Source organism: Pyxicephalus adspersus, chromosome 5 (assembly GCF_032062135.1).
Source record: "Pyxicephalus adspersus chromosome 5, UCB_Pads_2.0, whole genome shotgun sequence".
In the NCBI taxonomy this organism is placed as follows: domain Eukaryota; kingdom Metazoa; phylum Chordata; class Amphibia; order Anura; family Pyxicephalidae; genus Pyxicephalus; species Pyxicephalus adspersus.
Window position 1 is genome coordinate 41,435,194 of NC_092862.1, and position 128,774 is coordinate 41,563,967.

The following is a 128,774-nucleotide window of genomic DNA, read 5'->3' on the forward strand; positions in this document are numbered from 1 at the left end:
TGCATTTATGTTCTCATTTAGCATCTCAAAATGGGCACTTGCTTTCAAGAAGGGTTACTGCTTGATTCACCCGCTTTGTTAATCTGGTTAATTAGCATACTGTCTGCCATTAACAACAATAAAACAACAATGCTTCTGACTGCTCTGCAAATCCAAAACACAGACAGTGAAGCCAGAATAAATGAACAAATCACCTATCTGAAACATTTCTGCTGGAGTGTCATGTGGAATTAAAGGCATGGTGCAGAAGTTTCTCTAAATAGGCATATGTTTAACAATATAAAAATTACCATCTGTTGTTGTAAACAAATATGGTATGTTTAACCTGGCTGCGGATCAATGAAAGCATGTACTACATAGCAGGACATACATTTGTCTACCAAACAGTGAATGAACACAAGCAAAACTGCGGAGTTCAGACACTTTCACCTTTTGGCGGGTTGGTTTATCTTCTTCATTTTGACACTCCAAATTTCCAAACTTCAAGACAGGCAAGACGCTCAGTGACCAACATTATTTGTTTAATAGGCAGAAAGCCTAAAAAATGTTGCCTACTACCTTAATGTAGTAAAACCCCTACAAGTCTGTACACCATGGCCGGTAAAAAATGATTTTGTTAATGTGCATGATATTGTTAATGTACCTAATTTTCCCAAATGTTAACCATAGGACAGGAACTTGTGGTGACCACTGAGAGGAAGGGGGGTGTGCCTCATTACAAGTCATGATTGGGGAGGGTGAAAAAAGAAGCCTTTTCCTCTCTGGATGATCCTGACCTGGAGGTATAGAGGGGGGCCTTTATAACTGCCCAGGTGCAGGACCCACCTTTGGTAAATGCATGAGAACGGATTTCTGTTGAAAATGGTGTGTCCCATGAACCTGGTGTTGAAGAAAGGTTTCCCCACATTGCAATGAATAGGGATCTCTTGTATAAGGTCACCAAGGTGCAGGAAGAGGTTGATGAGCAATTGCTGGTACCTCAGCCCATCAGGTGCATTGTCCTGGTGCACAACAAAGCATTAGGGGCAACTAGAGGCAGAGAAAACGGAGGCCTACATAATGGACTGTTTTTTCTGGCCAGGTTGTGAAGGCAGAAGTGAAAAAGTATTGTGTTCCTATCCCACGTGCCAGCTGACTGCTCCAGGATAACAATAACAGAGCATTAACAGAGGTTCCCTTTGACTGTATTGTCATGGACATAGTGGGGTCACTGGTAAAATTTGCCAGGGGACACAAATACATCCTGGTGATACTGGACTATGACGCACACTATGCCAGAAGTGATCCCTTTGAAAAAAATCTCATCCATGGCTATAGCATGAGAATTGTTTATAGGGGACGGTTTCCCAAAGATACTCGTGGATTAAGGCACTTCGTTCATGTCCAAGGTAATGGCTGACCTGTGCAAACTTCCAAATAAAGCAGTGGTGGACCTCTGTGTACCACCCGCAGTAGATGGCCTGGTTGAGCAGTTTGGCCTTAAGACAATGCCTAAAGGAGTGGATGAGAAAGATTGCAACTGTTTACTGCCAGCTGTTTTGTTCGCCATTTGAGAAGTTCCACAGGTCTCCAACAGGTATTGGCCATTTAAGTTGGTTTATGAGCCTCATTGATTGCTTGACTAGTTACAGAAAAACATGGGAAAGTGAGACCAGCTCCCACAAAAGGAATACCTACTGAACACCTAACAGCCCCAAAGTCCAGTATACAATCTGTTAGCCAAGATAAGACAGTTCCAGGTGGGGGCTGTATTGATTCTCACAGCAGAGAGTAGATTTCTGGCTAGATGGCAAGGATCTTTTGAGGTGGTTGAAAAGGTTTGTGCAATGAACTACAAGGTTCATAAGCAGGGATGTAGTCATAAAAAAGAAGAGGGGGCACGGTACTATTCTTGCACATAATATGTAAATGTGCCCGCCCCCACTACACCCCTACCTATGTGTCACCTAATGGGTAAGAAACTTCCCCCAAAGATACATCATGATACCAGAACCCGCCCACTCTCCCATCGCAGGTCTGAGCCTGCAATGGGTGAGTGGGTGGGTTGTGTTCAGAGAGACAACCCTCCCACCACCCTGAGCATGCAATTCCATACAACATGGTCTGGGGCTCTGGCCTGTCACTGCTGTGGATCATGATCTCAGAAAGCCCCAGCCAACAGGGCATGCTGGGTAGTTCCAGCTAGCAGGGTCCTTCTCCGGAACGGCCCGAGCTGCAGACCACCAAAGAATTCTTTGAAAAATAAAAGTGGGCACGCGTGCCCATTCCTGAAAAAAGTGAGGGCATGGCCGCCCCACTACACCCCTGTTCATAAGCCGGGGAAACAAAAGCCCTAGCAGATTTATTATGTAAATCTGCTGAAACCTTTGAGAGAGAGCCAGTATCTGCCATGGCTCATGTGAGTGTTGAACCCCGAGTCAGTGTTGAAAGTGTAAGAATATCCTCCGCACTTTCCAAGCTTCAAGTTTAAGAGGCCCTAGAATTTCTTCAGAGGAATAAGCAGATATTCTCTGACTTGCCTGGGCTAATTGATATGATTTATTATTACTAAGCCTAAGACAAAGGTGTTTGTTAAGACTTAAAAAACTTGAAGGGAGTCAAAGCAAGAAAGAGACCAATGATAACACTGAGGTGCTCAACACTTGAGATGTGAAATCAATAGGACAACTACAACATAAAATAGTGCTGTCAACCTTAAAAAGGTCCAAGGGCGACATTTGTATCATAGTTAACAGAATGGTTGTATGAAATTGCCAATCCACAGTGAGAAAAGCCCAGATTATTGTATAATTAGGTAGGTATTTTTTTTTATAAGAATATATTTGTGATAGAAATATTAGAAATAGAATCTAAAATGTAGAGAATTTATATTTGTAATAATGTTATATTTGTTATATTTGTAATTCTGAATATCACTCATGATTTTGGTAAACGTATTTTGTATGAGTTTTATTTGCTAGAAGATGTATTTCCTAATTTCATTTGGTTTCCCTATTAGATATTAGTGAATGAAGTTAGCCAGGTGACCACAAGGTGGCCCCCACCATACAGTTTGGAATTCGTAGGCCTTATGAGTAGCTCCAACATAGAATATAATATTATACACAAGTATATGCAATGACAAACAAATAATGAGATATAGGATTAATTACACATTCTGCACCCATTTGTAATTACTTGCAACCTCAGGACCTAACCACTTTGCTTCATCTATTTGTCTCTATCGTAGATTGCAGACTATTAACAGAAATAGAAACAGACTGGAAAAAAAGTATATTACATCCCTACTGACCTTCTAGTGCAAAACATAGTAAAAAGAAGGAAATTCTTTCCATGTGGGTGGTAGCATGAACACGTCAGTTATGCTGAAAAGAGCATTTAATCTTACCAAGGGCCCATTGAATAAACATATTGACATTTATGGAGTAGATAACCTTAGATATACATAAAATAATGATACATTTTTTCATTGTAACTAAAAAGTATATATTTAGTATAAGCATGAAGCCCTTCAAAACTAGCTGCAAGTGGAATATTAACATTCAGTTATATGGAGGAGAGAATGTGCATAGACCTTGTTTAAAACCAATGGTACTAACATTACATCCAAATCCAATATTGCTCTACAGGTGGAGTAGCACTTTAATAAAGCTTTAGTATTTTGCAGTTCTCTTCGCATTGCAGTGGCAAAGATGAGCAGAACATCCTGCTTCTTGTAGATCATGTCTGGGACACCAGAAAATGCTCTGCAACCCTGGTCAAACAAGTGCCATCGGGCATACACGGAGAGCTCCTTGAGCATAGTCTAGTTGATAGTCTACTTATGGTAGTCTAGACAACACATTTCAGGGTAATCATCATATTTTCACTTCTCAATAAGAAGGCTGCCCCGTGCCATGCTCTTAATGTATTATTTAGAACGGACAGTAGTTTTGCTGTCAAAGTCTTTTGCAGATCAGTAATGTCCAATCTATTTGAGCTTGTAGGCCATGTACAGCACCAAATAACTATGATCCACACATCGATGAAGCTCATTGACACCACTTACACCAGCACTCAGCCAAGCAATCACATTGCTTATCTGCTGGCTAAAACATAGTATGAATATTTTGGATCCAGGAGTTTTGGTACCTAAACATTTATCACACAATTTGTAAACAGCATCAATCTTTACTGCATTTGTTGCTTTAAAAATTACTCTACATTCCCAAACATTTAATTTATTAAACTAAACTATGCCATTACTCTTAAACTTATAGTTTATATAACAGTACATGTGCATGACAATCCTCAAAATGCAGGTATAAAAACTCAGTGTAAAAATACAGACTGTGTACAGTACGTATGACTAAGCAATATGACATAAGCACTTCTTGGCTGATTGGCTTCATTTTTTTCTATTGACAGACATCATCTAATAAATATAAAAGTTAGTAATCCAAGCTGATAGGGAAAGCAGGAATAATGTAATTGTAAATAGGGAGGCTTACATTACACAGGTCACTCTGCATACCTGACTTCTAAATGCCGATTTCTACAGCTATGTAGGGATTACTACAGGGATGTGATATTAGAGAGGGGGAGGGGGTAAATAAATAGATACAGCTTCTCTGCACAGGCACTGTGAGATAGGATAGCAAAGGGGGTGACATGGGTCAAAGTAAATCTGTGGCCAGAATAAAGATTTAGTTGTTCTTCTAGAAGCAGATTGCAGTATTGCCAGGGCCTATAATCTTTGATATGCGTGCATACAAGTGCTATTGGTGCTCTCTGATATGACACCTCCTGAATGTTGGCAGGCACCTTATATCTCTGCTATGTGGAAACAGTCTACTCCCCCGACCTTACAGGTACATAGAAGATCTAATAGCCTTCCAAGACAGTAGAACAGCTTTCAATGCACTTGGTTCTATTGGGACCAGTTTTATGCTTCTGAAAACTACCTGATTTTGTAAAGAAGAGAATGTGCTCTGCCCACTGATGTAGAATCACCCCTGGAAGTTGATAGCCCTATTTAATAGGTATCTGGGTTGACCCCTGTGACTGGAGAGGATAATAGGGGGTAGGGGTAATCCTACTTTCCTTAGAATGAGTGGTGCCCATAGAATGCACAATGCCTACACAGTGTACGGGGCACATAGCGGGATAAACATACTGCAGCTATAGGTATAATAACATGTCTGACAAATAAAAATCCCATAGATAATGGAGCTGGGCTGCATATACACACATCAGCAAAATAAGAATGACGTGCTAATGGCTATTGTAAGCTTCAAGTAATCATGAAAATATCAGCATCACAGAGCTAAACTTCCCATTTAAAAAAGATTTTCATTCATCTGTAGCATGCAACACTGTAACAAAATGCCTTTTCTGAAGCTGCTATGAGCAGTCGGATGCTAATGCTTTTACCATACTATGATGAGTTTTTCATGATTCATGGTGTTTAAAATATACAAGAGCGCTTTTTTCAATTGGAAATTTCTCATAGATTGAATGCATCATCAAGACGATTGTTCATGCATGGAAGAACAACAAGCAAAATGATACGAACCATTTTTAAGCTCTACACTTAAGCAAAGCAAAACAGTTGTAATACAAACTATTAAATGTAGTTTTCAGTCTCAGTACATCTCCTATGGAAAATTCAGGCAAAAGAGACAATATTATTCAACTGCACCATATACTTCACATAGACCTGAAAATTACAGAGGTTGAAGAAAAAAACATATCGTTCTAGAGGATAGACCTCAGAAGCCTATTTGTTTAGCTTTTTTTTAATGCTGGGGCCCTATGTGTTAGTAAACTTGTATTGGCCCTATATGTCAGTTTATCGTCAGTTGTTCATCAGAGTTACTTTTCTCCATTCCAAATTATTTTTACTCTGCTCTCCAAATAAAAAAGCTAGAGGCATTTTTATTATTTTAGTCAATGGACTCGATGGACTTGAATAGGAACTGCTTGCAATGGCTTAAAAACACTTGTACAGGTGTTTGCAAATACCTGTAAAATTGTAAATCTTTTTAAAAAATATGAAGTCCCTCCTAATACTGAAACCAACCCCTTTATTAGATTTGAAACATACCTGGGTAAAAAATGGGCTAGTTCCTGTCATATTCATTCAGCTGGACAAAGTTAAGGACAAGTGTCCTCAGCTGCCCTTTAGCATGATTGGCTGAAAAAATGTAAACGCTCATTATGTAAACTCATCATCAGTGAACAAGATGCCACCTCAATGTCAGAGTCCCCACCAATAATCCCCTCCTAATATGTAAACCATGCCCTTTAAAAGACTTGGGACCTCTCTGGAAAGGGCCAGGTCAGTTCCTGTCATAATATTTCAGCTGGGCACAGCAGAGGACAGCTGAGTAATCTTAATTCTGTCATCATCACTGTCTCTGGTGCAACTTCTGTGACACAATTCCCACACCTCCTTCAACTTTAATAACTCCGGGATACAGTCCCTATTAATCACCTACATCAGTTTCAGAGCCCCTTTGACAGGTAAAATATTCTCACATCTTGTGAAATAGTGCACAATAATGGCCTGCTTCAAATTCAGTACACTGCTACAACCTTCACTACTATTGAATGCCATGAAAGTGTCCACACTACTAACTTGTTTCAATATCTTTGACTCTGGAGTCAAGACTCCGCAGTCCTTGGACTATGATACTAATACTTATCCTCCATGACACCTTCACTTTTTTAGTAATGTTTGTGTCATCTCCACATTCCTGGGCTGCGTAACACAGTTACCACTAATAACTTCACTCCAGTTTCAGTGCTCCTAGTGCCACCTCTGCTTTCTCTTACTTCACAGTTCCTTCTAATAACTTTCATCAGTTGCACTGCCCCTGGGGCATATTCACTGTTCTTGGAATCAATGACACAGCCACCCAGTAGTCAAATGTTACAAATTCAGTGCGTCTAAAAAGTTACCCTAACTTCCACATGCATGATACATGAAGGAATCATTAAAATTGAAGGGGGTTGATTTTCAGTGTCAATTTGAAACTTATAATATCGGATCAGGTACTCCTTCAAAGAAAGGAAATCAAAGGAGAGCGCAGGATTGTATTACTAATGGTTCAAATAAAAATATTAAAAACACAAATTAAACATATGTTAAAACAATTAATGAGCATGCATCACCTGCAGTCCAAACCAAATATAAACCGCATATACCCACAGATATCAAAATGGTCAGTAAATGCCAAAGTAGCTGAATCCCATGGAATAGGTTGGAATGTGCAAAAATTAGGGCCTGTTTCCATTTATGCTTCAAAGTAATGTGCACTACAAGGTGAATTTCTGCAACACATAGCAATGATCCCCTCCATGTGCACTCTGTATTGTAAAGTATAGTAAAGCCTAACTCACAAAGCGCTGCAGTGTATGACAACCCATCTGCGTTGTGGTGTGCTATGCTGCCAAAAAGAGTCATGTATGTCTTTCCAATTTTTGTAGGGGTCTCAAAAAGGTGAAAACATGATAACATAAAACCTTTTATTTTCAATGTATTATTATTATATATTGTAACTTTATTATTATGTGATCTTGAGCCACTTTAGAAAAGAATGCAGAAGGTGTGAGGTTCCATGTTATTATATCTGAGGGGCTCAGGGTTTGTCAATAAAAGTGTATCTGTACATATTTTCAGCCACAACTAATGGCTGGAGCAGTGTCCTGTGTAGTACTAGAAATAGTTGAGTTCTACAGTAATTCTCTATGGCTGTGTACACACACCCTTTGTTGACTATTGTTGTAGCTTTTGCACTATGTAAGGCGGGGCTGAGGGACAAGTTTAACCAGAAATAGCCAAGGCCTGAATTTCAGTTCAGTTCTGTAATTGTTTGTGGCCTTTTAGCTGTACAGGTTATAGGTGGGGAACATGGAGGAAGCAGGAGGCATGTCATACAGAGCAGATCAATGAATATTTTGCTGGTGGGAAGAGCCTGGGCATCCTGTGTTTAGCTACACACATCACAGCATTGTGTAAGCCCAGCAGACTGAGTAATGCGGAAGAGATTGTATATAGTGTAATCACTCCAGTGCTCAGTCTGCAGCTGCAAGGAGTGACAGCCCAGCATGGCAGAGGCATCTAATAACAAAATGCTGCTAAAGCTGGTGATGACTGGGGACTCCAATGTTGGCAAAACTTGTATTATGACCAGATACACAGAAAACATCATCCCCTCCTATATCTCCACTGTTGGTAAGTAGTAGAAGGCTTTTACCAAGTTTTTCAGATATGCTTTTAAAGTTGATTTAGGCTATTCCTAATTTTGTTATTTGTAATAATGACATTCTTTAGTATTATATCTTCTTTTTTTAAAATTTCACATACCGGGGAAAAGAACTACAAGCTTGCCAGTGAATCACACCTAATAGGAATGTTAAATGGCAATGTAAAAAAGAGTTCATATGTAAAAAAAAAAGGTGCCTGGAAGATTGCCTAAAAATGAGCCAATTCCATAACACAACTAATTAGGAATAATAAACAATAGTAGGTGCAGGCAATCACCGGAGCAATTAATAACCAAAGCCAAAAACCAAAACATAAAAACAACATAAATAGAGCACTAGTTTGTCATTTGCACCACTTTTCTTGAAGATAATGAGTCCTGCATGAAATCAGAAACTGCAGGAACTTTTCCACGTATGGCCAGCAGTTGATTGTTCAATCAGCATGCAGCGGTGTACAGTGATGATAATTGGATGGTGGAGGAAAGTATCCAGGAGATTTGCATCAATGGTAGACTGGTACTTAAGCTTCTGCATTTGCCGCACATATATATGGCAGCTACAGACCTAGAGAGATATGCATGTTGTTTAATATTGGATGTAGTTGGTATTATAATTAGAGTTGATTGTCATGGCTTGCCTGGATACAAACTGTTCTCAGTGAGTGTAACAATGATGTCACCAGGACCTGAAGTGAGAAGATGTCTCCAGTACTTACACAAATAATGCTAAAGGTTTTTGCACATTCTAAAAAAATATTTTGTCTTCTGCAGACAACAATGTTACTCAAACAGGAAATAATGGGAGAAGTTACCAAAACAGAACAATAAGTACCTTGTCTTCACTCAATCTGTCTAAATGAGGGGGGCAACACATAAAAAAGGCAGTTTATACAGACTATCAATATAAATATGTTGTAAATATAATACCTGAGCATTATTACATTTTTCTATGTGTCATTTAGGTAAAAATGTGACAGTGCAAACAAACTTGCTGAAGAGGGAAGTGTTCTTGAAGTTCAGTAAAATTCCAGACTATCCCGGAGACACAGCGTTTCCACTTCAGCTGATCTAAGTGGAATCGGTGACACACTCCCTCTCCTTAGATTGACCCCGGTGACTTTACAAGACAAGTGCAGGATTGTTAGAGAAGGCCCCAATGTGACTCCCTTGATTTCCCCATTAAAATATATATATATATCAGTGCAGTCATTAAATTAGACTAGAAGATATAGACTAGAAGATCAGACTAAGGATTACAGATAGATGGACAGATAGTTCTGCACTTGTGATCTGTAGACACAAATTGTCTGGCAACTTTGGCACCTGCTTGAATGATGTGCATGAATGGGGCACTTTAAAACACTTGTGCAAGGGGGCTTTTTATGATGTTTTATGTGTGGCAACTTGTCCATTGGGGGCATTGTGTATGCAACACAACCTCTGCATAAACATGGGGTACATTATAAAGCCAAACACTTGTAGATACATATCCCACTAATATTATTTTACTGGACATCCCATTCCAAAACCATGAGCACTTATATATAGTTTGCTCCATTTGGAGACTATAACAGTCTCCACTCTTCCACAAGATGTTCCCCGTGGCTTGTCTTCTCAGTGCTCTATGGTCCTATTTATTCCTATCAGGGAGATGTTTTCCAGCAGGCAGTGTTAGGGAAATCACACCATTGGAGATGTAAGAACGCTACATATGATTCCACCCACTGGTACCTACCTAAGTCAAATAGAAAATTGTTATACAGTATGGATGATCAGTCAAAATTTCTAATGTGCATATGGTGGACAAATATATCAAAGTACATCCAACAGGTTTGATTTGTTTACCTCTGCTGATAAAGAAGCAATAATTAGATTTTAGAGAAAGAAGAAGAAGATAACACAATGCTGTTGTGTGCGGCTTTATAGGCAGTTACAGGGCATCACCTGATTTCCAGTAGTGATTGGGAATATAAGTGAACAGGGGAAAGTACAAGGATCTTCTGTGTTGATTGCAAGGTGTAGACATCATGACCAGCTTTAAATATTAAGACAAACCATGAATAATGCTTAAAAATATTTTGTCTCTTTTAGGTATAGATTTCAAAACTAAGACAATCCATATTGAAAACACACCGATAAAACTTCAGATCTGGTAAGAGTATTGTTCATACTGTAATACAGTGACATAAAAATCACCCCGCTACTAGGCAGAGTGCTGGATGGAGAATATGTGGGACCTCATCTGAGGTAAAAACAGCATTGAGCTGTGTGCAGGGAACCTGTGGGTTTCTCTGATTGTTATTCAGAATTTCTGTTCTGGGCTGTTTTTTTTTTTTTTTACTGAGAATCTGCAAGAGCATAGAGGGTCGGATTCCCATTTCCAGGTCCCAGGGCCAGAAGGCTTATTAGCTTACCCTGCACTAAGCAGCAGGTATGGCTGTAGGTTAGACCGACTGTTTGCTGCAAAGGAGAAAAAAGACCATTTGTTTATTCTAGCCAAGAGATTATTTTGTTTATAAACTATATTTGGTGCAGACACTAACTGTTGCAAGCAAAGATTGTTTCTATTGTTTGCTGTTTTCTCCAAACCACACTTTCACAGCCAACTAGGCCTAAAAGACACTGCTGACAAATATAAAGTGCTGATTGCCTAGAGGATGCCTTCAGAAATTTTCAGTATCCTTTGCTTTGCCAGGCTGTGTTGACAGGCTAGGGTTCGGCATTTCCTAATAGAGATGCCATTTACCAAAACCTTCATGTCTATTAGCTATTGATAAGCCAGCAGGAATGTGGACATGAGTGGGGTAAACTAAGCTCTGACATTGCAAACAAATGTTAGAGATATCCCTTTCAGAACAGCTCGTTATATGGACAAAGCAAAGGGCACTGAAAACTGCTGCAGGTATGATCGGTCATAGAGAGTTATGATTTTAAGGGTTAATTTGCTGCTTGTTCCCTTCATTGAGCCTAGAAACTGACTTTAATGGCCATTGACACGGGGTCACTGTGTAGGAAAACAAGTCGGACCCTAATGCCCAATCGGCTTAGGCTGAATAATAATGCTTTAAAATATTTTTCAACACCTTCATGCAATCATTACATGTACAAGAATCTGAACAATTCAGTTATCTGACATTTCACCTTTAGCTTTAGCCATCTTTTTAAGCAGTGCAATTGGAAATGCTGTGTCCCTGATAGGTAGGAAAATTGTATTATGAGACTTTTGTTTCTCTAGATTTACACTGAGCATAAGACTTTACTTCTCATTTTGTCATGTGCTTTGGAATTTATAGGTTCTTCAGCTACTGTTAAAATATTAGCAATTTAAGAGAAACATTTTTATAAAAGTATTTGTGAAGCCAATTACTAAAATCTCATACATCATAAGCTTCACAAATTAAATTAATTTTAAACATGATGCCAATGTTTTTTTAAAATCTGCAGCATTTATTTAAAAAGAAAAATACATAAAAACACTGAAATGGAACACTTAGTACTCACACCACCAACTATTCTCCAGGTCTCTAGTAGAGGCCAGCTACTGGCATAATCTTCAGTGTCCAACTCTTCTGGATGTGTTGGATGCCTTTGATGCCAAGATACCAATTTGCAAAACATTTAGCCATTCTTTAATGGGGAAAGGGATTTTTATCAGAACATTATTAAAAAAGAACTCTTTGTTGTTTTAGGGATACAGCTGGACAAGAAAGATTTCACACCCTCAGTGTCAGTTATTTCCGTGGTGCCCAAGGATTTTTACTGGTTTATGACATCACAAATACAAACTCGTTTGAAAATATTTCTTTGTGGATGAGAGACATTAAAATGGTAAGTAACATATGATAATTTAAAGAGATTTTTGGGTCCAACACATTCCCATTGAAAGTTGTGTAGGGTACACCTGTCTTCATTCCAGGTAGCTGAAAACTGAAAGCAACTTTTGGCACTCTGTACCAATTTCTACCATCTTCATCCGGTCCCCATCCAGGTTTAGGATCTTTGGCCATCTTTGTCCAGGCTGGAATGATATAACTCCCATATATGTGCATGGGAGTAAATGTATTCCTGAAAGTCAGCTATGCAAAAATTGTACACTGAGCTACTTATAGGCAGTGTTCATTACAAAGAGGATTGCAAACAGACAGGTAGTTTACAGACAGGTAGCTTTAGGAGAACAAACAAACCATATTAAAGAATTAAGTAATTATTATACACTCAAAACCAAGCTGTATTTTTAGAACACGAATAATAAAAGCAGCCCATTTAATCTCAACTAGAAGTCTGCTTTCAGCATTGGATTTGTTATGAATAGGTGGCAGTAATGTCCAATCATAGGGGGTGAAGCCTTTTTAAGGATACAATATTGATACAATGGTATTTATATTTCTCTGTATTGTGGTAAAAATAAGTTTTAACACTTTTAGCATGCCTAAAATATATCTGAACAATACACATTTACATACTGGAATACACTTTGTCAAAAAGTATAAAGTATAAATCATTTTACGTTTTTTTTACAAAGCAGCGTACAGAAACGCAACGTCAGAACTAACAAATAAAAGTATGTACAAATCCATTTGTCTGACAAAATATAGCATAACAAAACCTCATAAAACACATGTGAGTACCATACAAAATCCAGTATGATCAGCAAAATTTCTTATTCTCAGCTAAATTTGATTCCATTGTATGAATGGTGAACACTTTCATACCATTATTTTTTTAATGGCATAGAACACTGTAGTGATGACAAATATTTTCTTTATTCCATCTATTTTTACCCATTCATATACAGAGCATATTGTGAGTGTGGTAAACCATTTATACTAAACATTACCCACTATTGACATACATCTGTGATAGGAGTATTTTTTCCCTAATTATTTTTATTAAAGGGAAAGGACCACACCATAGGGGTGGTACACTTTTGTGGGAGCATTTGTCTGTTCTAAATGACTCCTTAATATCCTTGCTGAACCCAGATGTTATTTTATTTCATCCCCCAGTTCCCTTATTAGACCAAACTTGTAAACCCTATGTGAAACTAAAACCTGGTGTAGGTTCCTGCTGCTACAGCCCATCTGCTTCAGGGTCAATGTGTTATGCATTCAAAGATGCTCTTCTGCATTCAAACATCAATTTTCTTTTCAATTTATCTTGGCTAACTGCAAATGCATGAGTTTCTGCTATTTGATTGTCTGATTAAATAGGGTAACAGGTGTACCTATACTGGATGTATACATGTATACTGGATGGATATATGTTGACATGATGTATTCTTTGCGGACCATTCTGTTCACATATGTATTTATATGTAAGTTAGCCTTTTCATATAAAGTATTTTATGGTGTCATGGTGTGTTCATCTCAGATTCCCCAGTACTATAATCTATTTGCCATTCCCAATAATCTTCTCTGGTACGAGTTGAAAGCCTGTAACAGGTTCACTATTGTTAGACTAAATTAATTTTGAAAGGAAATGCAGAAAAGTGTCAGCCCTCATATTACAGCCATACAAAATGCAAGTGCTTTTCATTGTAAGCCTGTCTGTCATCTACAATGGATGTGAGCTGTAGTGCTTTGCAGAGGCTATCCATTCCCAAAGTCACTGCATCTTTACAATTTGCTTTTGTGATTCAGAAAGCTGGGGAAGAAGTGGAGGTAGTTCTCCTGGGAAATAAGTGTGACAAGGAAGACGAACGTGAGGTTTCAAAAGAGAGAGGGGAAAAGGTAAGCATTGATTATCTCAGCATATAAAAGTATTTGAGTTAGGCGGGTACACTGCATCTGTAATGTGCCTGACCATGCAGTTCCGTCATTAGGAACTAATGTTGCTTAGAATGGAATTCTCATTCTGCAATATTGATTGCACCTTTTTCTTAAGCTGTAAGTTTGAAAAATGTCTTTTAATTTGCGTATTAAAGTTTTATCCATTGGTTCAAACTTTTGAAACTTATTTATCATCTGTTAACTTTATTTGTTACTCTCTTGGAAATGTAATGTCTTTGCAAATCATGCTTAAATCCTGACTGTAACAGTGCCAGTTTAGGAATATCTGTACACAGAATCATACAGACAAGTAAAGTTAGGAAAGGTGGGGAGGAATCTAAGGAATGAGCCAGTGCACCTAAAAAATTACTTCCATAGCCTGGCCAATTTCTATTGCAGATGGCATAAAATGTCCCTTATCTCCCTAAAAGAAATGTAATCTCTAATCACCTTTATGCTCCAGTATGCTTAATTAAAAATCTTTAAAATTTTACTGACGGATTATAGCCCATCACTTACTCATGCCGTATATTTGTATAAGAATACAAGTAGCAAGAATCTGTCGGGCTGGATAATACATTATTGTAATACATAAATACATAAAGGGCTCTATTTATAAATTATGGAATTCAACATTCCTTCATGGAAATCAATTACTGCTAATAAAACACATGGACCTGGAAGATTCCCACTAGGGAATCTTTGAGAGAATGTTAGATTCCCTGTTTATAAATAGAGCTCAATCATTGTAATACATAAATAAATTAGGAGAATTCATATTTGGATCATGATAGAATAAATGTAATGTTCTTAATGTATCTTTAAAAAAATATTTTTTCCAAGAAGATCAAAATAAAATAATTGTAATGAGCTATAACAAAGGTAAAAGCAATTCTTAATTTGTTATGAGCAAAAAAAAATGAAAAGTTTTTCTACAAGATCTTAACACCAAAGATGCTTATGGAGGGAGGAGGACAATAATGGTCACAAGCACCAGGGCTTCATAGGTGCAGGCCGCACCTAGCTACATAAACAAGTGTACCTGAATAGGGTAGATACATTATAGCGCCTCATGCCTTACATGTAAAGGAACACACGGGGTAATGGAGTGCAGGGTATACTCTACAACTGTACATTGCTCTAAAAGATTGGTCACCTTGAACAGTTCTGATCAAGATAATTATATAGTTATGTTGTCTATAGATTTAGATTGCACATGTATAGAGAAAATTTAGGTAAAACATTGCTCACTAGCATCTTTCTGTTTATGTCTGTGACACACATTTAATGTCACTCTCCAGCATTAAATAAATCACTGAAATAAAAAATGCTGTCTGATCACACATGAGTTTCTTCCTATGTATAAGTGCTTTAATGATGCATAAATGACAGCTCACAGCTCTGCATACTGTGTATGTACTGTGCTAATTGACATGTTTATTTGGCATGGCAACATATAATATTGTCTGAGAAAATCATAAGAAAGTAGTAAAAATCCAAAAGGTCAGTAAAAATAAGGTAGATGCCTCAATTTCTGAGCTATACCCCTGCTGTGCTCTGTCAATGTGCAGAGAAAGGAGTATTATTGCGCCACCAGGTGTACACTTTGCAAACTGCAAATGCTTCAAAACAAGAAGAGTTGACTGTGACTGTATTAGTTGTACAGTATCTCGATTCCTAAAATACATTTAGGCAGTACAGGCTGAGTATTCCTTCTTATTAAAAAAAAAACTTGTTCACTGAGCATAACAGGGATTGCTGGACCTTTCATTTAAATATAAACATTATGCAATGGGGTTTATTTCCCATATCCTATCCCCTTCCCAATTTCACATAAGTAAATGAGTAAGATTGGTCCTCAAGTGATTAACATTTCTAGGTCCTATTGCTTTCACCTACGCAACATCTCCAAAATCCACCCCTACTTGTCCCCTGAGACCACCAAACTCCTTGTACACGCCCTTATCGTCTCTCGTCTGGACTACTGTAACATCCTTCTCGCTGGTATTCCACTAACCCGACTCTCTCCTCTACAGTCTATTATGAATACGGCAGCCAGACTCACCCATCCTTCCCACCGCTCCTCTTCTGCTGCATCTCTTTGCAGATCTCTACACTGGCTTCCATTTCACCTTAGAATCCAATTCACGTTCACGTGCTTTGACTTCAAATCCCTCCACAGCTCTTGTCCCCCTTACATTTCTGGCCTGGCAAAAAAATACTCCCCCAGCCGCTCTTTTCGCTCCTCCAGTGACCTACTAATGACTTCCTCACTCATAACCTCATCACACGCATGGCTCCAAGACTTTTCTAGAGCTGCTTCAACTCTCTGGAATGGTCTTCATTGTCCAATTCAGCTTGCTTCTACTTTCTGCTCTTTAAAATGAGCACTCAAAACCCATCTTTTCAAACTTGCCTACCCATCTTCTTCTGTCTTTTGAAACTGTTACTATTTCTCACCACTACATATCTCCCCTCCTATTGTGTGTTACTTCCCCCACCTAATAGATTGTAAGCTCTTCTCCCCTCCTATTGTGTGTTACTTCCCCCACCAAATATATTGTAAGCTCTTCTCCCCTCCTATTGTGTGTTACTTCCCCGACCTAATAGATTCTAAGGTCCTTTCCCCCTGTATCATGGTCTGTATTTGTTTGTCATTTGCAACCCCTATTTAATGTACAGTGCTGCGAAATATGTTGGTGCTATATAAATCTTGTTTAATATTATTAATAATAATATTAAAAATATTAATTAGCAAAAACAAATCAGAGATTAAGACAGTATGAAGTTAGCTGAGTGCGGTAAATGCATTTGTCAAAAGTTTTAAAAAAGAAAAGTAAAAACAAAGTGTATGTTCTGCTTTAATTGAACCAGGATAGAAGGAAGTGATCAGAATGCTCGCCCAGAAGAACTCATTTTCATATGCACTTCTACTGGAAAATGTAAATTTGACTAACAACACTTAGAATTTAACTCCTGACGCTGTATTTTCTTTGCTCTAATAACAGTCAACAATGGCAGTTTTTAATACATTCCAAAGTTGAAACACTTTGAATATAGTGTTTACTTTCTACAGTTAAACTTTTGGTGGTGCATTAATACTGTGATTTTGCAAATCTCTAAAGTACCTTTATGCAGTGAGTGACATTTGAAGCTAAAGTCCCACAATAGTTATATCGTTTTCATGTAGTAATACACAATGCCTGGTTGTCTCCCTTGTCCAGATCCATCTTTCCATCTCAATTCAGGGGAGCTGCAAAACAAAAAGCAGCTGTGTATAGGTAATAGGTTTGGGTTAGATCTGGAATTTATGTACAGAAAGTAAGCATTGATAAACTCCTGGGAAAGATGTGGAGACCTAATGATAACTAAATACATTTATACATGTATCTCTACCAGAAGGTGAGACTTTATTGCAGTTTGCTGTAAATAGGTAGCACTTACATTTCTACACGGCAATAGGAATATTTTTAGGTTTCTATACCCAAAGGCCCATGGTTTTCCCAGTGCAGGATTCAGGACTTTAGGAGTTCCCTGTAGGGAATATTTTCCCTACAAATGATAAACTGCCACAATTATGTACTTTCTATGTGTAGAGCTGCCTCAGTAAATATACATAAAATGTTTACAGAAAGGAGAAAAGAGAGATAAAAAAAATTTCTGGGACTTTTAAGGCATACTAATATAAATAGCCAGATTCATAAATGTAAAACCACATTAAAAACAATGAAATTATAACTTTTAAAACACGTAAAAAACATTCTTATATGCAAATGTTTAGGTACAAACTTCATAAAATGTATTTAATGTGTTGAAGCACATATTTATTTTATATAATTATACACTTTTAAGAGGCACTGTCTCTTTGCCTTATTAAGCATCCTTCCGCTCTTTACTTCCTAAGCCAACAAAAATACCTGGTGCTTCAGAAACAATTATGGTTTCTGGGTCTAGCCCAAAGCAATTATTATTATTATTATTATTATTAATATTATTAATAAACAGGATTTATATAGCGCCAACAATCTTACGCAGCGCTGAACATTAAATAGGGATTGCAAATGACAGACTAATACAGAGAGGGATATAGGAGGAGAGGACCCTGCCCCAAAGAACTTACAATCTATGATGGAACACTGTCATTGCTCCTACTAGCATCCAGCACCTGGAGATTTGGAGGAGCCTGGGAAGGTGAGTAGCTTTGGGTGGGGGTAGGGGTTGCCTTGTGCATAGAGACTGTAACTTTGCCCTAAATGGAAAAGCTGACCATGTCTCTCCAAAAAGAAGTGTAGCTTAAGAAAAAGTAATGTCTTTAAATGAGGTATGGATTTTTCCCAGTAGTAGGTTACATTAAACCAGTGTTTCTCAACTAGACTTCCTCCAGATGTTACTAGGGGTTCCCTATGCAATAATCAGTTTGTGGTCTCAGGTCAGTTTAAGCGACATCAATGATCTTTTTGGCTATCTGTAAGGGTGACATTCTTCCCAATGGGCAGTAAAGGAGGAGGCATTCTTCCCACTGACCACTACACTGATGTACTGTGAGCTGGGCATATAGTAATTATACTAGGGGTTCTTTGAAGATATTTCAAGGTGTTCCCCCACCATTAAAAGATTGAGAAATGCTGGATTAAAGTAAGGTACAACTGCAGGACTATATAACGTTGCTTCTGTATTATTAGTTCTGTATTATTAGTATTATTATTATTATTAGAAGACATGTAAATGAGACTTTGTATGCACCTCTGTTCTAACACATCTAATCTCATCATTGTACAGCTGGCTTGGGAATACGGAATACCATTTTTTGAGACAAGTGCTAAAGAAAATATCAATATTGACAAAGCATTCCTCAATTTGTCCAAAGCAATTTATGAAAAGGTAGGTGGGCACCAATTCATAGAAACCATCAAATCTCTTTTAAGTACTTCTCTGCATTCATGCAGTTTATGCACAAAAAACACATTACACAAACCTGAAGTTGCAGTGCATTGTGTTTTATTATTAAGTTTATATCACTTTTTAACTTTTCCATACTTTCTCAAGTGTAATAAAATAATTATTAGCAGATTAGCCACCAGAGGGAGCTCTGTATTTTGTCACTAACACCCTTCTGAATGGGATAATATACTCTACTTTTTTAAGATAAGAATGTAAAAGAGATCAAATTAATAAAAAAAAGTGTTTTTGTTTAAAAAAAATATTTCTATATATTATTAATATTCCTATACATGTACATAGAGGATAACCATAATTCCTAAGTGCAGGCTGCGTTTTGTGCTTTGTAGTGCTACACAGTGATTATTCTTGCTCCTTTTCACAATCAAAGTCTATGTCAGCTGACTCAAGGAAAACAATGCACCCCTTATGTGTCTGATCTCTTACCTCCATGATCATTAACGGAAAGACATAGCTTATGAAATCTCTCTAGTGGTGTAGACAATACTAACTTCATTTTAGACCACTTTCCCACAATGTGCATATATCCCCCCTCCCACCCTCATTGATGTAACTCACCCCCACCCTCCTCCACAGTTTTATACACACCAAGATTTGAATGTACATGGTTCAGCATCTGCTTACTTCCCTCAGCACAAGTTCTTCTCTGCTGGTCGTACATTCACACTATCGCCTCATTGCTCCCCTTAAGCTGTTTCCTGACAGCAGAGGTGGACTAAAAGGACTGTGGCCCTTCAAATTTATTTAGTACACTACTATGAAGTGAGAGGATGGGTTAAATTAGTGTAAAGGTGGGGGGAAGGATAAGTGCCCTGGTCTTCTCCCAATAGTGGAGAGGAGTGACATCAGCACCAGGGATGAGCAAGTTTTTAAAACTGGATCTCGCAGCAAATTCGGCCGTTCTTGCTTACCAAAATTGTAAACGAGAATGGTCGGTATAAATTTGCTGATCAAGCTTTAAAAAACTTTAAAAAAAAAAAAAAAAGATTGCAGGCTGCGCTGATCAATAAATGCAGTGCTGGCTGCATTCATTGATCAGCTCAGTGTGCGATCACGGCACTAGAGGTTAAAAGGGTTACAAGTCTCCCCATTCAAAACCTCTACTGTCTCTGATTTCTCGAAAACTTTAAAGTGTGCGATCCCCCGCACTAGAGGTTAATTAATTAAGCTCATCCCTAATCAGCACAAGGGGAACATAGGGGACTGACTGATGTGGGGGATATGCAGTGCGGGACTGGTAGACAGTGCTGTCAGGGAACATGGACTGTTAGGTGAATATATCCTATTCACCAAGGTAAGCAACAGTATAAAAATGTGGTATGGAATGACCAATAGGAAGGGTCAGACATTTTGCCCAGAAATAGGCTTAAGTTTCCTGCAAGAGGATAGGTAGAATGCACACCCCTCTGGTGGCACTTCTCTTACTTTGTTTTGGCATTTTATCTTTTTAAAGTCTTTTCAGCACTTCAGGCTTGTCAGGTGCTAGTGTTCCCATTTTTAGTTCCATTTATTGATCTCATGACATTGCAACAGTCAGTATTACATAGAGGTCCTACAATATAACCGCAGAACTACAAATGATCAGTGTGATCAGGACTGCTCCTGAGACTGAAAAACACCACCAGATATTGATATATTTATGTATATATACACAAAGGATATTAGCATGATATGTCTGAAAAATGTATTTAATAAACAGCTTAAAATACCAATTACTGCATAGGTACCTTATGATGTCAGTATGTGTGATGTACACCAGTGTCTTCTGTAGATAATACTTTTTTAAAAAGGGAATTAAATCAAATGATATCGATGTGTACACATGCACCTCTATGTATTATGTCGTGCTCTGTAATCAGTTGTTGTGTATATTTTTACCAGGGGTCTTGGGTGCACCTTTGCAAATATTTCACTACTGTCTACCTTATCAAGCAAAATCAAATTCTTTATTTTATCTTTCAGAGATTTTCCATGGTATTCAATCCAAATGTGGTGACTTTACAAGAACCAAAGAAAAGCACTTCATGTGCAGCTTGTAGGTGAAGGAGGTCTATGACAATGTTTTAATGGCACCAAAGATGTCTTTCATTTCATGCTGCTGCACCCACCTCATTTAAATATGTCTGTTATGACTGCACAGTATTATATTTATATAATATTACACATTTTTTGTGTGTCCATATGATTCTGTTTTCTGTAAACTAATAAACAATTTATGTGATTGCACCATAATTTGTACAAGCACCAGCCAAGAGGAGAGAGTTTGCTGGTTATTTAGTAACCAGAAAAATGCTGAAATGATCATGGACAACCATTCATGTTTACCTCTCACTGGCCCAGCGTATAAACTCCTATATACTACTTTTACTTGTGTTCTACACAACACATTCCTTAATACACTTACCTATCTCTAGTTAATACCTGACAAGTATGTTGAAGTATATTCACCCAATAGCAGCTTTCACAAGAACATTTGATTGCCCCCACAGATGCTCCAATGATTTATAAATAGCCTAATTAGTAACTATGGTGCAGGAGATATGACTGTTTCAGGCTTCATTCAATAATCTAGGTTGCTGTCACTGCAACATTATGTGTAGATTACATTTACAGAGGGTTGCACTTTATTTGAGCTATGTCAACCCCTGCAATCATAAACATTTTGCATATTCCACCAATGACCACTCACTGTCATATTTGCTGACTTCCCCTGTTTACCTGTGATTTTTAGGTGATCATGTTGCTTTTTAGATAATACATCATCAACAGGTAAAGTAAAAGGCACCTATATGGTTTGCAGAATCAGAAAAGTTGTCACTAATAGAGTGTGAGAAAGTAGTAATATTCAACTCTTGGTGGTCTACCAAAGATAAAAATAAAAGTTTTGGGTTGACTGACCCTTTAGCAACAAAAGGCTATGAAAGAAGAGGAGGCAATAGCATTGCATATACACAGATGCCACCTGGTAAGTTTGGTGAAGGTGTAGTGGTAACAGGTAAATGGATAAATGCGCAAGTAAAATATTACACTTCTCAAAAAATAAATACTTAATCAGCAGGCACCAAGATGAAAACCTCATACTAGTTGTCAGACGTTACACATACGCAGTGGGGCGGGAGGTTTTGCTGGTGCAGGACAATGCCAAGCTTCATGTGTGTAGTCAGATCATGGATGATGGAAGCATTGATGCCATTGACTGTCCCCCACATTCCCCAATCTTGGACCCAACAGGGACCCTCTAGGACATTATGTATCAATGCATCTGACTGCCAAGTAGTGCCACACAATGTCTAGGAGCTCAGTGATGCACTAATCCAGTACTAGGAGGAGATCCCTCAGGGCACAATCTTCCATCACGTTATATGTATTTAGGCTGGAAAAGGGTGGGTTACTTTATGTCAGGAGGCCAAAAGAAAAAGGGAACATTCTCCTCAGTTCAGTTATTTTTTAAATAAAATTGCATTTCCTTAATTTAACATCATTCTAGCAGTAGTGTTGGGGTATTTTTCGGGACTGTGTAGAACTGCAGGAGCAATCAGGAGAGCGGAGCTGACAGCTCCGCTCCCCTGATTGCCCTTGCAGCCCTTTACTTTTTGTTTGTGCTCTTGGATAGAGTTTCTCTAGAGAAACTCTATCCAGGAATATTGATGAGTGAAAATGCCTCTGGCACTCTCGCGAAAATTTCCTCAAAACTTCCAATGGTTCTCTCTGGTGCCGCGGATCTCGCACTGTTCTCAATAAATGCAGCCACGGTCGCATTTATTGAAGTGATCCCTGGCACTAGAGGTTAATTAACCTCTAGCGTCGCGGATCGCACACTGTTCTTAATGAATGCAGCCACGGCCGCATTTATTGGGAAGATCCTGGGCACTAGAGGCTAAATGGAGACAAGTCTCCCCATTCATTTACCTCTAGTGCTATCTGATTGGCTGGGGAAAGGAAAATCCAGATTACGCTTGAGCAGCCAATCACAGAGCACTAGAGGTGATGAGTGGGAAGACTTGTTCTCATTTAACCTCTAGTGCCCGGGGATCCCACACTGACAGGAGGATTCCCACGGCTGTGCAGATGTGGGAATCATCCCGTCATTGTGGGATAACCTGTAAAAAAATAAAAGTTAGTTACACATATCACACGTTCAATAAATTACTTTAACATCAAAGCCTCTTTTTTTTTACACACGAATTTGCACCGTCGAATCCCCTGTTTTTCGGGTCGGGTCTGTCCGAATTCGAACAGCCATATTCGGGTCGAATATAAGGACAACCTGAATTGGAACACCAACACTATCTAGCAGCACTACCTCTATCCCATAGCAAGAATCCAAAACATTTATTAACAACAGTTAGCCACTAGATGGCGATATGGCTGCAAATGTAACATGGTGACTGCAGAATTTCCATGTACATTATCCTGGTGATATAAAATTACTGGCAATGGGATCAAAGCAGTCTGGAAACAACCTGAAACAGATTTTTTTAATAACTAGTGCTATTCATAGATTAAGGTGAAAAGTTCAAAATATAGGCCGTGCAGTCTCTAGTGCATACATGCTATTCCAAAGCTTCTTCTAGTTGGTTGCTGCATTATTATGTGTATTGAAGTTAGTAATGCAATTACCTACATATCTCCCTACAGTGAAATTGTGCATTAAAAAATTATAGTTTGAAAGCAGAGATCTTGAACACTGGCATTCGTACCGTGTTGCTTCTTGCAGGATCCAGATACTTGTGTTAAAAAAATGCAGACACTTTAAACACAAACCAGTGAATACGTCATATTCAAAAGATCTGAGAATGTTATGGTTACTGTATTCAAAAGGATGAGGGGATTTCTTGGAAAATGTGTACACACATGCAGAGCTAAAGTAACGCATGCAGAGACGTATTTGGCTGGAATGAGCGGTTATAAAGGGCCCCATGATTTAGTGTGGTTGGTAAGCATTGCTTTGCCTCATTACGTACACACTAAGGCACATTAAAACTCAACTCCAACTCTTATAAGTTGTGGATAGCATTTAGAAGGGTTACCCCAGACTCCTAAAGCAGTTCTATCCTCACATTTTTTAACATTATATAAAAGGGGGGTTAACCTGCTTTTTCTGCTTTTTCTTCTCTTCTTTTGTCCTTACCACCTCGATGAAATCTGCATTTTTTTACACTTTCAGAAACATCACCCAACCTTGCTCCAGAGCAGTGCAAGATGTGTAGAAGAACCTGGAAGATGATGGCGCCTGCTGTCCTGTCCATGCTGGAAAGAAGAAGAAGAATCCTGGGATGGCGCCAGATGGAATGGAATCAGATTGTGGCGGGATAGATTCTTTTTTATGAAAGTTCTACTTCAAAGTGGACATTTCTGACCCAGGTCTATAATACGCAGATTGCCTGTTGATGTTCTGATCCTCTGCCTATAATACCTTATCAATCACCCAGAAAAAAGCAAACTTGTCACACAGTTATCTGCATGCTTGTTTCCTGTGTGACTGTATCTACCAATAGATCAGCTTTACATCTAAACATAATGACAGTGGCAGTTTACAACAGTTTACAACTGGTAGGTCTACTTTAAAATGTCAGACAGAAAAGGAACTGTCATGTCTACTTAACGGGTAGAGAAGTAAGAGGAAATTCTTTCAATGTCTGCCTATGCAATAGGTGTCAGAACAAGAAGTGGGGAGAACAGTGGATTTTATTGCTTTGTTGTAAGTTATGTGTTCCCTTACCTTCTGGTTTGATGATATTGTAGGTGTCAGATGAAATAGATAGACAAGTCTTCTGTATACACAGGCAACATTTATACCAGAGCCATGGCTTCCCTATAATATATTCATATTACAGAAAAACTCTACTAACCATTCATATTTCTCACCGCCTCCATAAGAAAACACACTGTGTGATCACAATGATAGATAATAGTAGAAAGTAAAGTCCAATATATTACATATACACTTATAAAGATGGGAGGTTTTATAATGCAGTTCTCAGTACCTTCCCACATCTACATAATATATACGTACATTAAAAATATTCATTGTTTTGCTTTTTTACCTTTGATCTTGGCTGCAATGCAGTCTTACAAATTAGGAACCCAGGAACAATACGGGTCATCCCAAGTCTTGGTTTTGTTCCCCATCTCTAAAGATTCACCAATGGTCAGATGCAGTTTTTAGTTACAAATGGCACAAAGTGCACCAATAAACTCTGATAGGCATCAAAGACTGGACCCACAGATTCATACATCTATTCTTCATTTCTTTGAGCTTCCTTGATGAAGTGGATTTTGTTCCAAGAGATCATGCCAGGATTTATAGGGAAAGAGTAGTTTAGGGGGCATGAAACATCATTTGCACACAAGGATTGGTCACCACAGAATTCAGACCCCTAACCCAGGGGTGTCAAACTCAAATACATAGAGGGCCAAAATAAAAACTTAGACAAAGTTGTGGGCCAACCTTGAAATTTATTGGGTTTGCTTCACATTCAATCTGGAACAAGCCTATAATAGAGAAAGAGGCATAAGAATTTTTTTTTTATTTAAGAAAAAATCTTATGCCTCTTTCTTTTTGTAGCCTTCCGAGTTAAATTTCAATGGTAACCTTTTTGCACAGGATAACAATAATAAAAACAATATTCTTCTATGAAAATCCAACCATTCAAGTCCATGTCTTGGAGTAGCAAAGGAAAAGTACAGCTGAGGGTGCTGGAAATGCCAGATGTGGCCAATGCGGAACTAAATGGTATGAGTGGCCGACCGCTGAATTCCCTCTTCATTGAAATAGTGCCACAACTAAAATTCCCTGCTTTATTTGCATCTACAAAACAGTCCAATGCAGGGCCATGCACAGGCAGAGAGCCTGCTGGTCTGTAGACGCATGTGATTCCGGGAATTGTAGTAGCTGCACTATTTCAATGCAGCCGCGGCAGTCGATATTTGGGATTGGGGGCCAATTTGGCCCCCGGGGCCAGAGTTTGACACCCCTGCCCTAACCCCATTAGAAATGTTTGGGATGAGCTAGAGAAAAACTTTACGTGGCAGTCTGACTCCCCATCATCAACACAAGATATTGGTGAAACATGAATACAACTCGGGTTGGAAATACATAATGTGACACTGCATGAGTATACCTAAATGATCCCACAGCAAATACGTATCAAAGCTAAAGGCAGTCTAACAAAATATTACAGTGTGTGACTTTTGGGAAGTGTGTGTTTGTGTGTATATATAAATATATATATATATATATATATATATATATATATATATATATATAGTGGGAGAATAGCTTCGAACACACTCGCAGGAAAGAGACATTTCAAATTTCAGGGCATCTGCTCACTTTTATTTGTAAAAACCATCCCCAAAAAGCCAAAAAGGAAAAAGATCAGCGGCATTACAGCATACCTCCTTGAACAGGTTCTTATGTCTCGTCTGGACTGTTGCAACATCCTCCTCTTCTCCATCCTTCCCACCGCTCCTCTTCTGCTGCCTCCTTTTGTAGTTCTCTTCATTGGCTTCCATTTCAACTCAAATTCAAGCTCCTGTGCTTTGCCTTCAAATCCCTCCACAGTTCTTGTCCCACTTACTGAACTGACCTGGTAAAAGAATACTCCCCCAGCCGCTCTCTCCGCTCCTCCAATGACCTACTACTGACTTCCTCACTCTTTACCTCGTCTCATGCATGGCTCCAAGACTTCTCTAGAGCTGCCCCAACTCTCTGGAATGGTCTTCCTCGTCCTATTAGGCTTCCTTCTACTTTCTGCTCATTTAAAACTTATCTTTCATCTTTTCAAACTTGCCTACCCATTTTCTTCTGTCCATTAAACCCTCACTACTTCTATCACTCCATATAACCCTATTGAATTCTGCATCCCCAACTCTTAGATTGTAAGCTCTTCGGGTCAGGGTCTTCTCCTCCTGTGTCACTGTTTGTATCTGTTTGTCATTTGCAACCCCTATTTATTGTACAACTTTGTGCAATATGTTGGCGCTATATAAATCCTGTTTTTACAGTTTGAGTCTGTATCAATTTGTAATTAGATTCAAAATGCAAATAGACTATGTATTGAGTATGTATGAGTGTGTGGGGTAATGGTGAGAAATTTAGGAATGCCTCCCCCAGTAGAGTGTGTCCTGCTTTCTATATCCTATCCAGAGGGAGCTTGCGATGCGCCGTGCCGCCGCTAGTCGTCAATAGCGGGTCAGGATAGTCCGTTTGCTCCCGCCGCACACAGCCGCTGATTCCAAGGGCAGAGTGCAGTGCGCCCTACTGCCGCTAAGTGTCAGTAGCGGGTCAAGATAGTCCGCCTGCTCCCGGTGAACACAGCTGCTGATTCCAGAGGGAGCGTGCAGTGCTCCGTGCCGCCGCTAGGTGTCAGTAGCGTGTCGGGATGTTCCGCCTGCTCCCGGTGCACACAGCCGCCTGTGGCTGTCAGGAAGTGTTGGTGTTGCAGGCTGGAGGGGGGGCGGTCTCCCGGAGCTGTACAGGCGGCTCCTACACCCTGTTGATTAGTCGGTGCTGGTATGGTGTTTCTTACCAGACTCTGGAGGGAAGCAATAACAAGGAGACCCCGAGTGTCCGGGAGTGCGGCGAGGACGTCATCCGCATGCATCCAACCGGGGAGAGCATGAGCAGCAGCTGAGCTCCCATCCCCCCTCTCCCTGGAGCCCCTAATACTGCTGTCTCCCCCTGGCAGGGGAAGGGGGAACAAAATGGAGCTTTCAGCCCCCTCTCTGAAGGATGTAAAGTGGAGCTCGGCCTCCTTCCCCTTGGATCTGATTGTCAGCTCCTATCGGCTGCCACAACTTGTCAGGCTGGACTGCGGTAAGTCCTTGCATGGGGCCCCTTGTAGTGTTTGGGGACCCCTTGTAGTGTTTGGGTACCCCTTGTAGTGTTTGGGGACCCCTTGTAGTGTTTGGGGATCCCTTGTAGTGTTTGGGGATCCCTTGTAGTGTTTGGGGATCCCTTGTAGTGTTTGGAGATCCCTTGTAGTGTTTGGTATGGGGTGCTGTTTGTTGTGTGATTGCCATGCATGTACTAGGCACACTTCACTTGGGTAAGTACCCTTCTACATGCCCACCTATCTCTGTGTGCCCGGCCAGTTCCAATACCTGTTGGGATCTTCCATGCCAGCTGCAAGAAATGCCACATAGAGCGACATGGTTGGGTGGAGTGCAGGAGAAAGGGATCAGTGTGACCCCTCATGTCCTCCATGGCAATATGTGACCCCCCAGGCAAAATTCTGCCCTCCTTGGGGTGCCATGCTATGTAGGGATCATTGTAAAGGAATGTCCCCTGGTGCCTCTATGGACAGGTGAGTCATCATCCAGGTGCCCGCTGTGCCGCACTGATGGCACTCTACACATGCTGATCTGATAATACGTGTCTGCAATATCTCCAGAATACCAGCTGATCATCTAAAGTTTGCTGGGATTGTGCAAATGAGCTGCACGTGTTGTGGCATTAAATCCTTGATTGTGTTCAGTCCTCTTTGGATGCTGAAACATTAACTGTTTACATAGCAATTATTATTTGTCATGCTGTAATCCCAGATCACCATGGGCGGTAAGTGAAAACACAGGTAAGGGGACCTTGGAGGCATTGATGCCCTTCCCATGGGGTTCCTGCCTTCAGCACTTTGAGCCCCTGGAACAATTCTGAAGATTTCCATGCTGGTTATTGCCTCACAATGTATTTACACCATGTCACAAAAACATATCCACTGCTGGTGACAAAATCACAGGACCAGCCCAACCTTCCATCCCAACCAGCATCAATTATTGTAAAGGAAGATGTACTTATATCTGCGTCCTCCTCTGATCCCCAGAGGTGCCGGTCACTAATATCGTCTGCTCCATTCAGAGAAAGGAAGAGCACAGCTTCATGTGACCACGGATTTAGCTAAGTAAAAGTGGGTTTACATTAGCCTAGACATCATTAAGAGACCCCCAGACATTGCTTTGTAATCACTCATAATGGTCATTTATAATAAATGGTGGAACCAGGGTCACTATGGAGCAAGGTGATACATCTAATAGTAAGAATGGTTGTACTATCTGTCACTATTGGGGGCACAGGGACAATATTATACCCCCATTCTCACCTTTATTGTAAAACTAATTGTGTCTCATGGCTGGAGAATGCCAAATCAGAACAATGAGACTCATTTACCTACAACAGATCCTTTACCTGACCACTACTTGATTGTGTCTTGAAGATTGGGCAGACTATTTGTGAGCTGCCCAGGATTGCAGGGGTCACAAATATACCCACAGGCTTTGTGAACCTGGCACCCTGATTTTTGTTTCTATTGGCACTTATTTGCATCATATATGTTCCCCTTTATGTTTGTTTTTGTGTTTCGTTTGGGATGCTGGCCCTCCATGAGATCAATGTTATAGATGTTATGTTGTGTAAAACTATTCCAAGCAAAAATCAGATGTAAATCTGTTTATTTAAAATATTTTTTGGTTGGTTATATGTTGTCATATTATGGAGAGGAAACGCATTGTAGCCTTCTGTTGTGTGCAAACTGTAGAAGATACTAAGACTGCTTTTGATCTGTATGATCAATGGAATGGCCAGAAATAAGGTATTAGACTTAGTTATAATAAGTGTAATACACAGCAATATATACATACATGATCAGGAAATAGCCAGTGACCCTATTTTTATTGATGTATGTTATATAACGCTGATTAAAACCATTTGTTTGTAACCTTAAAGAACCCAGGAAGTGAAATGTCAGCAGCTTGGTGTCACTTTTCCCACCCTCTGAATAAAGCCTTTAGGACAGCCATAAACATCTCAATAAGCATGTCTTGTCTACAATTAGCATTAGTCCTTTATAATTGGTGCATTGTTACTAAACTGTCACCAGTTCCCTTAAAACCCCCACTGGGAGCTTTATGGCCTAGACTTTGTAGTTTGAAGTTGTCACTAAGGCTTAGTCTACACAGACATTTTCCCCAGCGTTTAACCCTGAGGCTTTATAAGCCCATGTTTAAAATTCCCATGCATTGCAATAGGCTAATCTACACCAGAACGTTTCCTTGAGGCACGTTTATGAGTGTTATCTATAACGCTGCTTGCAACGTTTAAAAAAATTAAAACGCAGGGTTAATGCGGGAAAACAAAAGTAAACATGGGTAAGCTACCATTGATTTCAATGGGGCGTTTTCCTGCGTTTATAAGCACTTGAAGGTAAACGCGTTAAAAATGCAGGAAACCGCAGCATATACGTTTTCCAGCGTTTTAGAGGCAAGCTTTAAAACGCTAATTAAAGTGTATATAAATGCAGAAGGATCGTTTACATGCGTTTTTAAAAATGTCCGTGTAGACCCAGACTAAGACAGAAAGTGTGCAGAGAAGATACAAAAAGTAGCAGAAAAAGAATCCAGCTTGTGGCCATTTCTACAGAACCAGCACCAGTGCCATCTAGAACTTTCTGACTTGGGTTTGAAAATTGACACTTTGTTCAAGTCTCTGCATAAGCACAGCACACACCTGCACAGATGACATTGATGGGCTCAGATGATGGGTAGCCCAAGAATGAGACATTTTAATGTTGTATCAGGCAAGGTGATCTTTCTGATGTCTAGACTACATAATTGCACCAACTGCAGGAGACTCTTGAGAGCGCCAAAATAAATATTTCTGCAGGAAGGTGAATACTGCTTATGGTATTAGCTTCCTGTTCTTTTCTTTAATAATACAATTTTACCTACAGGTTTGTAATGTACCTGTACTACAGGAAGGATATTACCTGCTAATTTACCTAATGCTGGATTGAAACCAGAGACCTAGACCGCATAGAAGCCTAAATTAGCCTTTTGTAGACTGAGGTTAGCAATGGAGCCTAAATATTGCTTTTAGTAGAGGTTAACTTTACAGGGACCATAATCTTGTTTGTATAAAACATGAAAAATATAATTTTAAATAAACAGGATCATTTTGTTTCAGTTTAGTAGATTCAATTTGTACCAATTCATTATTATTACACGGTATTTATATAGCTCTGACATATTACACAGCGCTGTACAAAGTCCATAGTCATCTCACTAGCTGTCCCTCAAAGGGGCTCACAATCTAATGTACCTACCTAAGTCATATGTCTTTATTACAGTCTAAGGTCAATTTTAGGGGGAAGACAATTAACATAACTGCATGTTTTTGTAATGTGGGAGGAAACCCATGCAAGCACGGGGAGAACCTGCAAATGCAGATAGTGTCCTGGCTGAGATTCAAACGTGGGACCCAGCGCTGCAAAGGCCAGAGTGCTAACCTCTGCCCTGTTGCCACTTACATTCACAATTTTTTTGGTACTTCTGTGTGGCACTCAGACCCGAATTGTAAAGGGGTAATTAAAGTGATTTCCATTAGCCTTTTATATAACATGTCCTCAGTCCCGTACTGGCTTCTTCAGCATTCCTCCACTTTCCAGTCAGCAAGCAAACCTGTAGGATGTCTTCACATTCCCTATTTTCTATTTTTTCAGTCATTACATATACTAAACATTATGTGTGTCATTTTGATGATTCCAGGGGTCCCATTTTAGACCCGTTGTGCCTTGTAAATAGACAACCACGTGCAGATAAAATTCACTACAAATATCTCATAACTGGCTTTTCAGAGTCTTCTGTACTCTCCTTTTCATTCCAAGAGAAACGACTTGCAACAAATTAATATAAATCATCGACTTAACCTAAAACACATTTATAAAATATATAATCTGTTCCAGAAACAAAAAGGATAAGCTTGCTATGCAACCCTTTGCTTAGCCAAGAGGTTCAGTAATATTCTTGGGATTAAAAAGTAATAACGCATAAAAGGGTGACAGCTATGCTTATCATTTACATTGATTTCCCAGTGTGGTTGAAAACAATTGCTGCATGTTAGATGATAAAGTATGGAAGCTACTGTTGCTTATTGCTGCTTCTGGAAATAGTACTTCTTTAGCTCCAAAACTGATCCTGTGGCTTCACATCTTCAAGTATGAAGATCAGACATTCTGACTTTACTCTGACACTCCTACTTGATTTAGGTTGGCATCCCAAGAAGCCAGGTGACAACCAATTTAAAATCAGAATTGGTCCCAGTATTGCTCTCAATATTTTCAGAAGGTGATCAGGCACATAATCAGCTGGTTGGGCTTCCAATGAACTTATTGCTGTTGCTTTGCCCAGCGTGGGCAAAGTAGGAGTTTCTTTTTTCCTAGAGAAAGGGAGCGTTAAAATTTCACTGTAGTGTACCTGGATGGTAGACTTTCTTTGTCATCTAAACTCATTATGTTTGAGATTTGCTAGTCTGACCAGTGTAAAACAAATATTAAACCATAGAAGGGTTATGCAGCTTTATTCTGGATATTAGTTTCTTCTGCTTGGGAGCTTCAAAGAAAAGTATTATTTCTCTGTAAGATCTTGTATCAGTCAAACCTAAAATATGATCCACAACCTTCAGGGCTGTAATACATTTCTCTGCTGTGGTCCATTGTAGTAACTGATATCTTGCTGTATGTTAATTCTTGTTACCTGCATCAGCCCCTTTAGAGAGCGCTTCTTCATATTTCTGATCCAAGGAAGAATCTCTTTTAGCATAGCTAGGAAAGACTGAAACCTCGGTAAACTCGTTATTGCTGTGTTGTAGTTTCCCTCACCTCTTGTAAGGTGAAACTGTTTATTTCAGGGCTGTAAGTGAGGGACTATCCCCCCAAATAGTAGTAAAAAAAAAAACAAAAAAGTTTTATCCATTCCCCACTCTATTCATCGCTACAAAAAAAAATTGTCTTGATTGATTTTTATTTTTAGAGATGGTGTATATTTCCTTCTTGCCTCCCAATAACCTCACCAGCACCACCATCACCCCAGTTTCATAATCTGATTTGAATGACCTCCGTTTTTTCTATTGCAAAGGCTTCCTTCCTCCTGGCATTGTGCAGATGATCTTTCCTTTAGACATCTTGGACACTGTCTGGGAAATTATCACACAAGTGTGACCGATGAAAAACATTTCTGCTGGAGTCTCTGATAATTCTTGATATTGGTTGTCTGATTCACAGTATTCAAACTAAGCACTTACAGATATATGCTTAGAAGAATTTGTGCTGTATTTTACTTTTAACATATTTACTTAGTGATCCTAGTTAAATATCAGAATGTTCTGTACATAAATGGGCAGTGATAGAACTAGCACTATGGGGCCCTATTGTGTAGGGAATGGGCTTTGGCTGTCATGTAATTCATCCTTCTCTTGCTCATATTTATGATATATTATGATATTTAACCATGTGACATACCTCCCATTCTTTTGAGATCGGGAAAAGGGACACTTTTTAGCTTAAAATATAACAAATGACACCCCACTACACCCCAATTACACTCTTCATTTTGTTAAAGTGACAGCTGCTTTTTTCACAACTACTTTTCCTTGATATTAGCAGTTTAAAATGAAATGAAATAGTTCAAAGGCTACAAATAGGATTAGTGCAAAAAAACAAACAACGTTTTTTTAGTTAAGACTTTTTTTTTTTTTTTAATAAAGATGTATTAATGTCCACCCACAACTAAGGTGTTTGATTTTGGATCTAAAAGAGGGATGATCCCTACAAATCAGGGATAGCTGGGAGGTATGCATATAATCATACTAAGAACTTTTCCAGTTAAATATATCTCCAACTCATGGATACTCTATATACTAGAAACATGAGCAAGCTATATGTAATGACAGCCTGACTTTGTCTCCCCTACACCTCTGCACTAAACTATTAGCTAAACACGTATGCAAAGAGTTCAACATTTAGCTGAAAAAGCATACTGAATCTTTCAAAGTGATTTATAAAGTGACGCAGGCAAGTGGGAGTTTGTGCTCCGAAATATGTAAGCAATTATATTTCCTCTCTCATTGGATGACATCATCATGTAACAATTTAACTGTGTTAACCTTTACTTTGTAGATGACCTCCGTGGCCATTTAAATTTGAGACTTCATGTAACAGAAATATGATTTCACAGTTTATTGGATTGTTTTACTAATATGCATTGTATTTGCCAGATTTTCTTGCATCTATTACTGATCAATCTGCCATTACAAACATTTTACAACAAAGTGTAATAAGCACCAACCCAACAGAAAAAAGTAACAAATTTATTTTCTTACCTGGGCAGAAACACATAAAAACATGGCAGAAAAGTGCCCATATGATCCTTATATCTGGCTCTTGGGAAAGTCATGGTTTGTGTAACTGCCAAACAATTTTAAATCATGGCAAGTGTATACAGTTTGTGTTAGGATTTCCTAAAATCCTTGCAACACTGCTATAATTGGCTTCCTGTTATTTGCGGTAAGGTTGACTAATCTTAGTAATTATTTTGACTGATTAAATTTAGTTAAATTGGTTTTGTTTTGTACATACAGCAAAAAACACTTTAAAGAATTTGCAAAAGAAGCTGTACCCTCCCACCCCAAAAAAAAATCTTATGTGTATACTTGTATAGGGTTATTTCTAAAAAAAAAAGGTGGAGACTTATGTTAAATATTTCGCAAACTTGTTTAAAAAGGTAAAAATGTATCAAGGAAGGGCTTTTTCTTGTTAAAGTCAAGCTTGGGCCCACTACCAGAGCCTTCATGTTGATGATGCGAGACTGGTAAATGACATTAACTGAGTAGGGTGGCAAGAGGTGCTTACACTTCTATATACACAAATATTTCAAAATGATTATGTCTAGTTCACAGGTTTCACCACATATCTGTTACATGGATAACCTCTATGAATTGCTCATTGGAGATATTCATTTTGCATTTGCTGGATGACTTCTGCAAATTGGAGTTGCCTGGCTGAGCCTGGTTTTGTTATTTCACAGGTCCAGAAAAATATACAGTATAAAAGTTGGTAATTGCTGTACTTGATTAGCACAACAAGCTGGTAAAAATAGTCCATAATGATTACTTGTCCAGTATGAAATATGCTAGCCGCTCTCTCTGCTTGTCCAATGAACTACTACTGACTTACTCATAACCTCTTCACACGCACGGCTACAGGACTTTTCTAGAGCTGCCCCAATTCTCTGGAATGGTCTTCCTCGTCCTATTCGGCTTGCTCCTACTTTCTACTCATTTAATAGAACACTCAAAACCCATTTTTTCAAACATGCTATGCGATCGGTAGCAAATATGTCTTAGACAACTGTCAGTGTAGATTCTTTCATCAAACAAGGTCCAAAAATTCACTTTTCCTATCTAAGCCCCAGTATGGCTTGTATTTAGTAAAGCGAATGTGAAAACCAATTCAGCTCAGGTTTAATATCTCAGATTTCTGTGAGTATAGTAAAAAAAAAAGTGATTGGTTGATATGGGTTGCTGGACTTTACCTGTCACCGTTTTTCTGTCCACTGCTGCATTTAATATGTTACATACAAAGTTATGAGTGTTAATCCGAAATTCAATAACTCCTGTCCATCTATTGGAAAACTTCATGTCTGTCTGATTGCAGTTCAATGGATTCTCATTGGTTACTGCACTTTTATCCAATTTGTAGCTAAGCTTTCATGCCTGTAGGTTCCATTCTTAAAGCACTGGATACTATTAGGCTTGACTTTGGCAATAGTTCTTATCTTAATGCCTTGTTATAAAATAAACAAAAGATAATTATATTTATTATGACTATCAGATTTGGACAATTGTACTACTAGAATAACCAGCACCATAATTCCTAATAAAAAACAAGGCATTATTGTGCAAAGCTTTACACCAATGCTAACAGTATATTCTTACAAGATCTGTTGTAATACTATATTTATATGAAATCCTAACTCTTCTCAGTTGTAAGAGAGCTCTATGGTATCTTCAGCTTCTGTACCTATATAATTTGATTGTAGATTTTGCTCTAGGTCATAAAGAAAGTTATTCCGTTTGTCTATTGAAAGGATTTACCACTAGGTTAACAGTTATCGGTAAGCTTAAGGTGTGACATGATAATCAATTTTACCTATTGCATCAATATAGTATGATAAAACTTTTCATATCTACAATATATTATTATATAGAACATTGACAATTATATTTGTAATGTAGATATGCCATTCACATTGTATTTATATTAGTACTTGCATTATTATCCTGTTTCCCATACTGGCATAGTGATAAAAATAAGATTATAGTTGTGTGGGCCACGTGAAGGAAAATAGATTTAACTGTTGTCCCCTGACAAGCATTGATTTTTCATAGTGAATGTGGAGAGCTGTTCCAGGAAAATGTTATAATATATCTGTTTCCTGTTCTTTGTCTCTTAGGATCCTCGTTATGGAATCAATATAATAGGGTCACTATCACATGTGAAACACGTTATGCTCATACTTACTATAATATCCTAGGAGGAGTTCTCATTCATTTCCCTTAGTGCACATATTTTGAGTTTTTTGTAATATGAGTAATTTAAAATGTTGCATGGTGATTTTGTAGACTTGCTGTTTCAGTTTTTACATTCCAGATTTGTAGGATTATTCTCTAATTTCTCTGTTTCACCTCTGTCAAACTGTATGGCCATCCAGATGTTTTTTACTTCTATCTGGAGCTTCATTAGAGAGATTTTCCTTAAACGTCCTGTCTTGGTGACAATGGGTTCATTAGAAAGAAAGTGTAAAAAAATCTCTAAAACCTACACATAATTATATTTACTAAAGTAAGGGAAGACAAGAACCTCTGCCAAGTGTTGGCTGAATGACCACTTTAAAATGAATCTGCCAAACCCTTAACTTCTGTTTATATTGCTACTTTGGGCCCCTTGTGTTGCCAGTTGCTTGTGATTAAAAGCTGGTGTATTTGGATGTTTACTGTGTTTTTACCCAAGTATTGTTTGTATGAAATATTAAAAGTAAATCCTAAACTGATCAAGTTAAATGTTTCTTTTGAAGCCCTTCAAACGTCAAGTTCATGTTGTATATAGGGCCCCAACTTCTGTCCAAGTCATATTTCTGAGCCAGGAATGGGGAAGGCAGCCACCTTCTCATTTCTTTTTGCACTGACATAACTTGCCAGGTTGGAAAAGCTTTTCAGCAACATAATTATTTAACAATATTTATGCAAATATTAGGTTATTTTGAGAGATAACTTTCTTAATGTAAATTTGCCGGCTTACTTGAATAATTTGCATTTGACTCATGTAACATTTCTTTTAGATCCCGGTTTATTTAAGCTCTCCAAGACTGGAGAGGATATACTTTTAGTGGTGAAGCTGGCTGATCCAGCAAACCTGGATTTGCTATTTGTTAGCAAATGTTATCAGTTCTGCTCCAGATCCATTCCAGGTTTGCTGGATCACCCAGCTTCACCACTGAAAGTCCACCACTCTCCAGTCTTGGAGAGCTTCAATAAGTCTTGCCCATAGTCTGAGCCAGACACTTCATCTGGCTGGAGCAGTGATCCTCTTTTCTCATGCTCTGCCTCCTGATAAACATATTGGATGTAAGACACCTTACGAAGCAATGACCATCTTCCTTTATAGCCTAGTGTGGACACCAGACACAAACATTTATGCACAGCTTTTATGGATGGGAAAGATCTTCTGGCCCTGCACACCGCTCATGCACTCTCATCCAGTTATGTATTTGTATTTTGAAGGTTGCTGCTGAGGAGACCTGAATGTGTAGTAAGGTCATTTAAAAAGTGTTTTTATCCGTTAAAAGGAGTAACCGTGCACAATAATCATTTTACTATATTGTTTCTTATTAGTATTAGTAGAGATGTTTATTGTAGTTCTTGCTGGGAAATGGGTAAATGTTATCACTGACAATCATATCATGTTTTCTTGAAGTTAAATTTTAGCTTCCATGTCCGATAATCAATGTGTGCTGTCAGAGTAGAACTGTAACCGACACCACTACTATTTAGAAGGTATTCAATTACCCCCGGCTCAAGAATGTCCTACTATGATGAGGTACACTACTGCTTTTATCTCTGTACAGCCTTGAGTGTTACTGGTCAAGTGTCGTGAGCAGTCATTCAAGAATTGCAGTTCTAATATGCAGGTATAGAAATTATATCTAAAGGGAAGTCATTCTCAAGAAATAAGGCTCATGCTTTAGTCTGCGGTATATTCTTCTTCTACGAACCCAATATGAGATGTGTTATGTACTGTATTTTAGTTTTATCTTTTGAATAAAAGTAACCTCCACATTATTCAATTGTTCAAGAAAATGTTCAACATTTCAAAACAGACAAGTGAGTTTTTCAGTTGGTACAATAATATTAGTTTTTTATCTTAAGTTTGAGAAGATTTTTTAACAAAACACTTTTTTATGATTTAGGTTTTAAAAAAATATTGTATTTTTAAATATTTATTCAGGAAAATATTGGGTAATGTTTAAAGTATATTACAAATATTTTGTTGAAAGAAGTTGTTTACAGTCTGAGGAAAAGCCCTGTAGCTGCAGGGACTGTAAAGCAATTTATTCTCAATATGATACTGGAGGCACTGAAGTTCTCCACTTTTCCACTATTCTCTGCTCCCGATAAGTACCTGCTCTGCTTTAACCATATAGATTGGAAGGTATGTATTGGAAGGTTTTAGTGGGCCTTGTTAGATGTTGTTGCACTGAATGATTATAAAAATCTTACAATTAGTATATGCATATTCATTAAAAAAAAAATAATTAATGAAGAGGTACAAAACGTCAATCAGTAGCCAAATTCAAAATTGTTGCTGGAAGGGGCAAACATGGAAAACTAAGCTGCTGAAAGAATGAACCTTATAGTGGCCTGCAGCTCCTAATGCCAGTAAAGGCTTGTTGTAAAGCCAATAAAGTGCTTGTTATGAATATGTAAGTGAATGTCCCTAGCTTAGTCACAGCGTCACTTTATAATAGTCTATTTATTTTGATAATTTCAAGTAGGGTGTGACTCTGACCCTGATTCACCAGAAGCTAGTGTCATTCTGTTCTTTCCAAGTGTAAACTTTGTCAGTAATCTTGCTCATACACAATGTCCTTAAGTTATGTTGTGTTTGGAAATCCTACAGTCAGGTTTTCTTTTGGAGCAATTTTGTACTTCTAGGAGTTTTACTAAGGGCTTCATGAACAATATGTGTGTTGTGTAACAATATATTTTATTTAGTACCTATTACTGTGGTGTCCAACTCCATTCCTTGGGAGTCAAGATCTCTACAATTTTACTAATTCTCACTTTAAATTTCACAAAAAGACCAAATATTATTTTATTTATTGAAAATCCTGGCCCATATGTGGATCCTTAGGCTATAGGGGTGAAGTTGGACAATCCTAACCTATGTCCTATGTATGTAGTGGTATATGCAAAACTGAAATCTATAGTTTTAGTATTATTATTATTTTTGCCAGCTTGATGAAGGTTTAGTACCTCTGTCAGGTAATTATAACTGTTATAGCTCTCAGTGTCCCCATTGGGGGCTAGGGGTTACTTCCTGCCATGTATTCTACTGGTCAGAATTTTTCCTCTTATAGGAGAAAAAGGATAACCACAGTTCTGAAATGGGAGAAAATCTTTTACCTGAAAACAGATACAAAGCTAAAAACTTTTGTCATGGTTTTTTGTGGTCTATGTCTTGGTCCTGGTGATTCCTTAGCACTTCTTTTTTTTTGTTTTGTTTAAAAAGACAAAAAGAAAGGGGAATGGAACACAGTGGGGTGCTAGATTTAAGTTCAAATCTTCCCTTTTCTATCCACGGCTTAAATAAATGGAGTTGGACTTCAATAAAGGAGAAATGTGGACCATAGCCAATAAGATTTTTGCAGCAATAGAATTTGACTGTAATGTTTTCCTTGTATTTAAAATGCCTCTGAAAGTATATAAACATTGCATTTCAGATTCTTCTCCATGAGCTTTATTCATAACTGATAGTTGATTTTATTGGTATAATAGTGCCACTTTATAACATTAATTTGTTAGTCATTTGAAATTACCTAGAACTATCAAATAATGGAAAACAAGCCAGAAGAAATGCTAGTTAATTTATTGGCAATTACCAAAATGAAATGAGTTCTCTGAAGAGAATGTGCTGTAAATATAAATTGCATAGAAAACTGTCATTTGTAAATACACACTGGCTCTAATTGTCTAATGAGGAATTGCTTTGCAGCGGTTCCAGAGAACAGAATACATCTACTGTCTAATCACAGAGCTGATTAATGCTGCCATCCAAATGTTCATGTCTTTTTAAAGTCAACCCAACTGTATATTTAATAATGTTTTTATTACACAGCATTTCATAGTTTCTCCACAAATGTCCATCTATTTTGGGGAAGTTTGCCATGAAAAGTTGTGTTGTTAGTTTACAGCATAAAAATATTATGAAAGAGCAGACAAACTGGTAAAAAAGTTTAATCTTTTACATTCTAATAGAAAATCTTTTGATTTCTAATGCGTTGCTGCTCAAATACACACATTTGAATACAAAAAGGCTGCGTCTGACCTGCTTTGCTTGTTGTGAAAACTTATGTCAGCATGATTTGCTGAATCAAAAGATACAAAACTGTGCAAACACAATCTGAAAACTCATTGCCGTTTTTTTGAGTTGCATTTTAAATTGAACAATACAACATTGGTCTACATACATAACCATTGATTCTATATGGTAACCAAATTGTCCTTGGAAAGGTCTGGAAAGTGAAAAGACCCGGTAGCTCTGCTGCTTGTCTATGTATCATATCAATGTTCTCCCTAGCCCCTCTTTGCCTGGCTGACCACCCAGCACTTTTCAGTAACCACCCGACTGTTTTTGGGTGGTAACTAATGAGTTAGCTGCCACTCACAATTTCTTCCCACCCAGCTTAAAATAATTTCTGGGTTAACACTGAATATCATTTTACGTAGATCAGCTCCCTGCTGCAGCTTCTCATCATACCACAAAGTTACAACATTGCAGTCTGACCATTGGGAGAGGGGAGACTGATGAAATTCCTACTCCTGTCTGCAGCAGAATATTTACATAATCTCAGACTGCAAGAAGTCACTTTTGTGGTGCTGCTTTACATTCTTACAATGTGACTTACCAGCAACTTACTTTTATCCATTTGAAGTTACTGAGCCCTGATGTGCACTGCTTGGTTTGTGTCTGAGCTGCTGTTCTCTAAACCAGTCAACCAGTCAAGCAAACTAAAGCCAATCGGAGTGTTTGTTTGGTAATGTCCTAAAATCACTCTTATTTTCTCAAGTGCAGCTTTCTATTATCCTCCTGAAGTGCACAATGTTGGCGTAGCTAATTAACCCCTCATCTCAAGCATTCTTTTAGAGATCCATATTGCATAGAAGATTAGAGAATATGTCTGGACAAGGCTGCTACTGAATGCAATATGTCTGACTCAGAAGTGTCAGAGTGTTAGTGTAACATTGTACTAATTGTCAAATTCTGTGGCTTGGTGTGGGCTTTAAAAACAAAAATAAAAAATGTTTGGTCACTTCAGCCTGTCAGAATATGCCTGTTGTTCTACAATGTACCCGAGAAAGTAAAAATAAATACGGTAACTGATTACTTGGAGAAAACAGATGCATACTCTCTTTTACCAACATGGAACTTCAGTATCCCCCCCAGTGCATCCACATTCCTTTTATATTAAAGAATACCTAGCAACATTCAACCTGAAAGAGAAGAGTCAGTAGACCTAGGAGATGTCTCCCTGTGGGCACATCTCTGGAGAGGAGGTGAATATTGCATCAAGAACCGTTTATTGGTATCCTTTCTTTTTAATCTTTTATTTATTTTTAAACATGCCATGCTTTGTAATATGTTCAAATGGTAATGAGTCCAGCTTTAGCTTGAATATCACCTGGTCCAAAGAAGTATTTTCTTTTCTTTGTACAAGGATTTTTAAATGATTCTCTTTGTCTTTGTGTCATGGGATGTATTGCTGCGTGCTACAGAAATATCTTCACAGGAACATTTCATAGCTATATTTTTTTTAGCTCGGGCAGTAGAAACATTTAGCTAAATAAAATGGCTTTATTACAATATAGCTCTGTAAGTGGTAATTTAATTGGCGGCTGCTGATTCACTTGGCTGATTTCCTGTCGCAGACATCAAAAGCTTTTGTTCCACTCATGATAGCAGCCTTGGATGACATGTGCTACTGCACTTTCCTTGTTGTGAAATGTTCCTTGTACTGGAAGCAGATAGTGCTTCCTTATTGGCTGTTGTAGTCTGAGAAGTTTTTCCAGTAGAAAGAAATTTAAAGAGGATTGGAAGACAAACTTTTCTTTTAGTTTTTTTGGAAAGTTCCTTATCTTTGGATGGAACTCCCACCTATGACAACTACTACCAGAACAAATACCCCCATTGTGAGATATTTCCTCCACTCTTTGTTGTAGTGCCAAACATTACATTTCAAATCGCCCCTCCTTTCTGCCCCAGTGACAACAATCCTCATAACAGAAAGTAACAGCAAGCCTCCCAGATAGAGACCCTGCAATGAAAACCTGACAATATTCTTCTTCCCTCTTTCACCACTGCACACTGACCAACAGCACAAATGCTTGATCATTTCCATTTCTTTTTTTTTTTAATTATTGTTTTATTTTTTGGTACCTAACTATCCATACTTTAAGGAGTCATTACAAATAAAGTTGTTCCTGATTTTGAAAAGCACATTTTAGTCACTGAAAGTGTTTGTTTGCAATGTTCCAAATCTAAGCACTTTAGAAAAAAAAAAAGCCGCACTTGCCTAAAGAAACCAGGTTCTTTGTTTTACCTGAAATATAAAATGAGATTGACACACATACATGTAGCAACATTTACAAATGTTCTCTTCATCTGGTATTTGTTAATTATTTTATATTTTACATTTTTTTTTTTTTCCAATTGCATTGGGTCCCATGATGCTTTTGGAGTAAAACTGTGCCGCATGTGTTTACCTTCTGCCTCGCTATACCAGACCTGCGATTGTGTCTTGTGAACCCAGACTTCTTTTCACTGACTTCTCTCAAAGTATACAACTTACATGTACTATACTGGTAGGGTGTGTTTGTCATAGGGTTATGTTTTACACTCCTAACTATGAGTGCAATTCTTAGTGGTAAATAGAGAAACTGCTGTTTCAATGTTCCTACTTTAAAACTGTGATCAGTGTTGATACCAAGAGCACTTCTCTTTTAGAGGCAGCTTCAATAGGGTCCTGCAGAAAAAACTATACATCCTAAAAGTCACACAAGACCATGCAAACTTTTATTCTAGTCAATTTTTAGCACTTGTAGGTGTTGGAAATTTATTCCACATATTCCGATAGTGATTTCTATTTTTTATTTATAAATCCCACAATTGTTGTAACATTTACTATACAATAATACTCAAATATTTACACATAAGGTTGCTATTGGTTAGCCAGCATTAATGGTAGAAATGTCCCGCTATGTCTTTTCATGGCCCCTAGGTAGGTAAAGAGACATTTTTACTGTTGGATTCACTTTAAGGACATGGGAGTACAGCGTCTGTATATTGACTGTGCATGGTGTTCTGCCTACAATTGTGTTCCATGGCAAACTACAATTTAACGCAGACATACAACATAATCACCTTTACAGCAATAAAATAACAATATTATAAAGCACAAAGAACCCTAACTTAAATGGATTTCAAATGTAGATTTACCTATAATGACACTTTTTATCCAAAGACTGCATATTGCAAATGGTTTCCTTTGTTGCGGTAAGTTTGATTTGTGTGTAGGTTGTTACTGCGCATTGGCTGACCTTTTTCAACTGCGGTTTCTAAGGGCCTGATTTCATTTTGCGGTAACTAAACAAAACTGTATGGCCTATTTTCACTCAGCAGTGCTTTGCTTTGTTGCACAGTCTGCATCTAGGTGGGGATTAGATGACTCACTCGCATGTTTAGTATCATTTCAAACTAGAATTAAGCCTTCAGTCTGTAATATAGGCTGAAAAAGTATAAAGTATGTGCTGAAGTGCAAATACATATGATTAGTGGTTGTGATCTACACTTTGTGCCTTGTGTTGCAGGATATTATTTAATGAGCCTGTTACTTAATTTCCACACACTTTCTTTACCAGGAAGAAAACTTTTTTAAACTTGGCAAATGGCTACTGAACATGTACAGCTCAGCTTTTTTGTGAGATAACCAGAGCAATCAGGCAGGTAGGAGGGATTTTGCAGAAAGGACATTGTCCCTTTTTGCAATAATGACTTGCCTGATCATGGACTTTTAAAAGTGGAACTTTACTTCTGCTTTAACTATTCAAAGCATTTGAGCTCTGTGCAAAGATAATATGTAAATTATGGTACACCATTCTTCCTTCACCTTACTTAACGCCCCTGCCTAAAATAAGTATTTTTTTAGAATGCTCTAATAACCCATCTCCTGAGCTTGTTACCTATAGGTAGTACTTCATTCTGTTCTCTTGTTAAAATGTCACATTTCCTCATCTCCAGTTATTTGTATCTCCCCTCCACATCCCTCCCTTCTTCAGGTATTATACAACCATTGCTAGTGCATGCTCTTCATATCCTTGACTGAACTATTGTAACACTCCCTTCTGTAGTATACCAACCAACAGACTGGCACTGCTCCAGTCCTACTTTAATCTGCTGCTTGACTCATCTACTGTTCCCACTCCTCAAATACTTTTCCTCGGTCATTCCCTACACTGACAACAATTATTCAGTTCATACTTCAGAATCTAATCTGCAAAGATCTCTACAGCCGGGCCCTTCTATATATTTCCTTTTCAGTTTCCGGATACCTCCGCAAATGCTGCATCTACTTTGTACTTTTCCTCTCTTTTACTTTATGTACTTCCAATGTTTCCATATCCAGAACTTCTCATTAGCTGCTGCCGTTCCTTGGAATTACATCACACTGTGTGTCACTCTCCAATCCTTGAAACCTTCTATTGCACATAAGGGTTCATGTGTTTTAATTTGATTCTTGTCATCATGTTTTCCTCTTCATCTAGCAAAGCACAGTGTCTCACTTGTGTGCAACACTTCTACACCATACCCCTTTATTTAATACACATTTACAGGTAGGACTCATGGTATATATTTCTTATTACTGCATTTTGATTAACAACCTACTAATATTTGCTGCTTTTTTTCAATTCTATTGGAGATGATGCCAGTTTATGAATAAATAGATTGAAATAGCCATAGCAGCCCACATTATTTTAGGTTATTGAAGTCAGAAATATACATTCATTTAGATATCTAGCAACTTAATTTTAAACCGTTCTATGGAATAAGTATTTTTTATCCATAGGGCCGCAGAATTACCTTCTTTATTAAAATTCATAGCTCACATGAATCAGTATGCTTTCGCATTGCCAAATTGCATTTTTTGTTCACAAAGTACTTCTTTCTGGGACACCAGGTTTCATTTTAAAATGTGAATCTCAAGTGGAGTATAACCAGTAGAATTATGCTGCAAGAAGATATGTAATATTTACATTTATCCACAACTTTAAACTTATTTCTAGTCCTGCAAGGAGCCCATACACAGATTGGTAGGATGATCTAAGAGGAAAATCTTTTTAGTCTTAGCAGCACCTCTCTGCTTTCAGCATTAAAGGTCACCCACAAAGGCAAATTATTGATTCTGACTCTAAAGAGAAAAGAGAAATTGGAGACCTAATTGATGACTTGTCTGTGAAATTGGCTAGACTTTTCTGCATAGTGGGCTAAAAATCTAGAGAAGAGGAATCGTATACATGTATTTTGCTTGAAGTGCAGCAAATAGTACCATAATAGCCATCCTAATTGTTGGCTGCATCAGATCCTACTGTGCTTTGTTTTATTTATTTCTATATTTATTTTCTTTTACTTATATCTGCCTAACTCTAGCTGTAATGAATTTTGTAGATCTGCATGTTCGATGAGATGTTTCTCTCCTGATAAAAAAAATTTCTTTTCCCCTTAACACATCCAGAACAATTGTTTTCCATTTCTTTGTGAAACAAAATATTTATCTTTTTACTCTTTCACCCAGGTCCCTTGGCAGTGCTCTTTTCGGATGCAAGGGACCACTACTCAATCTCTGGATATGACTAGGGCCAGCCAGTCCCTTATGGTCCATTGCACTGACAGTACTGCAGACATATCTTAAGGATCCTAATACGGCCCCATAACTGGAAAGCCAAATGGAGTGTCCATTTCGCTCAGACTGTGAGTGAAGATTTGGTAGTATAGAGTACCATGGTTTTAGGTAATATATAAAAAAAAAAATCTGTTTATTGGTGTGTTTTGCTGGCTGCACACCACTAGCATCTGACTTTTCCTAGAATTTAAAATGCTGGGACCTCTGCTATGGGCTGTAATTATTTCTGTTTCTAGCCAGCATAGGGCTTGAAGATAGCAGAGGTCGCAGCACAAGTGTTTATTAGCCCACGCTACTTTGCAGTATTTTTTCACATGTTTTGAAATTCCACTGCTTACTTTTCACCTTTCCTGGTTGCTCCTTTCCCCCTCATCAACATAGTAGTGAAATTTTAAGATAACACTTTTCCTTTTTCCTTACAAAACCTATTTCAGACCCAACAATGTTATCAATAGGGCCGTATGCTTCTTTAAACAATGCAGGCAGATCATGGCTTGAGGGGGAAACAAGTAGGTTGCTGTTCATAGCTTCCTGAAAACAGCCCTGATACAATTAATGGACTCTTGGGATGCAAATATCAAAATATCCTGATTTTTAGATGTTGCTCTGGAGGAGTAGGCATTCATAGGCAGATTGCATTTGCATGCAGATTGCTCAAAGTAAAATCCACATGTGATGATGTGCTTCCTGAAATAACTGAAATACATAAATAAATAAGGTTGGGCTAGGGACAGCCTATCTAGGGAGGAAATGGTTAAATGTTGCTGGAAGCAGAAAATGACAGGATCTGACTTTCTTTATCTCCCAATGCATTGTGTAAAGCAATTTCAGTACAGGAGAGTGCGGTACAATTGTGCAAAAGACTGGAGGTTAGGCTGGAGTTCAGCTTTAAGGTAAAGGATTATGTAAACTTTACTATGTGTTTTAGGTATTTGCTTTTCAATATTTTTGGTATTGTATGATGCAGATCAGAATGTAGATGTAGAATGATCAGATCAGAATGTAGATGTAGAATTTGTAAGTTAATCACCAGAGGCAGAGAATTTGCCTGTCAGAGGATTTGCTCCTGTAAGATATGTTGGGATATTGAAATATTAGCTACCCAGTATTTTCAGTTTGTTGACACAGTTGGCTGATAAACACATGTTGAAAACATTTACATTACGCACATTTTCTTAATAATTATATTCAACTGTAAGCTCTGTTTTATGGAAAGCAGCAAGGGATGACCCAGTGTTTCCAGCCAGTTTACCATTAAGATTGTCCATCGAGTCATTTTATGCAGCAATTTCTGTTTATATACAAATTATTACACAGTTTTTTTAACAATTGTTTGACATTCATGTTGTTTGTCAATTTACAAAATTGCAGGTCACTAGGCTTTGCAACAGTTTTTTGTGTTTATTATATTTAACCAGTTTGAATGTGTTAAAATTAGCTTAAAGCTGGTCAAACCAAAATATGATTTTTGTATCGGTTGGGTTGAAAAACTATTCATTTTATTGGTTTGTAATCGAAACAAGGTCCATGGAAAATATGGCTCTATGTTTGCAAATTGTACATAAGATCATCATAACCCTATGCAATAAAGAGTTAAGAACCATACTGTAGTTAATACATGAGGATCCGTAGTCCTGTGCAGCAATGTCTGGTTCATATGTAAACTATTATGTTTAATGTTTATTAGGTTAATGCCTGATCCCTTCCTGAAGCCTTGACCCTGATTTAGCACACTTGGGTTCCGGTGTTGTTTTAATATGATTTTATTGAACATTGCTTTACACATACTCAGATAACAGCACTCTGTTGTTGTTTACAATGTTGCTGATGCTTTACAACACAGAAAATCCAGGACTTTGTCCAATGATCGGTTAAAGCATCATCATTTGAGAATAATTATCAGCATTCCATATCGGCATCCTGTAATCAGCAGTAGTGACCAGTACTCATGAAAGGACAGATTCTTTTTGTAATATCAACGTCCTTTTTTCTGGTTTCGCATAACACTATTGCAGGTGTAGACTTAAATATATCAAGCAGATCATTGTGTTCTTTTGCTTCATCGTGATCATTGCCCTTTGTTGCATGATAACCTTTTGCAAAGCAATTCTGCCATCAAACTAAAAGTACACATAAAAGCTGTACTTGTATGGAAAAATATTACTTCTCCTGCAAACAAACTCCACTCCAGTCTAATGCAGAGAAACTTCTGGCTGAAATCTTTAAATTCTGACACTTCAGGGAATGTAGATCTCCTGGTCCCCAGCAGCATTTTATAGTTCCTCCCAATGATCTCTCAATAGTGACATGTTTGGTGGGAGGAACCACAGGCACTTCTTTTGGGGCATATTTAGTTTAGCAGCTGTCTTGCAAGTAAAAACTGTAAAACTGTAATTGCTTCAATAGCTTCACCTTCCTATTTTTAGCCTTAGATCTCCTTTACTGGCCAGTCATGTTTTGCTAAGGTAGGACTTATCTCATTCAGGTTTTTACTCCAGCACCAACCTTGTGGTGTCCTACAACATTCCCCCAACCCCTGTTCTCACACAATTCATGCAGTTTTCATGTTATCCCACTGTCATTAACCCTGTTACACTACTAGTTCCTGGCATTTATTGGAAGAAAATCAGAACAGATCTTCTTTAATGTAATTCATTGGAAGTAAAAACAACCTAAAACATTTAGAACAATAAAATGAAATTTATTTTACTTTTAAATCATCTATAATGAGAGTTCGACGAGTTTTGAATGGCATCCTAATTCAACTAGCAAACGCACCTCAACCACCATCATTTCAGCCTGCTGCACTGCACAGATTGGAGCTATGTGTTCCTTTTTTATATGGTTTCTTAAAAAACCATTGTCCTGGTCAGTTTTTAGGTGCATTATCAATCCATTCAAAATATACTTCTAAATAATTTTTGCAATAAAGCTTCTGAACAGTAAAGCAAATGCAATTGTGTGTGTCACTGTCTGTATCTGTCTGTCATGTGTCTGTCATGTGCAACCAACTTCTATTTAATGTACAACGTTGCATAATATATTGGCGCTATATAAATCCTGTTTATTAATAATAAAAATAATTAGCATTTCTTTGGATTCTATGAGGCCTATTCAAACTCTGTAGTTCATTATCACTTGCACATTTTGCACCCCCAACCATGTAATACAACTCTCAATATAATTTTACTCTACAGTCTATTAACACACTGTGCCACAAGGTAAGGACGTGGTACTGAGCAGGACATCCTCCTTTACCTATCGATAACCTAGTTAGTGTAATAGATTTGATTTAGCTGACTCTGAATTCACTTTTTGTATTGTACACGTTTTCTTGATTACATTTTGTTAGGAGTTGTAATGTTCTTTAGCTTTAAAGAGTGTGTGTAATGTGTAATTGTATTTTTCTAGGTGAGAACATTGAAGGTCTCTGGGAGAATGATTATCTCTTGATACACTCATGCCGGCAGTGGACTACAATCACAGCTCACAGTTTGGAAGAGGGGCACTATGTCATAGGCCCAAAGATCGAAATCCCTGTACACTATGGAGGTATGTCATGTTCTAATAGCAAAATGTTTCTGTACTTTTGTTACCTGAATACCCTGGGGGCAAACATCTTGTATTAGCCTTGCAGCCAAACGGGGACCAGCCATGTAGATGCATTAATATGCAATATTTTAAGAGAAAATATAATAGGCAGTATAGCAATTGCTTTATGTAATTGTTTAAATTATTTATGGACCAAGCATAATGAGAATGTTTTTTGAATGCCAAGACTTTAAAAGGTATCATAATAATTTAAGCTTATGCTCGATAAATGAACATCACTGTTTATTAATGCAATCATCTTTACTTATTCCCGTGTTGTTATGGATGCCCCATGCCAGACATAGTCCAATATATAAATATTTCACACAAATTGATACTGTTCCAGGATGGAGAGAACAGGGACCCAAAGTTAAAATGCATTTAGTTCCTACATTTACCAATAGTTTACTATCATACTCCTAGGTAGGGATAGATCATTAAATGAAGTATTCAGTAGGTCTCAGTAGAAAGTATAACTAACAGGCAAACACTTCCTTTACAGTTTCCAAGACTACTTGACTTATCAGCTCCTACCTAATATTTGAAATATTAATTCCCTAGAATTTTTAGGAATAAAAAAAGATTGAATATTTTTGCTTGTGTACATAAATCCCATTCTGTATATCCATTTCTCTTTGCAACATTATGTATCAATCAGCCAAGTCAACAATTGGTTCTTGAAGGTGATGGTGTTGGTAGCAGGAAATATAAGTGTAGGGATTTGAATAACAATAATGAGGACAAAATTGTGATAGCTAGATGGCTGGGTCAGAGCATCTCCCAAAATGCAAAAATGTCTTGAATGTTTCTGATGTACGGTGATTATACCGATCAAACATAATACAAGCAATGACAACTGGTGAACTTGTGATAGGGTCATGGGCTCATAAAAGGTACTGTAGCACAAATTACCGAAGAATTTGCTGGTCATGAACAAAAGGAAGGTGTCAAAACACGCATTGTATCAAAGTTTCAATTGCAGCTTTCTGTAGCCACAGTCTATTGCCAGTATCCATGCTGACCCCTGTCCATGGAGTAAGTTGGCTTGGTCCAATGTATCATGAGTTCCAAAACATTTAAATCTAGTGGAAGGCTGGGATTATATACATTGTTTATCTGCAAAGGGGATTACAGCAGGATGCACTATGGGCATAACTGCAAGCCAGCAGGGCCATTGTGTAACTTCAAGAATTTGTGGTAAGGTGTTAGTGTAGGATACCACAAGACACCTTCAGACTTCTTATGGAGCCCAGGTTTATTGGATCAGATCTGTTTTGGTAGCTCAAAGTGGACCCACACCTTATGATTTTTAATTTTCCTATTGAAAACCTCTATAAAAATATTCCACAAACATTCCAACATAAAAAATAATTGTTTCACCTAATTGTATAAGTCCACGTCTTACACAGTTCCTATGTCTGAACAGCCAGTAATCTATTTTGTTTTAGAACGCTGTGAAATGTTTTATGTAACATGCAGTAATGACATTTGAAATGCTTAGACATTTCCTGCCGCTAGCGGTGTGTGGCAAAATATCGAGGCTTCTCCATTGTGCGCCATTTTTCATTATTATCACTGTTTGAGCTCCCTGTGTGGGAAAACCTGGCTTGGGAGAATTAAATCACATCATTATCACAAGAGAATTGTTTTATACTCTAACCTAAATGAATATATGTCAATTACAGCAATGTAACAATAGCGTGTGTATATTTATAGAATACATGTAATATCACCAAAATCTTAAACTTCATTTTTAAGCAAACCTACCATTAAAGAGGAATAAAGGCTAATGCTACTGCTACTTTCTTGGATATTATGCATGACCAATGAGACGACCATTGAGCAGAAACACATATGCATACCTGGAATAGGACTGAAAGTGGGTAGATATTAAATATATTTCTATTATGGTTTACCTAATCAAGCTATTAAAGCTAAATAAGGCTCATGGGCTAATAGAAGCCATCACCGAGTATATTCCAGGTGCTTAGTTTGTGAAAGCCGCTTCTATTTTTGAAGCATGTACCGAGCCATAGTACATGACTCTATATATTACCCTAGAGAGGCTCACTTTGCTGGTGGATGTAGCGGAATTTGACTTGGGATTTGTATATGGAGTTCATAGTGTTGCTAAGGTACACGGGAAGATTCATAAGTGTTGGAGCAGGCATGTCTGGGTGCCTGTGTTTTAGTTCTCAGGACAGGTTTTACATGTATTTGTTTAAACAGAACACAGATATCATTTCAGCTGTGGTTTCCTGAGGTTCAGTTTATTAAAGGAATGTGTAGCAAATTAAGATCCTGGCTCATAAATTCGTTCTGAGTTATGGTGCCTCCCACAGTGTCCTTTCACTAGTAATATTTCTGGAAATTAGAATGCAAGCTTATGTAAAGCTTCTCTTCATCGAAGGATGCAGAAGTAATCTGGAACATACATATTTTCTTCAATTGTGTTTCTGTAAACTAGTATATGTCCTTTGTTATCTGATGTGGATAATCTCCTAAAGCTGATTTCCAGGCACAAACCCTTTTATACTGGTACATATATTCTTTACCTGCCCTGAAGGCTAAAACCACTTTATGTGCACCAGTCACTTTTGCAAACCAAGTTATCTTCTTTTAGGAGTAGCAATTATATCATCATGCCTGCAGTGAACCACAGGGGATCAGCAGTGACCAGGCTTTTTACAGGAAGCTTCTGTGCTAAGATTCATGCTGAATTACTGTACAAACATGGAAATAAAGCAAAAAAAGACTTAGGAATACACGTTTCTTGTATTTAATCAATATTTGGTGATTCAGTAGTTAAGCTTTAAATCATCATCCATTTAGACACCTGCATACCTAGGATTCTTATTTGCCTAAAGGCATCCTTTAATAACCAAGTATGGAAGCTTCCACTGCTGGATTAAAAACTGAACCTTCAAGCTAACTGCTAAATACACAGAACCTAGAAGATGGCTATTTTATTTGATAAAGGATTTCTAATTCTTTGCGTTCACTCCTGACCTTTACTCGACTTCTATCTCAAGACTTTGTCTGATCAGAGAGATGGGGGAGATGTTTTGCTTAAATAACACGTGCAGATCTCCTGGCCAGTGACCAGAAAGTAGAGGAAGTAGCAGACCGATGAGCTTATTATTGTCACAGTGTTTTCTCCTACTAACTGCATGTGCATTCCACTGCAGCTTACCATTTAAAATTTAAAAAATAAAAAAGAATTTAAAAGAATTAAAAAAAAAAAAAATTAATGATTCAGTACTGTACATACATTTGTGTATTTTTTATATTTGACTGCAGTTGAACCCTTCTGTTCAGAAGTGCAATATTTTTGAAAGTCTGCTAACCTGGTCACAGAACAAAATTCAGGCACATTGAAATCCCTGCATATATCCTCAGACTTCCCCATGAGCATCGTGAGTCCCCCAAATCCTCAATTGTGCTACAACAGCCAAAATAGCCTACTCCTCCATATTTTGTCCTATGGAAAGCTGACCTGGCCCTATTCTGCCTGCTACACCTTCATACTGACCCTTCACACAGGAAGGTCCAGGGGAAGCAGAAGTAGGTTTGCTTTATGTTTTTTCCAAGAAAACACTTCATACATTTACCTCTATGCTCTATTGATTAAATATCTCTTTCATGGATCTGCTGGTTATAAAATTTGGAACAGCTGTGAGTTGATCTGTGGGTTGATCTGAGTGGGTTGTTAAAAACTTGTTAAGACTGGTTTGATTAGTTAATGCTTTTTAATAGGTGTTCATTACTTGACTGCATCCTGTTATTAGACGGGATGGTATTGCTAATGTACAGGGCTTGCTACATATTTTCACTCACTCCTTTGTTACGCAACATATTTATAACTCAGAGTCACTATGCACAGCATTTTTCTTTTCTTCTAGACTGCCATAACGTATTTATTGTACATACAAACACAAAGCAGTTATCATCTCCTTGTCTTGTACAAATATCTGCTGACATGTACAAATCTCACTAAGAATAACTTTGTGGTCTACTATTTGTTTTATTTCTTGGGCTGATGTACTACTGGCATGGTACACAAAGCTAGGGCATGGGCATAACAATTCATATCCATCTTTGTCCCAAAGGAGCTTACAATCTAATATAAGGACCCCAAGGACAAGTGATGACTGTTTTGGTAATAGCTGATTTAGGGTAATATCATACACTGATAGTTTGTAGTCATGAATGAAATACAATATTTTGTATATAACATAATGTATTTTTCAGTATCACATACTTATCTTGCAATGTTAATATTTTTAAATGCTTGTTATAACTTGGGCATATAGCCGAATGTTGACTAGTATTCTCTGTTACCTTTATTTTTCTTGTATCCTGAAGTTTTCACTATACAAAAGTAACAGTTACTGAAATGATCTCCTGGCTCTCGTCAAACCATAGATATACCAAATGGCATCTTATCACGTGTTCCCTTTGTCCACATCGTAAACCCTCCACACACTGTTTGCACACCTTATGAGGGGCCCAAGACTTATCTTGATCACCAAGTTTACTTTTGAAATATGCCAAATAGGCTTGCTCTACAAATGTGCTCATGTTGGCGCTTTGACTGGGAATGGTGAAACGGCCACAGATATAAGAAAAGGAATCAGGATTGTTTAGGCACATACGACGAGAAACAGTAGAGCCAGACATGATCTGAAAGAAAGGAAATACGTATGTAAGTAGAAAAATAAATTTTGCTTATTCACTACGTAGAGCAGCGCACAACCTCTGACTACACTGTCTTGCGTGTAAATGAATAGCCTATACAACTCCACGCTACAGTAATCCCGTTATTATAATCGGTAGAGAAAAAACCTGACGTAATAGAAAACTAACTGCACTTTCAGAATCAGCATACCTTTTTTAGTGTAAATAAGCTTAAAAATTGAAGTCAACAAAGTGTAATTATTGCACGTGTGTACATAGCCTTAACCCTGGGTCTGTAAGCAGATAAGGGTTTCTGACTTCACTTTCTTGATAACGGACTTTGAAAGTTATAAAGCCAAATGACCAGATAACTAACTTTCCCTGGCAAATTATCCATAGCCGCCCACCTCTCTTATGAAAGGTTTACTTTAAATCCAGTTTCCAATGACTGCTCATAGAAGCACGATGTTCCCCTAGTAGTGGAGCGCATGTTCTCAGTTTTAAAGCACACAAGTGTTCCTTTTGAGAAGAGGAACAGTTGGCAGACTAGGTACTGTAAACTGAATTTTCTATGCATTTTTGCTGTGTGATCCAATCTTCTGTGGAAAGCAAAAGGCAAAGGTTATGGAAAGAAATATTAAGGGGACATTTATAGTGTGATCCTCAGACAAAAATTACTTAGATATACAGCCTTCCATTATTTAGAGGAAAATTAAACGATATACACAAGTTTGTGTCTGTCTAGAATAACTTTATAATGTAAGCTGTACTGAGAACAGAATTGTCAATAGATGGCACGCTAACCACTTAAACATGTCTTCTAGTAAAACAATAAGCTGAATAAAAATATATCATTTAAGATCTAGTCTGTAACTAGCATTGAGGCCTTGTTTGGACCTATGCCTACTTAGTTACAAGTGTCTGGCCTAATTGAGGGATCACAGAGGAAGTTAGGGGATCATTGATGAATGGCCACCAGTTGCCTAATACAATGCTCAGTGGTGCTAGCTGCTGCTGATTGGGATTTGCCCCCAGTCTGTATAATACCTTACTCAGCAGTCTCTTCTGTGTTTTTTGACTTGTTGACTCTCTCAATAGATGAACTATTTTTGCCCCTTTTTCTTGGCGACTTTGGTCACCAGTACAGAGGGGTGAATTTGGCTTCATAAAAACAATTATATGCGGTAAATTAGGGTGCTGTTGATGTTGCTGATAACTCTATGATGGAACATTGCTCATTTTTCAGCCCTTAGAAGGTCAAAAAAATCAAATGCTTCAACTCATTTCAGAACATTTAAAATCACATTTAAGATAATACTTTTGGAAGAGCAGCTGCTGCTTTATTTGGTAGATGGAACGTTTTCCCCTTTTATATATCAACAGATTACTTTAGAGCTTTTGTCCAAAGTTTTTTTTATTATTAAAATACATTTTTTTAATAAAATACCCCAAGTATGTACAGGCCCTCATAGGCAAATGCCTGTGCTTTCTAATTATGACATTTACTCCCATTTCCTGCTCTTAGATCCCAATGAACAGCAATAAAGGAACCACTAGTCAGCATAAGAATACTTTCATTGTGTCTTATTGTAGACTGAAGAGCAGCAGAACATAGAACACAGCATAATATGGCCAGATACATTACCAGCCTGCTCTGTCCTATCATTTAAAACTTTCCTTCCTGGTGAAGTCTTGTTTAAATTGTTGCAGTTTATCAGTTTACCTCTGAGTCCCCAAGCCCACCTATTCATTTAAACCGAAATGGGAGCAATTGAAAGTTTTTTTTGCAGTTTTTTTTTTTTTTGTAAAGCGCTGCAGTTCCCTTTTATGCTGGGTTGTATCCGAATTTAGACACAGTTTTGTCTATCACCTAATAGTGCGTATTTGTGTATTTCTAGAAGTGATTAGTACACTTAGAAAGCACACTTATGTTTTATGTCCTGCATTGTTGAACCTACAAAGCTGAGAAAATGATATTCTCTTGCCAGGATATTATTTTAATAATAAAAATTGTCATAATTTCCCTACAGCTACCAATTAGATTAGAAACTGAAGATGTCAATAATTGGTAAAACTGGTGAGTTCAGGTGATGGAAGCAGTACTAGGGTAGGTATGCATAAAACCCATGTCACTCCATTCCATATTTCAGAACATCTACTTCTACAGTGAAGCATATATAAATCCAGAAGCAAAGATTTAACACAGGTCTGGTAAGCTGTGATATATTGGCTTCTAAACTAGGAACATTTTTAGCAGGAATCCGAATCACTAATCGACACTTCTAAATGAGATGAACAGAGGGTGGCAACAATGGCTCATTCCATAGGTACAGTAGAGTGCGGTGGCCTTTAGCATGTTACAATTTTAGAATACTGAAAGAAAAAAATCTTAGATGTACCTTGGTATTTTTTTTTATTATTCACAAACATATAATACTGTTTTTCATTTCTAGGATTCCTTTTTTTTCCCTTGGTGGTTTTACCTGTTCAACCCCTTTAGGCACAAAGGTTTATTTTCAGGCCATTTTGCCACTTTGACATGCTGAGTCCTATGCTGGCAATAATTGCCTTTTGCACAGACTGTTTAAATGTCTCTTGCTGGTATATAGCTCACTACTGTATTTACGAGTTAGAGCAGCTAATGTGATGACATTGAACCCATGATGTTTTAATGTTGTTTTCCAATTCATTGTTACTGTGAAGGCATGCCATATGCTCAGCATTTTCTCAGTGTCTGACCACAAAGAAAGTTCTCTTATCTCTCAGAAAAGCACTTTTTATTTAGATGCCTTCTTCCTCTTCTATAAAAGGTCTCAAAAGAAGTATTCCAGGGGAAATTAAGACATGCACACAGTTGTGTGGGCTGTAATGTTCCTGCTGTTTAAGTTTCATATGTACTGAATCTTGATGATTTTCCTGGAATAGAACGATGATACTTGAAACAAAAATGCTGTTCACTGCTAGAAAATTAGAGATGGTTGTGACTACAACTGGTCTGAGTCATACAAGCAGCCCAGCTGACAGGCTCATCCTCCCCGAGCACAACAGTATTCATTATGCTGCCAGTATTGGCCGAATCCATACCCCAGCCACTTTATAAAGCAATGAGCTGCTTTCCAGACACATTGCCCTCTGGTCAGCCATCGTCATTATGATTCACTATATGGGTCGACAATAATGTGATAAATGCCTGTTATGCACAACCCTTGTCTCCTGTTGGTCTAATTAGGTATTTTGGTAGTTTAAAGACAATTTATGTGGATGTTCCTGTTTAGCTATACAGAATATGTTGGTTATTTATAAAATGAATGCAGTTTATACCTTAAAAGCCTGGCAGTAGTTCTAGCCCTGGCACATAATCCCAACTAACTCCAACATTGAGTAAGGCAAATTTTCAAGGAAATCATGCTTATTAATTTAAATAAACACATATAGACAGAGATTCTGCCAATCTCCTTAATTATTTCACTAATTTTGCTCATCACAAAATTTACTGGTAAATTCTGATCAGGGAACACTAATGGCGCAAGGTAGTTCCGTGGTCTGTATTGCTGGATTTTCAAAGTGAAGTGACAAGCACTTGTAAAGAATTCTTCTCCCAGCCTACCTAGATGGCTTTACAATAAAATATTACTTCCCCTACACCCTTTACAATACATACTGACTCTGTATTGTACACCTGTATTCTAAATGTTACATACACCTGACCTCTGTACTCTGAACGTTACATTTTATTTAACCTTTCCCCTTTAAGCCCTTCTTACGGTTAGGGAAATTTGCCTATTCCCCTCATTGCCACAGTATGCAATGTGCAGCACATCATTACTTCTAGTAATATACCAACCCCAGTGACCACATTGTGGGTTCCAGTATGGTTAGAAGTTTTTTTTTTTTTGTCCTAGGTAAAGGATGTTAGGAACTACAGGTCTAAGTTATAATATAAAAGCAGTTTTTAATGGAAAGTGGGATACCTGTTTAATATGCCAACTGCACTACATCTATTTCCTCTCATATTCAGCCAGAAGGAGGGCCAATTACGTGTGACCCCCAACATTAGAAGAACAATAGATGTCATACCTACTTTTTCATCAACCCTGCATTAGTGCAGAAACCCTGTTGCACTAAGGCTTGTAGTTACAGGAAGTAGTTGGTGACTAATGATTATCTGACCCTATTCTCTTAACAGAAAGCTAACATGCCTAAAAGGTCTTGGCTTTGTAAATTAGCACATGGCAACAGGCTGGCACAGCTGCACAATGCCTTTTTGTTTTTATAAAGTTTAGTTCCGTAACTAATACTTATAACTACTGTAATCAGCTTGATTGCTTAGAGCATTCTACTTGTTCAGTTTTGTCTTTGGTCAGGCTTCTAATTAATTCTCTGGTTCTTTTTTGGTGCATAATAATTTATTGTTCCTCAAGTTTTCCTTCTCCACACTGCTTGTCCAGTCTGGACAAAGGCACTTTAAAAATAGTTTGTGCGACCTACTTGTAGTTTCCCCCTGGTGATACAAAGTTGCTAACCATAGGTAATAGCAGTAAAATGATAGGGGGAAAACTTCTACCCTGAGCTGTCATAATGCTGTCACATTCTAAACAATTCTGCAGCACAGTGTCTCTATTGGAGAATCAAGTGGAACATTTTTGTGCTTAACTCCCCATTGGCACCAGGGCAGCTCATCTTATAGCAGAGTTTGGGAAAGCTTTGAGGTCCACAGAAAAATTTGGAAATTATTTGCAATTTGTATGTTTTATTAATATTATTATTATTATTATTATTATTAATAAAACAAAAATAGTATTCTAATAAATTCTTATATTCTTAATGACCATTCACTAAATTGCCCTAAATTCACGAACTGTACTAGAGACAGAAAACATGGGAGGCGCAGGGTGACATCAATATAGTCTAATGTTATATGAGGCAACTGTCGCCTAGCCGTACGCCTCAGTATTGTTACTATTACAACAGTCACCCCGCTCCGCGAATACCGATTCTCACCCGATTGTTTTATTTTATTTATTTCCCAGATGCTCTTCTAGATAAGTATGACCTTAACTGTGTATTTTCTTTACCTGTAATATTTAATGGCACCAAATAGTTTGATAACTCTCATTTCTTGTTTGGTCTTAGATTCAAATGAAATAAACCCATAATGAATAAGAAAAAGCAAACAAATATTTTGCATTTCCTTAAGCTGCGTACACACGGCAAATTTTTCTCGCCCGATAATCGGTATCGGCCAATTATCGGGCGAAAATCTGCCGTGTGTACAGTCGGTCGTCGTCCATCGTCCGACGACCGTCCTGGCGGATCCATGGACGATGGACGACGACCGATCCTAATGAAAGGGAAGGGGAGAGCGCGCAGCAGGGTGCCGCTCCGTCGCTCTCCCCCTCCCCTCTCCATAGAGCATGAACGGTGCTGTATGTACAGCATCGTTCATGCATCGTGCAGTCTTTTCTCGTTGGAAAGGATCGTGAAAGATCCTTTCCAACGAGAAAAATTGCAGGTGTGTACGCAGCTTTAGTCATACCAAAGATAATGCAACTAATGATAACAGTAACAATACTAACACTTCACTTAACCGTGAGCTGATTAATGAATCAGAGCCTCCACAGTCCTTGTCAGGTACCATTAGGAAGATAATTATTTTACAAATGTATTTATCTTGTTTTAAAATATTAATATTAATGGTCTGCAGGATTTTAAATTGTGAATTTAGTGGTCCATGAGGTCCGAATAGTTGGCGACCACTGATCTATCATGCATATTCTGCCCAGAGGCTCCCTATCCAGTCTTATAAAGGAGAAAAATAATAAATTACCAATTAGGTTATAGGGGATACAGTGTTATGTCCATAACATCTTAGTGATGAACTGATTGATGGTGGCCTGGTCTTTTAAGTTCATATAATTTAGGTATTTCCAGTGTGAGATATCAAAGGGCTTTTTTTTTTAACTAGGTTATTGTTATAAGGGCTTTGGGGTGTCCCAGGACATTAAAACTCTGTTCTCAGGTGCCTATACAAAAACCTATCTTGCTCAGGTTTGTTACACTGTAATACTCATTTTACAAAGCCAGAATCAAATGGGAATGTTCTTATCCTTTTTGCAAACTGTTGCTTATGGTGCTGCGTGTGTGTGTGTTTTTCCCATTTACTTATACACATGTATGTATAGATCAAAAACCTCATAATTTATCACCTGACTTTTTTTGTTGATGTTATAAAATATTGTAGTTTGTATATAACTCCAAATAAGAAATGTGACTACATACTGTTAATACAACTGCATAATGCATACAACTAACAGTGCAGCAGTAACACTAGTACTTTCTTTGTGCCTAAATGATCCTGTGCAAATAAAATATACAGGTCCCTCAGGTAAATGGCTATTGTATTTTTGGTAATGAGTCAAAGGGGAAGTAAATGTTCTTGCCAGCAATGCTGTGCTATTCTTAGATGTGCTGCTATAGCTGTGAGGGAATAGGGCACAGCAATACATGGCACTAATAATCATAATGTTTTACTGAACACTGAGCTTTTTTCCTTGTTTGGTTATAAATACTGAATAGTTGTGCTACACATATACACAGGTTCGTAATATCGGTATCATACACAGACGTCACCACAAAAAATATTCAATGTTTAAAAGGAAAATTAGTTCCTTTGTGTAAATGAAGAACTTGCTTTTTGTAGAGGTGATTATAATATAGGGTCCCATGCACAATGAAAACGCTTTTTCTGACACACACAGAACTTTTGTCATGCCAGATCTTTAAGAATGTATTAGCAGCAGGATGAACAAAATGAAGAACAAATGGGGGCTGCTGGCATTTTTATGTTAACTGCTGGTACATGGGAAGCCTTTGTCGTCTTTCCTGGTGATTAGCCCTGCTGCTATGTATTGGACCTAGTCCACAGATATTCTTAGTGGGTTCTCTCTTTTTGTTTCCGTTTCAACGGTTTTCATTGAGAACATAGGCTTTAGTTATTTATATTTACAAATGTATGTGGAAGTCACACTGCTTCATCAAGATTCCTCTGTAAGGTGTGTTCTCTAACTATATGGATCATTCAAAGCATTGATTGTATATGTTACACTTATCATGTAAATGAAAAGGAACCAAATAATGCTTTGTTATTTCTAAAGAACTGTAATTATCTTATAGGGAAAAAAACCATCCTATTGGAGCATCTGCATACTAGATCATTGAAAAAATTTTTGATGATAAATATAAATATTATTATACAGTATTTATATAGCGCTGATATATTACGTAGTGCTTTACAAAATTAATAGACATGTCACTAGCTGTCCCTCAAAAAAGCTCACAATCTAATGTCCCTACCATAGTCATATGTCTTTAATACAGTCTTAGGTCCAATTGGGGGGCAAGCCAGTTAACCTAACTGCATGTTTTTGAAATGTGAGAGGAAACTCATGCAAACACGGGGAGTGCTAACATCTGAGCCTCAGTGCTGTAAACATATATGTAACAGCAAAAATAAACATTTCTCAGATCAGGTACCTAGTCAGTATATACTGACCCACTTTTCGATATAAATAAACAAACACAGCTCTATATCCATTAATGCAGGGTCCCCACCACTGGGCAACATGCTTTGCCATATTGTGCTGCAACACTGACAGAGAAGATCTGTGTCCTCTCTGTCATTTTGTTCAGCCAATCACATAAACAGGCCTACATGATTGGCTGAATAAAATGACAGGAGATCCTCCAAACTGGTTTCAAGCAAAGACATTTTTCTACAGTGGAAAAATGTTTGTGCATGAAACCAGTTTGTGATGCCAAAAAGATGGGGAACCATTGCATTCAAACATGTTTGACTGGAATGAGAAGGACAGGACGAAGCAAATCGAGCATGCTTTTTCTAAATGTGCTGATAAAGAGGGAAAGAGCAGAGTAAGCAAGGAGTGACCTCATTAGTTTTTTTTTTTTTTTTTTTTTTTACTGTATTCAAGTGTAGTCAAGTCAGCAGGATGAGGGACCATTTTGCAATTGTGTCCCTATGTAGTAGTGCTGGGCATGTGGAATATCTGGTGCCTGAAATAGACAAATACTTGGCATACCCCTTTACATTGTCTATGAAAGTGATGAAAGTTCATCACAACTAAGTGGTTTCATATTGTTAGGAAATACTGTTATGTAACTATTCTTCCAGTTTCTATTTTTATTTGGATTGGTTTTCAGATGTTTTCAGAAGCAGATTTTAAGAAAGCATTAACAAGTCATCAGTATTTCTTAAAAGCCCATTACTGTTTGCATTATTATATGTTTAATTTAGAAAAAGCTGAAATTAGAAGCTTGTCTCAAATGTACAGCAAATAGTTGATGATGAAGTTAGGGAAGTAATAACATTTCCAACAACCTGAATCTAGACTAAGCAAGTCACTTTGGGAATAGGCCTTGTTTATCCATTACTTTTAATCATGTGGAAGATATTTACAGGGCAGCCCATCAACCTAGAGCCAACTGGGAAATCTTTTATGCTTCTGTTATTCCTTTATGCAGGCATTGGCACAGAATGATCCTGAATTCAACTTATACCATAAATTCTGATCTTTGTAGTTTTCTTTCCTTGTCTGTGTTTTCATCAGACAGCAATGGAATGTAAAGGATAGTTACAACTAAAATTCCCAAATACCCCCCTATCCTACCTGAGTATTTAATATACTGTCAGTAAGTAATGTAGTCACTGCTCAGCCAGCCCCAGGGTTAACTTTTACTTCCTCTAGCCCGCATCCTGACACGTGCTGAACTCCTGTATAGAATATTAGTAGTTTACGTCTACAATATGGCACATTTGCCAGGACTTTAGGAAGCAGTCTGTGTGCTGCTAGAATGCATAAGCTGTGCAATATTTTGCTGTATGAATCCAAAGAGCACCTTGTTGGGTAACTGGAATGATATGTCCAGAATCTTATCCTCCCCAATCAGTAATTCACTTTTAAGGCAGGTAATAATCTCATTTATGGCATACCTGGTGACCACACATGATGGCCAATCTATAGATCTGATCTGAGAATAGTAGTCTGTGATACATGATTATGCTCCAGGCCCTAAGTATGCAATTGCATTCAGAGCAATGAACATTTTCGTTAGCTTTTTATAAGCTATCTTAATGTCCATGTAAAACTGGATAATAAATAAAGATCTAATTGGCTTTGGTGCGCTCCTGCATTTTGCTCTTTTGGTATAAATAGACATTAAAAAAGAGAGGAAGAACAAAATTTTAAGACTGAGGTCAGATTATGGATTACAAATGTATAATAAAAAGCAATCTTCTTTTTTACCCATGTGGTCAAAAATGTTTTTTTTAGAAAAATACCACAAAAATCTGAATGAAAGTTTATAAAACATTTTTTTTTCCTTAAATGTGTTTATTTCCCTTTTTGTTGCCTTTGTAATGAAGCACCACCTATCGCTGTGTATTCAGACATAAGACTTTCCTTGTTCTCTCTACTTCCTATGTCAATTGTTCATTGTGGGGTGTGTAGTGTTGGTGCTCCTACACTCACTGGACATGTCTTAGTGCCTAGTGACAGAGAAATAACGATTTCTTTGAATCCTCCAGTTTTATGGATCCATTTTTAGGACTAGAAATACTTTAGTTTTGTGGGACAGAAATATAACATAATGATTGTTTTATGGTTAAGTAGGTTTTTCTTGCTCCCATTACTAATTATGTGGCCCATCTGGTATCTTATATACCGTAGTATCTTTGGCAAGTGCATCAGTATAATGAACAGGTCATGTCCTGGGGATGTCGGTTCCCCCCTATTTTTTTTTTTTTTACTGCCTTATCTGTATTTTCTTCCATATCATCCATGTCATTGTTGTGGGACTGAACCCACTAGTTTCTATCAATACCAGCTGTGGGTGAATGAAACATTCCACAATACTTTAGATCTCAAACACCTCAGTGAATGAGTTTGTAAATACTGGGAATAAATATAAATAGTGTGAGATGTTTTCTTTCTTTTAAATTGTTTCCAGTGACCATAGGAAAAGCAAACGTTCATTCAGAGCTGTTCACTATTGAGGGGGAGGAAGACGGAAAAAGGGCACCCTGTTGTGCCCTCATCCTTGGGAAAAGTAGAATGGCCATCCCCAGTTGATCATTCATTGATCTGCCAGGACAGATCAGTAAATGACATCAGGGGACCATTGTACACCCACTAAATTTTTGACCAAAAAAGGGTCTCAATCGGACGCGCTACAATCATCCAACTTGTGTATGTAGCCTAAGTTAATTTGCTATGGTCTGCCTTATTTTCAAAGACAGTGCTTTTCTTTTTGTTTGATCTAGAGTTAGGGCAATAAATTTTTGGACAGAGACAACTTTTTTCTAATTTTGGTTCTGTACATTACCACAATTAATTTTAAATAAAACAACTCAGATGCAGTAGAACTGCAGACTTTCACCTTCAGTTCAGTGGGTTGAACAAAAAGATTGCATTAAAATGTGAGGAACTAAAGCCTTTTTTTAACACAATCACTTCATTTCAGGGGCTCAAAAGTAATTGGGCAATTGACTCAAAGGCTATTTCATGGGCTGGAGTGGGCAATTCCTTTGGTATGTCATTATCAATTAGGCAGATAAAAGGCCTGGAATTGATTTGAGGTGGTGGTAGTGGTGGGGGTGCTTGTATGTGGAAGATTTTGCTGACAACATGCGGTCAAAGGAGCTCTCCATGCAGGTGAAACAAGCCATCCTTAAGATGCAAAAACAGAAAAAAAATCAGAGAAATTGCTACAATATTAGGAGTGGCAAAATCTACAGTTTGGTACATCATGAGAAAGGAACAAAGCACTGGTGAACTCAGCAATGCCAAAAGACCTGGACGTCCACAGAAGACAACAGTGGTGGATGATCGCAGAATAATTTCCATGGTGAAGAGAAACCCCTTCACAACAGCCAACCAAGTGAACAACACTCTCCAGGAGGTAGGAGTATCGATATCCAAGTCTACAATAAAGAGAAGACTGCATGAAAGTAAATACAGAGGGTGCACTGCAAGGTGCAAGCCACTCATAAGCCTCAAAAAAAAGAAAGGCTAGATTGGACTTTGCTCAAAGACATCTATAAAAAGCCAGCACAGTTCTGGAAAAACAATCTTTGGACAGATGAAACCAAGATCAACCTTTACCAGAATGATGGCAAGAAAAAAAAAATGGAGAAGGCGTGGAACAGCTCATGATCCAAAGCATACCACATCATCTGTAAAACATGGCGGAGGCAGTGTGATGGCTTGGGCGTGCATGGCTGCCAGTGGCACTGGGACACTAGTGTTTATCCATGATGTGACACAGGACAGAAGCAGCCGAATGAATTCTGAGGTGTTCAGAGACATACTGTCTGCTCAAATCCAGCTAAATGCAGTCACATTGATTGGGAGGCGTTTCATAATACAGATGGACAATGACCCAAAACATACAGCCAAAGCAACCCAGGAGTTTAATAAAGCAAAGAAGTGGAATATTCTTGAATGGCCAAGTCAGTCACATGCTCTGAACCCAATTGAGCATGCATTTCACTTGTTGAAGACTAAACTTCAGACAGAAAGGCCCACAAACAAACAGCAACTGAAAGCCGCTGCAGTAAAGGCCTGGCAGAGCATTAAAAAGGAGGAAACCCAGCATCTGGTGATGTCCATGAGTTCAAGACTACAGGCTGTCATTGCCAGCAAATGGTTTTCAACCAAGTATTAGAAATGAACATTTTATTTTCAGCTTTTTTATTTGTCCAATGACTTTAAGCCCCTGAAATGAAGTGATTGTGTTAAAAAAAAGGCTTTAGTTCCTCACATTTTTATGCAATATTTTTGTTCAACCCACTGAATTCAAGATGAAAGTCTGCAGTTCAAATGCATCTGAGTTTTTTCATTTGTGGTAATGTACAGAACCAAAATTAGAAAAATATTGTCTCTGTCCAAATATTTATGGACCAACTGTATATATCAAGGAATTCTAATCTAATTGCTCAATAATAAAATACTCCAGACTATAGAAAAACAGTCATAAGTATGTTGTATCCAAAATTACTTTTAGTAATAAGAGGAGATAGTAATCATGTAAACTTTATTGGCCATATTAAAATGTGGTATTGCTGAACAAGATAGGTGGAGGAACATATTGAGAGAACACATCTGAAACTGCTTTTTGCGTCATCCATAAAAAGTAACATTACTTAATAGAATGTGCATTGTTTTATTATGTATCTCTTGAGAACTGGGAACACAGATTTTCTTTGTGTGACTCCCAAGGTTTACATGTATCCCTGTTGCATTGCATTGGAAAAAAGTACAAATCAATTCCAGGGATCTTGCTTTGCAGTTTTTCATGAGGTTTTATTAGTTTTCATTTGATATCACAAGTCTATTTCCTCTTGCTATATTATCTTTTCAATTCCATTACATGTGAAAGACCAGACGACTTAGCTAGATAAAAATGCAAACAAAAACCGATGGGAAATGCAAGGGGCATTAGTTAGATTTTAATGTACTCTTTTATTCGTTCATTTAAATTAAAGCTGAACTCTAGGCAGATAAAAAAATTAAATTTATGTTGCTCTATAATCATTAAAACACAATTAAATGCATTTTTAAAAATGCATGCAGAAGAGATGTGCCAAAATACATTTTCTCTTGCTCCTGGTGGCTTTTTGTTTGTATAGAGTCCAGCTCTGTTCTCAGCACTCAAAGACTTGGAAGCCTGCAACAATGTTAGTGCTACCAAAAAGAATCATGATGGACCTGTGAGAGTTGGCAGTGAAGATGGTGGCTTTGGGGAGTACAACATTGACAGGATTCTGGACCTCTCATTTCTGCAGGGAGCTAAGAAGGTTGGTGTGTGTCGTATTCAGCAATTAATGCACAGCAGTTATTCCAAATCAGACCAGTTGAGCTTATCACTGTGCTGTTTCTCCTTTTACTGTCCAGTCATATTTTAAAGTGAGTCCAGAATGAATGATTTAGGGGAAGTGGGTTGAATATTGTTGGCCATCAGACTGGCAGAAACCTAAGGCAGAAAGAGTATTGCGGGGGAAATCTCTTCATCAAAGGTAAAGCATCAAAAGCTATTCCTGTTTTCTTTTGGGTTTTTTTTGGTGGGCGATATATTTTTGTCATTTACGCTTTTGGCTGCTGTTTTTCTTTTAATGTATTCAGATATTCCTAAAATACATTATTGTTTGCAGCAATTTTCTTTCTGTTTCTTGGAACTTTGAAACTGCAGTTGTTTATGACGAATTTTTCAGGGCCACATCTGGCCTCAGGTATCTTATAGCTATTTAGTGATACTGTAAGAGGTTCAGACTGCTCATTTTAGAGAGCACTGTTTTTAAGGATCTTTGACTTTGTATTCTTTGTACTGTCTGCTGAATGAGGGCCAGTGAAGAACATTTTTTTCCTTTTGAGGACACTATTTAATTGAAGCGCCAGTTCTTAAAAGTCTTGTGTGCTCAAATGAGTCATCTGTGTTTTTGTAGTACAAATAGGCATTGCAAGAGCTTTTGGAGAGAAAGAGCTGAATTGGCTGCCAATATGGACTGTGTTCATGAACATTACAACATGTCATTTTAGTTATAACCGTATCTCCTCCACTGCAAGAAAAATGTCAATGTTCTGTTTGTCATACCCCGTACAAACTGTCTTCAGCTGTTATCCACTGCTATCCACTGCTGGTATAGGGATCTGTTTGTCAAGTGACTGATGGGGAATCCACAGCGCTCTTTAATTCCTGTCCACCCACTAATAAAACCTTTCTCTGCAACATGCCAACTCTGCTTCCTGAGTACAGTCTTGGAAATCTGCACAGGTTTATTTTCATTAGCTGGTACTTGCTTAACCCATTCAATGTCTCCTGTTACCATAGCTGGGCCTGGAATAAGGTTTTTTTTTAAAGCTCATTCACCGTCTCAGGGTGGCCTGCTGCTGAACATATTACGCAGTGCTGTATATTAAATAGGTGTTGCAAATGACAGACAAATACAGACAGTGATACAGGAGGAGAGGACCATGCCCCGAAGAGCTTACAATCTAGGACGTTGGGAAATAACACACAATAGGAGGAGAGATATGTAGTGGTGGAAGTAGTGACGGTATCAAAAGACAAAACAATATGGGTAGGCAAGTTTGAAAAAATGGGTTTTGAGTGCTCTTTTAAATGAGAAGAAAGTAGGAGCAAGCTGAATAGGATGAGGAAGACACTTCCAGAGTGTCGGGGCAGCTCAAGTAAAGTCTTGGAGCCATGCGTGTGATGAGGTTATGATGGAGGAAGTCAGTTGTATGTCATGGGAGGAGCAGAGAGAGCAGCTGGGGAAGTATTTTTTTTTTTTTTTACTAGGTTAGAATTATCTGATAGCATACTGATATCGCCTTGTCCCAACAGGTCCTGGTCATAGGACATATGTGGTACTGCCGCCAGCATTGATTTGTTTTGTCAGGGTACCACTTGGGCAATTTATCTGGCATTGCATACCACAGTGTTTAGGTCTTATAGGGAGTTTTCTTGTAATCTAGTGCATTCCCGTGAGACACGCTCGTTCCCATTGTTCCTCAGTGAATTTGGTGTCTATAGCCTGTTCCTGATTGAGGACAATATTGTTGACAATTTAGTGTTTTAGGGATGTAAAAGTCTGAACTGGCTGGTTTTTAGGGTTTTATTAACTATAGTCTGTATGAAGTGGGTCCATATTGTTATATCCATCTACTTTTAGGACTTCTTTAGTGTAGTCAAAACTTACAAAAGAATGGTTGATGTTCTTCTGTAAATATGTCTGATAAAAACAAAGCAAAGAGCTGTATAACATAGCAACTAATTACAACTCACATTTAGCTAATGTGGCATTCAAGACTGAGAGTAGAAATTCTTGTTTGCCATACTTTCCACTTCATCATCCCTTACTGCGCTGAATTTACAAAATAGTCACTAATCCTGTTTTCAGAAACTAGGATAATGCTGTATCTAAACACAGGAAATAATATGGCATATGATGTGCTTTACATTGTAAATGGTAGTTTGTGGTTTTGATGACAGTAAAAGCACAATTTATTTTTCCTCCAGAGTTTCATTTATCGCACATTCCCTGACGCCTACTCACATATTTAGCACAGTTTCTTCTATTTCCTTAGGTAGCAGGGTTTGCACATGCACGCAAGAAATTCTTATCTCAATTAAATGGGTCTTTACACATGTGTCTGGTTTACGCTGCTTCTTCAAATACAACTAGTGAGTTTCCTCAACTAATTAGCTTATTGTCAGGCTTTCTGTGAGTTGCTGCTTAGATTTCCTGCTATGAAAACTCACCAATCCGTTTTTTATCAGCACAGAATAAAAAATGGACAGAAATCTGGGAGAAGACTAATATTAACACTTCATTGTTTTTTTTTTTTTATTTCTGCTAATAATTCCTGTACAGTTCAGTTTTGTACATTATTAAGACATAAATGATTAAAGCTTGCCTTTTCTAGAACAATATTTAGGAAAGGTTATACCAGCACAAATACATTGACAAGAGGCTGCAGTCCCTCCAAGGCATGTGAAATCCAGGTTCTGATCAACTGCAGGAGGATTTCTGGTTCAACAACTTGAATAATTCTTAATGACACTTAGATTGTAATCTTTTCTGGGCAGGGTCCTTTCCTCCTGCACTAGTACCCCTCATTGACGCCCCTATTATTCCCAGTGGCGTTGACCCAGGGCGACGCTACCATGTAGTGTGTTCTGAGAGGCAGCTGTTTTATGGCAGGAGGAAATTGTAAAACCACTGCAAACTCACTGCCAGTGTGAACATAACCTTTTGCCTTAGTATTAGCAAGGGTGGATGGAAATGGATTAGACCCTTAACTTCATTCTTGCACAGTTTAATTGGCTCCTCACCTCCAATGGAATTACTCTGATTTCTCTGTACATAGCTTGCTATAGTGTGGCTAATAGACATTCAAGATTAACTCTTTCCTCTCCAGCTGAATTGATCCTGATTCATTGGATTTCAATTTTTTTTTTTTTGCATAGAGACTTTGCATCCCATATAGGCCATATCATAGCTTTCTTTTTTTCAGAAAGTTCTCAGCAACACCCCACTGCCCTCTTTCACCTTCAATGATTTGCTTGCGTTGCGGAGACTAAGTGATTGTGTCCCTGATATTTAAATCAAGTATGTAATGAAACAAATGTATTTTATTTACTAATTGCATTAGACACCTGCATTTGGTATAATATTTTTTATGTCTATGATAAGTTTAGTAGTAGAAACAATTGGAATTCGCAATTAAACGGGTTAACATTCTTTATTTCCACAGTGCTACAAACAACTGGAGGGTCTCTAAGCAATTATCAAGCTGCAAAGCCTGCTGTTAGTGTAACTATTTCTAGCTTGTGTGCATTGGCATTGTGGTCCTTTTGTCAGCTGGGATGATTTTTTTTTGTTTTTGCATTGCTGTGTAGGTTACTAATCTTGTAAAACTAATTACTTTCTGGCAGTACTTTGCTTATTTATGATTCGTAATAGGAGTAGTAGAGACTGGCATGGTCTGGATAGCAGCAATGCCTTGGATCAAGTCATACAATGAATCCATTAAGGAAGGGAAGGATGTTGATTTGGGGAAAAAAACTGCCAGCAGGTGCTACACCTGACAAAAATGCACAAATGCAGTGCAATCCAGCAGGTTCACGAAACGACACTTTGCCCCTTTATCATGTTTTGTTTTACCAGGAGTAGTATGCCTGGGTATCAAATCTTTGGAACTTTTGTCTAGTCTAGTCTAGTTTAGTTTAATCTGCCTTGAAGACAAGGCAAAAAAAAAGGTCAAACCCAAAAGTGTTGACCCAAACCTGACAAGTTAGCTTACTTATAAGCTTGCTGGGTAAATTTCTGATTTAAAAACTTAAATACTTCCTCTCCTCATCTTGTGTCAGTTGTATCTGTCATTTGCAACCCTAATTTATTGTACAGTGCTGCATAATATGTTCAGGCTATATAAATACTGTTTAATATTATTTTTTATTATTCTTAATAATAATAACAAACAAAATATGTTCTGTTCTGACTTTACATGCTTGTTTAAAATTTGTGACCTACAAACTATTTGGGCTAGACAGAGACAGACAGCTAACATTTTCAGAAGAAGGTCTTGGACAGCCCTTGTTTTTCCTAAGAATAAGGAAATACGTGCAACTTATACAGGATGTAACATAATTTAAAGCCAATTGGGTTGTTGATAGAAACAAAAGCATTTCCCTCTTTTTCGGGGTTAAAATGGAAGACCAAATGAATCTGGAAATTTTCTCTGGCCATGTATGATGGAGGACACAAGTATTGATTGCTGAGCATTGAATTGACCTGAAATCATATCTGTTCTACTTTCTTGCTCTTTTTTACATGTACTCCTTAGCAACATTGACTTTTCCCTATAGAAGAACATGCTGCTCATCTTCTCTTGGCTACTTGCCAAGCTGCAGTCCTCCATGGAACATTCAAATTCCTTGTTTTAAGTCTTAACTCTTGCCTATATTTGCTAAGCAACCAGTATAACCCCTCTGTTCTTTCTACTACAATGCATTTCCTTCTCTCTATAGTATACTTTTGTATATAGGAAATGTCTCATGTTTGTTAATAAATTTTTAGTTATTCAAGGTAGTTTTCATAGTTACTAGCTGAAAAAATATAGCTTTACATCTCACTGTACACTTATAGAAAACTCATAGAACTTATAGAAAACTTTGCCAATGTTTGTTGCCTTTGTACCTGGGGTATATTATATTTGTATACCCCATAAAGGTCATTCAGGAAAAGATTCCCTGTTTTACAATATTCATACAGATATTAGATGGGGACCTTATTCCGTATATGAAAAATCTATTCCTAAATGTCTGCAAACAGCACAGTATTGGAAAATACTTTTTCAGAATTAAAGGAGTAAATTAGCACTGATTTACATAAAGGACCATGGAGTACTTTGGTGTAGATTACGTGCTAGCTGTAAATATCACAATTACAAAAGACATTTAGAGTCTGCCATTCTTTAGCTCTTCTTCTGAAAATAATAATTGCCTTTTATAGATAGCCAGCGGCTGTAGTATAGTTTGATTGCCTCCAGAACAACTGTATAGATTGGGATATGCAAGTTTACTTATTGCATTCTTTTCCTGGGTCATCCACTTTAAGGGGCCTCCAAAAATTTTGTACCAGAGCCATATTCTGCTTTTCTATTGGAAACGCTGTCCACACATTAATAAATCACAATGTTGTGAACCTGATCAGTTGGGTTAGTGTTTTTTCTAGTTCAAGAAAGTTAAAAAAAAATATTTGAAGAGGTTTTTGCACAGGCTAACAATATTTAATAATAATTTTTATTATTATTTTTTATAAAAATCCAACTATTCAAGTCCATGCCTTGGAGTAGCAAGGAAAAGTACAGCTAAGGGTGCTGGAAATGCCAGACGCAGCCAATGTGGAGCTAAATTTTTATGAGTGGCCCGCTGCTGGAACTCCTTCTTCATTGAAATAGCGCCGCTACTAAAATTCCCGGCATTACTTGCGTCTTAAAAACATTGAGAGCCCGCTGGCCTATAGACACAAGTGATGCAGGGAATTGTTGTAGTGGCGCTATTTCAATGCAGCGGTGGGCCAGCTGCAGTTTATATTTAGGATTCCTTTGGGTGCCAAAAAAAGGATGTTGAAGGCCGATTTGGCCCCCGGGGCCAGAGTTTGACACCCCAGCTATACAGGAATATTTCTGCAATGGTAATGCAAAAAACGTCAGCACAGTGGAGTATTTTATGTGATTCAGTGTTATGCTTAAACAGCAGACCGCTAGTCATTATAAAAATATGCCCCTTAGTATGGAAGCCACACACAGCAAGGGATATACCATTAGGAAGCTTTCATATAACATTCAGTATAGGTTTCCAAAACCTTATCGCCAGTCTGAACATATAGACTTAGGACACACAGACATATTCAACTCTCAACATATTCAGTTGGATTTCTTAGCTAAAGAAATCGCCATGCAAAAATCTTTGTGCCACAATTAAAAAGAGGTATTACTGCTTGTTGTTGGAGAAAGCTCCAGTTCCATTACTTTACCGATAGTGGTATTCCACAGACTGAAGAAACTAAAAAGTGCTTGTTAGGCTATTAACTAAACCAAGTAGTTACATTTGGTATGATAAATATACCATTAAAGGTGTTTTGTTCAAGGTGTCTGATAACTACTAAAAAAAATACTGGATAAGATTGGATTGATCTCTCCCTGTGCATTCTGTCCCTACTCCATGGATATCCTGTTCTATGGTGAAAATGCCACCTCTCCATAGATCTGTCACCACATCTAAGGATAATAATCTGCAATGTTTTACTTTTTTTTTTCTTGGGTTTATTTTGTACTATTGGTTTAATCTCTTAGCTTTTAGGAAGATGTAGTCATGCATAGCTGCTGCACTACCCATATAATCCAGACATAGGATAAAGATACTTAACATCCTTAGGAAATCTAATCAAGCATTGTTATTAATCTGGCACTGGACAATGTTTTGGTTAAAGGGATTTGATGAAGCTCAGGGACTGAACTGCTGTCACTTTATACTCTGTTTAATGCAATACCATGAATTTTGTCTTCATTTAGCAGTTACAATCTGTAGTGAAGATGTACTGAAGTAGTGTTGGAAATGCCTTATATTAAAAAAGGATTTTATACTTGTATTGTGGTGTCTTCCAAATGAAATACGCTAAGGGTGGCTGATGGCGTTCCTCCTAGGTGATTTGCAAGAATTTTTCATTTACTAGATTTTGTTCCGTAATTCTCTTCTAGCCTCTCCATTTTTCTTTGTAGTGTGTATATTGACAGTTGGCATGGGCAGGAAAAGGGTGGAGTTTTTTTTGTATTTAGAAGTATCATGTTAGGTTATAATAGGCATGAAAACCAAACTATGAATATTGAAGAAAAGCCTTTCTTTACCTTTGCAAATCTGTGAATAGCAAATGGAATTGCGTTGAATGTGTACAGCATGTTCTCTTTCCTCCCTCAATCGTTTCAGTACGAAGGCATGTTTGTGTACTTCACTAGCATGTTGAAGTTATGTCTACCTGAGTATCTGCTCATCCAAAAAAAAAAAAAAAGAGAGAGAGGTTACATTAGGTTTGTCTGCTTTTGCCATGAGCTTATGGATCAGGTCTAAGTATGTTTGTTCTGTTGAGAAATAATTGTGTGCTTTGGTTTTATCCCCTCATTCGATATCATAAACTGTTTACTGCGCCATGTTTGAGGTTTACTTGAATGTGTAGAGCTTTAAAGAACTGGAGGGTTCTTAGAACCTAATATAAGGGTGAATGGTTGTATAGGGACCAGTCCAACATAACCATGCATGAACTGGTCATGTATGATTAGAGTAAAACTACAGTCACATTATAAAAGTCTTTTCAGTTAAACAATAATGATTTAATTGTTTGCTTTTGGTTAATTATTGATGTGCAAAAAAGCACACGTTGATCTTGTCAACCAAATTGTTTCCTTTCAATTTTCTTTAACAGGATGACAAAGCTGTAAGATCATTATTATGTTCATGTCAAATTTGTCACCACTCTTCTTAGATTACAATGGGGAATGGTGACATTCTAGAGGCGCCTATAGGTGTAGTCATCTCTGGGTGACAAGCAGAGTAAGTAATGACTACTCATCAATTAGTAGCTGTCCAGTATACAGATAATAGGTAAGTATCATGCAAGCACTACATTACGCCTCCCAGTGTGACCACCAGTTCAAGGCAAGTTACAAAGCTAATTAAAAATATTTTTTCTTATTTTGACACAAGTTTTACTGATGGTATTTAATTTGAATGTAGTAGTTTTTAGGGCTACTTTGAATTTCTGATACTTTTGATTTTTGTAAAACTCAGTCGATGCACTGCATCTTTGAACAGGTTAAAGCACATCCAACTGTTTGGGTACAATGTACCCAGGTAGTTTTGCAATGTAGTTTTGTACAAGGTACCAGGTGCTTTAGGAAAAATCTACAATATTTTGCCTGCTATCAAAGAAGCCACTCATCATCAGTTCCATTTCAAACTGCAGTCACTGTAAACGTCTAAAAATTGTAGTAAATAAATACTTCCAAATTGTGACCATTGGTTTACACAAAGCTTCCAAACATGTCATTACCTGCTTGTGTGGTTGGCTCTGGGTCCTTAACTCTAATAAAAAGATAGTCTGCAATTGCCAAGATATATTTCAGGAGTACATGTTTTAAGGAAGAGTACATTTCAGGAGTCGAGCCACCCTCATTTGCACATGTTCAGTGGAATATTACACCTGTTTCGCCTCATAATGGGGGAATTACTGTTGAGTTGCAGTCCTCCATCTGCACTTTGGTACACCAACCTGCTCACTTTTGTAAAGATTTCTTGTTACTTTCAGACCTCAAAATAAACTAACACTAATGTTTTCTGTTCTATGCATACAATTTATAGGGACAGTTTTAACATCTCTAGGACCTCCTAGGATGCTGCTAGTCTTGTAATACCACAGAGTAATTAATGTGCAGCGGGATGAAAAGCTAGAGGCTCTAGGCATCTTCTGTCTTCTCCAAAAAGGTTTATATGAACATTCAACAACAACACCTACATTTGAATCCTCGTACATCTTTTCCGCTTAGCTCTTCATTACTGAGAATTCTTTTTGTGGCCTTGACCCAGCTCCATGTTAAACAGGCGGAGGTGCAAGTGTAGGATGTTGGAATCAAATGTTCCATTTAAACAAGAGCAGTTACACAAACAGAAATTTCTCTGGAATTTGCAATTAATGTTATTAATAAATATTACTTCACCGCTCAGCCGTAATGCGTGAAATAGTTTCTGCAACTGTATATACAAATAAAAATGTGTCCATGTTTTGTATTTAAGTAATCTTTTCAAAGTTATTTCTTTAATACTCTGCAGCTTGAGCCTACTCATCTCCTTATTTGGCTTCATTTCAATAGTGAATGTGGAATGCATTGTAGCAAAGCCTACATATATGTTATGAATGAAATATATGGTATTTATATAGCCATTCGTTAAATTCCACACACCAGAAAAAAAAAAGAGTTCAGCTAATCTGCCCTATGTTTGACAATTACTTTGAATGACCTAGTATTCTATTACGTAAATCAGTTTTGTTTTACAGCACAGTTATCAGCTTAATTAAAATCAATATGAATTACAGATTGTGCAGCTCTTGCACATTATAAGTTTGTTTAAAAAATAAATCAACTGAACAGGCCCAGAAGAGGAGGGCTATATCCTTTTTTAGATAATTGTTTCTGTCTTTATCCTGGAAATCCTAGATTTCTGCTTTGTTTCCTGTCCCAGCACCTGGCTGTCATTTTTTCTTCTTTGGAGTTCATTTTCTATGTACTCCCTTGGAAAATTGCCTTTAGTATTATATGGTTAGTAAAATAGGGGATATGAGCTGTAATGATGTTGCTTGTATCCAGTCATAATCTTGGCTGGCTGCGTTTTTTTTTTTTTTTTTTTTTGCATATCCAAGTAAAAATGTAATTGGAATCCAGTTACTTTTAGCTAGGGCTTGGATATATTCATTTCTAATTACTTTATAGGAGATTCTTATAAACAGAAAATGTCTTAGTCTCTTTTAATTTTGTGTTATTGGGAATTCAGATGCTTTCACATAAGGCATGGTGTTTGTTATACATGGCTACTAGTTGTGGTTGTTAATCACCGCTTTTTTGGAAATCTATCATGAGAACAGTGGTTGATTGCTAATGGCTCACTTTCTGTTCTGGAAAACTGAATGTGTCTCATTTCCAGAAGTTCAGACTTTCTATCTCTGGCATTAAAATTTCCTACCCTTCCTTTTGAACTTCACAGCCGAACACCTGGTATTGAATAACATAAACTGTAAACGATCTCTTAAAGCAATTGTTGTGTTCCTTCTCTGTATAACCTATTGGCAGGTCTCAAAGGTGAGTGGGTGTTCAAGTGTAGGCGTTCACAAACAATTCTGCCTGAGATCAGTTTTCAAGAAGGAATAAGAAACTAACAGTGTTCTGTTTCTAAAAGGAGTGTAGATCAAAATGTGCCCAGAATTCCAGACTACTTTCCATCTGTCTGTCATTTTGTTTGCTTGGTTGGAACTTCTGTTTTATAGCAAAGTTAAATTCGTATTGGGCCACTACCTTCTTTTAAAGTATACCTGTCATTATGACACAGTAACAAAACTAACCTCAAAACTTCACAGTATGTCCTTTCAGATGTCTGCACTGACTTTTGAACAGGATCTCATGTACCTCGAAATCTGGAGAATTCCCATGTTAGAATATTGGCTTGGTCATCAAAGGTTAAAGGTTTCGTAATTCCTCTAAAGCTAATATGCAGTTGCAGAAGGCAGCTAATTAGCGCCTAATTTTTTATGCCGACTTTATGATTGGCAAGATTTTCATATCTGTGTACCCCAGGCTTTCATTGCTTACAGGACACTTGCTGTACGTAAGTACATGCAGACTTTATTTTTAAGCTGAACTTGTCCCCTAACCAACTTTACTGGAGCAGCACCACAATTCCTCAGAATGTTAGGTTTTCATTTTATGTATTTTTTTGTGTTCAGGACCCCACAGCGGTTCGCTACACCCTTAAGAAGAGATGAGGGTGATTGAGGCAGTGCTGAAGTAACTCAAACATTTGTCTACATAAACCAGTAAAAGAGCAGGTTGGGTGGCATTTTTCGGTAACATGAGGTTGTCGACGTACAAGGATCAGATAGAATGAAGTGTTGGGAAGGTCCCTCTAATTGCCATTTGAAGATGATCTCTGTAGCAGATGTCCCAGCCAGGCACCAAGTTAAAATGAGCTTTTAATACAGTCAAATACAGATTCTATTGACATCATTTTTTAATAATTGTATTAAAAAAATAAAAAATGTCTTAAAAATGTAGCTACGTTTACTTTGATGTCACGTTTTGTTTTGTTTTTTCTTCTTTTACCTGAAGTCGAGGTCAACTGTACTAGCCATTCTTTTTCAGAAGAACTTGCCATTTTTTGTAGGATGTCCCTTTCTGCAGTAACTTTTTTTACCTGCCTAATCGCCACCAAGCAGTCATTGCCCAGCTCAGGGTTGATTGCCAGGGAGACCCAGAAATCCTGGCTTTCCTTGCGCATGTTGGAAATTAATAAACTCCCAGGGAAGTTATCTAATCCAAACACGGCCAATCAAGTTGACCTGTGATGGGAAAGGGATAGGTGAGAAATTGTACATTTAGTTCCACTCTAAAACTAAAATTTTCTGAAGACTGCAGCAATGGCAATTTTTGTGACAGATTTCTGTTAAGAAATTCTGGCACCTTAGAATTTTGTGCCTTAATTTTATGGACTGGATTTTTTTTTTTGCATTTTCAAATTTAATCTGGTATACAACCTTCCTCCTTAGATACCTGTGTAAAACAACTCAGCATGGCCACCTTTTGCTAGTGGTTATAGCCTTGCACTGTACAAGTATTCTGGCTGTCCAAACTTGAAAGCCTATGGCTACGTATGGTTAACTCAAGTATTCTGGGCACTCACATTGACAATACTGCCCAGGTTTCTGCTTACAAGAGAACACCCTCACTTTCCCATAATATTTGTTGTAATGCTAGTAGTCAAGAAATCCACAGTGGTATCATCACAGTAGAGAGCTGTCTGCTTCTCCGTAATACCCTCTCACAGATCTTTAATTGTAGAGTCTGAAACCCCTAATTTAAAACAGTACATTTCCAAACTGCACTTTAAATTATGTATATCTGCTTATTGTCTTTGCTGCCTGATGACAATAAGATATTTGTATTTAACACACATTGAATGTAGATTTACATTGCAAATAGAAATGAGAAAATGTGATGCATGATGTAATGTTTGTCTAACACTCTAACCTGTTCACATCTAGTTCTGGGACAGTAAGCTCTGTCAGAAGCAGGTGGATCTGACTAAGCGAGTGTGTACTTCAATTGAATTTCCAACAGTTATTTTCCTATTATGGTGGCCACAATAAAGAAAAGAGCTGTGCCTGCCAACCTTCTTTACTTTTAGATTAAGCCTTGAAATGGTGGCAGTCAATGTTGTTCCCAGCTGCCACAATATATGTGGTGTTATTCTTGTTACAGCTTTGAGAACAAACCTTCCGTCATTTACCCTTCTGTTCATAAAATCTACATTATAAACATGATTACTTACCTGCGTTCACTCCAAACCATATGTTCTTTTGAAAGCAGAGATGCAATGCAAAGAAAGATTTAAATAAAAATGTGGAAAAGTGGAACTAAAGTCCTGCAATGAAAATTTTTGATCAGGCAAACTTACCTAACTTGCTTGCCTGTTTGCTTTTATTTTTTTTATTTATTTTTTTTTTATTTGTTTTTTTTGTACTTATTTTTATTTTATAACATATGTACATGTGCAGCTATATGCAGGGTATCCTGGCATCCTCCGAGGCTGCTGGGATTGAATGAACTCCCACAGGCATGCATTGGGGTTACATCATTCCAGCCTGGCCAATCCATATGGCCAAGGATAGGGAACCCAGAAGGGGAGCAGGTGAAGATAGCTGCACTGGAACACGGATGGATGAATTGGTTCCCCCTGCAATAAATGACTTGCTTTGAGGCATTTTTTGATTTTAGGGTTTAGTTCAGCATTAAAAGGGAAGATGAAACTGTCAAAATACCAAATTCAAATGATTCTCCCGAAATTCTAACTTAGTTTTTTATGTTTGTACAGGTGTTTTTAGCACTGGATTCATTTTAACTGTGTGCTATGCAAGTTTGTTTTGGGTGAGGACTTAAATGCCCTATAACACAATATATATAACACAATTTTTTTTTTCAAATCTCGTGGACTATAGGTTAAATTGGCCAAAGTCTTTCCAACCATCATAACGATTATCTCATGGATCCAAGTGGATTGCTTTAGAAATGTAGTTCAAGCTGCACAAGCATAACTAAATGACAGTTCTGTAAACAAAAGAAACAAACCAAAAAAATTGGAACATGCTGCTGCTCATGCGCTCTCTAAAAGTCACATGACCTGCTCTTCTCCAAAGACAGAGCTTCCTTATTGAGCAGAAAGAACTTCATGAGGCCGTCTTCCCACAACCACGCAATTTTTAAAAAAGAAATGACCCACAGCACATTAGTACACAACAGACTGTAGATGGTGATATCTGCTCTCAGATATAAATGAGCTCCTGTATGTAAAGAATAAGACACCCCAACAGATATTAGAAACCCCTTGGTGATAATAAACAGCATCTAGATATTTAGGATTTGAGCAAACTGATTCATTCTAAACGTATCGGAGCTTTGAGTGTCACCCAATCTTTCTAATTCAATAAGATAACTAGATTCCTTTGATATGCTTATTTAAAAGGAAGGCTGTAACCCAATCTGTAATGAAAACCTAAAATCTTGGAATTCTATCCAAATTTTTACAAAACAGGTTAGTAAGAAGCTGTCTTGGTTTTTTTTACTCTTATTGGGAAGAATTCCGAACACTTCCTATCTTGTTGCCCTCACAGGAAGCAAAGCAGAAATTATTCCAGTCTGGACAAAAATTGTCATGTACAAAACACCCTATTCAGCCCAAAATACCCATTCTTTGTGTTTGTTGTTTTTCTGGCATTATGAACTGAAAGAAAGAGCTGAGTTAAGTTAATCCCCAGTGCTGTGTGATCGGATTGATCGCTAGCACAGATGTTTGATTGTTTTGTTGAGAGTGGTGCTTAGCTGCTAAGACGTGCAATGTTAGCTTGGGAGCTCTGAAAATCACAGCCAGGCCAGCAGCCCCAGCCAGGTCAGTTTTGCAATGTAGGAAATGTCTAGCTAGCAGTAATTTGCTGTATTACTTAAGATTTAGAAATCCTGGCCAGCTGGTTGTTTGAGCCAAGAATATGTCATCTCCTGAATATATATCTCCCACGCAAAGAGCGAAAAACGGAACACAGAAAAATGATGAGGATACACCTCCGTAATGGAAATCTGGCGCTTTAATTCTGACATGGGAAAAGTGATTTTGTTATTTTCAAAGTCTTTAACACAGATTTTAGACACAAATGACCTATTAGAAATAAATTTATAGATCAGGACATGAGCATAGACATTTTGTGCACCATTAAAACAACTTCCATCCCACACTGATCCGGCTGTTTTGGATGGAGAGCTGAAGGGAAAGATCCCGAAAAGGGGCAAATAAAGAAACGGACTTCTTCGGCTGCTCTTATGCATGAGGGATATGGAGTGAGAAAAACTGAGCCCATGTATATAAAGGGTAGAAGCTCTGTGTCAGGTTTTTTTGTTGCATGTTTTCATTAATATGGGAAGATTTCATATACTTCCCGCCTTAAGTGATGTGACAGGAAATGAGTAAAACTTTTACCAGATTGATGGGAAAATATTTTTTTTATTAAACACTCCTAATATTGAGCTTATCATACCAGTAAGGTTTTCCACTTCTATTAAATTAAAGCTAAGCTTCAGGAACAACAAACACTTACTTGTTCAGTGTGTCCCCCTCCACAAAGGGGACTTGGTGCAAAGGTAAGGGGTTGTTTTTTTTTTTGGTTACTTGTACTTGGAGTTCAGCTTTTATTAAGGATAATTATTGTTACCAATAACACAGGTCAACATGTCATTTTCGTCAGATGCAGATTTCAAATCTGTTAAGTTTTTCTCTAGCACGTCTATTTTTTGTGATGCAGCTAATTATATATTGTGAAGTTTGTTAAAAATAGCCTTAACATATTACAACGTTTAAGGAAAGTTTTCTTTTTTTAAGATTAGAGACCGCACTAACTGCAGTTGATTTTATTTGTCATCATGCCTTGAAATTGCCTTAATGATCCAGAGAGTTTCTGTTACATGTGAGGTTCATTCACGACTAAAGCACAACGTCGCCAAATTACCACAGAATGGGATATTCAAATTATATTTCAGCTGTCAACTTGATGACCAGGATAAACCTTGAGCTCCACATGTCATCTGTACCAGTTGTACCAACGAACTGCGTGACTGACTAAATCGGCAATGCCATTTGCAATCCCGATGGTGTGGAGAGAACCATGAGAGAACCATCTAATCGACTGCTATTTTTGCAGCATCAACAAAGTAAAACTAAGCACAAAACTGTATATCCCAGCCTCGATTCTGCAACTAGGCCTGTTCCCCATAATGATTCATTGCCAGTTCCGGTACTGCCACATGATGTACTTGCTTCTGTAGAAGGTGATGAGGAATGCGCTGAAGTTGCAGCCAGTTACAACCCTGAATACTTGGCCGATGAAGATTCAGAACCAGAGACCTTTCCACAAGCAGAGCTGAATGATCTTGTTCTTGATCTAAATCTCTCCAAAGACAAAGCAGAACGTATTGTTTCAAGGCTTAAACAGAAGCACTTGCTTGCAAAGGATGTAACTGTAACTCACTACAGAAAACAAAATCATAACTTGACAACGTTCTTCAATAGTGATGGCTCACTGTGCTATTGTCATGATATAAATGCACTCTTTAACAGTTTGTCACAAGAGCATGTCCCATCTGAATGGTGTATCTTCATTGATTCCTCTAAAAGAAGCTTGTAAGCAGTCTTACTGCATAATGATAATTTCAAACCAAGTTTACAGATTGCCCATTCCGTTAACCTAAACAGTCCTAAACCTAAACAGTCATGACAACATGAAGTTACTACTTGAAGCAATCCAGTATAAAACACACCAGTGGAACATCTGTGGGGATCTATAGGTCATTGGGTTGCTGATGGGAATGCAAGGAGGATTCACAAAATATTGCTGTTTCTTATACCTGTGGACAGCCGATCTACGGGAGACCATTATTTCAAGTGTGGTTGGCTACCAAGAGATACCTATAAACGTGCAACAAGCAGTGTCAAGTTTCTGCCTCTGGTTGATCCGCATAAAATGTTTCTTCCACCTCTCCATATCAAGTTAGGCTTGATGCAGAACCTTGTAAAGGCCATGGGTAAATCAAACTCCAAATCTGTTTTGCAGGATGATGTTTTCAAACAATCTCTCTTAGCAGCTGAGCTGAAAGCTTGGGATACATTCAAGTGGCTGTGTGAAAATTTCCTGGATAACCATAAGTCTCCTGCATACAAGGAAGGAGTTCAGAATCTGCTTGATTAATACCAGAAACTGTGTTGTCGCATGTCATTAAAATACATTTCTTGTACTCACATCTAGAATTATTCCTGGGAAATCTTGGTATGGTGAGTGACGAACATGAAGAACCACTAATGGAGCACCACTACCAAGGTTTTTTTGGAATGAAAGTATGATGGCTGACTACCGCTGGATGCTGTTCCGCGGCAACGCAGACAAAAAGCACACAAGAAAATCATACTCTAAGCATTTTCTGAAGAAACAATTGTACCTGACTGACACTGTTCAGTAGATCTATACCACAGTGTGGCTTATTTTACTTCACACTGAAGATGTATTTCCATTCACTTCAATGGTGCTTACATTTTATTACAAAATACATGCATGTACAATGTTATTTATAATAGTACTCATAACTCAGCAACTGTTAGGGACAACTGAAAACAGGTCTGAAATCTGCTTGAAAAACTGGATTAAAATAGTTTGTGGTTTATGATGATAATCAAATTTAATTTTTTGTTGACCTGTGTAATTAGTGTTCATCAATCACAGGCCAAGCATAGGGTTTGATTTGTTGAATCCTACATATCTTTTATATATGGATCCAAAACTCCAGGGAGCTGAAATTAAAGGCAAACCTTGATCTTTATATCAATAGCAGGGTGGAAAGGCATGACCGGGTTCTACGGGAAAATTTTGGATTCTCATCGTTTCAGATGCATAAATGAGTAATTAATTTGACATTTGTTTCTTGCTAAAGATAACCACGGTTATTGAGGTTTTCCCCAGCCCTATTTAGCTAGGCACACCTTGCGGCACTTTTCAGTAGCCACTTGGCTCTTTTTGGGTGGTTACTGAGAAATTGAGTCACAATACAAGGGGTTGCCACCCACCTAAAACTTCTTCCCATCCAACTTAAAAAAAAAAAAGGCTTGGCGACTTTTATTAATCTTGTGCTCAGTTTGAAATGTCTTACTTCTTGACAAGTTTACGTTAAAGGATTTTACTCTTGCCAGAGGTGATCACACCTTTATATTGTTTACTACAGCATACAAAGACATTTTAGGCAATGGTTTTGAGAGGTCCCTTTCTCTGTTCCAGCATGACTGTGCTCCTTTACGCAAAGCCGTAGTATAACAAATTTAGTGGGACTTGTGTAGAACCCTAGCCTCAAACCCATTGTCCAATTTTGTGTTAAACTGAAACACCTTCTTATCCCACATCCGTACCTAATGTCAAATGCAGTGCAAATCCACAGGAAAAATTTCTAGATGTTCCCTATAGGATGACACATCTTCACTTAGTCTACTTTCTATTGTACAGTTATCCTTTTTACCATTTACTGAGGGCATTTGTTTTTGGATTCATGTTGAGCATTTACGATGAGGCAGTAATAATGTTGTCTGTGCCACACCGTAAACTGATTTATAAATGAACAAGAGTTTTAAAATTGACTTTAAACAATTTAGAAAATAATTACACCATTTTATTTCTAGTTTAGAGTATTGATTTGTGCTCTGTTGATATTTTATTGTTGAGTAATCCTGAACAAATTCCACTGGGAATGTGAATAACTGTGGAAAGGTTTAACTAAATAACTGTCCAGCTGCACAATTACAATATGGCTTCCTCCCACTCAAACATTTTCCCAATAACACGTCAGAACAGATGTACATTCTGCCCTTAACTTGTCACTGGAATGGCAGATAAGTCGTGCACTTGTCAGTTGTAGTAACAAGCTTCTATATCATACTAGTTGTATGATAAGAGTTGATAATATTGATATGTCTTTCTCTTACTCATGGTCTACAGAGCCACCATACAAACCAGTTTGTTAGGAGATAAGACCAGAATTCCTACTGACTGCAGGTCTTGCATAACCCATTAGTGTATGTGGGCTTCTGTGTGTGACCTTTCTATTTCAAGTTCAAGGAGACTGAAAGAGATTTGCCAAGTGCGGTCTACATTACCTTCAACATAATTGTGTTTTAAAATTAGTGCTCCTCCCTCAAACCTAAGATTAAAACCTGCCTTGACTGGTGGTAAAATGATTTGTATGTATGTGTATATATATATATATATATATATATATATATATATATATATATATATGTGTGTGTGTGTGTGTGTGTATATATATATATATATATATATATATATATATATATATATTATTCTATTTGTATCTATACTTTGGGAGAGGTAATGTATCATCCTTATCACTTTAATATCCACTACATTTGGATTGGAAATGCTCACATGGTTAGATACTAAAAAAGCACACATATTTAAAAGCATCTTTTTAAATTTTCAGCCCTGACTAAAGCAGTTGTTAAAGTATATACCCGGGGGTTTGCCCCTCAGAATATTTTGTTGTGTCTAGCAGTTCTGAAATCAGGTATCATAATGTAGACCAGACAATCTGCTTGTTTATATGACCGCTTGACCACAATTTCCCTAGTTTTGTTGTCAGGCTGTGTGGCAGCTAGCATAGTAAAATATTGGCAGTGGAAGTTGACTGCTTTGCGCCCACGAATAAAATGCCTCCTCCCACAGAAATTGTTTTGAACTCATTTTACTTCCAAATAGCAACAATTCTCCACACTGTGTTACACTAATTATTGCAACATATTCCGGATGTAAGGGAAATCTCATTTCAGGACAAAACATAGCTTTTCTTAACTCTTTCCACATCAGCATGATATTGCAATGGGAATTATGAACCTTTGTTATATGTCTTTATAAATGTGATAACATATGTATTCAAGTTTACATATTTGTATCACAAGGCTTGTGATTAATTGTGTGTGTATATATGTACGTATGTGTGTGTGTGTGTGTGTATGTATATATGTGTGTATGTATATATATATATATATATACATACACACACACAGCTGCAATAGGTTAGATCTTTTGGTTGTATCTATCTCCCTTTTAATGTGCCTATAGACAATCATGACCTACAGGTTCTGTGTGATGTGCAGCCAGACATCCTAGAATCCCTTGTCTGATTTCCTTGTCTTTGCTGCACCTCCCTCCTACTTAAACCTTTAACCCCCAATTTGCATGGAGAATACTGTACAGAATGACAGGAGTGCTCATCCATTAATAGACACAAAGTCAAAGGTTTGCTTCCAGTAGCAACATTTACCTACAGTATATCTCATGTTGTCAGTAGGTGATTTCATGCAATTTGTAGTTGACATGAAGACTTCCAAATGATGTACAGGTGGAGAGTATTATTGGCAACTTCTAACATTTTTTGGTAGTGCATTGAATTATTAGGTAAAGTTCATTTGAAAAGCAAACACTTTGATAATAAATTTCAAAAAAATTGGAAAAAAGATGTTTGTTTGAAGTTCATCTGTATCCACTAGTCCAATCAACACTCCCCACAGGTTCTGCTGTTCAGGGTTGGCTACATTGCTCGCTCTTAAGCTGCGTACACACGGCAAATTTTTCTCGCCCGATAATCGGTATCGGCCAATTATCGGGCGAAAATCTGCCGTGTGTACAGTCGGTCGTCGTCCATCGTCCGACGACCGTCCTGGCGGATCCATGGACGATGGACGACAACCGATCCTAATGAAAGGGAAGGGGAGAGCGCGCAGCAGGGTGCCGCTCCGTCGCTCTCCCCCTCCCCTCTCCATAGAGCATGAACGGTGCTGTATGTACAGCATCGTTTATGCATTGTGCAGTCTTTTCTCGTTGGAAAGGATCGTGAAAGATCCTTTCCAACGAGAAAAATTGCAGGTGTGTACGCAGCTTAAGATATAGTACAGTGCGTGTAGCCACTCCAAGACAGGAAAGTGCGTTATTGGCAGGATTATCAGGTAAAAGAAAAAGGCCTAGAAAAATTAATGCATCCACTACATTTATTTGCTGGTAAGCTGTAACATATTCATTTTTTGGTTTAGCTACACTTAAAAATCAAACTTCCTGCATTACTCCATGACTTTCACGGTACACAACTTTTCAAGTACGGAACAATAGTATATAATCATGTATAGGATTGCAGTACTTACAAAAAAGGAGAACATTGTTCCAAGATAATTCCTAGTGCGTGACTAAAATTTGTCCTCCTAGCTTAGATTGTGTGCTCTCCTTTGTGACCCATGACATGCTATGCTCATCCCTGTCCTGAAATGACTTTCCAGAAAGAAGTTCTGCTCTGTAGTTGTATGTACCAGTAGCTAGAACCTGAGCACAGCCCCATGGACCCGCAGACCAGAGGTAGTCACAGCCGCCTCTATTTTAGGACCTTATTTTGTTTGGCTGGCAATGTATGTTGAGAATTAAAGTTACCCAACAGATGGAGGAAGTTGGATTAATGTTCATTTAACAGTTTATTTTATTGCTTTAATAGCACATAGATTCGTTCTTTCTTCCTCATTTCTGGATGTCACAAATCAAGATTTGACATCATGTATATGAGAATAGGAGATAAATACAACCATCCACCAGACATCTGCCACAGCACAGTTCTTTACTGAATTTGTTTTTAAGACGATGTAATTTATTACCATATGTGTGATTAAGAGTTGTACTGCTTTGTGCTTAAAGCAGACTTACACATCTCCATCTAACACTTTGCTGAATTCTAGAAATTATATTTGTGCATAGAGACACACTAAATATGAGATTAGAAAAAAATAAAGCTGAACGTTTTTCCAAGAGATGCTTTTAAAAAGCACATAAAAGCGTATGGAAGATTCCTGTTAAAATGAATAGTCTGGCAACAGGTCCTTTATAAATCTGACTCTTCCCCTCGTGGAGGTTTGGGGGTGTGACAGGTATTTTCAACAATTGTCTGACCTGTACTTTTAGAAGTCATGGGGATGGGCCAAACTTTGTAATCGGCAGTCTAACAAGCTGTCAGTTACAGCAAAGGGCAGTGAGTGCCAGTGTATACATCATCACGCTTATGGAGTTCATGGTGCCTGTTGTAGACATAGGTGAAAAGGGGGCTGCTAGTATGCATAGCTCATGTCCTCCAAGCATTCTTTAAGTACAAGAGCCAAAAGTCTGTACTAAGTGTTTGATAACTGGGGGGATTGTGGCTCTACATCTGTATGCACTGGCTGTACGGAATGCTGAGTACATTACATGTGTTTTGTATACAGTGATACGGTGAAGAGGTTTGCTCCATTTCACAATGCTCCAAATCCATTGCTGTTACAGAATGGGAATTCTTGGAAATAGTGCTCAGATTCCTAAAGACAGATGTTCAACATTAAATGATCTTAAAAGATTGTTCTTTATTATTTGTTTTCAGGGCAATTCAAGTTGCTTGAGCAAGACCGGGATATCAAGGAGCCAGTTCAGTATTACAACAGTGTGGAAGAGGTGGCCAAAGCTTTTCCTGAGCGGGTCTATGTTATGGAGGACATAACATTCAATGTCAAGGTAGATTTATTAATTAATTTTTTATCACAGCTGTAATAAGTTTTACCTTAAGTAAGAGCTTTTTATTGATTTACATCTCATGGTTGGTTAAATGCCCAGATCCACATCTTTTTTAAGAAACAATTTGCCTTTCTCTCAGGGTTCAGGCGCTTCCTCCACATATTACATTATCCTTAAGTAAATCTCCAAAACTGGAGTTTGCTAGCTAGTAGGAGCTTTTGGTAAAATAATTTAGAAGTAGGTTTTAGTTTTCTTTTTCTTTGCCAAGATAATGCAACTTCAGCCTTTATGTCAGAGTTGCATCACCAATGCCTGCCTAATGGGAAAAGCAAACAGATGGCAGACCCACAATAAAAGGGTTCTGGGGTTAAACATGTCAGCAGGGACAGAATGGATGCTGTGAGCTTGGGCCTAGGGTGTTCGAGGTAAGTGTGTCATGATGTGCACATGCAAAGCGTTCTTGCACTTTATGGCAAATGCTCGCTTCTCCTAGCATGGTTTCTTTGTTCTCTAAGGAAAAACTCAAGTACCCCAAACACCTAAGAGGAACAGCAGTTGAAATTTTCACGTGATTGGATACTCTGTGTGTGTGTGTGTGTATATATATATATATATATATATATATATATATATATATATATATATATATATATATATATAATCTTAAGTTGTACCATTAGGTATTGCAGCTGGGCTAAAATATTTCTCTTTATTGGTTCTGTGATTTTTATTTGTCACCATTATAGGAAAGCCATGTCAAAGCACTGCCACACATTATGAAACAAGACGTTTTCTCTTTATTTTAGTGCCATAATACATAGCACATTGTGTAGGCATTAATAAGTGTAACAAAAGCCATCATTAATTATGTATGCTCTCCAACTGCCGCTGAAAAGGAAAATCATTCTGTGGATTGGCTTGCCTGCTTGGCCGACTCATTCATTAAAACCTTCACCTCCTCTAATCGACATTTTTATATTTTTTTATGCTTTTCATAGAAACTGCAAGTTAAAATAAATGTAATGTGCACAGCTTATAAAAAACACAACATTGGCAGTTTAATGTCAGCCAGTATGAGCTGCCTTATGTGGTAGGTTTGAGTTTGTGAAACATTGTGACCCTGTTCTTACTAATGTATTATATAGTCATTTGTTTATAATCCGGATTGCTGAATTCCTTATTAAGGATTTATTTGGTTTAGTTATGTAAGCTTTTAATAATTATGACATATTACAACAAAATTGTACGGCCTAATTGGTAGACATACAAGCAGGACTGTGTTTTTTGTTTTGCCTTTTCTTTGTATCCTTTAGACATTGCAAGTATTTAATATATACCAAGAGAGGTGCTGCAAAGAAATGCAGAGAATGGACATGCCGCATGTTAACAGTTCCCACTTTACTATACATATTGTCAGTGTAGCTTATGGAAGCTTTTTATCCTTTACTAGAAATATTTTGTGTGTGAAATGAATTTGCATTTCATAGGTAATTTTACTGTATAATCAGTTTTCTGAATATTTTACATTTATTGAGAATCAGAACAAAGCTTTTGTAATGTTTTTGATGGAAAGATTTGCTACTTTTTTAACTTTGTTAACATAAACAAGCCTTTGTGTCAGTGGTATAGATTTTCCAAAGGGATAGGGGCTGTTCTCCTAGCAAAATGCATGTTTACTTAGTAAAGGATTTGTTCATTTTGTAAGATAAGTAAATAGGGGAAACTGTGATAACTGTGGAAATCAGTCATGTCCTTACAAAAATTCATTTTTTTAAATTTCCCTTGCACAATATAGGGTTTTAAAAGCGAGTAAACCTTTACCTTTTTAGTAAATTTTGCTTTGCTAAGTGAGCAGCTATTTGTAAACGAACCCTAATCTGTCATATCCTTTGGAAACCCAAGCAAAATGTGTGACAGCTGAATGAAGGATATTGGTAGCCATTTAAAAGGAGTGGGTAAAAGAACCCAGTAAGTAAAACACATTGATCTAGAAGTAATGTTCATCCCTAACTCTAGCCTGCTGGTAAATTTACACATGCAGTACCCATTGCACCCCATGCGTTATGTGCGTATTTAGCCATAGGAGAAATAAATAACATAGGAGAAATAAATAACTCACTTATTCCTTATTGCAGACTTCCTGTTCTAAGTGTAACCAGTGCTCCAAAGCTGATTCACTATTCTACCCAGCAGCTTTCTGCTATCTTTACATACATTGTATGGGAGGGCTAACCCACATTCCAGAGTTTTGGAAGGAGAGAGCTGGCTGCTTGGGGAGTGATAAATAATGTATTTGTTCTTTTTTCCATCTTTGACAAACAAACATTTAACCCTTTACATTTAACCCCAATCTTAATTGGTAGCCATCCATTGAGCATGTTTTTATTGTGCTGGACCCCCTTAGGCAGATAGGAACTTTAGAAAACATAGGTGCTTCTTGAAGGCTGTTAGGCTAATAAAGTTTTAGAATCCAGTAGACATTCTCCAACCTAGTAGTAGTATAAACCTGGGAAATCAGTTTTATGTAGAAATCCTGTTACTATACTGCACACATGCCGATTTTTACTACAGATTATGAATTTTAGGACTTTATCTTTCCTACTTCATCTTTATTACTAGTTTCTACTTACTACTTTCTATTAGAAATGCCTGCTGTGGAGTATCTATATTTTGTTGGATGTTAGAATAGCTTGGATCAAAAACCCAATGATGAAATGACTGCATCTGCTGAGTGTAGTCATTTTAAGCATCTGTTTCTTCTGTCCCTGGTGAACTGAGTGCTTGAATCTCAGATCTTTCTAAATTGACCATAAATATGGAAGGAAATTCCTTCTTTTTCGACATAGTCCAACTAAGTTAAAATTATATAATTATTGTGCTGAAATACTCCTTATAAATATGTACAGGACTATATAAATAATAATAACCTGAAATGAAACTTGGATTGATTTTTTTTACTGACCTCAGAACATGATAGCACTTTATACAGTTATTAAACCATAAGGTTTTTAGGTGTAAAATGAGAAAAAGGATGTCTATAGTCTATAGTACTATGTTCAACTTTCTGTTCATATGTATATTGACCTGTTGTTTCCCCTAGAGCCAAGGCCAAGTTAGATATAAATCTATTGTATTATTCCTCATAGTTAGCCACAATTAATCTCTGCCCTGCTGTGCGTTGGAGATCATGATTGGGGGCTTTTTTCTGGTAATTCTTAAATCTGATGGTCACATAATCCAAAGAAATTTGTGTACTTGAATTCATTTCTCTTAAGCTCTTTTCCCACTGGGTTCATATTTGCATATTAGGGTGCCTCATCCATAAAATATCATACAATGGGCCCTTGGAGTGATGATGTGAATAATATTTTGTCTATAGTCCCAAGAGGTGCCATATATGAAATGTAAGAAGTGAAATAAGTCATTTCTGTTAATCTATTATTACTATTATTACTATTAAGATGTATTGTAGTATTATTACTGTTAAGATGTAGAAACCTTTTTTGTTACTATACAACCCAAAGAACCATTATTGACTTCCATTTTTGTCACCTCTATTAGAAAGAAAACATTTTCTGAAACCAGCATGGAAGCTCAGGAAATAACTATTCTGCTAGACTTTTTTAGTTTTAATCAGTAAACTAAAACAAGTATGCAGATTCAGACTTTTGACTTGACCGTGACTTTACTAGTATGCTTACTTATTTTATGTCAGCGATGCAATACATTTTTAGATTAGTTTGCTTTGTGTGCTCTCGTCAGGGTAAGTTTATCATTAGCTCTGGAATGTGATTATGACCAAGGGCCATTAGGAGTAGCTTTGGTAGCATCAGCGCTGCATAATATGCTGGCACCATATAAATCCTGTTTATTATTATTATTAATAATATTAATGGTGTCATATTTCTCTGTTTTAAAATATATTTGATTGGTGTCCTTATAGTTCAGTATAAGCAGACTTCATTCATTCATTCATTCTGCTGTTATCACATTAAGTAATACAGGTAGTCCCCGGGTTAAGGAAATCCAACATATGGATGACTCCTAGATATGAATGGGGCTTCCCTGCTGCCTCATGTGCAGGACAGAGGCTTGATGGAGGGAGGCGGTTTTCATGACTTGCAGAAGAAATCTTTGCTAAACGCAGCTGAGACTGAGCTCTTCTGTAAGCTCCTGTAACAATTTAATAAACAAGACAAACCATGCAGTTGTTTCATTTTTCATATCAAAGTACAGCTTGCTCGAAAAGTTATTGAATGTCTAGGCTCCATAAAGTTTTTTTATTTTACTTTTTTTTGCTTTCTGATTAACTCACAGGGAGGATTTTATATAACTGACACCCCACTGCCTAATAATGTGTTGAGAAAAACATCTGTCCTAATTGCATTTATTAAAATAATGTACTGTACTGTTCTGACTTACATACAAATTCAACTTAAGAACAAACCTACAGTCCCTATCTCGTATGTAACCTTGGGATTACCTGTAATATGGTTACAAAATAGAAAGATGCCCGTGTATAGGGTATTTCCTTGTTCTGTACATATTGCAGCTTTGACTGTAAACCCAGCCCTGTCCTAATGGTTTCTTTGTGACTTTCTAGCTGCAAAAATAATATACTTACCTCTTCTTAAAAGATCTACAATAATTCTACGCTGCAACTTCCGCCTGTATATAATTGTCTAATCACCTATGCATGACTTTGGGCCACTGTACTGGTATATCCAGTTAGAAACATTTTCATACTAATGGTCATACTGAAAGAATAACAAAGCACAGAACAATTGAAATTAGCTTTCTAAATAATAAAGGTCGGATGCCACCAGTTTTGCATCTGACGTCAAGCAGTCTGGTTTCCACGACGACAAAGCATTTCAGTAAACTTTCTTATTCACAACAAGGTAATGAGAGACAAAAATATCCTTGCTAATTCCAACATGTGTTTAGAATAGCCAGCACATAAAATTAGATTCTACAGATACTACAAATATAGAAAAAAAAATATTTAACGGATACTTGATGTTTCCATAACACTCTTTAATTTTTCCTCTTTCTTCTCTACCCAGAAAATGAAATAAAGTTAGCCTTTTATTTTTTGCCAATAGACTATAGCATTGGTCGACAACCTTTTCGGACCCACAGACCACTAAATTTACCGGCTCTGAACCGCGCATGTCCAGGGAGCTGTGTGTCACTCAAAGGGGAAGAAACTTCTCCCATAGTGACGTCATGATGCCAGAACCCGCCCACTCTCCCATCTGCCCACTACGGGGAACATGGTCGGTGCACCCTCCCAGCAGGGCCCTTCGCCTGACCCCACTCGGGGGTGCACTGGCCAGAGCTGCGGACCACCAAATTTTATACTGAAGTTTCTTTTTTTTAATAAAACATGAATATTCAAGTTTACATGGTTGTTGAGTTCTACCATTTTTTTTTTTTTTGAGAAGGAGGTCTATTTATAAAGCAGTAAATCTGACATTCACTGAAACATTCCCTGATGGAGAAACAATTCCTGCTATTGAAACTTATGGACCAGGAAGATTCTCCACCAGGGAATGTTTATGAGAATGTCAGATTAACTGCTTTGAAAATAGACCCCCAAGGTGTAGAAGAAACAAGAAGTGGTAGAATTGCCAAGTTAGACAGAGGTATCAAGAAAATGATTAGTAGTAAGGCTAGGTTCAGACCAGCCTCATGATTAGGCAATCCTGCCTGGCTCCCAGCGGCTGGCACATTGCCACTCACACTGCAGCCAAGTGGGTGGTAACGTGCCGGGGGGCTTCAATAAATGGTACTGATCCGGTCACTTCCACTCCCATTCATGCTGTATTAGGGTTGCCACATTTCGATGCTTCTTGTAGGGTCCCCTTTAAGGTAACAGTTCGCAAAGTGGTAACCATACTGCAACCTCACTGCCAGTCTAAACATTACCTAAGTAAATAGGCAAAATCTGCCAGTATGTATTGTAGTTAGTGTTTTCCTGCCTCAACCATTGAATTCAATGAGAAAACAACTGGATTACCAACCGAAATGAAATCCTTAGAGAGGTTGTAGCCCTGCTCTGATTTTACAGCTACCACTGTTCAGGAGATGATTGCAAATCCCCCTTTGGGGACATGTGGTGAGATCCTATTGAGTACACATAAAAGAAAGTCTCTCCAATGGGATACAGAAAAAAAAACAACTTAGTTACATTTTTTTTTCAAATGCTTGATCAGGCCATTATTGTAAGTAGGTACAGTCCCTTGTGTTTCTGGTAACAAATCTGAGTTGCTCAAATGCAGTGTCGGCTTTGTTTGCCAGGGATACCAGGCAATCCCTGCGTTACTTATGTGTGCCTGGGCTGAGTGAACTCCTGGGTAGGTGCCTGCACAGGAGTTACTTATCTAAGTGGGGTCAATCAAGATGGCCAAAGCTTGTCACTGGGAGGAAGAAGAGAAGGGACGGCGGCGCCCTGTAATGGAACCGGTGAGTCACACAGGTTTAGTTCCACTCTAATTAGGTTTGATTTCAAGAATCTTCTTAAAATCTAAAATTTAAACAAAAATAAGTTTTGCACAGATATACAATTTGAGATCTTGGTGCTGTGAACTGAATTCATGAATATTTTACATTCATGAACTGAATTCATGAATATTTTACATTCATGAACTGAATTCATGAATATTTTACATTCAGCAACATAGAAAGATAATTCTTGAGTATTCTACATGATCATGAAATGGTCATTTATCTCAATTTCAATGCTGAACACATTCTGCTTAATGTGTGTCTTCCATGTAAAATGAAAATATCAAGGTTAGTCCTGTAGAAGCACATTAGTTCACTTAATTAGGCAGGGAATTAGAACATTTCAATGAAACGTCAGTTTTTTTTTTTTTTTAGAATAATCGGTTTTTACAGCATAAAAATAGAGATTCAGGCAAGCTTACTGTCACCCTATTATCAAATTAATCAATATATTTATGCATACTGTTCTCTGTCAGCCAAGCGTAAACTCCCATATTCCCCCTTACCATGCAGGGCGCAGTGTATTTTGGTTCTCCATTAGTATTATGTTTTCACAAAGAAGTTATATTCTTATTCTATTTGTAAGACCTTGTAGTAATTATTTTTTTATGGAAATAAGCTGATTTCGTGTTTTCCTAATATAAAAGCTGGTAAGAAGTTCTGCGTGCACATTCAGTAGTCAGAAATGGAAAAGGATCTGGAAATTCTGGTAGATCATAGACTTAATACCAGCATGCAATGCCAAGCTGCAATATCTAAAGCCAGCAAAGTACTTTTTTGTATTGGAAAAGGAATAGACTGCAGAGATATAGACATAATCCTGCCCCAGTACAAAGCATTGGTCAGACTACATCTGGAATATGCAGTCCAGTTTTGGGCACCAGTTCACAAAAAGGATATTGTGGAATTGGAGAGAGTGCAGGGAAGGGCAACTAAGCTAAAAAAAAGGAATGGAAGAGCTCAGCTATGAGGAGATATTAGCTGAACTGAATCTATTCTCCCTTGAGAAGAAACGTTTAAGGGGGATATGATCACCCTATATAAATATATAAATGGTCCATATAGAGAACTCTCTTCCCAATTATTCACTTTGAGATTATTACAAAAGACAAGAGGGCACACTTTGCGCCTGGAGTAAAAGAAGTTTAAGCTTCGGATAAGGAAGGGATTCTTCACTGTAAGGTTTGTGAAAATGTGGAATTGGCTCCCTCAGGAAGTAGTTTCAGCAACTACTATAGATTTCTTAAAGAAAGGCTGAATGTTTTTCTAGAAGCACAGAATATTACTGGGTATTAAGGCTTTAAAGTAAAGATAACAGAGATGGTTGATCCAGGGAACATTCAATTGCCTCATGAAATCAGGAAGGAATTTTTTTCCCCTGTTGAAGCAAATTGTACCAGGGTTGTTGTTCTTTGCCTTCATCTGGACCAACTATGCCTTATAGGGTTTTTTATCTGGGATATGTTTATTTCCCTAGTGGTTGAACTTGATGGACTCGTTTTTTGAATGTCTTTTTTCAACCTAACCTAGTATATAGCTATGTAACGTCTTTTAGTGTGATACATTTTTGTATTGTATGGAAGTAGTTCTTGAGACATTATTGTACAGTCTCACTCATTTGATATTGTGATCCTGTGGATCTACAACTGACTTTCACAAGTCATGTATAGGGTGTGCCTTCTGCATAAATGAAGGTGTTGTCTTGTGCTACAAGTAAATTAGAGCCCTTGCATGTTTTGCATGGTATAGACTCTGCTCTGATTCAGCAGATCCTAGATATTGTATATTTATAATTATGGGAAGGGAGAGGTTTTAGTGAAGAAAGGAATTTGACAACAAAGTAATGGATTTCCTCTGTTAATGCTTTCTGGTAAACCCAGCTTCATTATCATCCCAATGGCGTATTTATAATTTGGATCGGATTACTACTTGCCTACACTACCTACTTTAACTGTGAATGAGTGCTATCCCTAAAAGAAATTAGAGTAACGTACATACTGCCATTGCTGAACACCCTTGAAATGATTGGGACATCACACACTCTGTCCTCAAAACTCTGAACCTCGGACTTGAAGCAAAGTATAAAAGCACTTTTCTCCGAATTTGCATATCTGCAAATTTGTGCCAGAAGACCTGTGTACCTGCAAGGCTACTAGCATGGAAGGGAACAAGAGAGGGTAGTCAGCAATGACAACTGAAAAAAACGTATGCAAAGTTTACCCTTTCATTTAGGTACAAAGTCCTGTTGTGTACCAGCGAGATTGAATAGGTACCAAACTTTTGGATATATTTCTTTATTTTGGCTTTGATACAAAAGTTTTGAACTAATACTGCGCTAACATTGGATAACTTTCAATTATCTTTCTAAAACAGTAAAATCACAGTGGCTTAAATAGTACCCAGTTAGGAAGATGTAATTTCCTTCAATTGCTTTGTGTTCTGCAGCACGTTTGTTGTGGATCCGATGCAAGCAGTAGGTGTAGGTGGTGTTACTGCATCAGAGTTCTGGCTCTACCTACACCACCTACATTATCACCATGAATCAGCCAAGCAACACTATTTTTCCTGAATACTCTTTAGAAGTTAGTTTACCTGAAACTAGGTAATATTACCATGACCTTGTATAACATTACCACTATTTTGTGAGCTCATAAACGAGCTTATAAGCTTGCTGGATTTTTTGCAGAATTAACGGGTACCATTCTGTGCTGTTGTAAGGAGACAAAACATGACATAAATGTGCATAATTGCAGGCATGTACATGGTATGTTTTAGCTTTCATTCTTGCATTGGAGCCAATTTATTCTAAAATAAATTTAGTTCACTTTGATAGTCATTTTGTCATTGATTGTGGTCTGTAGTAATGTATACTAAAATATTTTTTGTTGTTTTTTAATATTAGGAAAACCAGCAGATTTCTTCTTAAAGATTGGCCATAGAACAAAGTCTTTGGTAAATGAATGCTGAAGTGCAGACTGACTTTTAGGTGTTATCACATCGCAGCTCAGAATGTAAATAATGAACCAGCAATTGTTTCCTGCTTTGTTCCACAGGAAATTATTAAAAGTGCTTAGATAGCACAAATTGTGAATGGCTTCCTCTTAGGAAACTCCATGAATAATAATGAGTTTTCCACACTTGTACCACGTTTTTTGGTTGTAATTTACCATGACACCAGCTTACTGCATGTTCACATGAACTGTCTGCCTGGGGTAGACACAGTCTTTATCATGTCACTTATTTCCTGTGCACCAATTACCATAGAGATGATTAGCTTGCTTGTCTAACCCATTTGACTATGGCTGATCAGCACTATGGCATCCACATTTGCAGATGTTGACAAAAGTGACACCGTGACTTAAGAATTTAGCAAGTAATCAAATCAGCTGCTATCTGCATGCTGTTTTGTTTTTTAAAACCAACCTACAGAACTTTGGTAAAATTATCTTTTAAAGGTGTTTTTTTCTTCTTTTGAATACTGATATATTCTGGGCTCTGTGTACCCATAAGTACCTAAATCTGGGGAAGAAAAGCAGAGAATGTGTAAAAACCTAAAATGACCCTGGCTGAAGACCAGCTTGTGTCTTGCATCATGAATTCTGTGACAAGGCATTACTACCACAAAACTCTGTAGCACTTGCTAAAGTAGCAGGCTATCGTTTAATGGCTGTTGGAGGCATAGGAACAAAATTGTCAGATGTAATAGCAATGGCAGGGAGCCACAAGATAAAGAAGCCTGTGTACTGATTCTTATTTTAGCAAACTGATGAGGCTATTGTGCCTCTATTGCAATAGGTACGGCTCAGTATTTTTGTCAAACTCATAGTCATAACTGGTATAGCCAATGTTATACAGATCTCCGGAATAGGTCAGTTTTTTTTTCTGGACAAAAGACCTTACTCTGAAAGCTTTTACGACTTGTCACATTGAAGCCTGCATTTAGGTTTATGTTGGATACTTTTGGATACCAATATTTTCAAAGCATGTGTGACTGTCACCTTCTGGAGTGACATGTTGCATGGGATACCCGTGCACTGATCTTTATATGGAATCCAAACAGCAAATGTTAATCTGTTTAAAAATTATCTACCTGGGTGTAACAGATGATTAAAACTGCTCTTTTGAAGGCCTTCTCAAACCCACACCCAGATCGAATGAAATGCCTGATACAAATTGAAAATCCTGGCTTTAATTACCCCTTTGCAAAATTTTATTACACTAAGAGAGTCCTACAATGGCCTTGACTGTTTAAAATGTTTGTTCCATAAAGATTTGGCACAGATGTAATATGTGCACTGTTTGCTCAATACGGTTTTTCACATTTCATAACTTCAGGCCGAACCTATAGGATAAATACTGTATATGTGTGCTGTGTTGCTTTATTATTTCTCTTATTCTATTTGATTGCGGCAAAAATAATGCATATTAAAATGTCTTCCCACCTAAAATATTTGACAGTTTGGATGACTCTTACATGATCATCAGTTCCTGCAAATATGCTTGTCCATCTGTTGATGCATGGTCTTCCCACAAGCCAAAACTGTGGCTGTATTATTAATTGTAAAAACAGAAGCTAAGCATCACTTTAGGTTCTGAATGATGATAATTTTTTTTCAACAAGTTGTCTAGAACATTGTTCTCGAAATGACATATAAATGTTTAGGTTTACATGAAGTTTACCCTAAAATTTTAAGTGCCAACACTGTCATGGGAAATGTAACAAGCACCCAGGTTAAGTGAATGTTATTTAGCCAGTTAAAGTACACCTAAAGTGTGGAATCTGTGGCCAGACCTCACCATCAGAGGGCAACCTACTAAAGCCTCATACTAGAGCACTGTAAAAACATCCACTGTTCTGGCCCATGGTCAATGAACAGGTTGCCTGCTGTTTCATCCTCATTAGTGAACAAGAAGTGGTCATTCCTTACAGTGGTTTATTGATGAGGTGGGACGGATGACTTAACAGCTCTTTGGGATGTTTCTTTTAGACACTAGATTTTTACCCAAGACCATTGAAAATTTTTCACTCTAAAATCTATTTTAAAATCTAAGCGCTGTACACAGCTTTATCCATTACTGTAGCCCATGTGGTCAATGAGTCTGACCCTTTACTCCACCACCAACTTACAATGCCTTATTCTGCACGTTTCTGTGTAGAAGCTGTCATCTTGGTATACTAATAGGGTTTTGTATCCTCATGGTAAAGCTTTTACCCGATAACTGATAATCTAACAATTTATGGAACTTTTTTTTAGCAGGTTTGCATTTTTATAGATTTACTGATAGTAGTAGTAGACTTCTTGGTATTTGCGATTTTATATGAAATTATGGGTGACATCATCTTGGTCATCTCTTTGGTAACCAATTCTCTTCCTGTGTTGGTTCAGTGTTGAAAGTACATCTGTGGAAGTGGTGTCAAGAAAGAGGCAGTCCTTAGCAGAAACAGCCAAATGGTAATGGACTATAGCTGGGTGGAGCAGCTGGCAAAAAGGGCCTAGTCAGAACACTGCACAAACTGCCCCACTATCATACCCTCCATACTACTTTATTGCAAATACTACCCACTGTCATGCTTCATGCACTCCTTTCCTATAAAAGTGAAGAAACAGATCTGCCCCAATTTTTTTCTTAGATGGGGCAAGAGTTAGAACTTAAGTCACAGAAACATAAGAGAGCCCACAGAAATCATTACTTTCCCTTTCGATAAAAAAAAAAAAATCTTTCTAAGGTTAGTTTTGAACTTTCAGCTTGATAATTTGGTGTCATACCCCTGTGTCTTCAGTTGCATTTTTATTGCCACCTGTGTCTACATTGGGTAGTTTTCCCTTCTCTTCCTATCTTATCCTATGGCAAGAACTAATAAACATGTCTTCATTGGTAAGAGAGACAGCATGGTTATGGTTCCTTTTTTTTGGTGCCTATGACTTCCTGTTTTAGTAATATACCCACTCCCATGTTTTGTTTTGTTTTTTTGTTATGGTAGCATATAAGGTAATTCTCTGCAGTGAGATCACAGACTACAATACAAACATACCCTAAATTAAACATATAAAAAATAAAGCTTCTAGAGACTGGTGGCTGGCTATGCCACCACTCACTTGGACAATATTGTACCACTATCCTCTGGGATAGGGTCACTGGCGGCTGCAATTATATCCTTGGTGTCTGGGAAAGCAATTCTGCATAAGTGGCCCACTCACTTTGACACTGTTAAAGGATCAAGGAATGTATGGCTTAAGTTAAATTTTCTCCATAAAGGGGCCTGCAAATTCTGTGGAAAATGGGGAGCCTTTATTGATACCTTTTTGAGCAAATATCCTGGCATGTCTATTTTCCAATGACCCTTCTATAATTTTTATTTAACAAATGGAAATAAGGTATGCAGTCTTAATAGTCTCTGTGACTTTTATGTTAAGCACTGTTTTTGATTTCTTTATCTCGATTGTTATTGTTGATTGGTATTCATCTAGAATGCTTTATTTCTGTGTGTTCATTCTTTGTGATAAGCTTGGATGCTTGTTATGTGATGACATGTTACTTACATTTTATGTATTGCTTATTTTCTAATACTGCTCTGTTTATAGTAATGCTTAAAATGTAATTTGCTGTGAATTTCAGGTTGCATCCGGAGAATGTAATGAAGATACAGAAGTCTATAACATCACGCTGTGTACAGGGGATGAGCTCACATTAATGGGCCAGGCTGAAATTCTGTATGCAAAAACCTCCAAGGAGAAATCGCGTCTGAATACCATTTTTAAGAAAATTGGAAAATTAAACTCTATCAGCAAGTTGGGTAAAGGCAAAATGCCTTGCTTGATCTGTATGAATCATAGAACTAATGAAAGCATCAGCCTTCCATTCCAATGTAAAGGAAGGTTTAGCACCCGTAGCCCTCTAGAGATTCAAATGCAAGAAGGGGAACACACAATTCGAAACATCGTAGAGAAAACGCGACTTCCTGTGAATGTGACTGTGCCTAGCCCACCTCCCCGTAATCCATACGACCTTCATTTTATCAGAGAGGGACATCGTTATAAGTTTGTTAACATTCAAACCAAGACTGTTGTTGTTTGTTGTGTACTGCGTGGTAGTAAAATCATTCCCATGCATTTCCCTTTACATTTAACTGTCCCTAAGTTCAGCCTTCCTGAAAATGTAGCGAAAGGAGAAGCGTGGCAAGAGTCCATCGTTCAACATTGGTACAGCCTATGCCAAGAACAATTTGATATTGAGGAATATTCCCGGGCCGTGAGGGATGTCAAAGTAGACTGGAATGAAGAATGTAAAAGTCCAAAAAAGAGCTATTGTTCTGGTCATAGTCACATACCTAACTCACTAAGCTATGCCCGTGATGAGCTGACCCAGTCTTTTCATCGCCTTTCTGTCTGTGTTTATGGAAACAACCTGCATGGAAACAGTGAAGTGAATCTGCATGGTTGTCGGGATATTTGTGGGGACTGGGCAGTATATCCTCAAGATTCCCCACAGTACCAGGACTCTGGTGACAGTGGTAGTGATTACCTTTTCCCCGAAACTGGCGAGGAATCTGTAAGTCTACCAGCCAAGCCTGAGCTTCCCTATGAGGAGCTCTGGTTAGAAATGGGAACAGGGAAACCAGGAGGCCATCCCCTCACCCGTTCACAAAGTGAAAAGAACAAATGCGATCCTTTTCGGGGGTCGCTTCATTCCAAGTGTGGCACATCCTCCCTGTCATCTCCTGGATCCCTTCTGACCAGCAAGTGTTGTGATATACCCTTACCTCCACCTCCAGTGCCTCCCAAATCAGAAGCTGTAAGTAGCTTTAAGAGTTTTTGTCTGATATTTTTAATTGGTTTATATAGCACTGTATAATTATTAATACATTTTCTTTCAGGGTACAAGTTGATTTATACTCTGTAGAGTTCTTTGTATGTTGAAAGCAATGGAAATGTTGATATTGTTCAATGTTGGTAACACTCTGAGTTCTTAAGTGTTCTTAGCTCTTGTGGGTTCTGATAATGGAAGCCAGAATATCAGATTTCAATGACAATAGTATTGCTGGAGTGTGGCTTTTTTTCTTCCGGGTGTTGTTTTTTTTTCATGCTAGTAAATGCAAACAAAATGGCATGGCAATCCTACACCAACGTTGGAGAAAATCAAACTCTGTTCCCTAATTGCCTTTGAGCCAAACACCATTAATTCTACAGTCAAGATACTGTCAATACATTTTAATAATAAGTATATACTCCTTATATATATATATATATATATATATATATATATATATATATATATATATATATATATATATAAGTTATATACTCCGGATGTGGACGATCAATTAATAACCTGGGTTAGGTTGGTATCATCACCAATTTTGCCTCACATAAAGTGTTCGTAAAGCAAATTTTTTTATTTATTTGTAGTTTTGAAATTTGGGAAATGGTTTGAGCTATTTTATACTTGTCTGTGTCCCCACAAGCTACATTCACACTCTCCGGTTTTCTTGTGGCCATTGTCACCAAGGCAGAGAATGATTTAGGTATTTTATGGTTGGGATGATTACCTTTTACTTCCATCTGTAGGAAGTTAAGGAGAATCTCATCGGGACTCAGACAACAAAAAATACCCTAAAGATGGTTTTATCCTTTTATACTTTTTATACACTTCTGTAACTGATAAAGTCTTCCTGCAGAGATGGGTGGTTGGACTCTAGAGATAGGGTCCTTTTCACTCTTAAATTACCTGCTGTATATTAAGAGATTTTTTATTTATTTTCACACATCTTTCCCTTATGCTATCTGGTGTTCTAACCTTTAGTAAATTTATGAGGAAAAAAATGCAGATCATACCCATTACATTCTGCAATACCTTGTAAAGACACAGAGATTGTTCTAGTCTTTGGGAATGGGCTCCAATTAATATTATTTTGTGCTGGAGTTTGCTTCAAATAAACCTGACCTCTAACCTATGTTTAATAATTTACCTGAGACTAACCCTTTAAAGTGCAAGTAAAGGAAATACTTTTAGACCCACTGCCAAGCTTTTATTGCAACCTACCTCCCAGCTCGGTGAAGCCACTAAAGTTTTTCCTATGTGATCAATGTCATTGAAACAGAAAGGAAATACTATTTTTATAGTTGGTAGTTATACATACACTTAAATATATTTCCTACCTGAAACATAACTTCTTACACTAACTTTTCCCACAGACTATCTTAAAATGCAAAATTTATCCCAAGATAAACTAGTCCATGAACTTCATTCTTAACTACCTTATCAATGCCAGAGCTGTTGGCACCAAAACATAAAACCCCCGCGTCGGGATCTCTCGAAGCCTCTTTAAAGCTTGGATTGAGAAGCTGTGGTTTCTACTTGCAGCTATAGTTAGATGGAGGTCCTTAGTCACATTAATAAAAAAATCTTTCAGAGCCCAGATAGACAGATGTAATAATTGTGCGGTTTTATGCATATAACTGGGCTTTTACAAGTATGTCTGCCTGTGTATTATTTTGGGCGTATATGCAAGTGACCGTTTTTTTTTCTTCTCCCAGAGGTTATAACTGTACATCCTTTATGTAAGAGTACAGTCAGTAAGAAAATATGGATATGCATATTTTGTGCCACCCAAAACCCCACAGATGCATATGCATGCATTATAATGTACATTCCTCACATGCCTCTTTACTGGTAGCATCCCACATCCTGCATGCAGACCATGATATCTACATCAAAACTAAGACTTTACAGGACCAAAGAATAAAAGTTTAAAAATTATTTATTCATAATTACCATTCATCGTTCTTTTTTAAGTTTTTTTTCCCCCTTATTAATTCCAGATGTTTTTTGCATTTCTTTTTTTTTCTTTCTTTCTTTTTAATCTTCCAAATAAGCTTAATACTGTAGATGAGTAAATTGGTAACAGCTTCTTTTCAATCATTTGCTTTATGTAAGCCCTAAATTCCTTTTTATTTCAGTGTAATATGTACTTTTAATGAAACCTGTGATTTACATTCACCCGAGCCATGGTCAGTGGTCTTTTATAAGAACAGCACAGTCCAAGATACAAAAACAGATTTTAGTTGGTTAGTTTCTATTGCAAGCACATATGCTGACAAGGAGCATGCTGAAAAAAGAAGGGGTGAGCTCATCTCTCCTTTTCCTTCACTGTCTAGTCATAGCCCGAGGGGCAGGAAGTTCACCTGGCTGCATTGGACCCAAAGCAGATATAAAAAAGACATCTAAGAATAGTTATGTGTTTATTATAAAAATAAATATCTGCAGAGAGTGAAAATACCCAGATATTTTCTGTATCAGCTTTTGTAAAATTGTTCTAATCATCTGTACAACAACAGTAAGACTGGCACAGTAAAAATCAACATTAGGAACCTAACATGTTTTGTATGCACATGTGCTAACCTGCAAGGAACATGCTCATATGAGGGGAAAGCACAGTAATGACTTATCAGTGTTGTTCTGCTTTTTTCCTGTCCTCTCACCTGAGTCAGGGAGATCACCCATTTTGTAGTTAAGTGCAGCAGAGAAAAGTCAGGTCACCAGAATAAATCATCTGTGGCAGGGCTGAGAAATCTAAGAACTGGATAGGCAAAACTTCAAATCCTTTAGCAGATGAAACCGCTAGGCATATATGTATGTGAACTATGTATTTATGTACATAGTCAGACTCCTTTGCTACTATAGGATTATTCCAATATATTAGTCTTAAAATGTGTAGGTAATAAATGCTTTGGTCTCAATCATTCTACATACTGTATGCATAGCTCAGCTTTGACACCAGAAACCTAGAGCAATCAGCTTGGTACCTGAACCTCTAAATCTGAACCTGAACTTAAATTTTTACAAAATTAACACCTAAATTTTTTCTATGTGCCCTAAATGTTTGAATCACTATGATTTCATTTATTGAAGTAAGGTAAACAGAACTATTTTGTGCTTTTAGACAAGATTATTGAACTCTAGCCTGTTCCGCTCCATGATGGGCTAAGAAAAGCGAAACCCTGATCACGGCTCAAGCTCTATCAGGGTTTCCCTTTTCTCATCCATTCAAGTACTTGAGGTGAATGGGGACAAGTCCCCCCATTCAAGTCTAGTGCTGAATGGCTGAGAAACCTCAGTTTCAGAGTAACCTCAGTTACCGTATGTTTCCGAGTATAAGCCGACTTTTTCAGCACCCAAAATGTGCTGAAAAAGTCACCCTCGGCTTATACTCCAGTCAGGTGCATGGATCCCCCCAGAAAAGCACCCTCTGCCAGCTGATTCCCGCTCCTGCCGATCTGGCCAAATCCCAGTCGTCAGGGGTCGGCAACCCACAGCTCCTGGGCTTCATTGTTGTGGCTCCCTTCCCTATTTACCACTGCCGGCGTTAACACTTTTGCCGCCGGGTTAAGAGGACACTTACAATGCATAAGCAGGAGAAGGATTTCTCTTCAGGGGCGTTCCTGGTGGAGGGCAGAGCCATCAGAGCGGGACTTGAGGGAGTTCCGTGTTCCCGGCTGCAAAAGCAGTAACAGAGAGCCAGGAAAAAAGAAGTCAAGTAATTTATACAACTAATGATGCATAATTCATCAGATGATTAATTTATAATTAGTAACTAATCATATAATATTCACCTGCTAAATTATTATTACTACGCAATATTTATATAGCGCCATCATATTATGCAGTGCTGTACAAAGTCCATAGTCATGTCACTAACTGTCCCTCAAAGGGGCTCACAATCTAATGTTCCTACCATAGTGATATGTCATTAATGTAGTCTGTCAATTTTTGGGGGGAAGCCAATTAACGTAACCTAAAAAAAAATAAGGAAGTGAACCTTACCTGTAGAAGTGAAACTTGCCAGTAGCTGCAGCATTTACCACCCTCGGCTTATACTCGAGTCAGTCAATTTTTCCTGTTTTCCAAAGTAAAAATAGGTACCTAAGCTTATACTCGAGTATATACGGTAACCGGAAACTACACTTACCTGGAATCAGCCATTCCCCGTGGGTGCCAGATAACCGAAGTTCTACTGTACACACATTTTATATAGTATTCATAGGTGATGGGGACCACTTGGCCAGCATCTTTCTATGAACTGATGCAGAACGGATATTCTGTAAGTGGGCAATGCCAAATTGCAGAGTTGTGTGGATATCATAGTTGCTACCACAGCACATGTATATAGTATATATTTAATTTTCCATTTCCATATTGTTAGTAGTCAATAGTGTTTGAAGCTAGGCGTTGGTTTTTATGCTGTGTGAGGGAAGATAAAGCAGTTCTGGAATGAAGCAGAGAAATATTGAGCAAGCTTTAGTGAGCATTGTCACTGGAATCCATTTGAAGTATATGTAAAGCCAAAACTTGTTTTTATAAACTAAGGGCGTGTTAAAACATCTGTCAATTTTTTTTACTGTTTGTTTCCTCACTGGGGAAATTTATTTTTTCTGTTTTTCTTAGAGACCATTAGACTGAAAGTTTTTGGAATATGAGGTGAAAAGAAAAGATTCAATGACATCAGAGTGTCACCAATTACTTCTCTTTGTGTCTGGCACAGGAAAGAAACTTTTCAAAAAAGTTTCAAACAATTCCCTATTCTAGGCAAAAATTGATACAATACAAAATTTGGATATTTTTTAGTTTACTTTAATCACTTACACAGGATGTTAGATTATTTTAGGTGGTTTTCCTTATTTCTAAGATATTAGGGTGGTTTCTGTGGTATTTAGCACCTTTCAAGAGCTGGTTGTATCATCAAGCTATTGTTATTTCTCCTACATATTTTTTTTTAATATTCCTATTGTGTGGTGTTAATTTTAAAGGCTACAAGCTCCTAAATACATGTAGATATATCAGTTCTGAGCAGACATTGGTGAGCTGAATCTCTCAGCACGGAGATTAGAACTATAGTTAGAAGATTAGTCAACGTAAAAACACAAGCTGGGTGGTGATTCAAACTGCCAGCATCCTCCCACGAGTGAATGATCAGGTTTACTGGACTTTTTACAAGTCTAGCAAGGTGTTTTTCACATTTCAAATGGCAGCTTTCTTTTAGGGTTAAATATATATTAAAAAAGATAATCAAAGTGTGGAATGTATTTACCCTATTAGTGTATGTAAACATATGTCATAGATATTTAGCGTAGGGGCAGCTAGGATGAATAAAAAGCATTTTACCTATTTACAGATTGACAAAAATCTGTTAGCCACCAGTAGATGGGACTGTATCCTCGGACAGCAAAAGCTAATTATTATACACTTTACATGAAACAATGCCATCTAGTTATCCAAACGTAAACCCAGAATATTTTCTAATGGCATTTTCAGATCTAAAAAAAAAAAAAATAGAAAAATCTTGGTTTATACTTGAGTATATGTGGTTATTAAAAAGTAAAAAGGTTATACAACTATTTAATATTAAAGCATTTAATGTAAACACTTGACTAACTGGACTAAGCAGTAAATCCACTTTAAAGTGAGCTCTTTTCCTCTTTAGCTTTTGGCATTTTGGAGAAATGAATCTTCAGTGTTCACAATGAAGGCTGTTTTTCTTATACTTTCTGTGCCTTTAAAGTACAAATGACTGAATATTATGCAAAAAGTTTGCACCCACAACATGTCTCATCATTCCCATGCTGCATCTATCAGCAACTCACCATTTTCTGACATAGACTGCATAGTAATAGGTTATGATGCACAAATACCTAGAGGCACCTGTGAGTAAAGTATGTTTATGCGGTACATTTTATATAGGTGAATGACGTTATATAAGGTCATTCTTGGTATAACTCATAGAACACATTGTTTTTAACAGATTTTGTTCTCATGTCTCTGGAGATGAGTCTGGATGGAAACGCGCTTCAAATTACAGGTAGCTTACAGGGATTTATATTATTATGTTCTCAACCAACCTCCCACACAGATGTCAAGAGCCCAGGAAGTATAATTGATAGCTGCTACTACCAAAACACTCTCACCTAAACCTGCTTATGTTTTTTTGATGATTATCCTGAAAATGGCTGGAAAATGTCAGTATGCAGGGCAATAGTGGCATAAAGGTCTAATTATTACTAAAATACAGGATTATTATTATTATTATTATTAAACAGGATTTATATAGCGCCAACATATTACGCAGTGCTGTACAATAAATAGGGGTTGCAAATGACAGACTAATACAGACAGTGATACAGGAGGAGGAGAGGACCCTGCCCTGAAGAGCTTACAATCTAGTGGGTGGGTTGGCCTTCAACCTACAAGTAGACATGAGATCACTCTCTACTTTATCAGGAAAACTTTGGCTGGTCCATATTTTTCCCCAGTGATCTAGTGGCATTGTATTGCCTTGTTCTGCATACTTTATTACACAATTGCTAAAATAAATAACACTCAACCTGACATAGGATAAGCTTCATACATGCATATCGTAATATAGTAACTAAATCAATGTCCTGATCCCGTGTCTGACCTAACTCTCATTTCAAACCAGTTTCTGCCTTATGAAAGGGGATTCAGATCATAAAAAATGCCCATTTGTGACCCCTTTATTATATCTCAGTACAAGGATATATTTGACAAAAAAATATGCTGATGAGTGTAGAATTGTGCATTACAGTCTGCTAATGCCTGAATGGTCAGCAATGAATTATTATAATATCTTATTGTAGAGATAAATCATTCTCCTAGCATGCAGAATGAGGACACAATTCTCACATGTAAATCAGTTTGACAATCATACCCTGTGACTCATCTGTAATGCAGATAAACCTGATAGAACAACTACTTAGAGTATTTTGGAGTAAAGCCAGAAATACAATTTCTGAAGTATTTAATTGATGCTTCGTTCAGTTGACCTCCTACAGACTGGTCTGTAATTGGGATCACACCCTTCAATCAAGAAAAAAAGACAACAAAAGTGCAGAGTCAGTAATTATGGTGATGCATTAGGACACCATCAAAGGATTAATACAGAGGTGATAGTCATGTTTGTGTAATTTCTATTGAAGGCAGTGTATTATACAAATATTATATTTACATTCCAATTAAAACAGCCTCAGATAAGTGATGTAGCAGACCCCTGGTGAGAGATATCTATACAAAGCAATTATTATCAACATCAAAAACGTCATTGTAAATAAACATTTTTTAATGCAAAACTCAGATTGAAAAGGACAATGTAGCCAGGAATGTTGGGGGCATCCCAGGTGGGGAAAGCTGGTATTTAAGGCTTGTTCCAACCAGCGATAGGATCAGCAGTTCCCATGTCAAAATCCTGGCAGCTGGCACCTTACCACCTGCTGGACTGCCCCACCGCTGCTCTGTTCTTGCACAGTGTTTGAGCATTTAACAGCAGGCGACACTGGACTGGTCACTACTACCCCCATTTGTTTGCTATGTTTGGCCATGGTTTCTGACTATGAGAAGGTGATAACCACACTGCAACTCTATTACCCGCATGAACCCTGATACTGTTATTAATGTACAGCCTTGTCCCTGCAAAGTTTCAACTGTTATGGTTCAAGATGCACTTTAAAGCTGAACTCCAAACAAACAACTAAAAACAAATCTTATTCAATATAAGGAAGCTGTTGTGTCTACCAAAGCATTTGTATTTCCCTCTGTCCACTCCTATGAATTAAACAGCACAGCACTGTCTTGGAAGGTAAATACCTGATCTTTTCTGTTTTTAAATCTTTACTGATTGGATGCTTACATTAGTATATCAGCCAGGCACATAGCATTTTCAGAAGGACTTCAGCAAAGGCAGACTCCATGTTTCTGTTGCTGAATAGGACTGGTGCCTCCATACAACTTGTTTTAATCGTAAATCATTTCTTTTTAAAGTTAAAAGGTTATAATCTTTAATAAACGTGGATTTCTTTTCTAGGTAAAAGAAGAATGCAGACTTTTGAATGCTCCACCTGTGCCTCCACGCAGTTCCAAACCATCGTCCCCCACCCCATCTGCTCCTCCGCCAACAGGAAAAATAGCACGGCAGCAAACGCGCTCTCCCAGTCCTACGCTTTCATACTATTCCTCAGGCCTGCACAGCATGTAAGTACAGCCAGTCTCTGTAAACATTATCTGTCTCTGTTCTTCCCCAAAGTTCAGCAGAACTGCTGAGAGCTGCATTAGAAGGTAAAGCTCAGCAGAAATAGGGAAATCTAGGACTTGTATTAATGTAACATAATCACAGTAACATGATGAAGATTGCAAGCATTATTTAGCCTGCCGAAAATATTTTACTAGGTCAACAGCATGTGAGTTGGGGCAAGGTTGTACAAAAAGCAGTGAATGTATAGATAAACATACACTAATAATTTACAGGTTATAGACAGTTCTCCATTTATTTCAGATTTGCCAGGCAGAAGCAGAGCTGCTTTGCAGAAAAGGAAAAGATCAGCTTTAAGTACCCTAGTTGGATTTACACAGTGAGCCCTCTGCTTGTTAGAAGTAGAATTGCAGCAATAACAAAAAAACATTCTCTTGACCTCATATTATTATTATTATTATATTATTATACAGGATTTATATAGCGCCAACATATTACGCAGTGTTGTAAATTAAATAGGGGTTGCAAATGACAGATATATACCGACAATGACACAGGAGGAGAGGACCCTGCCCAGAAGAGCTTACAATGTAGGAGGTGGGGAAAGTAACACACAATAGGAAGGAAATATGTAGTGGTGGGAAGTAATGAGGGTTTTAAGAGTCAGAAGAAGATGGGTAGGCGCAAGCCGAATAGGGGAGGAAGACCATTCCAGAGAGTCGGGGCAGCTCTAGAAATGTCTTGTGTGTGTGATGAGGTTATGAGTGAGGAAGTCATTAGTAGGTCATTGGAGGAGTGAAAAGAACGGCTAGGAGAGTATTTTTCTATCAGGTCAGAAAGGTAAGTGGGACAAGAACTGCAGGGATGTCAGAGCAAAGTAAAGGAGCTTGAATTTGATTCTAAGGTGAAATGGAAATGTCTTTGTATTGTAAAAAGAACCTGTCAAGACAGCTGTTGACTGGCCAGGGCACCAGTCTAGCTCTGGGGAGGGCTATTGTCCCAAAAGATTGATACCTCTGGGGTTTGCATGTCAGCATTTGTTCTAACCTAAAATTGTCTCTGTTTTCAGCAACTGGCAGTAACATTTTTCATAGCAGTTAAAAGGCAGTTTCAATGTAAGGTAGATTTCTGGGCAAATTTATTCTCAAGATTTCAGTTATATACCTGAAAGATAATTTATCAGTTGAATATCTACTGTTTATTCTTCTTAGCTGTTTGGACTGCAATGTCCTCCCATTGTCAAAGTATTTGTAAGACAATTACCCATCTTTCTTCACAAAAAATTAATTTTACCCTCCAAATCCAGCTTTCTGATTAAATGAAGTCATTCCTGTTCTATTCCTATCTGTGCACATGTTCCTAGTGTTAGGCTAAATTCCCGGTACAAAGCTATTGAGCTGTTATTGGTCTTTCTCAGAATATTTGTCTGAAGTGCAATTTATATGTAGCTCATGATCATAATACATACATTTACATAAATTATGTAAGGAAATAAAAAAAAAAAAAACTATTTAAACTCTTCTGCTTGGCTGCACAAAACATGATGTGTCTGACTCCAGTTCTTTTTAAAGTAGAGAAGAATGCATGGCTTTCATCATTCTGACTAATCCCAGACGTCAATCAGAGAAGGAGATATTTTAATTTCATGCACCTGTGATTAATTAAGCTAATCAAATAATGATAAGTTATGGAGTTGAGCATGTCTCTGCAAAGTTTTTAGGCCAAGTACATTCATGCTTTAGGTAGGTGGGGCTTAATTATTGAGTACCTACAAATAATTTGGTGACTCAACTTCTGGATATTTCCTGATGTTATCTGTATCTTAAATATTACAAGACAGAGTAAATAAAATTGATATTTTCTGAATAGTTTTTTAGGCATGAGATTTAGGAGTTAGGGAACTTTGTTGAAAGACATATACAGCCAGTACTTGGTAATAAGATACTTGAGCTTTCATATTCACAAAGCAATGACAGGTACATTTGTTAGCCTTAATCTGATATCGGAGCTCTTAGACTTGCCAACTGGCTAGTCAGCTACAAAAGATATAAACTTTAGATATATTACAGAGGCTTCCAACTAATTCTTTAAATTTCCCAGCAAAGTTTGTTTTCTGGAATTTCCCTTATGAGCTTAGGTAATCAGTATTGCTAATTGGAATTTAGTGAATCAACAACTTGTTACCATACTGTAATGTGGCACAGCACCTTTAGCAGGGAGGTCTGTTGTACAATGCTGCTAATCTGGCGTGGAGGGAACGGTAAAATCATTCAGCTCCTCTGGTGGTGAGGAAACATCTCTCGTGGCAGGAAATCTGTATCAGAATTGGAACACCTCTGATCATAAGGGTATTATTTTTATTAGATGCAACACCTCTGGTGGTGAGGATACTGTGGTCACATGCAACACCTCTGGATATACTTTTGTCAGATGCAGTATCTCTAGTAGTGAGGATATTTTTGTCAAATGCAACACAGCTAGTGATGAGGATACCGTGGTCAGATGCAACACTTCTGGTAGTGAGAGTGCTGTAGTACAATACAACCCTTCTGATTGTGGGAACACTGCAGTATGATGCCGCACCTGCAGTGAAGATCTTATATTTCGTTGCTGCTGTTCTGACCGTTTAGGTACCCTTGTGTGGAGTAGGGGTTCTGTGCTGTAATGATGCTGCTATGCAGGTATGGATCTTTCCCTGGCACAGAGCAAGGTTGCAGTCCCAGGCTTTCCTTACTTCACAGGTTGTATGATGGAGGGCCATAGGGAAACCAGAGAATTATCATAATGTGGCCGGTGCTGTGTTGATCATAAATTTTAATTAGGTAGAGAACATCTATGGTTACCAGGGTTGCATGGCACACAAATTGCATTTTGCACACTGTGCAGATTGCAAGATTGTGAGATTTTATTTCTGTACACTGTATATAATCTCCAATGTGTACAAGAGACATATTCATTTTCTTGTATCTAATGTTGTCCTTGACTTCTCTCAGTGAATATGAAGATTAGAGGTATATGTGTGTGTGCCACCCTGTCCTAGGTTATACAGAGTTTAGGAGACAGCCTGGTATGTACACTCAAAGTTCTGCCCACACATCTCAGTACTGATAACGTGGTGTGCACAGGAATGGGGGTGGTAGTAATACCACAGTAATGTGGATTATCCAGTACTTTACTGGATATAATGCCTTGTTATAAGCACAACTCATCTCAAACAGTATTTTTAGTTAAAGACCAACTAGCTTTATTCATGATGTTGTTTGAAGTCTTAGTGAATTATTGATCATGGCCTCTTACAGCAAATTAAATATAATGTGGCCACTAATACACTATCATACAGACAAACGAGTGTGGTCAGCAAATGATGTAGGGATGTTGATGTTTCTTCCAGGCAAGCAGAGAGCTGTGCTCCAGTTTGACTAGAATAATGTTAATATTTTATTTTGTTGTCTTTTCCTTAGATATGTAAGGTGCACATTTGTAATAATACAAACATTGAATAATAGAAAGGTTAATAACAGTACTGGTTATCTCCCCTTTTAAAACTTTCAATCTGGATACTTTCAATATTACTGCTCCCTACAACCCTTCTTATATTGCATGTTATCACTCTTGCCCCTAATTCTCTCTCTTCACATTACCCTCTCCTAATGTTGACCAGATTACTGGGATTCAATACTAAATGTATTGCTCAGCACTGGGCCTTTTACCTATATTTTTACATACTTTTTTTGGACTATAATATAAGATTGCAATAATCAAATACCCGGGTAATCAGCTAGTATGGGACAACAATATAGGTCTATTTGTGAGATTTGTATCCTTGTACAGTTCACAGGCCAAAGTTTATTGGGCAGTTTGTATTTTCAGCATTATTAGGGGATTCTTCATATTTACCTATTTGTCAGTGAGGATTTTCCCATCAATTTATGGCATTACTCATCATATTTAGCAAGATTCACCCATCAGCTGTCACATAATTGATAGTTTAACACAAATGTTATGAGTGGATCTTGTTTGTTTCTGGAATCTCTCTTTAATGTTGTATATGACAGCCGATGGGTAAATGTTGAAGATCCTGGGCAATTCACTTTCAAAATTTTCGGCCAGTTGTAATAAATACTGATGAAAAAATGGCAAAATGGCTAACCTTTACTGTACAAATCCTACCTTAATATGTAAATACTCAATTTATTGGTAAAATTAAAATATTTGAAAAGAAACAACAATTGACTCTTTTTAAACTTGAATTTAACAATTTCTAATTTACAATTGCTTCATTGACATTTCTTGTGTCTTGTCAGTTTCAGAATAAACCCTAAGCTCATTGGAGGGATATTGCATAATGTGTGTGCAGTGACCATTTTACTCTGTCAAATATCATTTTGGAAGACCAGCATACTTAGTACAGAGATCTAACAGTGGAAACATGTTTCACTTGGTTCCTCTCATCATTTTGCACGTCTTGTATCTGTACAATCAGAAACCAGTGCTTAAATGGTGTATATCTTTTTATGTATACAACATAGAAACCTATTTTGGTCAGGGGTGGGTCAAATAATTCAGATATTAGAGAACCAGTAGATGTTTATTGATATTTAAGTAACCAAAATATATTCTCCCCTAACTCATTTAGATATACCGTAGGTGTACATATTCTGTGAAATGGGCTGTGGTATGATGGTTAGTGAAGCACCAATAATTTACAGGAACAATTCTTCCTGTATTTTATTGTTTGTTTAAGATTGGATATGTTATTTTCATGTTGTCATAGATGGCAAGGAAAATTATAAGCACTGCTCTATAGAGATGGTTTTCCTAAGAGATACCAGGTATAGCAGAAAGAAACATATACCACTAGGTAGAGAAACCTGTAAAAGAATATATATTTAAATGTTGGCTTTGTACGTAGCTAAACTTTTATTATTTTATTCCAGAGGTGTCACAGAGAACGAAGTAGCGGCCTCTTCTTCGGACAATGCCCAGGTTTCCTGCTATCCTTGTAATTGGATCAAGAATGAAACAAATGATCTTGAAAACACCTTGTCTTGTGGGACACCAGCATCTGAAACCCTTCCTTCTCGCCTGTCCTGGCCAAACCGCTTCTGCGGTGGGGCTGAAGGAATGAACACAAACAACTTTCCTACAGATCAGTCCCGCAGTTATTATAGTTATCCTCGACAAAAGACCCCAGCCACACCAAAGAGAAGTTTTCCATCCCCCTTTGATTTTACTACAGGAGATTCTTTGACAGGGTGCCCTCAAGTGACACCGAATGAATTTACTGATATCTCAACAGGGTGCCCAAAGTCTGCAAGTTACTCGCTGGAAAGCTCCACTGAGAAAGTTTTATCTGATCACAGCACAAAACAAAGTATGTCTTGTCCAGCATTACCCCCACGGGCACCCAAGTCAAGTGATGTTAACACAGCTCCAAGCCCAGAGCCACTCTCCCTATCTATGAAAATAGATGGAGCAGAAGAAGAGTCTCTGATTTGCTCACCAGATGTCACAGAAGAACATTATTTGGCTAAAAAGGGTATGCAGGATATTTTCTCTATTTCATACCCATTCTCCTCCCCTCTACACATGCAATTAGCACCCAGGTCATGTGGTGATGGCTCTCCTTGGCAGCCACCCTCTGACCTTTCAGAACTGTCCATTGAAGAAGTATCCAAATCACTTCGGTTTATTGGTTTGTCAGAAGATGTTGTTTCATTTTTTGTTTCAGAAAAGATTGATGGGAATTTACTAGTCCAGCTAACAGAGGAGATTCTTTCAGAAGACTTTAAATTAAGCAAACTGCAGGTCAAAAAGATATTACAGTTCATTAGTGGTTGGAGGCCTAAGATGTAGACATTCGTAGTATTACAAATGGTACTGAACAAAGCTATAAAAGAGCTCGGCTTTAAAGCCGATATGCGTACAATCTGAACTTGTTATTTTGCACTAAAACAATATTATTAGCTGTATATAGTCCTACAAAAGAAGAAAATATTACTATGCAGTGAAAGGTACGAGTTGTAGTTGTATCAATTAGTACTGTATGTCAATGCAAGCATTTATGACAACACTCACAGTGTGCCTTGTGCATCACTGAACACTCAGCCGCTGCTATAAACCATTTTGAAATGTTAAAGGGAATTTTTAGTTTATAAGCTTCGATGTCTACAAATGTATTTGGTAGCCACATCTTACTAATGTAGTTATCTTTTATTTGGATACATTTAAAAAGGTACGAAAGAGCACGTACATGTATACCGCTCATATGAGTAAAGAGAAAGCAGATCTACAAATTTAGGGTTGGGATATAATCCAATTTCTAGTGCTTTTCCAATTGAGAAAAGTTTCTTGTCCTGTATGCTGAAGATCTTGGGTTTTATGTGTACTTGATATACCATAATATATATCATGTATGGAGGGAAGGGCTTACTTAGTTATCAGATTTATAGAATACTTACTGTACACAAATGTAACAAACCTCAGTGTGCCATCTTGTACGTATAGACTTAAAATGTCTTAAATGTCAGAATTTTGTTATATAAATTGACACTTTAATCGTTTTCCACTGCTTTGGAATTAAAGAAAAACCACAATAGTTGTTCGTGTTTATGCAATTAGGATTCTTAAAGGTCTTCTGCATAGATGAGGATTTGTTTAAACCCAAGTCTGACCAATGTTTGTAGAATGGTACTGCCCCCTGCAGTCCTTTACAAATATCGGTCACCAGGAAGACCATTACCTTACTTACTTGGTCCTTCTGAAGGATGTTGGTGTTCTTAAAAGACATTTTTTTTATTCCAATTTACTTTTGAAGGATTAACCCTCCCCATGTGATAAATTGCTGTTTTTAAGATGAAGCTTCTTTTAATTCCTATTTTTCTTAATAAAATGCTATGTGTAACTCTGAGAACAAAACCACTGTTTGAGATGTAAAGAACTCAGTGTGGTAAAGCTATAGACGTTCATATATCATGTTTTTGTGTATATAAATATGTATAATATATAAACTTATTTTCCATCGTTGTGTGTGTGTGTGGTTTTTGTCTTTACAGACTTTTTTTTTAAACAGGTCTGTAATTTTTTTTTGTATAAGAATGTTCAAATCAAATAATCTAATAGGAAGAAAGACTTGTGCATGTAATTTGAAATCTTTCCTATTTAGGACGCTTTTTACAGTAAGGTTCAATATAACCCTTTCCCAGAATATGACCCTGCTATGTGCTCATATTCAAAGTCATATAATGATTATTTGTGATCCCAGCATGTTGAATAAACCTGATCCATTTCAAGTTGATTGGGAAGCACATAGAGCCTCAGCAACAGAGTTTGAAAAAAGCACAGATTATGTGGGTTTTGAACATGACCTGAAATCTAGAAGGTTTGCCTCAAAGGGCACTAGTATTTCCTTCAGGCTCTCTGCTGTTGATCTTGACAGGTAGGCTTAAGGTGCGTACACACTTCCAATTTTTATCGTTCAAAACGAACGACGAACGAACGATCAATTGGGCAAAAATCGTTCGTAAAAAAAAGTAACCAACGACGCCGACGAACGAGGAAAGTCGTTGGAAACGAACGACCGGACCGGCGGATCGGATTGGACGACGATCGTTGACATCGTTCGTGTGTACGGTCGTTCGTTGATCGTCCATGGTCTGAGCATGCGTAATGAACGAACGTTCGTTCACTTTCCTGTCGTGCACATAGTTCCTCTATCGCTCAAACGATCGTATCTATTGTGTGTACAATATCTACGAACGATCGTGTCGTTATCTCTATGTGCAGGATCGGTGCTATACGATCGTTCGTAGATATCGTGCAGGATCGTTCGTCGTTCGTTTTCCAACGATAATAATTGGAAGTGTGTACGTAGCTTTAGATTGCCCTTGTCAGAGCTGATTGATTACTGGAGAGGAAATATTCATAGAGAAGTGGAGGGAGCACGGAAACAGGGAGATATTTGCACTGTAGGTCCTCAGGTACATCTTCCTTTCCAGCAAGGGGATCAATATTTACCACTTAAATCATCACCAATTTTCACTCCAAATCAAGTGAGACTACTAGCAGGATACTTATAACTTTCTCTCTCCTGAATAAAATTGCATGCTGCCTGACATTCATCTTGCTGTTTTTTTTTTCCCTCCCCTTCCTAAATTTCAAAAAACAAAAGCTTCCAAAGCTCTTAAAACAAAATGCATTCATTTTCCCCCACCGAATCAGCAAGCCGAACATCTCTAGGCTCTGCCACTTCGATCTTTGCAACATCTAGATACACTCCTTCCTATCCACTAAGACCACCAAACTTCTCGTAGAAGCTCTCATAATCTCTTGCCTTGACTACTGTAATAACCTCTTATCTGGTATTCCACTAAATATACTTTCAGCTCTACAATGTATCATGAACACTGCAGCTACATATATTTATCTATTACAACCCTTCATCCCCTCCCGGATCCCCTCAGGCTTCCTGCTACCTTTAACAAATATGCCATCAAAACCCATCTTTTGAACTCTCCTGCTTAGCTTCCTCCTCTTTTTCCTGCCCTTTTCTTTACAGAAGAGACTTTACGGTCTCTTTTGTCAAAGATCATTGTAATAGCCTGTTAGCTTTGTGTGGGGATTGGCTTTGTCAATATTAGCAATAGTAGTAGTAGACTCAGAAGCTGGAAGAAGACCAGGTGCAGATGCAACCTCTGAGGACCAAGGGTAGTGTGGTGCCGGCAGCACATCACATACAAAAATCTGCCAACCTGTGTGCCAGCCTTCTAGAAGCATGAGGAAACTCTAGGACACTGCATGTAGCAGTTTTGTTAGATGATAACTTTCACATTTGCAGAAATAATAGTAATTTAACATTGAGTGCATTTGTACTTTTTAACTTCCTTCCTTGGAGCTTTTTCTGTCTTTGATATAAATGCAAAGCATCTCCAAAAGATGGATTATATAATGAGATTTTTTTTAAATTAGGCATAATAATGACAAAGTAAAGGATAAAATAATAATTTCCAGATGTTTATTTATTGGGGACCTCAGCTTACATTACACATTTTTATCCAAGGCCTTGTTTTTATTACTAACCAGGTAATTATATTTTTCAAATCTATTCAGTTTTTTATATAAACTAAATGCATTGGTTTATCCTTGTCCAGACTACTGGACTTGAAGTGAAAAAGTTCAGAAATAGGGACTTGGAATATAAAAGACATGCAGCACACCCACATGCCAGGCCAAAAATAGGCATGAATAGAATAAATTGTATAGAATAATGATCAAAGCATAAAGGAGCAATCTAAAACTATATATTGTATATAGTGTACATAGTCTGCAGTCCTTGTACCCACACATAGGCCATAAATACTGTGCCATGAGTGATTCTCACAAATAGGGAAAGGGATAAAGACAAAGGGATCAAATACCTCAGGCTTTATTTCTAAAACGGAATCTGACATTCCCTCGAACATTCCTTGGTAGGAATCAATTACTGCCATTGATACACATTGAAGGATAGACCTGGAAGATTTCCACTAGGGAATGTTCACAGGATTGCCTAACTTTGTTTTATAATTAGTGTCCATTTTATAATCTCCAAAGAGTTCATAAAAGGGTTTATTCTTCAACCGTTGTGACAGTCTAATATTGAATAAAAAAATGAAGCAGAGGCAAACCTGGCAATCCACCCAAGTTGCCAAAATTGTTTTTTTTTTGTATGGATAATGCTGTCACTTTTTTTGGTCAGAGTGGGGGCAAAAGTTTTGATGCTTACTAATAAAAGGTATTGACAGTACTTTTCGATACATTTCCCTGGGTGAGAAACAGTCAGTCCTGACATTACCTGATTCAGCTCAAAATAATAGTATAGAGCCCATAAAACACTACACATCACTGAATGGCACTACGCTCTTTTACACCTCGACTGGCACAAAAATGAGAGTGATTGTAAGGGTTTGTATGCAATCTACAGAATTCAGTTAGGAGAGACAGGTTAAAACCCCCCAGACCGGGGGAAATGAAATCAATCCCTTAGACATTGATTAATTTTCCATTGTATGTCTTATATCCTGTCCATTTAGACTTTGTTAAAGGCATGGAAGGGCTAAAGGGGCTATCGGGTCATTTCTGCTGTCCTTTGGGTAATTAATGAGAGGAACTCTCCAAAAGGAACCTCAATCTCAGAGAGTTGTCACCAGAACAGGTATCCACATTGGAGGAATTTGTTTCACCTTTTGCTGTGATGACAACTCAAAATATTGTATTCTCTTCACATTCTGTCTTAGTGACAATGGCCACCAGGACAAATAACTGGGACAATCACTATTGTCACCATAAAAAGTGTTCCTTGGAAAGATTTCCATATCCTAAATTTCCCTCACCTTTAGTCCCAGTGACATTGATTCTCAGGCAGATAGAAAGATTGATTTCCCCACACGGGCAAATAACAGAAAACCTGTCCAATATACAGCTGATAAAGCCTATATAGAATGTAGAAAGTCATTTTACAAACCACTCTAATTTGGAACTCTATCTTCTAATAAGTCCAGATAAAGGGTATGTATTTGTACTGTCCAAAACTCAATGTCATTTCTATAATGAAAAAATGTTACAAGATTCCTCAACCATTAGTGTAGCATTGTTATCTTTTCTCATTTTCCGAATCCCATCAACAATTCAACACCTTCTTTGGTTTGAGAGCTGCTTGACCGTCACTGCTTCACTTTGTGAATTTAAACTAACTTTTAATTTAGCACCTTTTATCTAAATCTTTCAAATCAAACAATAAAAATCTGATAGGAGTAAACCTAAACCTTCCCTACTATAGTATAAACTGATACACAGTAACAATGTACAGCGTGGGGAAAGTTTTGGGACCGGAGTGGTTAACAAGTCTGGTGTACATAGACAACAATATAACAAAAGGGAAAATGTTCAGAAATATGTGGCTGTATCAGTTTTAGCTGCATGTAATTTGTCGATTTTGCATGAAATAAAAAGTAAGAATTTAAAAAAGCTTTTTTTCTCAATACACTAGAAAAAAAAATGTACTATGTGACCCGGTTGATCAAGCGTGGATGTGTTCATTGCTTGTTAGTGAAAAGTTTACAAGCATTTTTCATTTTAATAATGATAGTTTCCAGTCCATGCCCTCTTGTTAAAGAACTTGAATTTCAGGACAGTACACTTTGCATTATTGAAGGACTGGAAAGTCTCAAGATATGTAGTACAAAGGGGACAACCTCAAGGAGGGGAATTTAAGCCTCTTTTACCTATAAGACAAATAGAAAATCTTTTACTATGTTTACTTTTGTAAAAGTTTGTATTTTATGGGATTTTTGGCCTGTTTTTCTTTAATTAATGAGACTGAAATAGACCTGCCTGGTGAGAAATGCCGGACCTACTGTGTCCTCCCACCGCAAAGTCATCCACTTACTCCTCCTGACCATGCTGTATCAAAGATCAGCAGGGAAATTTGAGGAAAGTCATGTGTCCTCTTCATTCTTCCAAGGATTCATTGGCCAGGCAGCATTCACAAACAGGTCTGCAATGGCAGCCTCCATGTATCTATAACAGCTTACCCAAAAAAAGTATAAGTAAAAGCCCAAACTTTTTAATGTTTTCGGATAGCAAGGGAAAGGGTAAAAACCCATTTGTGTTTTTTGTCACCTGTGCCTTAATGGTTAGATGAAAGAGATAATCCTCTAAAAGTAAGAGAAATCTCTATTATATACAGCTATCGATGTAACAAATGGCTCCATTGGAACAGTTCTCCTTTTTATTGACCACTCAGATGATTGGATCTTTCTTTACTTCTAGACTTGGTGAGAATAGTTAGTGGAAGAAACACAAGGTAAATCATTCTAAAAGGGAGCCAGACAAAAAAAACCTAACAATGGTTTTAAACCTGCAGTTTCCAATATTTTGAAAATTTATGGCTTTAAATACATTTTGTTGGCTCAGATAAATGTACGATTTAGATCACCCCAATGCTCAAATAAAAAAAAAAAGCCACAAACTCTAATATTTTGTTGAACCACTTTTAGCTTTGATTACAGCATACATTCACCATGGTATAGTACAAAATCACATTTCCATCCAGAGCTGTATTATTTAGTGGAGTTAAGGTATGGACTCTGTGGTGGCCAATTCATGTGTGAAAATGACATCTCATGCATATAAAATTGCTGATCCTGGATCCTATATCTAACCAACAGAAGCAACCCCAGACAATGCATTTATGTTTATTCATGGTATAGGCCAAATTTGATCATCAGCTGTGATTTTGGCACCTTATCAGTATAGTAAAACTGTCTCAGTATTGTCACCTGCCCAGTAAGAATAGCAGGTTATTTACATTAATAACAGTAAAGATAAATTATATTATAATTATAAAGCTGGCATGTTTGTACCCAGAGGAGATGGGAACCTTAACTAATAAATCTATGAGTGTTGTATTTGATTGTAGTATTGTGCAACGTGCAATAACAAAAGGATTCATTTGCAGAAGGATCTGCCTTAAACTGCAGCCAGTTTTTCAGTGAAATTACAATCCAAATGCTTTTAAGGATGTTTCCAGCAATCTATACTCATTAGTCATATATACAGGATGTCCTAAAAGTCACTATACATTTTTAACAAATTCCTAAAATTACACAAGAACTTGAGTTTTTTCATTTTTATTTTTTTATATTTTTAGCATCAACAAAGGTGTCGTTGCAGATTTATTTTCTAGGCTTGCCATCACGAATCAAGCTTTTGTTAATGCTGAGTTCCAGTGCAGCCCTCCGGATGGACTTTCCCTGGTTTAGGGGAACGCCTGCTCCAGGAGTTCAGAGTTTTCATCGGTGGTGGTAGTAGCTGGCCTTCCGCTGCATAGCTTGTCAAGAACAGGTCCTGTTTGGGGAAACTTGCCATGGATAGTGTAAATTGTGTTATGTGTTGGAGCAGTGTGATGGCCACAAAGCTTCTCAAACTCAGGGACTGAAAAACTTCTTGCTAAGCGGCCATTTTTCAATGCTGCTACATTGTCAATTGGCGAGCCATGGTTAAGGGAATGATACGTCTACAAAAACTGCAAAGCCTAAGTTGTCATATGCTGATGGCCTCTCTAAATGATACCTGGAAAGAAGTAGAATGACTTTTGGGACACCCGGTATATATCCAGGATTGCAGATATTTGGAGATATGTGTTTTCTATTCTCCAAGATGCTGGGGCTTTAGATCTCATCTAACTCTTCAGTTCTCACTAGTGGTGTACATTTGCACACCAGTCAGATGCCTACTTACAGAAACCCGAAAGCTATTCTTGATTCAAAAAAATGTACTTGTGATAGGAAAACCTTTTAAATTCAACCTTTAGGTCCCTTTCAGATTTGTGCTAAACCGCAGCGTTGTGCCTGGGAATGATTAACCATGTAATTGTTGACTGTAAGTCTGAAAGGGGTTTTAGGTTAACTTTAGATGTATGGCAAAACTGCAGTGGTTTACCACATACTCAACCGCGCTCTCATTCAAACGTATGGTAGTAGATAGATACTATTTTGTGTACATGTTTGCTTGAGTTTTGTTGCAGTGGTTCTAGTATGCAACATGTAGCTTCACATTTTTGCTCTCGGGCACAAATAAGGGGTGCATAGGTGTGGCTAACAATGGAAAAGGAAAGGACTGTATGATAAGTGGTGGTATTGCCTTGCACAGTGCAGGCATGCTTTTATCAGAAACATGTATTTAGGAAGGGGGAGCAGAGAGAGAAACTCCACAGTATGCTGCTGCTCCTCACTGTCCAGTCACTGGTTGTGGTGGACAAGTGGCCGCATTGTACGGCACGTCAGATTTGTTCATTATGGGATTTATGGTCCCCTGTAGTGACATTGCCACTGGCAGGTATCAGACATTCCCAGAAGTATGTGTGATGCTGAACATTCATCATCAAGCTTTTTAACACAGAGAAGAACAGCAGTACAGACAGCCAGACGGACGAGTAATACATTTCTTCTTTTACAGAAAGCATTAAAAAACTTCTTTGACAACAGCAAGGCAGAAAAGTGGGGCCACTAACTTGGCCATGCTGTTTGCTGGGGTGTCGGGGAGTAAAACACTTGATTGATAACTTTTATCCTAATGTGTATTTAGCAGTTTGCAGTTCAGCTTTAATACTTCAAACTGTGTTTTGTTCTACACTCACATGTAATAGCATGCAGGGCCCAAGCCAAAACCATGGAGCCCCCAGGTACTGAACGTGCTGCACAGCTAACTGGTCCTTCAGTGGCCAATCATATCTGATTTACAGGAACATGATCATACTTTACATTTATGTCCCTGGAAATGTACTTTATTCTATATAGCCAGCTTCATTTTCTGCATCCAAAGTCCATTTTCTATTGGTCTAATTTTTTATTTGTTTTAAGCTATGACAAGCTTTTTAATTGTCTAGAAAAAACTTTTTTTTAAAAAAGCAAAAGATCCAATATAGTAAAGTTGTGCTACATTGCTATCATGAGAGTCCGGAAAATTATTTTAAACTGTTACAAGGCATCAAAACACTGCTATTATAGACACATATTACCTCCATATGGTGAAAAGAAATCTATGAACATGGCAACATAAAAATAGATAAAAGGAGGCTAGATAATTATTAAATATTAGCAAGTGCAATTGAAATATTACAATGGGTAAATAAAACTATTATATTTAAGCATATATGTGCACTTTGTTAAATGATTGACTTGATTTAACAACTAAAAATGTCATGTAAATAAAAATAATATTACAATGCCATGAAAATGATAGACTTACAATAGTACAGGGTCATACATTGTAGAGACTGCTGCCACCTGTCGGCGAAAATCGAGTAATTAATCTTCCGTTCACAGTTAACTCAATAAGAGTTTATATTGTTGAACAGCACCACCATGTGGTAGAGATCAGACATTGCATTGCCCAATAAATACACAATTACAGGACTTTTTGTAGATCTTTATAAATTTAAGGCATGTAACTTTTACTTAGCACAATGTTTTCAGGAGAAATGTTGGCCACAGTTGATGGTAAAAGGTGATATGACTGGCTGATATAGGTAAGTGCTCACTTCCTAAAAGTTCCTTATACATGTATTTATTAAATTATTAGATAAAATGGTTTTAACAGCTTACTAAAATTTTTATTTATACTTAAGTTGTCTTATTACTTTTAGCTTTCAAAATTTCAGCAAACACTTTAGTCTGAGTAAGCTCAGCAATGTTATGTTCTACCCATACACCATACAAGTGCAGCTTACAGCCCACACACAGAATGCAGCACACTGATGTCATACAGTTTAGTTTTGTAATAGCAGGTACAAGGATTGTACAAAGTGTTTGCTGTGTGCCTGAAACATCAGGATTTTAAATAAAAACCTAATATTTTAATACTGGATGTGTCTACAAATCTTTAGCCTAATCCTTAGAGTATAGATCTCATAAGTAATTATTCTGTAAATATCACATAGATTTTCTGACTTTTTATGACAAAGAATAAGGAACGTTATTCTAAAATATGTTAAAATAATTCAGATCAGCGTTTACACATATAGAGAAATCCACACAATTCGTTAACAAATTGCAAAATGCTGGAAAACACTGAATGATATAAATAGGAGGCAGAATCAGGGCATTCCTAATATGTTAGGGATAAACATACCCCTGGGGTGGGTAGTCAGGCGAAGGATAGTGCATACAGGGAACATGGGAAAATCCTAAATTACAATTATAAACTGCAAATATTGATAAGGAGCCAGCATAGTGTAATTATAGAATGACAGATGAAAAAACAGGACAAGCCATAATCTGGCAGAAATTGAATGGATAATAGGAAGTAAACTGACCACAAGAAACAAAAAAAAGGGATTTAAAATTACCACTTAGTGCAGTTTACTTCTCTTTTTATAAATTGTTCCCCCCAGTCAATTCCTTTGAAATTCGCTGGTGGTGAATTCAATGGCTGTATTTTTCTATAGGTTTCCTATTCAAACAATGTATCATTCTGCCACCTAGTGGTCAATCATCAAAAGTGCAGAGTCACAGTAGGAAATGAATAGGAAAGAAACAAATTTTAGGAGTGAATTGAAAGGGGAATCATTTATAAATAGAGCTCTTAGAGTAATGTCTTGTATTTTCAGATAATGAGATTAATTGCTTACTTCTTAATACAGTTTTGGTATAGAGATTAGATTATAGTGGGGCCTGATCCAGTGTTGGATGTTTATTTCAATAATATACGTATACATTATACCTTTAGTATCCAATCCATGGAGGAGTTTTTTTTCTGGTCTCCTCTTGTGTCACCATTAGTGACATTTTAATGCTGCCAGTCCTTATAAGAAGCCCAGATTTCCAGTGGAGGGCTGGAAACTATATGAATATACAGCAGTGTTTTTGGCTTTACAACACATATTCTAATTCTTCCCATCATTTTTCCCATTACTTCCCATGTCCCACTATTGTTCTCAGCTGGGTGAAAGGGATGCTTAAACAGAAGTTTATATCCTCCAGCTGGATGGGAAGGGAAAAGTTAGAGAACTGACCTGGAAAAAGTACTGCCATTCAGGTCCACCACCCGCAGGGGAAGAGGAGAGGCTTAGAGGTTTCTGGTCACATGACTGCATAAAAAATTGTGATAATAGGAAAGATATTTATATGGTATAAAACTAAATTATTCAGAGTCAGTGTATTGAGGGAAATGAGCTTATAGGGTAGTCTGTCCATCTATTTTAAACTTTGTCCATTCCTTAGACTACAAAATACCCCAGTATGATGATATCACACCGACCTGGACTGGTAATTTGTCAGAAGAGTAAATATGTTTAAAAGTTTTTACTGTGGGTTCCTTCTATTCATTTAGCACAGTTTAAATAAAGCAGCAAAATTCACATACAGGCAGTCCGCGGGTTAAGGACATCTGACTGACATACCGACAACTCCTAGATACGAACCGGGATTCCCTGCTCACTCCTGTGCAGGATGGAGGCTTGAAGGGGGGAAGGGGTGGTTTGCATGACTTGCAGAAGAAATCTTTTGTTAAACACAGCTGAGATTGTGGGAGATCTTAAGGATTGAGCTCTTTCTGTAGCCTCTTATAACTCTTTATTGACCAAGACAATCTCTGCAGTTGTTTATTTTTGCATATCAAAGCACAGATTGCTCCAGATGTTAATTAACCTCCCAACCGCTAACCCCATACTTTTTCGTGCAAAAAATATTTGCAATTGTCGATAACCCCGTACTTTTTCGTCTATATTAAAATCCCACTTACCTGGTCCCACTGTGCTCATCCAGCGTCGGGTCCGTGTTCCAGCGTCGATCTCCCTCTCCAGCGTCGGG

General features: G+C 37.6%; 2 protein-coding genes across 3 annotated transcripts; both read left to right on the forward strand.

Annotated features, from left to right (window-relative positions):
- Positions 1-7,924: 7,924 nt before the first annotated feature.
- On the forward strand, positions 7,925-24,430 carry LOC140330811 (ras-related protein Rab-10-like). Of its 2 annotated transcripts, XM_072411273.1 has the most exons (7): positions 7,925-8,218; positions 10,341-10,401; positions 11,939-12,077; positions 13,889-13,978; positions 18,797-18,898; positions 20,939-21,011; positions 24,144-24,430. In XM_072411273.1, coding segments are annotated over exons 1-7 (594 nt in total). In that variant the 5' UTR covers positions 7,925-8,091; the 3' UTR covers positions 24,146-24,430. The 2 variants fall into 2 exon arrangements, with proteins under 2 accessions (XP_072267374.1, XP_072267373.1); XM_072411272.1 differs by lacking the exon at positions 24,144-24,430 and having other exon boundaries at positions 7,961-8,218; positions 20,939-21,208.
- A 2,942-nt stretch (positions 24,431-27,372) lies between these two features.
- Positions 27,373-118,449, forward strand: GAREM1 (GRB2 associated regulator of MAPK1 subtype 1). Its single transcript, XM_072411274.1, has 6 exons — positions 27,373-27,797; positions 49,451-49,591; positions 88,750-88,880; positions 102,009-103,184; positions 111,262-111,428; positions 116,364-118,449. The coding sequence occupies exons 1-6, from the start codon at positions 27,686-27,688 to the stop codon at positions 117,280-117,282; spliced, it is 2,646 nt and encodes an 881-aa protein (XP_072267375.1). The 5' UTR covers positions 27,373-27,685; the 3' UTR covers positions 117,283-118,449.
- The last annotated feature ends 10,325 nt before the right edge of the window (positions 118,450-128,774 follow it).

Coding starts and splice junctions, on each gene's coding strand:
- GAREM1 (XM_072411274.1), top strand. CDS start 27,686: ATGGAGCTTTCAGCCCCCTCTCTGAAGGATGTAAAGTGGAGCTCGGCC. Junction 27,798..49,450: donor ACTTGTCAGGCTGGACTGCG/GTAAGTCCTTGC, acceptor GTATTTTTCTAG/GTGAGAACATTGAAGGTCTC. Junction 103,185..111,261: donor TGCCTCCCAAATCAGAAGCT/GTAAGTAGCTTT, acceptor TTTCTTTTCTAG/GTAAAAGAAGAATGCAGACT.
- LOC140330811 (XM_072411272.1), top strand. CDS start 8,092: ATGGCAGAGGCATCTAATAACAAAATGCTGCTAAAGCTGGTGATGACT. Junction 10,402..11,938: donor CCGATAAAACTTCAGATCTG/GTAAGAGTATTG, acceptor TTGTTGTTTTAG/GGATACAGCTGGACAAGAAA. Junction 18,899..20,938: donor CCAAAGCAATTTATGAAAAG/GTAGGTGGGCAC, acceptor TTTATCTTTCAG/AGATTTTCCATGGTATTCAA.